The sequence below is a fragment of the Bos grunniens genome, chromosome 5 (assembly GCF_055505025.1).
Source record: "Bos grunniens cultivar Pamir isolate PY7600 chromosome 5, Bosgru_T2T1.0, whole genome shotgun sequence".
Taxonomy (NCBI): domain Eukaryota; kingdom Metazoa; phylum Chordata; class Mammalia; order Artiodactyla; family Bovidae; genus Bos; species Bos grunniens.
Window position 1 is genome coordinate 38,255,850 of NC_141169.1, and position 144,179 is coordinate 38,400,028.

A 144,179-nucleotide genomic window follows, 5' to 3' on the forward strand; every position below is an offset into this window, starting at 1 on the left:
CTGTTTAGTTCTTTGGCCCATTTTTAGATTGGGTCGTTTATTTTTCTGGAATTGAGCTGCAGGAGTTGCTTGTTTAGTTGTTCGTCAGTTGCTTCATTTGCTATTATTTTCTCCCATTCTGAAGGCTTATAGTTTATAGTTTCCTTTGCTTGTAGTTTCCTTTGTGGTGCAGAAGCTTTTAATTTTAATTAGGTCCCATTTGTTTATTTTTGCTTTTATTTCCAATATTCTGGGAGGTGGGTCATAGAGGATCCTGCTGTGATGTATGTCAGAGAGTGTTTTGCTTATGTTCTCCTCTAGGAGTTTTATAGTTTCTGGTCTTACATTTAGGTCTTTAATCCATTTTGAGTTTATTTTTGTGTGTGGTGTTAGAAAGTGTTCTAGTTTCATTCTTTTACAAGTGGTTGACCAGTTTTCCCAGCATCACTTGTTAAAAAGATTGTCTTTTCTCCATTGTATATTCTTGCCTCCTTCATCAAAGATAAGGTGTCCACAGGTGCGTGGGTTTATCTCTGGGCTTTCTATTTTGTTCCATTGATCTATATTTCTGTCTTGGTGCCAGTACCATAGTGTCTTGATGACTGTGGCTTTGTAGTAGAGCTTGAAGTCAGGCAGGTTGATTCCTCCAGTTCCATTCTTCTTTCTCAAGATTGCTTTGGCTATTCAAGGATTTTTGTATTTCCATACAAATTGTGAAATTGTTCTAGCTCTGTGAAAAATACCATTGGTAGCTTGATAGGGATTGCATTGAATCTATAGATTGCTTTGGGTAGTATACTCATTTTTACTGTATTGATTCTTCTGATCCATGAACATGGTATATTTCTCCATCTGTTAGTGTCCTCTTTGATTTCTTTCACCAGTATTTATAGTTTTCTATATATAGGTCTTCTGTTTCTTTAGGTAGATATATTTCTAAGTATTTTATTCTTTTCATTGTAATGGTGAATGGAATTGTTTCCTTAATTTCTCTTATTATTTTCTCATTATTAGTGTATAGGAATGCAACTGATTTCTGTGTGTTTATTTTATATCCTACAACTTTACTATATTCATTGATTAGCTCTAGTAATTTTCTGGTGGATCACTCATTATCAGAGAAATACAAATCAAAACTACAATGAGGTACCATTTCACTCCAGTCAGAATGGCTGCTATCCAAAAGTCTACAAGCAATAAATGCTGGAAAGGATATGGAGAAAAGGGAACCCTCTTACACTGTTGGTGGGAATGCAAACTAGTATTGCCACTATGGAGAACAGTGTGGAGATGCCTTAAAAAAACTGAAAGTAGAACTGCCATATGACCCAGCAATCCCACTGCTGGGCATACACACTGAAGAAACCAGAGTTGAAAGAGACACGTGTACCCCAATGTTCATTGCAGCACTGTTTATAATAACTAGGACATGGATGCAACCTAGATGTCCATCAGCAGATGAATGGATAAGAAAGCTGTGGTACATATACACAATGGAGTATTACTTAGCCATTAAAAAGAATACATTTGAATCAGTTCTAATGAGGTGGATGAAACTGGAGCCTATTATACAGAGTGAAGTAAGCCAGAAAGAAGAACACCAATACAGTATACTAACACATATATATGGAATTTAGAAAGATGGTAACGATAACCCTGTATGGGAAACAGCAAAAAAGACACAGATGTATAGAACAGTCTTTTGGACTCTGTGGGAGAGGGCGAGGGTGGGATGATTTGGGAGAATGGCATTGAAACATGTATAATATCATATGTGAAATGAATCACCAGTCCAGATTTGATGCGTGATAGAGGATGCTCGGGGCTGGTGAACTGGAATGACCCAGAGGGATGGTATGGGTAAGGAGGTGGGAGGGGGGTTCAGGATGGGGAACATGTGTACATCCATGGCGGATTCATGTTGATGTATGGCAAAACCAACACAATATTGTTAAGTAAAAAAATAAATAAATAAAAATAAAAGCTTTGCAGAGTGCTGAGCACAGTAAATGAAAAAAATAATAAATAAAAGCATTATTTGTAATAGAAAAAATTAAAAAAACAAAAACTTTATCAATGAAGCCTCATAAAAAAATTTGCCCAAGGAAAAAAAAATAAAAAATAAATAAAAGATGATGCTGTTAAAGTGCTACACTCAATATGCTAGCAAATTTGGAACATTCAGCAGTGGTCACAGGACTGGAAAAGGTCAGTTTTCATTCCAATCCCAAAGAAAGGCAATGCCAAAGAATGCTCAAACTACCACACAATTGCACTCATCTCACACACTAGCAAAGTAATACTCAAAATTCTCCAAGCCAGGCTTCAACAGTATGTGAACCGTGAACTTCCAGATGTTCAAGCTGGATTTAGAAAAGGCAGGGAACCAGAGATCAAATTGCCAACATCCACTGCATAATCAAAAAAGTGAGCGAGTTTGAGAAAAACATCTACTTCTGCTTTATTGAATACACCAAAGCCTTTTACTCTGTGGATCACAAAAAACTGAGGAAAATTCTCCAAGAGATGGGAATACCAGATCGCCTGATGTGCCTCCTTGGAAATCTGTATGCAGGTCAAGAAGCAACAGTTAGAACTGGACATGGAACAACAGACTGGTTCCAAATTGGGAAAGGAGTACGTCAAGGCTGTACATTGTCATCATGCTTATTTAACTTATATGCAGAGTACTTCATGAGAAACACTGGACTGGATGAAGCACAAGCTGAAATCAAGATTACTGGGAGAAATAAATAACTTCAGATATGCAGATGACATCACCCTTATGGCAGAAAGTGAAGAAGAAATAAAGAGCCGCTTGATTACAGTGAAAGAGAAGAGTGAAAAAGTTGGCTTAAAGCTCAACATTCAGAAAACTAAGATCATGGCATTTTGTCCCATCACTTCATGGAAAATAGATAGGGAAACAATGGAAATAGTGAGAGACTATTTTGGGGGGCTCCAAAGTCACTGCAGATGGTGACTGCAGCCATGAAATTAAAAGACGCTTGCTCCTTGGAAGAAAAGCTATGACCAACCTAGACAGCACAATAAAAAGCAGAGACATTACTTTTCCAGCAAAGGTCCATCTAGTCAAAGCTATGGTTTTTCCAGTAGTCATGTATGGATGTGAGAGCTGGACCATCAAGAAAGCTGAGCGCTGAAGAATTGATGCTTTGGAACTGTGGTGTTTGGAGAAGACTCTTGAGAGTCCCTCAGACAGCAAGGAGATCCAACCAGTCCATCCTAAAGGAAATCAGCCCTGATCATTCATTGGAAGGACTAATGCTGAAGCTGAAGCTCCAATACTTTGGTCACATGATGCAAAGAACTGACTCTTTGGAAAAGACCGTGATGCTGGGAAAGATTGAAGGTAGGAAGAGAACGGGACAACAGATGATGAGATGGTTGGATGGCATCACTGACTCAATGGACATGAGTTTGAGTAAGCTCTGGGAGTTGGTGGTGGACAGAGAAGCCTGTCATGCTGTGGTCCATGGGGTCACAAAGAGTCGGACACAACTGAGTGACTGAACTGAACTGAATGCATGGATTTAATATTAATTATAAATATATGATCTATATTTAATATGGAAGGTTTTATATTAAACCATATTTATCTACTTCTAAAATATTTTTAATAAATTGACATTGTAAATCAACTATACTTCAATAGAAGAGAAGAGGAAAGACATGTATAGAAAAGCATCTTAAACAGAGATAGAACGTAACGAATGACAGCCACTCTAGTGACCACCATCAAGATCACTTCCTGTCTCATATGACACTCTTTTAGTCTTAGCAAAATAGCTGCAAACAGTACTCAGCATCTGTACTTGTGTCAGTGTCTTTCTAAGGATCATTTTGTTTATAGTCTCTTCATCCCATTATTCCTGGAAAAGTATTATCCTAGACCGTTCATGATGACTTGGATGTCCAGGGCCTTTGCCATCTAAGTAAGTTGGCTGCTATAAAATCCGTGACTCATCATTTCTATCATTCTCTGTCTTGACTATGTTGCTCTGGCACAGAGTATATCTCTTAAAAAAGAAAAAGTTGGTAAAATTCTAAATTTTGTTCTCCTTTATGTCTTTTTCTCTCTTATTCTAGATGCCCAAAAGATTTTTCTTTTTCTTTAAAGCCCAATATCTTTACTACAATATCTCTTACTCATAGTCATTCCAAGGGAATTCTCAGTGTTCTCTTTTAAAAGCAATATCAAAGCTTTTTATTTCCAGGAAAAAATAAATCATAATGTTTCATATTTGCTTTGTATCTTTGCTTTGATTTTTCTCTTTCAAGCATCATTTACATATCAGATATCTCATGATTATTTTTCACTTATGTCAAATATTTTACAATCTTTTCCTTAATTTCTTTCTTAAGAGTTGCTTCAAAAGTTTTCAAGAGTTTCCCCCTTCTCACCTACTGATTCTTAGAAGTCATTATTTGTCATCATATTTCTCTATCTCTAATTTTATTTATGAAGTGATTGCTCAGTTTTTTTTTTTTTTTTATCCTCTTTTACTGAGTTCTGTCCCTTCATTTTTGAGTTTTTCTAATTTGATTTAAGATTTGCTTTCATATTTTGTATTACTTTCTTAATGACTTTGACCTCGTTCTTGAAAATGCACCTTTATATAGTTGGTAAAATATTCTTCATGTTTTGCAGTGGCATCACTCTATGCTTGCTCTTTTCCCCCACTGTAGTAAGTAGCTTTGTTTTAATATTGGTATGTCAATAGTTTTCAGTTAGTCTTTTATATGACATTTGTGATCTTGAAATTATAGTCAGCAGCATGATCCCAGAAAAGCTTTTTCAACTTAACAAAGCCTCTCTTTGATATTTCTGGAATATGCTCACAAATATGGCACCGCATTTCCTGATACTTCCTGGATCTTTTCTCTCCCACTCTCTCCTATTGGTCCTCCTTCCCATTATCTCTATTGCACTTGACCTTCTCTAGTCTGATTATTCTTCCACATTGTGAGACTTGTCTTGAAAGAAAACAACCGCCACCATGCTCCCAAATCTACAGTGAGACATGTTTTTTAAATGGTTGTGTATTTTCAGGATTATCTGAATGATAGAATCATTTTCCATTACATATTTTAAAACATTTCCTTTTGGAACTATTTAACTTATCTGTATCAGCATTTTATTCTTAAAATTAGTAATTAGCTTCTTTGGTTTATTTCAGTCATTGCATTTCTTTGTTTTTTTTTTTTTTTGTATTTATATTAAAGTAATTTGATTTTAGAGGTATCATTTTTCAGTATATTTATATTTAGATGGATCCATTTTCAGAACAACGTGGTTTTGGCTATGATGCTTATTTTTCAGTTAGTAAACAGCCTTTATTTCTAGTTTTTACCTCCCAGATGTGTGCATGCAGGTTCATTTCTCACTAGGCCACAGTTCTACCTGCAAATAGCTTTTGCTATTTACTGGCATATACAGCAGGCTTGCCATGGTGACTACTGTATGTCACAGGATCCCTGAGGAGGGTCCTTAAATACCCCATGTTATATTTAAAGCACTGTTTTAAAAATAACTTCTCAAAAGAATCTTTTTTCTAATTTTTTTTTTTGCTGAATTTTAAAATGTTTCAAGTCCACACATAAAAACATGCCAGCCATTATGTGAATCTTATCAATTTGGAAACATATACATATACAAACTAAGGATTGTTTTGCCTGAAAGCAAAATGTTTTTGTCCCCTACAAATGGGGTCACATTTCAGGATTCTAGAAATGCACTTTAGGCTTCCTGTACCCAAGGGACAGTCTGCTGCCCACTAGCATGGACTGTCATTGACACAAGTCATTGAACTGTATTCAAGGACACATCTGAAACATACTCCTGTGGCACCTCTCTTTAACAAAAGGAAAAAGTCTTTGATGCCTGTAGCTCTGGACAGGCTACTAATCCCTGAATGGTAAAGACTAGCTCAATGCATGGATGATGTGGTATATACCTGTGGCCTCAAATGTGTAGGCACAGCAGGCAGTAAGCAGCATGCAGCTGAGGAGTTGGCCTGGCTGTCAGGTGTACATGTGCATGGTGGGGTCAGTCAGTCCAGGGTGCCCAAGTGATGATGGCAGCAGAGGCAGCAGCAGTTACAGCCTTAGGCAGAGGAGGGTGCCTCTGCTGTTGCGCTAGGACTCATGGCAGCAGGCTGGGCTGGTCTGTTTATACCTGGAGCCTGTCCCTACAACATCTGCACAAATTCAGAGGTCTAGCCTAAATGTTAGGATGTAAACTGCAGAACTCATGCAGCAAACTTGATCAGCAAATTCCTGCAAAAATAACTGGATGTATGGACATTTCAGTAAGTCATATCTCAGGAAGAATTGAAAAGCAATAGAATTCTTCAAAGAATTTAGTATTCTGGCTTGAAAGCATGATGCATGCGGGTATTACAAAATGAATACCCACAAACTTAGAATGGCAAATTAAATTTAAAGATCACTACAGTCCGCAGAGGAACCAGAGATCAAATTGCCAATATCCGCTGGATCATCAAAAAAGAAAGCGAGTTCCAGAAAAACATCTATTTCTCCTTTGTTGACTATGCCAAAGCCTTTGACTGTGTGTATCACAATAAACTGTGGGAAATTCTAAAAGAGATGGGAATACCAGACCACCTAACCTGCTTCTTGAGAAATCTGTATGCAGGTCAGGAAGCAACAGTTAGAACTGGACATGGAACAACAGACTGGTTCCAAATAGGAAAAGGAATATGTCAAGGCTGTATATTGTTACCCTGCTTATTTAACTCCTATGCAGAGTACATCATGAGAAACGCTGGACTGGAAGAAACACAAGCTGGAATCAAGATTGCCAGGAGAAATCTCAATAACCTCAGATATGCAGATGACACCACCCTTATGGCAGAAAGTGAAGAGGAACTAAAAAGCTTCTTGATGAAAGTGAAAAAGGAGAGTGAAAAAGTTGACTTAAAGCTTAACATTCAGAAAACGAAGATCATGGCATCTGGTCCCATCACTTCATGGGAAATAGATGGGAAACAGTGGAAACAGTGTCAGACTTTATTTTTTTGGGCTCCAAAGTCACTGCAGATGGTGACAGCAGCCATGAAATTAAAAGACGCTTACTCCTTAGAAGGAAAGTTATGACCAACCTAGATAGCATATTCAAAAGCAGAGACATTACTTTGCCAAAAAAGGTCCGTCTAGTCAAGGCTATGGTTTTTCCTGTGGTCATGTATGGATGTGAGAGTTGGACTGTGAAGATGGCTGGGTGCCGAAGAATTGATGCTTTTGAACTGTGGTGTTGGAGAAGACTCTTGAGAGTCCCTTGGACTGCAAGGAGATCCAACCAGTCCATTCTGAAGGAGATCAGCCCTGGGATTTCTTTGGAAGGAATGATGCTAAAGCTGAAACTCCAGTACTTTGGCCACCTCATGCGAAGAGTTGACTTATTGGAAAAGACTCTGATGCTGGGAGGGATTGGGGGCAGGAGGAGAAGGGGACGACAGAGGATGAGATGGCTGGATGGCATCACTGACTCGGTGGGCGTGAGTCTGAGTGAACTCTGGGAGTTGGTGATGGACAGGGAGGCCTGGCGTGCTGAGATTCATGGGGTTGCAAGGAGTCAGACATGACTGAGCGACTGATCTGATCTGATCTGCTCTGATCTAGGTTGGTCATAACTTTCCTTCCAAGGAGTAAGCGTCTTTTCATTTCATGGCTGCAGTCACCATCTGCAGTGATTTTGGAGCCCAAAAAATAAAGTCTGACACTGTTTCCACTGTTTCCCCATCTATTTCCCATGAAGTGATGGGACCGGATGCCATGATCTTCCTTTTCTGAATGTTAAGCTTTAAGCCAACTTTTTAACTCTCCTCTTTCACTTTCATCAAGAGAGTTTTAGTTCCTCTTCACTTTCTGCCATAAAGGTGGTGTCATCTGCATATCTGAGGTTATTGATATTTCTCCCAGCATCTTGATTCCAGCTTGTGCTTCTTCCAGTCCAGCGTTTCTCATGATGTACTCTGCATATAAGTTAAATAAACAGGGTGACAATATACAGCCTTGATGTATTCCTTTTCCTATTTGGAACCAGTCTGTTGTTCCATGTCCAGTTCTAACTGTTGCTTCCTGACCTGCATATAGGTTTCTCAGGAGGCAGGTCAGATGGTATGGTATTCCCATCTCTTTCAGAAATTTCCACAGTTTCTTGTGATCCACACAGTCACAGGCTTTGGCATAGTCAATAAAGCAGAATTATATGTTTTTCTGGAACTCTCTTGCTTTTTCGAAGATCCAGCAGATGTTGGCAATTTGATCTCTGGTTCCTCTGCCTTTTCTAAAACCAGCTTGAACATCTGGAAGTTCATGGTTCTCATATTGCTGAAGCCTGGCTTGGAGAATTTTGAGCATTACTTTATTACTCATCCATAAAAAGGAACGCATTTGAGTCAGTGATGAGGTGGATGAACCTAGAACCTATTATACAGAATGAAGTGAATCAGAAAGAGAAAGATAAATATTGTATTCTAACACATATATATGGAATCTAGAAGAATGGTACTGAGGAACTTATGTACAGGTCTGCAATGGAGAAAGAGACATAGAGATAGACATATGGACATGGGTAGATGGGAGGAGCGGGTGAGATGTATGGAAAGAGTAACATGGAAACTTACTTTACAATATGTAAAATAGATAGCCGACGGGAATTTGCTATGTGTCTCAGGAAACTCAAACAGGGGCTCTGTATCCACCTAGAGGGGTTGGGATGGGGAGGGAGATGGGAGGGAGGTTCAAAAGGGCGGGGATATATGTATACCTATGGCTGACTCATGTTGAGATTTGAAAGAAAACAACAATTCTGTAAAGCAATTATCCCTCAATAAAAAAATAAATTAAAAAGAAAAAAGTTCTAATTTCCATGTTATTTGAATTTCTGGAGGAAGGAAGTTGGGACTATAAAATATATAAGAGCTAAATGGTTGAAAACATCACTAATTTGTGAAAAACAGATCCAACAACAGCACAAAAATGTCACTGAAGGAATTGCTCACCCACACACAATAAGTCCGTAAAATGCAGGATCTCTTTGCTGCCACACAAGTGAGAAGGTCCTAGGTCTTCCATCACCCTCTGAGATGGGTTTCCGAGTCACTCCTGAAGACCTAGTTTCGGAAAAGAAAGCAGTGCTCTGGTGCATCAACAATTCATTGAGGGTGAGATGAGCCATTCCTGATTATGGAACCACTCAGCCTTCCTGTTCTTCCCCACTCTCTGCACAGGGACTCCTCCTCCACCAGCTGTCCCTCCAGCCCCCAGCATGAATCCACAGCTGGAGATGTGGGAAGATGAGAGAGTCCTTAGGCCCAAAGGCTGTCCTGGAATGGCTACCTCTGTGCATCTTTTGTCTAGGAAAGAGGACAGTTCACTCAGCTGCCTCCTCTCCCTGTCAGAGCCCTTTCCAAGTACTCTTCACATTTGCTGCCCTCAGCACCATTCAGAGGTGGGAATAGGAGGTGGGTGGGTTCACAGCTGTACCTTCCCAGAACTCTGAGAGCTTCTAAAGACCCAGAAGCTCAGAAGATGCTAGCATTTTGACTTCTCACCATTTGGGGATTGGGGGTAGCAGACCAAACTTCCAAAACCACAGAAATCATTGTGTGTCCCTGGATTCTCTCTTCTTTCATTCAACAAACAGATCTGGGGCAGGCATATAGACCTTTCTTCCCACTGCTGCGTGCTTTGAGCAAGTAACCATCTCTCTGAGACTCAGTTTCCTCATCTTTAAAATGGGGACTACAATAATATTGCTTTGATAGCTTTTTCAGGTTTTGATGAGAAAACACACAAGGCCCTCAATAAAGAGGCCTGTTATTATTGATGCACCCCTCTACCCACCCACCATACCCCCTCAGCCCTAAAGAGACCCCTGTGTGGTCTACGCAGAAGTCCAGCCCTGTTGGTTATTTTGAGATGCAGCCAGGAAAATGGCCAAGGGAACCAGCAAGATAAAATCTCTGTGACCTTGGAAGAGTCACTGATCTTCCCTGAACCTGTTTTCCCATTGCTAGAGGATAGGAGCTGTACTGTAAAGACAGAGACATCAATGCCTGGTGTATTTATGGAGCACTGATTGTATGCTCCACACTTCTGCTTCCCAAGAACCCTCAGAGCTACCAGTGTCATCAACAGCCCCATTGTACAGAAGGCCAGGCTCAGGGAGGTGGGGTGACAGGTCCACAATCACACAGCTAGGAGTAGTGGTTCTGGGCTTGAACCTTGGCTCCCATGTCTGAGGAGCTTGGTCCCCTTGGTGTGCTGGCCTAGCTTTGGAGGGGCTTCCACTCCCCCTCCACCCCTAACCATCTCCTTTTCAGCTTCCACTGGAAGACGGTCCCCTGGAGGAGCGGCTCAGCACAACAGGCAGTGGTAGAGCTGGTGTTATCTCCACCTAGTCAGAAAATGAGCTGAAAAAACACAAGAGAGTTGATTTGGGAAGGGAGAGTGTTTGGGAGCCTTTTCTGGCTCTCTGGCTCTACAGCTCAACTGCTGCAGAAGCAAGATTCAGATCCTTAAGCAATCTGAGCACCTACTCTTTGCCTGGCACTGAGTGAGGCCCAGAGGGTGGGGAGAAGTGGGACTCATCCCCGCCCTCTAAGGGTTCACCCTCAAGCTTGTGTTTGATAGAAGGCTAACTATGCTCCATAAATCTCATTACAATGGAGCTGGGTACTCTTATTATACCCAAGTGACATATCTGGAAAATGAGGTCCAGAGAAAGAAAGTGACTTGTCCGAGGTCACATAGCCAGTTAGTGTTGGATCTGGGAATTAGAATTCTTTTCTTTGAATCAGATGATTTATTATTAGATATTGACCTTCTAAAGACAAATAATGCATTTTCCTCCAAGCGTAGTTTGCTATTTATTAATGTAGCTTCTGTTATTGTTGTTTTTTTCACCATTATTTGCCTAGTGTTGATCTTCCCAACATCTTAATTGAAAACATTTATATGTGCTTACATTTAGGGATGCCTTATATAGCTTATCAAATCTGGATAAAAATTTTCAACTCTCATGTTAAGTCCATTTAAATTTAGTATGAGTGTTGATATATTTTTTTTATTTTTACTTTTGCCATTTGCTCTGATAGTTTTATGATTCTTCTACTTTGGAATATACTCACTATAATTATTATTTTGTAACCTTTACTGCTGTGTTATTATGGAATTCATAGACTCTACTATTTTAAAGTTACTCGTAAAATTTTAACAAGCAAAATTAACTTAAAATGCAAAGTAATCAATATGCTTCCTTCACTCCGCATAAAAGAAAACACTTCAAATCTGATTGCCATACTTCCAATCCTGTGTGTTTCTTTTATTTTGTAGTTTGCTTCCAACTTTTTTAACCTTCAATTTGGAAAATATCATTATTTTATTTGGTGACTATTTCATTTCTCTTTACCAATATTTGCTGAACATTCTGACAATGAAAGCTTTCATTCTCAGATCATTCTCCCTTTAACTACCTCAGTTTGTCTTGAAAAATCATCTTTATTTTCACTGTTATTTGAATAAAAGCTTACGTCTATAATTATACACAAGAGTTCCTTTAAATCTTAGCATAGTAAGGTGTTTTTTAGTTTATTTTGTTTCTACTTTTGCTGATTATTCTTCTGCAGTATTATAGTATGTCTTTCTCATCTTTTTTCTTTTGTTTTTCTTGAGGTGAACTTTAATATACCTCTATGTGGATTTTTCATTTAATCACACATCATGGTTTTCCTCCTGTTTGCTAAAACTGGGAATTCTTATATTTTATCAAATCTATAGACATGCTCCGGAGAAGGCAATGGCACCCCATTCCAGTACTCTTGCCTGGAAAATCCCATGGATGGAGGAGCCTGGTGGGCTGTGGTCCATGGGGTCACTAAGGGTCAGACACGACTGAACGACTTTACTTTCACTTTTCACTTTCATGCATTGGAGAAGGAAATGGCAACCCACTCCAGCGTTCTTGCCTGGAGAATCCCAGGGACGGGGGAGCCTGGTGGGCTGCCGTCTATGAGATCACACAGAGTCGGACACAACTCAAGTGACTTAGCAGCAGCAGCATAGACATGCTCAGCTGTATTACTTCAGATGTTTTCTGTCTTCCATTCTTTTTATTTTCTTCTTGGAATAAACTGAGACAATTTTCAGACATTCTCATTTTGTTCTTCTTAATATTTAACCTCTTATTTGAGTATTACATATCTTTGAATACCTGAGTTTTAAAAATATGCCAGATCTAACTTCTATTTCTATGTTTCTTTTTTATCTATTTCTTGTATTCTAGAATAGCCCATTAAGTGAGTTTTTAATTTTACTTTTTGTGTTTTTTCATTCCTAGTAGTTCCATGATCCTTGACCATGTTTTTAGTTCTACATTTACGTTTTTACATATTTTAAGACAGTTATGATTCTGACAGCTTTAGAGTTTCAAGCCCCCAGATATCTAAATTGGTGGGGAAATATAGGTGAATTTCTAATTATCTGAAAATTCACAGGTCTATCCTCTCCAGTTATCTGGATCTTACATTTAGTTGTTTCTAATTCTCCTCTCTTTCCTTTTATTACTGTTGTGTTATAAACTAGCATGAAATTTTAAATGTACATTTTGTGTGTTTGATTGCTCATATTTGGATATATTTATGCAGAAAGGAAAAACAAACAAGTTATTTGCTCTTGACATCATAAGCAGACTAAATTAACCAGAACGCTTAATCAACTTAGTCATGTGTCAGTTCTTATTTTAGATGAGCATATCATTGACCTAAAATAAATTGGGATCAGGATCCTCTTATTAGGGAAGAAGGGGGAATAGAGGAAGGGTAAGCAATCTGTATAATCTCCATCACCACATGATTGACTCCTCATTCTCTGTATGCATGAGATTTCCTAAAAAATGCAGTATGCATTTTTGCAAACAATATGCTCAATAAAAGTGGCTTAAATCATGGAAAATTACAATCTAACAGGTGGATAAAAAGAGTTCATAAAGAAATAGAATTCACTGTGTGTGAGTGGGTGTTTGTGTGTGTGTGTGTGGTTTTGTTTTTTTTTTTTAAGCCACAAGATTGATGTGCTCTGCATGTGTAGGAGACTCTCCCTCCTGTATCCAAGGTTCATGAAGAGATGAGTGATAGACAGTGCTGCTATGGGGTGGTCCTGGCTGTGATGTTAAATGGGTGTCTATGTTCCAGGCTCCTGCTGCAATCCAGGACCTTTTGCTGCCGCCAAATACTTACTCTAAATATCCCCAGGTAATTGTTGCCCTTGGGCAGAGAGGTGTGATTTGGGCTTTGTGATATTAAATTATTCAAAATACCCTGTCTGCAATTATGTATGACTGCTGAGATTTTCATAACATGTTTGAAATATTATTATTTTTTTACTTTTAATTGAAACATTACATATATACTGAAAAACCTTTCATATTGTGGTTGTATATATAACACAATGAATTTTAGCAAACTGTATATCATTCTCTAGATTAAAAAACAAAGACAAAGTATTAAAAACTTCAGTGGAACCCAGCACCCAAAAAGTCATCTAGGCTTCTTTTCCATCATGACCCTCTCTCCAAGGGTCACTACTGTCAACCACTTGCAAATAAAGGAAATCACAATTCCTCTTGTGTCTGGCTTCATTCAATCTATATTTTGTAAGATTCACTCATGGAACTGTGTATCTTTGAGGATCATTCTTTTTCATGAAGATAAAGCATACAGTTGTTGGAATATATGGGAATGTGTTGACATGTTCTACTGTTATGAGGTTTTCAGTAGAGTACAACTATGGACAATTAAGAACAATGCAGCTATGTGCATTCCTGTAAATGTCTTCTGGAGAGCACATGCAGGCATTTTTGTCAAGTATTTCTCTACCAGAAGAATCACTGGGACAAGGGGGATGTCTCTATTTGCCTTTAGTGGATATGACCAAGTGTTTCACATATAGAGTGTGCACTTGATGGTCACACCCTATATGGAAGAGTTTGGTTGCTGCCTGACATCACCCACAATTGGTTCAGTTCAGTTCAGTAGTTCAGCTGTGACACTTTGCGACCCCATGGATTGCAGCACGCCATACCTCCCTGTCCATCACCAACTTCCAGAGTTTACTCAAACTCATGTCCATTGAATCAGTGGTGCCATCCAACCATCTCATCCTCTGTCATCCCCTTCTCTTACGGCCTTCAATCTTGCCCAGCATCAGGGTCTTTTCAAATGAGTCAGTTCTTCTCATCAGGTGGCCAAAATATTGGAATTTTAGCTTCAACATCAGTCTTTCCAATGAATATTCAGAATTGATTTACTTTAGGATGGGCTGGTTGGATCACCTTGCTGTCGAAGGGACTCTCATGAGTCTTTTCCAACACCACAGTTGGAACATCAATTCTTCGGAGCTCAGCTTTCTTTATAGTCCAATTCTCACATCCATACTTGACTGCTGGAAAAACCATAACCTTGACTAGATAGACCTTTGTTGGTAAATTAATGCCTCTGCTTTTTAATATGCTGTCTTGGTTGGTAATAACTTTTCTTCCAAGGAAGTAAGTGTCTTTTAATTTCATGGCTGCAGTCACCATCAGTGATTTTGAAGCCCCCCCCCAAAAAAGTCTGCCACTGTCTCCTCTGTGCCTCATCTATTTGCCACGAAGTGATGGGACTGGATGTCATGATCTTAGTTTTCTGAATGTTGAGCTTTAAGCCAACTTTTTCACTCTCCTCTTTCAATTTCATCAAGAGGCTCTTTAGTTCTTCTTTATTATCTGCCATAAAGGTGGTGTCATCTGCATTTCTGAGGTTATTGATATTTCTCCCAGCAATCTTGGTTCCAGCTTGTGCTTCATCCAGTCCAGCATTTCTCATGATGTACTCTGCATATAAGCTAAATAAGCAGGGTGACAATATACAGCCTTTTCCTATTTGGAACCAGTCTGTTGTTCCATGTCCAGTTCTAACTGTTTCTTCCTGATCTGCATACAGATTTTTCAAGAAGCAGGTCAGGTGGTCTGGTATTCCTATCTCTTTCAGAATTTTCCACAGTTTCTTGTGATCCACACCATCAAAGGCTTTGGCATAGTCAATAAAGCAGAATTAGATGTATTTTGGAACTCTCTCACTTTTTTGATGATCCAACAGATGTTAGAAACTTGATCTCCGGCTTTTCTGCCTTTTCTAAAACTAGCTTGAATATCTGGAATTTCACAGTTCATGTACTGTTGAAGCCTGGCTTGGAGAATTTTGAGCATTACTTTACTAGCATGTAACATGAGTGCAATTGTGCAATAGTTTGAGCATTCTTTGGCATTGCCTTTCTTTGGGATTGGAATGAAAACCGACCTTTTCCAGTCTTGTGGCCACTGCTGAGTTTTCCAAATTTGCTGGCATACTAAGAGCAGCATTTTCACAGCATTATCTTTTAGGATTTGAAATAGTTCAACTGGAATTCCATCACCTCCACTAGCTTTGTTCATAGTGATGCTTCCTAAAGCCCACACTTGACTTTGCATCCCAGGATGTCTGGCTCTAGGTGAGTGATCACACCATCTTGATTATCTGGATGGTGAAGATCTTCTTTGAAGTTTTTCTGTGTATTCTTGTCACCTCTTAATATCTTCTGCTTCTGTTAGATCCATACCATTTCTGTCCTTTATTGAGCCCTTCTTTGCATGAAATGTTCCCTTGGTATCTCTAATTTTCTTGAAGAGATCTCTAGTCTTTCCCTTTCTATCGTTTTCCTACATTTCTTTGCACTGATCACTCAGGAAGGCTTTATTATCCCCTCTTGCTATTCTTTGGAACTCTGCATTCACACAGGCATATTTTTCCTTTTCTCTTTTGCTTTTTGCTTCTCTTCCTTTTACAGCCATTTTTAAGGCCTCCTCAGACAACCGTTTTGAATTTTTGCATTTCTTTCTCTTGGTGATGGTCTTGATTTCTGTCTCTTGTACCATGTCATGAACCTCCATATATAGTTCATCAGACACTCTGTCTATCAGATCTAGTCGCTTGAATCTATTTCTCACTTCCACTGTATAATCATAAGGGATTTGATTTAGGTCATACATGAATGGTCTAGTGGTTTTCCCTACTTTCTTCAATTTAAATCTGAATTTGACAATAAAGAGTTCATGATCTGAGCCATAGTCAGCTCCTGGTCTTGTTTTTGTTAACTGTATAGAGCTTCTCCACCTTTGGCTGCAAAGAATATAATCATTCTGGTTTTGCTGTTGACCATCTAGTGATGTCCATGTGTAGAGTCTTCTCTTGTGTTGTTTGAAAAGGGTGTTTCCTTTGACCAGTGCTTTCTCTTGGCAAAACTCTATTAGCCTTTGCCCTGCTTCATTCTGTACTCCAAGGCCAAATTTGCTTGTTACTCCAGGTGTTTCTTGACTTCCTACTTTTGCATTCCAGTCCCCTCTAATGAAAAGGACATCTTTTGGGGGTGTTAGTTCTAGAAGGTCTTGTAGGTCTTCATAGAACTGTTCAACTTCAGCTTCTTCAGCATTACTGGTCAGGGCATAGACTTGAACTACCGTGGTATTGAATGGTTTGCCTTGGAAATGAACAGAGATCATTTTGTTGTTTTTGAGATTGCATCAAAGTACTACATTTCAGACTCTTTTGTTGACCATGATGCTTACTCCATTTCTTCTAAGGGATTCTTGCCCACAGTAGTAGATATAATGGTCATCTGAGTTAAATTCACCCATTCCAGTCCATTTTAGTTCGTTAATTCCTAAAATATCGACGTTCACTCTTGCCATCTCATTTGACCACTTCCAATTTGCCTTGATTCATGGGACCTAACATTCCAGGTTCCTATGCAATATTGCTCTTTATAGCATCAGACCTTCCTTCTATCACTAATCACATCCACAACTGGGTATTGTTTTTGCTTTGGCTCCATCCCTTCTTTCTTTCTGGAGTTATTTCTCCACTGATCTCCGGTAGCATATTGGGCACCTACTGACCTGGGGAGTTCATCTTCCAATGTCCTATCTTTTTGCCTTTTCACCCTGTTCATGGGGTTCTCAATGCAAGAATACTGAAGTGGTTTGCTATTCCCTTCTCCAGTGGACCACATTTTGTCAGTTTAGCCATTTTGAGACATGTCTAAAAGGCACATAGAAAGATCAGATGCTTCTGGTCAGCTGGCAGATTCTAAGAGTTTGGAGGCAAGAAGAAGGGTAACCTAGTCAATTTCTGACATGGTTTGGATTATTCCTTAGAATTGACCTAACAAACAAGAACAGAGGAGACATTTTAGTGGTATTTGATATCACAACCCTAGAAATACTCAAATTCTAGAAGAGTCATAACTTAGGGACAGAAACAAATAAAAGTTCATAGTACCAGTTGGATATTAGCTTGGTGATGTCCAATACTGTTTTTACAATATTCATACATAACTGGATTAAAGAAATGCATAAGGAGTCCTAGCAATGTTCTTAAACATTCATCTACATCCCCTAGTCCTCCAGACAACCTGTTGGCAGGGTAGATGAGCAAGCCCATCTAACGCCAAGTTAAGATGGTCTTTGAGATAGAAATATTGCTTTCTTGATATTTTTCTTAGTCTAGTTCAGGTATGAAAACTTATCATGTACATTATAGAGGTTAGTTACTGTTTCCATGGAGGGCTGGAAGGATAATCACTGATGAACTGTTGGCTGATTCAAGAGGCACTCAAGTACAGGAGCATCAGGTTATAAACTGTTGGTAGGTGACATTTCTTCAGCACAGATTTTTCCTCTTCAATTAAGAGGAAAAATTATAGTTTTGAACCAAGATAGACTTAAGAGACACATTCTTCAAGGGAAGGTCATGTCTTTGGTATGTGCAGGTGTTCTCTGCTCTTGCTTATAGGTTATTTTGTCATGACCACTGTTTCCCATGCAGCTTTGTAAAGTCAACAAGAGAACAAAAGATCTATGCAAACAGGACAAAGAATGACCTGATCTTTATAGTGTTTTCTTTTCTGTAACTGCAGATGACCTCATGAGAAAAAAAATCTGCGTTTATTCTGGGTCAGTCATTTCCTGGGAGTGTGGGGAAAACAGATGATAAGAAAGGTGGGCCATCTGGTATGGAGATTCCTTAAAAAAAACTATGAATAAAATCACCATATGACCCAGCAATCTCACTCCTAGGCATATACCCTAAGGAAACCAAAACTGAAAAAGATATGTACCCCAATGTTTATTGCAGGACTACTTAACAATAGCTAGAAAATGGAAGCAACATAGATGTCCATCAACAGATAAATGAATAAAGAAGCTGTGGTACATATATGCAGTGGAATATTACTCAGCTATAAAAAGGAATGCATTTGAGACAGTTCTAATGAGGTGGATGAACCTAGAGCCTATATGGAGAGTGAAATAAGTCAGAGAGAGAAAAATAAATATCATATACTAATGCATATATATGGAATCTAGAAAGATGGAAAGAATGAATTTACTTGCAGGGCAACAGGGGAAAAACAGACATAGAGAACAGAATTATGGACACGAAGGGGTAGAGAGGGGAGAGGGTGAGATGTATGGAGAGAGTAACGTGGAAACTTACATTACCATATGCAAAATAGATAACCAATGAGAATTTGCTCTGTGACTCAGGGAACTCAAACAGGGGATCTATATCAATCTAGAGGGGTGATCAGTGCAAAAAAATATAGGAAAACAATAGAATGGGAAAGACTAGAGATCTCTTCAAGAAAATGAGAGATACCAAAGGAAGATTTCATGCAAAGATGGGCACAATCAAGGACAGAAATGGTATGGACCTAACAGAAGTAGAAGATAGTAAGAAGAGGTGGAAAGACTATACAGACGAACTGTACAAAAAAGATCTTCATGACAGTCACTCACCTAAAGCCAGACATCCTGGAATGCGAAGTCAAGTGTGGGCCTTAAGAAACATCACTATGAATAAAACTAGTGGAGGTGATGGAATTCCAGTTGAGCTATTTCAAATTCTAAAAGATGATGCTGTGAAAACGCTGCACTCAATATGCCAGCAAATTTGGAAAACTCAGCAGTGACTACAGGACTGGAAAAGGTCAGTTTTCATTCCAATCCCAAAGAAAGGCGATGCCAAAGAATGCTCAAACTACTGCACAGTTGCACTCATGTCACACGCTAGTAAAGTAATGCTTAAAATTCTCCAAACCAGGCTTCAACAGTATGTGAACCGTGAACTTCCAGATGTTCAAGCTGGTTTTAGAAAAGGCAGAGGAACCAGAGATCAAATTGCCAACATCTGTCAGATCATCAAAAAAGCAAGAGAGTTCCAGAAAAACATCTAATTCTGCTTTATTGACTATGCCAAAGCCTTTGACTGAGTGGATCACAATAAACTGTGGAAAATTCTGAAAGAGATGGGAATACCAGACCACCTCACCTGCCTCTTAAGAAATCTGTAGGCAGGTCAAGGAGCAACAGTATTGGACATGGAACAACAGACTGGTTCCAAATAGGAAAAGGAGTACATCAAGGCTGTATATTGTCACCCTGCTTATTTAGCTTATATGCAGAGTACATCATGAGAAACACTGGGCTGGATGAAGCACAAGCTGGAATTGAGATGCTGGGGAAAATATCAATAACCTCAGAAATCCAGATGACACCACCTTTATGGCAGAAAGCGAAGAAGAACTAAAGAGCCTCTTGATGACAGTGAAAGAGGAGAATGAAAAAGCTGGCTTAAAACTCAACATTCAGAAAACTATGATCATGGCATCTGGTCCCATCACCTCAAGTCAAATAGATGGAAACAGTGGAAACAGTGACAAACATTTTTGGGGGGCTCCGAAATCACTGCTTCCCTGGTGGCTCAGAGGTTAAAGCATCTGCCTGGAATGCAGAAGACCCAGGTTCGATCCCTGGGTCGGGAAGATCCCCTGGAGAAGGTAATGGCAACCCACTCCAGTACTCTTGCCTGGAGAATCCCATGGAGGGAAGAGCCTTGTAGGCTACAGTCCATGGGGTCACAACGAGTTGGACACAACTGAGCAACACACCACCAAAATCACTGCAGATGGTGACTTCAGCTATGAAATTAAGACACTTACTCCTTGGAAAAAGCTATGGCCATCTTAGACAGCATACTAAAAAGCAGAGATGTTACCTTGCCAACAAAGTTCTGCCTAGTCAAAGCTGTGGTTTTTCCAGTAGTCATGTATGGATGTGGGAGTTGGACTACAAAGAAAGCTGAGCACTGAAGAATTGATGCTTTTGAAGTGTGGTGTTGGAGAACACTCTTGAGAGTCCCTTGGACAGCAAGGAGATCCAAGCAGTTCATCCTAAAGGAAAGCAGTCATGAATATTCATTGGAAGGTACTGATCCTGAAGCTGATACTCCAATACTTTCACCACCTGATGCGAAGAGGTGACTCATTTGAAAAGACCCTGATGCTGGGAAAGATTGAAGGCAGCAGAAGAAGGGGACAACAGAGGATGAGATGATTGGATGGCATCGCTGACTTAATGAACATGAATTTGAGTAAACTCTGAGACTTGGTGATGGACAGGGAGGCCTGGCGTGCTGCAGTCCATGGGGTTGCAAAGAGTCAGACATGACTGAGCAACTGAACTGAACTGAGAGGGGTGGGATGGAGAGCGAGTTGGAAGGGAAGTTCAAGAGGGAGGGGACATATGTATACCTATGGCTGATTCATGTTGATGTTTAACAGAAAACAACAAAATTCTGTAAAGCAATTGTCTTTCAATTAAAAAAATAAATAATTTTTTTTAATGTGAGTCTTCCTTGATGGCTTTTGTTTAGAGAATTAACGTGATTCTCCCTTTCTGCTGGGAATGAAGATTGAGGGTGGTGAGAAAGAAAATTATTTTATAGGTAAAAAACCATGGCTTTGTTCCCATAAGCAGTTGTATTCCTTGGAGATGTATGGATATATGCCATGGGGGTTGGGGTGTGCCTATATGTGAGTTTTGTGGTAAATAATGTGGGCATGTCTGTGTCTTTCCCTTGGAATTCTACCTGCCTTGTACAGCAAACTGCAAGAGTCAATTTTTACGTTTCTCATCAAAAAAATCCCACTTCACCATTGCTTCCTGGGTATATGAGTGTCCTCTGTCCACCTTAGTTGGATGTACTACAATGCCATTCTGACACTAAGCACCCAGAGTTACTGTCAGATCCCAAAGTTAAGGACAAAATCTTCCATAAGCTGCCTTATTTCTCAGACACCAGCCACTGGCTAGGGTTCTCCAGGACACCCACACTTCCAAAAAACTGGCTATAGATTCAAGGGTTACTGTGACCCATCAGGTCTGATATGGTTCACTTGAAATGAGTCACAGAACTCAGAAATGTACTATCCTTATTATTACATTTTCATTATGAAAAATACACATAGGGCAGGATCTAAGAGGGTCCTGGAAGCAGAGCTCCTAATACTTGGAGGAGCAAGTGTGGGGTAAAGATGATACCTCAAATGTATTTCCCTAATTGACTATCAAATTTAATATCATATATTTACCAACAATGCCAGTGTTAGACTGTATTGCAATATAAGAGATGTAATCTGCAAGTAAATGTTAGAAGGTACTGGCACTGTACTGAGTTCCTTTCAAGCATTTAAAATTAGTCCAACCCATCATCAAATTTTATGACCAAAATGTTTCCTGGGGCAAGGTCACACAGGTTTGCAGACTTCTTGAAGTTGTCAGGTTCTAAAAGGAGTGGTCTCAGCTGTACATGGTTTCACCCTTTCAAACATCTGACATAATTGAACTAAGAGTTTTTTCTTGAAGGATACTGGATTTCCCTCATTGTATGACCCATGTGTTTATTCCTTTAACCTTAACTATTATTTCCCCATCTCTCCATGTGTACAGAGCTAATGGACTATTCTTACCAGTAAACAATACAGGCGCATTCACTGTTAACCCCCTTTGGCCAGGTAGAGTGAAAGCGTATTTGGGCATCCTTCTAACAGATGGGTTTCCCTTTGCCCTCCTGCCTGACCATATGGCCAGGTCACCATCCATGCATCAGTAAAAACCTAAACATAGGATCAGAAAGCATGCAAGTTAGCCCATTGAGCTAATTTATGTTTACCTTCCTTAATCAGAGTGGTAGACTTCCAAACAGTCCACTTTGGAACTGATAACCAAAAGTTGAGCAGCTCTGTGTTGGTCAATCAAGAGCTAATAATAGGGCACTGTCTGAGTGGCAATAGAATCAGGCAGCTCCTTGTGTGTTCCAAAGTCAGATCTAGGGGGAAAGAATGTACCTACTTATGATTATGCTGAGAAGTTCTTTGCATTACCTTCATAGCACACTCTTGACAAAACTATTTCCATTTTATTATGGAACTCATCTGGGCATTGCCTTCCACATTAGAGTGTCACTCTACTATCACCCAAGGTATTATGGGTTTCAATATTATTTTATGTCCTTCAGTCACAGGGACAGGGTGAATTAATGTCTAAAAGCAAGGTAGTAGTTTCTCCTCAAGTGGAAATTTTCTAGTCCATGATCCCAGCAGTTGTCACTGGGAGAAAAGCTCATAGGATTTTGCCACAAACCCGAGTCTACACTCTATACAAAGTTATTGCACAGAGAATTGGGTTTGTACCAACATTCCACTTCTATTTTGTATTGTATGGGCTCTGGCATTCCTATGCATTCCCATATATCGTGTCCAATATTGCTGAACGGTGGTGTTATGTGTGCCTTTTGTTTTATAATGAAACGTAGAGGAAGCACTCCTCAGCCAGACACAATATCCATCTCTATAATAAATTTGGTAAAACAGATTCAACTATTTTCCACTGGGCATATGTAAAAATTCCAAGTTCCATCCAAAGTTTTCACCTTAATCCTGTCAACTCTTGAATTTCTATGATTTTTCAATTTAATTGTAGGCTCCATTAAGTTCTCACCAACAGATTCTGGTACTAAACAGTTCGTGAAGTTCCCTTGTCAAGAAGTCTGAGAAATTTCTCTTCTCCACTTCCTAGTCGTTCCACTTAGTCATAAGCATAAGGCTTCAGGTCCCCAAGCAGAGGATTGAGCCAAGATACACTGGACATTTTGTCAATATTTAGCTTGATAAATCTGCTTGAAATCCACTTGGCTGTGGTCCAAAGTAATTCAGGTTGTGTTTCTCAATGTAGTCTTTGTCTTCTGACTTTTTAATATTCCTCCAAACTGAGTCACATAGGGTGGACAGACATATTTAAGGACCTTTAGTGTTGAGGATCAAAAAGAGATATCACTGGTCTACTCATCCTTTGATAGTGCTCCATGAGGACCTTTGCTTCAACCCTATTAATGTCTACTTTACTCACCCCATTCCTTAAACACATGTAAAGATTTCCATTCTATCAGGATGAGTCTCTTGCATATCTCTTCTGCTTTTTCTCATTTTTGTGTTAATTAATCTATTTCTATTAGCATCTATAAGACCCATAAGGGGAAACTGAGACAGAAAAATCCAGTAAGTCATTTTGGACAGCTGTTCAATTTTGCAGCAGCGAGGTTATATGGTCTTCCAGACCAAAAGAGTATTTTAATTACAGCACTTACCGTGACTTGTAAAAGGGGCATGTTTCATGGATTAGTATCTTGATCATCATAAAGTCAACTTTCTAGGTGGCTCAGTGGTAAAGAATCTGCCTACCAATGCAAGAGACATGGGTTTGATTCTTGGGTTGGGAAGATTCCCTGGAGAAGGAAATGGCAACCCACTCCAGTATTCTTGCCTGGGAAACCCTTTGAACAGAGGAACCTGGTGGGCTACAGTCCATGGGCTTGCAAAGAGTTGGACTCTACTTAATGACTAAGTACACATGCATGCACCATAAAGCCAGTTTAGCATGACTTGCATGCAAAGCATATTAGCTACTTCTTCTGAGATGTACCACTTGGCATTTATGTACAGGGAGACAGACAGTTCCCCTTCTCAGAGTAAACAAACTCTATAATGCCTTTTACCTAGTCCACTAGGATAGATGTTAACTTGAGGATAACCTGCAATGTGTCTGAATTATTTATTGTTTTTGTTGTTTAGTCACTCTGCTGTGTCCGATTCTGCATCCCCATGGACTGCAACACGCCAGGCTTCCCTATCCTTCACTATCTCATGGAGTTTGCTCAAACTCATGTCCATTAAGTCAATGATGCCATCCAACCATCTCATCCTCTGTTGACCCCTTCTCCTCTGGCCCTCAATCTTTCCCAGAATCAGAGTCTTTTCCAATGAGTTGGCTCTTCATATAAGGTAGCCAAAATACTGGAGCTTCAGCTTCAGTGTCAGTCCTTCCAATGAATAGTCAGAGTTGATTTCATTTAGGATTGACTGGTTTGATCTCCTTGCTGTCCAAGGGATTCTTAAGAGTCTTCTCTGGCACCACAGTTCAAAATCATCAATCCTTCAGTGCTCAACCTTCTTTATGGCACTCACATCCATACATGACTACTGGAAAAACCATAGCTTTGACTATATGGACCTTTGTTTATTCATAGCCATCTATGATTGCTCTATAATGCCCAAACATACTCTTTCACTCTGTAATATTTAAAACCAAAGATACGGTCCCCAAATTAGACCCTCACACATTCCATTTCAGTAAAAGTTCTTCAGGAAGTTGATGATACCAATCCAAAAAAAATGAGAAAAGTCCTTCATACTATAACTCCTGGTTTTGGTAATTTCATGGTCTTACCATGTTCCCAGTTTGGATGACCTTTTTGATGACCAGAGATCTCAGAAGTACTCTCTATTGTCTAAACATAACTCTTCCCTTTGGGGAAAGCTTTGAGGCCAGTGATGATAGCTAAGATTGACCATATTCTGAACTTGGTCAGCACCAAGATCTGACTCAGTACTGTTTTAATTTCACTTTAGCTGTTAAAGATAACAATAACCATGGAATTTAATATTTAATCTTTTTCTTATTATTTTACTTATGCATCCAGTGGGCCAGCTCCTCAGGAGTTGGGTGAATCATCTCTAAATTCTATTAAGTTTTAGTTTGAGTAAATGATAGGAGCACAGCTGCTATTTCATACCACAGGTAATATTTTGGCCACCCAGGAATCAAAAGATTCTTATCCCCTACCCTTTTATCCTCTCTCTTTCCAAATCATATGTCTCAGTGAGTCAGGGTCCTTCTAATGAATCATATCTTTCTGACACCAAATGCTCTGTCTCCCTCCTAACTAAGAGTACAGCAGAAGCATTCTGCTAACCACTCAAGTTGGCATCATACCCTACAAGTTAGGACAAAGTCACCCACAAAACTGTCAGACAGGAGACACAGTTGGGGTATCTCTAAGCCTCCCACACTTTTCACAGTCTGGCTATATATTTAGGGATCCCCTCAGGCTCAGTAATTCCCTGGAAACAATTAATACAACTAAGGAAACACTATACTTACAGTTACAGTTTTATTATAAAGGATACACCTAGGTGAAGCCTACAAGAGTTCTGGGAGCAAAGCTTCCATATCCTCTCCCTGTGGAGTCCTGGACAGATTTTCTACATCACCTTCCCGGCACATCAATGTGCTCACCAACCTGGAAGTTCTACTGAGCACCAGTGTCCAAAGTTTTTATTGAGGTTTCATTGTGCAGGCATGATTAAATCACTGGCCAAGTGACTGAAGTCAGTCTCCAGCCCTTTCCCCTCCCTGGAGTTTGGCTCAAGGTTACAACCATCTGACCAGGCAATTGGTCTTTCACTACCCCCCTGAAGCTACTTAAGACCCCACAATAGCCACATCATGGGATAACAAAGGCAATCTTACCACTCAGGAAATTTTAAAGATTTTTGAAGGTCTATGCCAAGGACCAGAGACAGAGACCAGATATAATTTTTATTATATTGTAATATTCATGCCAAAATTTATCAAATCGTAGGCCTTAAATATGTGCAGAATGCTATATACTAACTATACCTCAACAAGGCAGGAAAAAATCACCATTGACATTCAGGAAAATTTTCAATAGAGTTCTAAGTGGACAAAACTGGGTTTCACAATCCCTATTACTGGGATAATAATCACTTCATTTAATAATAAACCTTCAATTCTTGAGTAGGTCTTTACATTCAGCTCATGACATTTTGATTGATTGTACACAAGAAAAGAATCTACAACTGTATTTATTTAACTTATGAGAAAAAAGAGGGGGATAAATTATGCAGAATTGCACAACCAGCAAAAGGGGAACCAGGCACTGTAGATTAACCCTTCAGTTCCAAACACAATGCCCTTCCTCTCACACCCCGCCTCCTGGAGAGACTCTAAACTTCTACTATGAGTTTGGCATCGATTACGATTTTAATCCTTTTTCCCGATCCTCCTGTGTAGGCCACTTGCCAGGCCTGAGATTTCAGTAATCCCAGCCCTTGTTCCCCCAGAAACATCAGCATTAAAGGGGTACTTTCTCAAATGTAGCTTCCTTCCTGTCCTCCACATATCCGAAGCTCTCTCATTGTAGGGGCCTTAGATTCAATCCTTCCCCCATCTTAGCTGGAGTGCTGAGGCAAAGCACCTTGCTTTTGTTGGTACGCCCTGGTGGATCTACATGCTTCAGCCAATACTGAAGAAATCTGAGAAAGAAGGAGCCTCCAGGCAGAGTTGGGACAATTTCACTCCAAGGTTCACCAACTGAGGCCTAATGTTTTGCTTCAGAAAATATTGCCAAGAATAGGATTGTCTTTGTCTCGTGGAAAGTCTGTTTCCTACCAGTTATGACAGTCCCAGTTTCTTTGTGCTGGGCAAGAAACCCTGTACAAAATGAAGAGAGCAGCTAGAGGTCTTCTTTAGGGTGAGTGTTAAACATCAGGGTGGGCACTAAGCTCCCTTTTTATTAGGATGAAGTGGAGGTTGTGTGTTGCAAGGTGGGGAAAAAGAAACTTGGCAGTGTGACAGGAGTGTGCCCACTTGTGTCATGTGGAACCTGCCAGAGGAAATAGGACCTTAGTTTCTTCTACCAGCTTCCCCAAGCAACAAATCAAAGAAGTTGCTTTAAGTCAGTATAAATATAAAAATGCAGCAAATTATGGCTTGAGGATCCTTTTGGATCTTGAATCCTAAATACATATATCTCAATTGAATTTGACTGCCTTATAGGTGTTGATATTTTTTTCCCACAAGACAAAAATGAGACTGCTTATTTTAAAAAAATCTCTTCTCTCCCATAGAAACAAGCTTCACAAAACAAGATTGTTCTAGAAATCCTTTGTCCGTAGGTCACAGTTTCCCAGTGATATTTGAAGGAATCTTAGCTGTGTGCAGCTGAATGCTAAAATGAGTGCACCAGAAGCAAGGGCACTAGAAATCCACAGAGAGCAGTGGCGGATTCCATGGGAAAAAGCAGGACCAAGAGCCTTGGGCAAGGCATTAATAGGGAAAAGGTATAGAGAAGCAGAAGGAAGAAACAAAAGGTAACCAGGCCATGGGAAGGTAGAGGAATGATGGATTCCTAAGTCTTAAGATGAGGAGAATCAGTACTGCATCACCACCTGCATCCAACCATGGCCATCTGTACAATAAAAATCTGTGCTCCTTCTAAGTGGATGCAAGCATAAAGGCTTGAGAGAGAATGGCATTGATACTGTTCTAAATGTCCACAGAGAGTAGCTTTCTTCGTTTGGTTGCCATCTCCATCTATTGTGACACACCAGGCAGTTTCCTTCATGAAAACTGGTGAGAGGCGGAGAACAGGAATCAAGTCAGACATGGGTCAGTGGGAACTGCCTTGGACCCCATAAATGTCTGATAAATACACCTCTGGGCTGAGATCTAGTTCAGATGTGGAAACTAGCTGATTCAGGCCTTGTTGGGTCCTCCACTAATCTATGTGCCTTTCAGGCTCTAATCTGGATCAGGAGTGAGAATGGTGAGCTCATGAAGATGGTGTTTCTTCCTTCACTCTATCTCTGCTGCTCTGATGATGTCTAGCACATGTGTACCAGGCCAAGCTCTTCACCTCTTTTTACAAGTGAATCCCACTCTGGGAATTCTCCAGGACCTGGATGTTGATCATACTGTGTGAGTGTCCCCAGGGCCTTATGCAATCTCTGGCACATGCGTATGAGCCCAGGAAGAATCTACAAGTAAATCATCAGAGGAGGCCACCAAGCTACTCTGCAAGGAACAAGCAGGGAGGGGAGCCTACAAATGGATAAGTGCAGAGGAGCTAAGGAGGAAAGGGTATATATCTCACAAAGGGCCTAACAAAATGGAACAGGTTCAGAAACAGGATTTCATGAGAAAGCCCCTCTATTTGAACTGTTTTAGTGATCTGAGGCAGAGGCTATTTTACTGTAGTGGAGTTGGGCACCTTGAGTGTGGCACTGCTGTTAGGACTAGAATTCATCCCCAATCTGGAGGGATTTTTCTCCAATTAAGGAGGATCTGGAAGAGCCTCTGTAGTTCCTTAGAGCCTCATCATTAAGAAATGGGAAGATGCTGGAAAGGTTGGTTAGAGATCTGAAGGCACCTGGCGTGCTTGAATTTGTAATAATCTTTCTTCCAATGTCCTGGCTATTTGCATAATAGCAGGGAGTAGAAGGTTTCATTTATAAACCTCCAACCGCTACAGTTTAAGACTAACAATTTTAGTGGTCTTCCTTTCAGATGACTCACCTAGAGTACAGGAAAGCTGGATTGCTAGATTGATTAAATCTGGATTAGACATAGTTTCCTATGCCATCCTGGTCATTTTTACTACAAGGTAAAGGTCCCAGTTCAGCTCATTAATAAACACAGAGTTAAAAGTCTACTCAGGTGGAATCAACATCTGAAGGAAGACAAGAATTTTCTCTAAAAACAATCTGAAGTCAACTGTAATAGTCATGAATAGGTTCATTAGAATTTTTTTACAAGTTGGAATTTTGCTCCAATCAACAGGCTTTGGGAAAGCCTTAGGAATTTCTTGATGAGGTAACCTAGAAATTACAGAATCTGGATCATATAAACCTAAAAATAGCAGGATGGTCTCCCAGCTGTAATTCTAAAATCCTCTTAGAATTTTCCAAACTAGCCGTTTTCATCCAAAGCTGGGCCTAGTCTTCATTGACAAACCTATGAGCCAGCTGATATAAGCCAGAAAAATGAAGTTGATCATTTGAATGATTATATTAAATTTTTCAGCTAATCTGGGATGATCTTTTATTACTTTGGGAAAATCTTTGACTATGCTTGCAATTCGGCTTTCTCCAAGGAATATAAAAAATAAGGGTTTAACCCTGTAGATCCTCAGAAGGCTTAAGTTTAAATGGACAGTTTCTCAGAAGTTCAAGACAAAGGGGGTGGAGAGAGTTTTAGAGAAGAATGAAGGTTCAGTGACAGAATTAGTATGGGGGAGTTGAGGGTACAGTGGAGATATAGGAGACATTGAAGGGAAAAAGGAGGATGGCACCAGAGGCAGAGCCTGAGAAAAAATGCCAAGGAAGAAGAGCCTGAAGATTCAGAATCTATTTCTTCTTTGTTTGTTTGCCTCAGTTCAGCTTAAAACATTATTTCAGAAAAGCAATGTTAGGCTCCTGATAACATTTGGAAGCCTAAAATTACCAATTGAAATAGTCATTTTATTCAGTTCTGGAATTTTTGAGCTATGGTGGTTCAAATCAATTTTAAGAAGACTAAGTCTGGGGGTTTCGAAAGTTCCCCATAATTGCCATTGATATTCTAAATTGCCTTTGGTCAAAAGGACTATGGGTTTTAAATATAAAATCAGCCAGAGTTCCTGTGAGTGGGTGAGTGGTGCCCTCATAATATTTAAATAACTGGGATCCTATTTCTCAGAGGTTTTTCTCTAAAATAAGAGAATAATTTTCAGATAGCCTAAACCAATTACACCTCAAACATCCTACAACACACACAGTTCAAACAACCTGTAAACTTAATACCAACCAGTAGCAGGGGGACAAATTTGTCATGGAGGAGCCAGGCCAAGGGCTTTTAAGGCAATTCCCATAGAACAGCCCCTATTCTTAAGGAATAGACCAATGACTGAAAAGAGCACAGTTTCAATGAAACAGCCCCTATTCCTGAGGGAATGGGTCAAAAATCTAACCAATTTCAGCTGAAACAGTCTAATCTCAAAATCAGCCCCAAATGCCTTAACCAGAAAGGGCAAAACCTTAACGTAGACCCAAACACAGCCAGGAGAGCTTCGGACACAAAGAGGGTGGAAGCTCAGATTCAAGAGAAAGACAAGACTTCAAACTCTAGGATCTGTGAGAACAGCAGTAGGCAACTACGGCTCAATTGTGAGTAGCTCATCTTTTCGCTCACCATCCCTGGAGCCATCAGAAGTCTCCTCTCATCCCTTATGGGCCAGAAAATGTTGATCTAAAACAAATAGACTGCCAGTTAGTTATTTCTCTAGAAAAAAAAAAAAAATGGGTTTATTCAGAATTAGCAGAGAATTGAAATTTGAGGTCAGCAACTACGGTGAACTTATATGCAAGTTCCCACAAGGCCAGGGAAGAACACCTTTTCAGAGGGAAAAAGGAAGTTGAGAGGGCTACAAAAACAGAATCTGTGGCTTTTCATTAGTTGAGTTGTTGGCCAGGGAAGAGGGAGGTCTTTTCCCTGTTGGCTTCTGCCAAGGTCACAGGACATGAGAGCTCCCCCTGCTGGTTTGTAAACTCTATTTAATTTGAGTTTTCTGTTTGTTAATTTTTTACAATACTATTTCTAAATCTTGCAATTATAAAGAACGGAGCAGTTGGAAAGAATTCCACAGCCTAAGTCTTCATTCCCAAGCTTAATATATCTCTTTAAATAAGTTATAGTGTTATGTACAATCAAGTAATAAAAAGAAATATACTAATGTCTTTGTTATTCAGTTATAATGATTACATTTGCATATACTCTGACTTTTTTAAACTACACTGCTAGTTTTACCAGAATTGTGTAAATCTTATTATCCCAAATGAGTTGTCTGTCCTTGAAACAGATCTCTTGGTCATGGTAGGTATTTAAATGAGAAATAGCCAATTTAACAGGGACTCCTTATGATTATACAGTGGAAGTGAGAAATAGATTTAAGGGCCTAGATCTGATAGATACAGTGCCTGATGAACTATGGAATGAGGTTCGTGACATTGTACAGGAGACAGGGATTAAGACCATTCCCATAGAAAAGAAATGCAAAAAAGTAAAATGGATGTCTGGGGAGGCCTTACAAATAGCTGTGAAAAGAAGAGAAGTGAAAAGCAAAGGAGAAAAGGAAAGAGATAAACATCTGAATGCAGAGTTCCAAAGAATAGCAAGAAGAGAAAAGAAAGCCTTCTTCAGCGATCAATGCAAAGAAATAGAGGAAAACAACAGAATGGGAAAGACTAGGGATCTCTTCAAGAAAATCAGAGATACCAAAGGAACATTTCATGCAAAGATGAGCTCGATAAAGGACAGAAATGGTATGGACCTAACAGAAGCAGAAGATATTAAGAAGAGATGGCAAGAATACACAGAAGAACTGTACAAAAAAGATCTTCACGACCCAGATAATCACGATGATGTGATCACTGACCTAGAGCCAGACATCCTGGAATGTGAAGTCAAGTGGGCCTTAGGAAGCATCACTACGAACAAAGCTAGTGGAGGTGATGGAATTCCAGTTGAGCTGTTCCAAATCCTGAAAGATGATGCTGTGAAAGTGCTGCACTCAATATGCCAGCACATTTGGAAAACTCAGCAGTGGCCACAGGACTGGAAAAGGTCAGTTTTCATTCCAATCCCAAAGAAAGGCAATGCCAAAGAATGCTCAACCTACCACACAATTGCACTCATCTCACACGCTAGTAAAGTAATGCTCAAAATTCTCCAAGCCAGGCTTCAGCAATATGTGAACCGTGAACTTCCTGATGTTCAAGCTGGTTTTAGAAAAGGCAGAGGAACCAGAGATCAAATTGCCAACATCCGCTGGATCATAGAAAAAGCAAGAGAGTTCCAGAAAAACATCTATTTCTGCTTTATTAACTATACCAAAGCCTTTGACTGTGTGGATCACAATAAACTGTGGAAAATTCTGAAAGAGATGGGAATACCAGACCACCTGATCTACCTCTTGAGAAATCTGTATGCAGGTCAGGAAGCAACAGTTAGAACTAGACATGGAACAACAGACTGGTTCCAAATAGGAAAAGGAGTTCGTCAAGGCTGTATATTGTCACCCTGCTTATTTAACTTATATGCAGAGTACATCATGAGAAACGCTGGACTGGAAGAAACACAGACTGGAATCAAAATTGCTGGGAGAAATATCAGTAACCTCAGATATGCAGATGACACCACCCTTATGGCAGAAAGTGAAGAGGAACTCAAAAGCCTCTTGATGAAAGTGAAAGAGGAGAGTGAAAAAGTTGGCTTAAAGCTCAACATTCAGAAAACAAACATCATGGCATCCGGTCCCACCACTTCATGGGAAATAGATGGGGAAACAGTGGAAACAGCATCAGACTTTATTTTTCTGGGCTCCAAAATCACTGCAGATGGTGACTGCAGCCATGAAATTAAAAGACGCTTACTCCTTGGAAGGAAAGTTATGACCAACCTAGATAGCATATTCAAGAACAGAGACATTACTTTGCCAACAAAGGTTCATCTAGTCAAGGCTATGGTTTTTCCTGTGGTCATGTACGGATGTGAGAGTTGGACTGTGAAGAAGGCTGAGCACCGAAGAATTGATGCTTTTGAACTGTGGTGTGGGAGAAGACTCTTGAGAGTCCCTTGGACTGCAAGGAGATCCAACCAGTCCATTCTGAAGGAGATCAGCCCTGGGATTTCTTGGGAAGGAATGATGCTAAAGCTGAAACTCCAGTACTTTGGCGACCTCATGCGAAGAGTTGACTCATTGGAAAATACTCTGATGCTGGGAGGGATTAGGGGCAGGAGGAGAAGGGGACAACAGAGGATGAGATGGCTGGATGGCATCACTGACTCGATGGACATGAGTCTGAGTGAACTCCGGGAGTTGGCGATGGACAGGGAGGCCTGGCGTGCTGCAATTCATGGGGTCGCAAAGAGTCGGACACGACTGAGCGACTGATCTGATCTGATCTAAATACTAGAAATAATTTAGTCATGTTTAATGACAAATTTTTGAAAACTTAATTTTTTCTGTTAATATATAAACAGCTCTGCTGCTGCTGCTGCTAAGTCGCTTCAGTTGTGTCCGACTCTGTGCGACGGCATAGACGGCAGTCCACCAGGCTCCACTGTCCCTGGGATTCTCCAGGCAAGAACACTGGAGTGGGTATAAACAGCTCAAGATAGTCAATAAAGAATAACAAGCATAGAAATTTAAAAACTAAACACAATTAGAAAAAATAACACCAAAAACTACAAGTGACTAATAAATATGTTGAAAGACTTTTCAATCTCATGAGCAAGCTTATGTAATCTCACATAAGGGAACATGAGACAGCAGCACAGCCTAACTCTTCTAATTACTCACGAGTGAATAAGCAGAAAAAATCAACATAAAGATGAATAAATTCTTCAGCATAAGTTGGTGGGGGAGGGGCAATATCCTAAAAGTTAGGTGGAAAAGTTTTCCTCTAAATTAGATTTACATGGGAAAAAAGAAATCAAACAGAATCCCTGTTCTGTTTTTGGCGGGAAAAAAAAAGCACACTATCAAGGACAAAAGAGGTGCTCTGATCACAACCTGTTAGTGTTGTTATCAACACACTTGCCAAGCCTGTTAGCATAATTGGAGCCCCTCCCCTCCCCACTATTCTCTTCCAGCCCAACACAGCTGCACATTCCCTGTCTCAGCAATTTTTATCCATTTGAAGTTCACCACACACTGTCCATATGTGGAAGATGCTTTACTCTTTGCATTACCTCAATTGTTCAGTTTCTTAAATCATTTTGTTCACTTATTCAAAAACACTTATTTTTATTGACTACCAGCTTAGTAACTGGCACTCTGCTAGGCGCTGGATTTGAAAAGATAAATAGAACATAGTTCCTATTCTCTAGAAGCCTGCATTCTAATCAGGAAGAATTGGACGAAACAGTTGTTAAGTTTGTAACCAAGATAGGGCTTCCCTGGTGATTCAGATGATAAAGAATCCACCTGCAACGTGGAAGACCTGGGTTCGATCCCTGGGTTGAGAAGATCTCCTGGAGGAGAGTATGGCAACCCACTCCAGTATTTTTTGCCTGGAGAATCCCCATGGACAGAGGAGCCTGTCAGTCCATGGGGTCACAAAGAGTTGGACACGACTCAATGACCAAGCACAGCCGACACAGCACATAACTGAGATAAGCATGAGATTTACTAGAGCAGGGGGCACCCAGAGAAGGTGATGCCTCCATGGAATACAATATCACCTGTGGGAGTGAGCCTGACAAGTAGTGGGTAATGGGACATTCTGAAAAGATCAACAGGTGGAAAAAAAAGTGAATGATAACACATGATCCCAAAACATGAGTACAAAATAAGCTGCAATTATCCACACCCTCCCTCAAAAAAAAAAAAACAAAAAACCCACAAACCACAGACTCTTCTATTTCAATGAAAGGTAATTTCGTTCATCCAGACACTCAACAGGAAACCTTAGACATATCTTCAAGTTTCTCATTCTCTCACATTCCACATGCAATCAATAGTCAGATTTTATCATCCCTGCCTTTGGTAAATATCCAGAATGCAATATAGTCTTGGAGGATTCATGTATGCCTACTTTAGGACTTTATATAGGATTTTCATCTACCTGGAACATGTTTCTCCTGGAAGCTGAGTGACTCTCTCTCTCTCTCCTTTGGAGTTGCTGTTCAAATATCAGCTTCTCAGGGAGTAATGTTCTGACCACACCCAAAATAGAATAGTGACCCAGAATCCCACTCTGACACTCCTTGCTCCCATTACTGTATTTGCCTCCAGAACATTCATCAGTATGTAACATATGTTACATTTGCAACCTCTGTATCCACTTTCTACAACATAAACTGCACCAACAGAAGGGTTTTGTGTGTTTCATACACTGCTTTCTTCCTATGCCTAACTCAGTAACTGGAACATAGCAGTCACTCTGTAAGCACTTATTGAATCAATTAATTAAGTAACAAATCACCAGTTTACTAGCTGAGGAATAGGTTTTGTCTCAAAAAATGAGAATGGGAAATGAAGTCAGCCAGCCTTATTGTGGCAAAGACTGGTTAACCTTTTACCAAAGCTGTTTCCTGACATGTTGGGGGAAAGATGGTAACTCTGATGCTGTTGGCAGGAATCGGTTCCTTATGGAGTGTTGGACTGAGGGCCTCAGTTTCTTGATGACTGCTGGCTCAATTTTTCGCCACTGAGCATATCCAAGGGAAGCTTACATGGCAGCTGGCTTTCCCCAGAGCCAGCCAGTCAGAATATAGAACAGAAGTAACATGGCATCAAAAATGGCTCCCAAAGATTTGTATTCATTAGAAGCAAGTCACTAGTCCAGCCCATCCTCAAAGGATTATTCTAGGGCATGAAACCAGGAGGTAAGGAATCATTGGCGCCCATCTCAAAGCTTCCTATCATTAAACAAATTAACACAAGTAAATATAAATGTATAAATTACCATGAGAGGAAATACAGATGGAGAGTGTGAAGCATATAGTACACAATGGCATTAGGAAAGGCTTCTCTGAGGAAGTGACAGGTGACCTGAGAACTGCAGGTAGAAGAAAGCATGATTTTCATGAAGCATATAGGAAGAACATTCCAGGCAGAGGGCACAGTGTGGAAGAATCCTATGAAAGAACTCAGGTTATTGAAGAAACTAAAAGGAGATCATGAAAGCAAAATGAAATATGGTACAAGATAACAAAGTGGGGAAGATTGAAGATCTCGTCAAGAAAATTGGAGCTATCGAGGGAACATTTCATGCAAGGATGGGTATGATGAAGGACAGAAATGGAAAAGACATAAAAGAAGCAGAACAGATTAAGAAAAGATGGAAAGGATACACAGAAAAACTATACAAGAAACAAAAACAAAAAAACTTAATGATCCAGATAACCACAAGGCATGGTCACTCACCTAGAATTGGACATCATGGAGTTTGAAGTCATGTGAGCTTTAGGAAGCTACAACCAAAGCTAGTGGAGGTGATGGAATTCCAGCTGGGCTATTTAAAATCCTAAAAGGTGATGTGAAAGTGTTGCACTCAATATGCCAGCAAATTTGGAAAATGCAGCAGTGGCCACAGGACTGGGAAAGGTCAGTTTTCATTCCAATCCCAAAGAAAGGCAATGCCAAAGAATGTTCAAACTACTGCACAATGGCACTCATCTCACGCACTAGCAAAGTAATGCTCAAAATTCTCTAAACTAGGTTTCAATAGTACATGAACCTAGAACTTCCAGATGTTCAAGCTAGATTTAGAAAAGGCAGAAGAGTTCAAATTGCCAACATCCATTGGATAATAGAAAATGCAAGAGAATTCCAGAAAAACATCTACTTCTGCTTTATTGACCAAAATAAGCCAAAGCCTTTGACTGTGTGGATCACAACAAATTGTGGAAAATTCTTAAAAAGATGGGAATACCAGACCACTTTACCTTCCTCCTGAGAAATCTGTATGCAAGAGGAAATGAGGTATGAAGAAATCCTCTTGGACTTCCTGAGATGATTTAGAAATGACTACATATAAATGTTATTTGATGGCACAAGATGGGATGAAATCATTGCCACACAATTTGTGAGACTAACTCCTACCTACATTTCAGATCTCAACTCATCTGTCACTTCTTACGGAGGAAGGATCTCAGACTGAGCCCTTAAGAACTCCACTTGCTTCAAGGTTCTGGAGAGGGGAAGATGCTGGCAAAGGAAACTCAGAAGAAATGAAACTAGGGTTAGAAAATTGCCCAGTGATGAGCATGCAACTAGCTAGGCAAGCAGTTTTATCTTACTTGTAAATGATCATGAATTAAATGTTAAAATGTTTCTGAACTGAATGTTAAAGTTGTTCTATTTTCATGTTCAAGTGCCAAAGTTTTATGAATCACAAATACACTAAAATAGTTAAAAACTAATGCTGTTTTGTAAATTTTTGAAGATAAAAGTCAATAAAACACATTCTGTATATTAAAGGATAGATACAAGGTGAAAGAAATGTAAAGACAGACAGTTGAAAGTTAAAGGATTAGCAAACATAAGAGAATGTGTAAAATACATATAAAAAAAGCAAGAGTGGCTGGAGAAATACTAGATAAGGAAGCACTTATAGGGGAAAAATGTTAAATGAGATAAAATCATTATAGAGAGGTAGAATGTACCAAAAAAGCATATTCAAGGAGAATGGTTAAGTACCAATAATGTGTCAAACATGCTTGAAAGACAATAAGGAACTGACAAATCAAAACTGTAGACAGTTCAGCTTGTTATTAGTAGATTTATGGTAGAATAAGAGACAAAATCAATGACTTAAAGATATAGAAAATGTTTAAAATTTATTTAATCTAAAATTTGACGTACCAGATGTATCAAAGATTATCAATTTAATTTAAAAAAAACCATCATCTTCAACATTTAAAATCGAGCTTATATTTATGAACAACTAGAATTCCAAAAATGAGAAATATTTGCTCTGTAATTTTTTGCACCACAACACAAGGAAAACTCAAAATTATAAATAAAAATTCAAGGCAATAATAATAAAAGTGCCAATCAAAACTATGGAAAAGATTTAATTAATCATTGATCAAGTAAGAAATAAAAAATGAAATAGCACACAACTTAAAGAACAATTAAAATACAAAAATAATCTTTTATCTCAAAAGAGATAAAGAATAAATGGAATAAGCATTTAACTCAAGCTGTTGGTATTAACAGTCCTAAGGAGAACAGATAAAAATAAGTGACAGTGTATAAAATAGAAATTACTGCATTGAAACAAGCAAATGTGGAATAAATAAAATAAGTAAATAAGCTTTTTTCAAATAATATGTTAGCAAATTTAATGGATAAAGTTAAAAAGTAAGTAAATAAGATTTAAATATATATATAAAGCAGACCCTAATGCTGGGAAAGATTGAAGGCAGGAGAAGGGGATGATGGAGGATGAGATGGTTGGATGGCATCACCGACTCAATGGACATGAGTTTGAGCAAGCTCCGGGAGATGGTAAAGGACAGGGAAGCTTGGTGTGCTTCCATGCATCCATGGGGTCACAAAGAGTCAGACACGACTGAGTGATTGAACAATAACAACAATAAAGCAGACAACAATTAAAACATTAAGCATGTGAAACTTTTATATAAAGAATTTATTTAATGAATTTTAAGAAAACTAAGGCTCAGCTGGTAAAGAATCTGCCTGCAACGCGAGAGACCTGGGTTCAATCCCTGGGATGGGGAGATCCCCTGGAGAAGGGAAAGGCTACCCACTCCAGTACTCTGGCCTGGAGAATTCCATGGACTGTCTAGTCCATGGGGTCGCAGAAGTCGGACATTACTGAGCAAATAGAAAGAGAAAGAAGAAAACTAAACTGTAATTTTTGGGAAAAAATAAATCACAAATAAAAACAGAAAATATAAAGTACGCAGAGAGCAATAGGGCTTCCCCTGTGGCTTAGCTGGTAGAGAATCTGCCTGCAATGTGGGAAACCTGGGTTCAATCCCTGGGTTGGGAAGATCCCTTGGAGAAGCAAACAGCTACCCACTTCAGTATTCTGGCCTGGAGAATTCCATGGACTGTATAATCCATGGGATCTCAAAGAGTCAGACAGGACTGAGCAACTTTCACTTTCACTTTCTTTCAGAGAGCAATAACATATAGAAATTGAAAACAACATAAAAAAAAAAAAAAATACTTGCCCCAAATGGCTTCAGGTCGAGATGCTTTTGAGAATAAAATTATTTCAAGTTGTCAGAGAAAAGTTCTATGCCACATAAATATTTCCTGGAAACACAAAGATGAAATGCTTTCCCCTAAATTTTCTAAGCAAATGTTTTTCTGAAATCAAATCTCTGCCAAAAATAAACACCAAATAAAATTATAAACCAAGCCCTTATTAATAAGATGTGAAAAAGTCTCAGCAAAATATTCAGTATACGGTTAAAAATATAGTTTGTCAAAGCCAAGAAATATTTATTTTAGGAATTCATAAGTGAATGAAAACCAGGGTGAATAAGACATACCTTCACATCTGTAGGTCATTCTGAAACATTTACAAAAATTATCTGATAAAACTTCAAATCTAAACTTAATTCAAAAATTCTTTTTAAAAAATCAGGATATTTTATTTTAATGATAAGCAATATTTAATTTAACCAATAGTTAATAAAATACTGGTAACAAAATCTAGTCCATTTTACTAAAATTAGAAACAAAGTAATGTTAAATATGATTGCCATTTTTAATACAATATGCCTAAAAATGCTATTAGATGCAAAGAAAAGAAAGGAAAAGACAAAATTAAATGCTCTGAGGACATTAGGTTAAAAATCTAGAAATATATATATACAGATTTTCACTTTACTTCATATACTAGAATAAAATCCCATATGTTATCTGTAAAAATATTAAACCATAAGATCTTAGAAGATAATATGGAATTGTACAACACTAAATGTTTGGGTGAGTGGAGGAGCAGACCAAGAGTGAGAAGTATATTTAAAATTTAATGAAAGTACAAATTGAAAATATAGACAGACTTAACTACATTAAAATTTTTAAATCATAGGTAAAACATGTATAATATAAATTACCAAAGGAAAAACAAATTTGCAGCAAATATGACAGTTAACTTCTTTATTAAATAACAAGCTATAAGAAATTTAAGCACAAAATCCCAAATACATTAATGATTAAAGGACATGAAGAGAAATTCACAGCAAAAACACACAATATAAACATTTGGAAAAAGGTTAAGCTTCTCTAGGAATAAAAAAAAAAATAGTTTCATAATTGATGTATGAAATTAGGGAGAAAATTCAAATGTATAAGAACTGCCTGGCAAGAATGAACGCAATGGCCACCCTCACATCCCCAGTTACACTAAATTGCTACATGTTTGGAAAACAATGGAGCAAATGAACTAGGATCTTCGGTGATATTTACTCATGTTTAACCAGTAATTTCACTTTGGGATGTAAATCTTAAGGGGAGAAATCTAAATAGAGACAAGATGTTAGATGCACAGAGGTTCTTCTCAGGGTTTTCTTTCTTCCACGTGCTTAAATCACATTTATTCAGTTATTTTTCGCAGTGACAATGAAATCAACTTAACCGTGTAAGCTGAGGAGAATAATTATTTTCTGGGATATCCACTTAGTGAAATATTATGCAAAATAGACTTTACCAGTGCTAAGTGAAAATCAAAAATATAAAATGATACGCATGAAAAGAATAATTGTGTCAAAATTAACTTTTTACACATGGATAAAAAGACTGAAAGGAAAAATATCAAAATCGTAATGGCAGTGGTGATTGGTTGGTGAAACTACGTGCTGTGAGGTTTTTCTTTTTCTCTAATTTCCTCTATTTTTGTCAATTTTCTCTATTGTCCATTTTCTCTATTTTTGATGAAACGAAATAAAACAACAAAAAAAGCCAAGACAACTAACTTGCTTCTCTGACCAGGATGAGGTCAGCTGTTTCCCAAGGCCCCAGGGAGAGGGGCAGCCCCACCCCCCACCCCGGGCAGCATGGAGCCAAGCCCCCACTTCTCCCAGCACAGCCACTCCTGTGAGAAGCAGGCAAGGCGCCGCTCTGATGCTCTGAGGCAGGAGTGCTTTAGGAATGAAAGAATTAGGAACAGCTGTGGCAGATTCAGACCCATGACAGGCCTGCCCCTTCAAAGGCAGCTCAAAGGCAGGCAAGGTGAGTGAAAGTTCAGAGCAGAGTCAGAGCTTGCAAATGGGTGGATTAAGCTAAAAATGCACAGGAGGCTTTTCCAGGGCACTACTAGTGTTGGGAGAGAGCAAAGCGCAGTATATGGCATTTGACACCTGTGGACTAACCAGCAGCTGAGTGCAAGCTGAAGGAGAAGAGTTCAAAGCTACAAATGTGACAGACAGTATTGGCCCATGAAAAGGCAGAGAAAGCAAGGCCATGGTTAGAAGAAAAAAAAAACATATAAAACCAGTAGCAAGGGATAGTATTCACAACTAAGCCTTTCTTGGTTTTTGTCATTTGTAATTTTGTGCATTATAATTTACAAGTGATATTGTCTAACAATTATGATTTAATTTTATGTAATGCAAGTTGTTTCCCTTTTTTTTAAGGGAATATAAAGGAATGGAAAAGACATTAGAAAAGTAAGTCCCTGGTTTGCATTTGCTTGGCCAAATGGGTTAATTACTGTGAGCCTTGGTTTTCTTTTTATGTGGACTGGGTTATTCATTTAGGTATTATTTGTTGCCCCTCTCTACTCCAGACGCTTTAGTTGGCACTGGAGATCCATGGTAAATAAGATGGATGAGCTTCTCAAATTTCAGAGGACCACTAGGGAAAACAGAATTACCAGGCAGTGGGATGAGTATCATGGGGTGCAAAGAAGGCTTCCTGGGATGAGTGTCCAGAGGGTGCAGAGCACACATGAAGGGCTAAAGACAGGGTTTTCTGTTTGGCCTGAGCATAGAGGAGCCTGTCAAGCTGAGCCTTGCTGCCCATTCTGGACGTCATCCTGCAATGTTTGGGAAGACATCGCAAGCTTTTAAGCAAGAGAGTCACACAAGCAAATTTATGTTTCCAAGTACACTCGAGGGCATCTGAAGGAGGAAATGAGCTCGTGTACTCCGGCAGAAAGTCAGGGTGGAGATGCCAGCACGTGGGTCTAGAGCTTTGTCTATGAGGACTAATAGGCTATATTCAGGCTGTGAGAGGAAGGATGAAGGATGACTCCCAGGCTTCTGACTTTATTAACTGGGAGAAAGATGATGCTGTGATCTGGGGAGAGAGGAGGAGGAGATCCGAGAGAGAAAAAATGGTGATTTCTGTTTTGATCATCCTGATTTCGAAGGACCTGTGATGCAAGTAATCTGAGAAGTCTCACTTAAATTATGGGGCTGATAACAAGTCTGAAACTGAGGAGAGAGATCTGGCCTGAAGACAGACTTGGTAAACATGAGAGAATAGATACATGTGAATGAAACTTCCAGAGTACATAGATGGAGAAGTGGATCCAGGGCAGAATCCTGACAAATACTAACATTTAAGGGACAACAAAAAAGAAAGTGAAAAAGTAGCTCAGTCGTGGCCAACTCTTTGGGACCCCATGAACTATACAGTCCATGGAATTTTCTAGGCCAGAATAATGGAGTAGCCTTTCCCTTCTCCAGGGGATCTTTCCAACCCAGGGATCAAACCCAGGTCTCCCACATTGCGGGCAGATTCTTTACCAGCTGAGCCACAAGAGAAGCCCAACAAAGATAAGAGGAACTCAAATAATAACTGAAACAGAGTGGCCACAAAAATAATGAGAAAATTTTGTGGATGCAGTCAACAAATTCAGGGAGGAAATGGTAAAAGGAAATAATGAATAATGAAATAATGCAAAAGCTGAGAAGAATATGGCCAAAAGGGGCTCTTGATAAATCTGGTGAAAGCAATTTCTGTGAAATGATGAGGAGGGTAGACCCCAGACTGCAGTGGATAAGGTGTGAATGTCACTCGATTAAAAAAAAAAAACACACACACAGCAATTGTAGGTGATTCCTTCAATAAATTCAACTGTGAAGTGGAGAAGATGGGGAAAAGTTTGGGAGGTTGTGTTTGTTTTCTAGGCTGCCATAACAAATTACTTCAAACTAGATGACTTAAAACAGCAACCAATTATTCTCTCACAGTTCTGGAGGCCAGAAGTCTGAAATCAGGTGTCATTAAGGCCAGTGACCCTCTGAAGTGTCTAGAAGAGAATTCCTCCTTGGTTTGAGCTTCTGAGGGTTCCTGGCAATAATGAGTGTTCCTTAGCTTGTGGCTGAAGCACTTGATCTCCATCTTCACATGGCTTTCTTCCCTCTATATCTGTGTCTCTATGTCTGGATCTTTTTTTCCTTTCTTTTCTAAAAACACCAGTCATTGGATTTAGGACCCACCCTAATCCAGTAAGTATCTTACTCAGCTCAGGCTACATGACAAAATATCGTAAATTGGGTGGCCTAAACAAAGAACTGAATTTCTCACAGTTCTGGAGGCTAGACATCTGGGATCAGGGTGCCAGTATGGTCGGGTCCTGGTAAGAGCCCTCTTCCAGATTGCAGAAGGACAACTTCTTAAAGGAGGGCAGAGAAAGTAGGAAAAAAGGGCAAGCTAGCTCTTTGGATTCTTCATCCTATTCATGAGGGCTCACAGTTCTGGAGGCTAGACATCTGAGATCAGGGTGCCAGCATGGTTGAGTCCTGGTAAGTGATTTTTATTTTTGTTTATTTTAATACCCATGTTCTCTAAAGATGACAATTATTTCATAAGAGATTCTTATAAAATTTTATGAGATTTTACACCAGATCTGAGACTCACAGAGAAAATTGTCCCTGAAGGGTAAAAATGGTAAGGTCATAATAACTTAGTACAGTTTCTTATGGGTCTCAACAACTGTTTTAAATCTTCTGAAATTATAGTAGTATAGACAAGACATCTGGGATAGAATAGAATAAGATTTGTATTTTATTCCCTACTAGATTTTTTCTAGGATGGTGTGATTTTAGAGTAATCCATTTCCATGAGGAATATTTTGGCTACTTGTTTACAAATCACCAAAAAAAAAAAAAACCTTGTTTATATTCTGTTTAAGTAAATTGGCCAGTTGAGAAGCATATCATATAATTACAGTCTGTTATCATTTTATTTGGATTAAAATAATTAACTTATATACCTTGTTTCCTCATGGCATGACTAAAGAAAATAAACAGAACAAAACCAGATCCCTTACCTTGAAAAAGAAAACGGACAAAATTTCAAGGCCAGTGACACAAAAGCTGTTTGAAATGCTGGAGTCCATTCTCTCTTTACTGTTTCTGTTAGAAGAATTAGAATTCTGAATTCAATTGGTGACAGCTATTCAGATAACTAGAAAATGCAGAAAGGATAATTCTCATGTCGTATTTTCATTCCTGCATTCATCCTTATTGTTTTAACTGAATTTCAGCAATCTAGAAATACATACGTGTTATTCTGGTGCCAATGGAATAACCATATTTTTGTTTACTTTTAGTTTCTTCCTAAGGCGGGGGTGTGGAGAAGACAACGGCACCCCACTCCAGTACTCTTGCCTGGAAAACCCCATGGACGGAGGAGCCTGGTAGGACACAACTAAGAGTCGGACACAACTGAGCGACTTCACTTTCACTTTTCACTTTCATGGCTTGGAGAAGGAAATGGCAACCCACTCCAGTATTCTTGCCTAGACAATCCCAGGGATGGGGGAGCCTGGTGAGCTGCCACCTATGGGGTCATGCAGAGTCATACAGGACTGAAGCGACTTAGCAGCAGCAGCAGTAAGGCAGCGGTGGGGAACAAATTCTGAAAGGAAACACCTGCAGACTCCAGCCTTTAGCCTCTGACTTTTTTGGTGATAGGATCCATAAACTGGCACATGGACATTCTATATGCTTCATTTCAGGTTGGAACAAGAAATAATTGTGAAGTGTTTGTCAATAATCATCTATTCTTTTCCCCTCGTGACAAAAACTCAGCATCCCAGCACATACCAGCACATGCTTTCTCAAAGCCTGCTCTGAAGGCTCTGCATGGGCCTCTCAGGGTCACATGTGGGGCCCACCATCACCTTTCTGTGATGGTCAGTGGAACTGGGAGCTGAATACTGCCCACTTTGCCCAAGCTTGTCATCATCATACTCTAGTCACTGCTCTTGTCCATCATTCACTGATCTTCTGAACTATAAGAAAGAAACAATAATAGTTATAAATAACAGTCAATTTTCCAAAGATCTCAGAAAAAAATCTACTTCTAACTCCAAGGACATTCTAGGCTGAATGTTATATAGGTTTAAAGTCTTCTTTTTTCACAGGGTTAAATTATTTTGGTGCCTTCCCTAACAAGTTCATAAATTTATGAATTTATATGTCTATAGAGACTTGTAGTCTCTAAAATAAAGACCACTTGTGGTCTCTAAACTAATTAACTAAAGTTAATTTTAAGTTAACTAAAATTAACTCATTTTTCTTTTGCATGAGTCAGAAACCAGCACAGAAATAGTCTCTCCATTGGTTCAACAAGTAACATACCAGTTATGTGCCAGGCACTATGATTAGCATTAGGTACAGAATGATCAGCAGAAAAGCAATGGGTTCTGGCCCCATGGAGCTTGCAGTTTGGTGAGGAAGACACATAACAAGTAAATGAGTTCATAAATAGAGAGTTGTAAATTCTGGCAAATTCTGCAAAGGTAAATAACAGGGATTTTTGAGAGCATAGAATACTGTAGACAACATGAAGTTTCCATGAGACTATGATGGTAGAGATGAAATCTGATGGCAGAGTAGAAATCTTCAGTAAAGTGCAGACGGAAAAGTATTTCAGGTAGGAGGATGGGTACATGCGAAAGTGAGAAGAGAACATAATACATTCAAAGTAATTAACAAGTTTAATATTTGCATCACAGGAAGGGTAAGAAGGTGGTGAGAGAGTGTCAGGAGAAGAGATTTTATTCTAATAACGATGGGAAGTCATTCAAAGGCTTTGAGCAGGATATTGATGTGATAAAATTTACATTTTTAAATGTATTTGGGTGGCAATGAAAATGTCCAAAGACTGAATGTTTGAAATATTCTTTAGGAGGCAACAGCATTAGTCAGAGCAAGTGGTGAAGATAGCTTTGACCACAGTGATAACAGTAAGGAGAACAGAGAATTAGATCTGGTCAAGAATTATGCCTAGATTTCTGGCTTTTGAACTTCTGTGAATGATGACACCACTTATTATGGTAGGGTTTACTGAAGGAGGTTGCAGGTACCATCATGAGCTGGGTTTGGAACATGTCATCTTGGAGTCTTTGTGAGACCTCCTAGTATCAAGCAGGCCAAATACATAGATCTGAGACTCTGGAGAGACTCATTCAAACTGAAAATATGAATTTGAGAGTCAGTGACACATAGATGATCAGTCTAACAATGAGTCTGAATATCGGATGAGAAGAGAAAGAATTCCAGAAACAAGCCTTAAGGAACTTCAATATTTAAAGACTGGGTAGAGTAAAATGAGCTAGCAAAAGAAGTCTGAAAAGGGCAAGAGGGAAAAAGACCCCAGGAGAATGGCTTTGTTTCAGAAGACAAGGAAAAGGATTGTTTTAAGGACAGAATGATTTGCTGTTGTGAAATCAGCTGAGGAATCAAGTAAAATGAAGGCTGAACAGTATCCTTTAAATTCCAGGTCCTAAGAATGATTGGTGGCCTTAGCAAGAGCTATTTCAGGAATGATGGGGGTGGAAGCCAGATCGAAGGGAGTGAGGAGTGTGTAGGAAGTGTGTTGTTCAACAAAAATTTGCTATTTTATGAGCCTTTCATATGTATGCTCATTATCTAACAGGATGTGGCAATTATGTATGAATAATATTCAGTTGCCTGGTTATTCTGTAGGTTTGTTGTTGATGAAAGAAAGAGAAAAAGGAGGAAGGAAGAAGGAAAGAAGGGAGGGAGAGAAAGACAAACATTAAATTAAGTCAGTTTTACTAAGTAATAACTGCAAATGAGATGCTGGCCAGTGATCTAAATGTACCAGCATCACCTTCTGTTTAAGACTCAGGGGTAAGATTTCACCTAAAACACTGGTAACATGAAATATTTCACGGCATTTGAAGAGCAGACATTTACCTGACACTAATTGTGTCTAGTGAAACATTTTGTGGCTTGTTTAATATTCTGTTCCAAGGTCTCTCTGCTCAGCATGGCCAATTGAAGAAAAGAAGAAAAGGCCTCTTACAATTAAAAGATATCCTCGCCTGCAGAATTCTTTTGCTTTTATCACATTGACTGAACAAACATTGTATTAGACTTACAGTCACCTAGGAAAAGGCTTTTATGAGTAGAATTTTACTTATTTATATTCATTGCACACAAGTTCAGCATGTGATTTAAAAGAAAATATTCACATTTTTAAAAACCTATATTGTGTCCATTATAATTTCTCCTTCAATTCATGTTCCAAGGTCCTTCCATCCATGCCTCATGTCCTCCACTGACTTAACCCTGCTTTCAATCACTAGGTCTTCTGCTACTCTTGAGGTTTGTCCAATATCGTTTTTCTCTGGGACACTCTCCAACTCTCAGAAGTCTCCATTTCCTGTCTCCTCCTCTACCAGTTGGAGGAATGATCCACACTTTCCCAACACCTTGAAGCCCTAGAGTGGAGAGTGAAAATTTTAGTCGTATGTTTCATGGGAGAAAGGAGTGGAACACTGGTGCGAGGAAGATCAGTGACAAGAACGTGTCCTGACTGTCCCACACACAGCCTAATATCTTCCGGTTACTCAATTGGTCTACAAATACGTAACTTTCATTCATCTCCGCCCACTTTCTATTAGAATTTCTCTCTTTTATACCTTTTAAATATTCTAATAAAGGCCCACTTGAGCAGAGGTCCATCAGATTAAAATCTACAAGTTAGTGCCAAAGGAGGAACTGAGTTTCCATGGTCTAGACCGTTACAAATTTTAGACTTTTTGAACTTCTCACAAGGAAGAGAAAGGACTTTCAGAAGACAGTTCCTGTTTCACCAGTAGTGTTAAGAAGTAGTAGTGCTGGGAGATCACCTGAAGGAGAAGGGAAACAAAACCGAAAGAGCCGGAAGTGACTGCAGTGTCTGCTCCAGTTCGCCTGCCTCCTAGCCCCACTGCTCTTCATTGAAACAGAAGAACCAAAAAAGGTTGAAACAACTAGTTTGTTTCTAAAGGTAAAAATAAGAACATTCTAAATTTTATTTGAGCATTTACTATTTTCTCAATCCCAAACTATTGTGTATTAGATGTGTTGCATTTGCTCACATACAAAAATTTCAGTTCATCTATAGACCACTCTTTGGAGCCAATTAAAGGAAAAATTAAATCTGTGACTCACCACCAAGATTCTCTTTAGTCTTCTTTCAGCTACAAGGACCCAGTTCCTATAAATAATCTTTTCCCTGATCCTGAGGACCCCCTGCTGCTTAACATGATAAATATGTGGTACTTTATGTAGTAATTATTCTCAACTTTTCCATGCTCCAACCCTTATTTTTCAGCACCAGATCTTTACCTTAAATGAACTCATCTTGCTGATGTACATATTTTTGTGGCTTCATTTCCCCCTATTATTCAGATCAAAATCTTACCATATACTGTGATTCATCCTTTTCTCTCAGTTTCCCAAATCCAACCAGTTATCAAGTCTTCTACTAACAGCAACTATCTTGTGACTTCTGTTTTATATCAATACTGACTCTCTGCTCAGATATTTTCTGTGGCCCCTCCATGGGTGTCTGGGACTTTCTGGTTCCAGTTCACAGCACACAAAAATCAAAAATAGCTCAGAAATTGTCAACTCTGGCTTTCCTTCTACCTAAACAGGCTACAAAGATGGAGGCACTTGGCTGCCCATTGTTAGAGCTTGAAGTTGAAGCCACTGGCTGGTGAACTCACAAGTGTAGGTAGGGTGCTATGTGAGGGGAAGCTTTTCACTAACACCACAAGGGTCTCTGGCCCGAGTGGAGTTTGATAGTAGCATTTGCTATGAAAGAAAAGAGAAGAAAATGCAGAATTACTTTGACTGAGCACCACCTATCCTCTTAGACTCCACAGAATCAATCATGCATTCAGGGGAGAGAAGTCCACCCAAGTGTCCCCTCCCTCAGCCCTCCTGCTTCCCTGCATTTTCCTCTTCTCAAACCTCTGGAACTGCAGAGACCAAGTCCCCTCCCCACTTTTCTTCCTGGGTGTATAGGGCATCCCTTGTGGAAAACTCCAATTCAGCTATGCCTGCCTCTTGATTTGTTAATGTGGAAATTCAACAAATATTTCACCTCCCCAGCACCAAATCATTCTCTATAAATACAGTCTTACTACAAAATGTTATTTTAGATATCAGATTTTGGAGTAATACTTGCTTTTGCTTTCATTCCTACTATAAGTACCTGTCCCTACCCACATACACTGGCGCATGCATGCACACACACACACACACACACCACACACACCACACACACACACACACACATACACACACACACAGGAAATGCATGATATGAACTGTCCAAAGAGGCTCTCAGATGCTAAAAAATACATAAAGGACAGGCACATTTGTATTTGTATTTTTTGAATTGTAGTTGCTGCTACTTGATCTTCTCCCTCTAGTCTCTAACCCTAAATCTATCACCATGGATGCCATGTCTCTTAAATGACTCCCTGGTTACTTTCCCTGCAGCTCAGTCCCAGATATGGCAGTTATCTGCTCAAAACACTTTTACTGCCTCCCTCCCTGCAAAATAAATTCAGAACTCTTAGCAATGTGTGGAAGATGGTTTACAAAAAATGGTCACAACTTTTCCCATCCCTGTATGCATACTCTGTGCCATATGACTTTGCTACTCCTGCCAACAAGAGATGGAATCTATTTTTCCACCCTTGGAATCTGGCCTTGGTCATATGACTTGCTTTGGTCAATGGAGCATTAGAAAAATGTGATGTATCTGAGACTTACAGAGTGTTTGTGCATTGGGACTTGCCTTCTCTTGCTACCTTTGGTCTCCTGAGTCAACCCATGTGAAGAAGCCCATGCTTCCATCCTGGAGAATGAGGCCTACTAGAGAGTGGAGCAGAGCCATGGCCTCTAGAACCAAGGTCAGCAAACTCCAGTCACAGACCAAATTCAACCTGCCCTGTGTTTTGGTACAGCCTGAGCTAAGAATGTTTTTATAGAAAAACATTAACAATTGATTTGAAGATAAGGAGCCCTACCTTTGAACCTAATTATGATATTACCCCTTCCCCCCAAAAAAGTTCAAATCTCCTTATTAGAAGACCTGTATCACAAAATAAATTACTCAATTTTTATTTTACTTTAATTCTGTCCATTAAAAAAATCTATGGAAAAAAAAATCTATGGAGATAGTTTCATCTCTTTTTATATATGTACATATGTAATATCATCATTATTTTAACCTGCAAAGTCTGACCTTTTTACTGCCTGATCCCATATAGAGGAATTTTGCTGACCCTGCTCTGGAACACCCAGCCTACCAACTACCAGTCATTTATGAAAGCCATTCTAGAACCCCACCCAGCCACACTGCTCATGTGCTGCAGGAATCAGCTGACTCTGCCCAAACCAGCCAACCTACAGAGCCATGAGAAGTAACAGATTCTTGCTACTTAAGACACTAAACTTAGGGGTGGATTGTTATATAGCAAAACCTAACTAATTCATAACATATGCAGAGGATGAGGTGGTTAGATAGAATCACCGACTCAATGGACATGAATTTGAGCAAACTCCATGAGATAGTGAAGGACAGGGAAGTCTGGCATGCTGCAGTCCATGGGGTTGCAAAGAGCTGGACATGACTTAGTGACTGAACGACAACATACGCAAACTGCTTTATGATCTGACCTAGGACCCTGTATCCATGTCACCTCACCTCTAAACTAGATTCAGAAACCTCAGTGCTATTCAGTTTCACAAACCTACCCTGTCTGCTTAACCTCCAGCCCTCCTTCAGTCTAGAATGTGCTCTTCCCCCAACCACTTCTTCTGGACTCTTACTCATAAATGGTGACCTTCACAGGTCTCCTGGTCACACTCAATTTCATGCTGCTCTGATATCTAGAGCAATTTTTCCTACATGATAGGTTCCATGTTGTTTTCATCATTGTGTCCCATCTACTTGACCATAAAAAATGTATCATTGCTCAGTCGTGTCCGACTCTTTGTGACCTCATGGACTGTAGCCTATAAGGCTCCTCCATCCATGGGATTTTCCAGGAAAGAGTACTGGAGTGGGTCGCCATTTCCTTCTCCAAGGAATCTTCCCAACCCAGGGATCAAACCTGGGTCTCCTGCATTGCAGGCAGACACTTTACCCTCTAAGCCATATTTATTAAATCATGACTCCATTCTACTTACACAACTTTCTTGCCCGTTAGCCCTGACATATACATACTTGAATCACTCTTGAAGATATCTGTGATTTTTGCTAACCCTCCAAAAAATTACACTCTAAACAATGATACCTTGACATTATTCTTCAGGAGAAGATATTCTTACCAATTTACTTGATGAATTTCTGGTTTGAGTCTATCAAAGGAAATAGATTTGACTTATGCACTATATTTTGATGAACACAAAGCATATTGTTTGTGAGTGGGAGAAAGAGGCAGATTTTACTCTTCACTCTTTTGTGCTCATTGTACTATTTCCTTATGTCCCAAAACATGCTTAACTTTAACTTTTATTTTGGCCTGAAGATGTGTCTCTGTGCTATTTATTTTTAAATGTGGTTTTAGTACAGAGTAACCATGAGTCACAAACAGGTTTCCTGCCAAGAATGGATCACCTGACTCTCTACCACCTTCCAACGAATGACTCTTCATACTCCATCCCACTAATACCCCAACTATCTCTTCCTCTCTTCTTCCTTTGTCAGGTACAATAAACTCCTTCATTACATTGAATTTTATATCCCAAAGTAAAAAAAATTAGAGTTAACTGGTATATTTTTATATCTGTGAAAATGTTTTTGGATATTTCAGTATAAGATGAAGTTCATCACAGTCTTTCCATAAAATTAAAAAAAAATCTTATTTATTTAAATGGTTTTTTACTTAGTTACAGTTTTGGGGGGAAATATATTCTATCCTTTCATCTTTTTTCCTCTTTCTTTCTTCTCAACCTTTCCTTTCTTCTTTATTTTTAACAAACATTTAGGATTGACTAATGTATATACTCATTGGAAAAGACTCTGATGCTGGGAGGGTATTGGGGGCAGGAGGAGAAGGGGACGACAGAGGATGAGATGGCTGGATGGCATCACTGGCTCTATGGACATGAGTTTGAGTGAACTCTGGGAGTTGGTGATGGACAGGGAGGCCTGGCGTGCTGCAATTCATGGAGTTGCAAAGAGTCGGACATGACTGAGTGACTGAACTGAACTGAACTGAATGTATATACAGTGACAAAGACCCTTCTTTAAGGCTCTCTCTTGCTTTAATGCAGTGGAACTCAGGGGAACAATTTCTACCACCTTCCCCAGGGCACCTGACAAACTGGAAATAGTTGGGTTGTCAGAATTCAGGAGTGTGGGGGTGGGAGTACTATTGGCAATATAATGGGTAGGGCATAGGGATGTTGCTAAATTTTCTATAGTGCACAGGGTAGCCCCCAAACAATAAGGAACTATCTGCCCCCAAATATCAATAGGGTTGAGGTTGAAAAAGCTTGCTCTAAGGTATCCAATGTTTTTTTTTGTCACAAGATCATTGTTTACAGTAGAATAATTTCCCTTTTTCATTCCTCTTGACTTCCATCTCAAACATTGAGAATTCTAAATTCCCATTTTTTTTTTAAGCTATGGGAATTATCACTCTCTTTGTGATGTCCTTTTTATTCCTACTGAATGTAATATCTCCTTTCTCTTGAATCTCACAGTATTTTGTCTGTACCTTTCTCATTGATGATGTCAAGCAACTAAGCACTGATCATGTTACTTTTTCTATGAACCTAGTGATCTTTATTGGAAACTTGGGAAATCTCTCAATCTCATTGGACCTCAACTTTGTCACCTGCATAATAAAGGTGATGGTGTGATACCTCTAATACTCTTTCCAGCTCCTCTCTTTTGATTCTCTCCTTGTCAATCATATGTGATCCTTGTCCCCACATACCAGTATGCAAATGAAGTCATACCTCCGAAGGACTCTTGTTCTAACTTGTCACACTAGCACCTAACATCATCCATTAAAATTCTTTTCGTACTAATTGTAGAGCTCTGGCTCAGTTTTGGGGGGGAATTGAAAAACACTCAAAGCAATGACTAAGAAGTTATTGATAGACACATAGAGATTACAGTGATTTAAATATGAAATATCCCAAGTGGTTACAAATATCAAGAGAAGAGGGCTACATCTCTATTTCATCCTATGTTTTTAGTCCCTTAATCCAAGTGGAATTTAAAACACTGTCCTACCACTTATCCCTATAATCTGTCTTCTCAGAATGGTTTTCTGAACCTTGGAAACAACCTACATATTATGTAAATAATGAGGTGTCAAATCATAAAAAGTGAGATAATTATATACTATTTTAAAGACATAACTAAATTGTTTACATTTTTTTAATCAAAGTAGCAACATATTTCAGCTCTATGTTTAGTCAAAATAGAGATTTGGGAAATAGGGGCTTTTTATAGCTTGTCAGTCTATTTTTATTTTTTTAATAAATCATTCCATGATTAACCATATAGTCTGTTTCAATTAACTTCACCTCACAGTGTTCTTTAGAAACTCTAATTACAACTTAGACTACCATTCAGAACACCTGCTCTTGTGGGTTTCAGTAATTTCAGCCTTGAATATTTTGACACAAAGAGCTATAATCATTGAGAATTTTATGGTTTTTTAAAAGTATTCTGTGCCCCACCTTACTAGCTAACTACAACCTACTTTATATGCCATGACTTTTTGCTTACTGAAGCTACTGTCTTTTATTTTTCATCTTGAGTCACTAATTTAGGGAAATGTGGATACTTAGCATGAAAACCATGAGCGTCTAGGGTCCCCACTCTCCGCTTATATGACATATAATAGATCACTTCTGCTGCTGCTGCTGCTGCTGCTAAGTCGCTTCAGTCGTGTCTGACTCTGTGCTACCCCATAAACGGCAGCCAACCAGGCTCCCCCGTCCCAGGGATTCTCTAGGCAAGAACACTGGAGTGGGTTGCCATTTCCTTCTCCAATGCATGAAAGTGAAACGTGAAAGCGAAGTCGTTCAGTCATGTCTGACTCTTCGCAACCCCATGAACTGCATCCTACCAGGCTCCTCCATCCATGGGATTTTCCAGGCAAGAGTACTGGAGTGGGGTGCCATTGCCTTCTCCATATTGGAAAACAAAAAAGAGAGATCTGAGCATTAAATTCCTAGAGAGCCCATTCTCTTATCTAATGACATCATTAGGCAAGATGTGTCAAGCTTTCAATGAGATAAAGAATACCACACACACAATGACGTTTTTATCCCAATGTAAGTAATTTAAATGTCTCTAGTTTGCACACACAGCCTAATGGCCAGTGGTAACAATCAGGAGTTAACTGCACATACAATTCTCTATTATGATTAAATTTCCCCTATCAAATCTCTTTCATAACTGACATATGCTAAGCTTCACATTTTTAACTCTCATTATTAGCATGTGGAAGACAAATTAGAAATGTGGGATATGGCAGTATTAATTTCCTTCGGTGGCTCGGAACAAGTTTGGTGGGCATATATCTTGCTGTGCTGTGCTTAGTTGTTCAATCATGTCCAACTCTTTGTGACGCTATGCACTGTAGCCCACCAGGCTCCCCCATCAATGGGGATTCTCCAGGCAAGAATACTGGAATGGGTTGTCATGCCCTCCTCCAGAGAATCTTCCCAACCCAGAGATCAAACCCAGGTCTCCCACACTGCAGCCAGATTCCTTAGCATCTGAGCCACCAGGGAAGCCCAAGAACACTGGAGTGGGGCCTATCCCTTCTTCGGGGTTTATTCCCAGCCCAGGGTTTATTCCCAACCAAGGAATTGAATTGGGGTCTCCTGCATTGAGGGCAGATTCTTTACCAAGGAAGATACCAGGGCATATTCCCTGAGCTACCAGGGAAGCCTGGACATATATCTTAAGCCATCTTATTTCACCTGGAAAGCTATACTCACCTTTCTGGGCTCAAAGAAAATAGGCCTAACTTCAAACGGACAAGGTGTTTATCAGAATTGATGATTTATTGCTCTTTTTGTAATTAATCAGATGTGAATATATTTAACATTACTCCTACCTATCCCACCAATACTCCAACTTTCTTGTCCCCAATTATTTTTATTATAAAGTCCAATATATATCTGCTGCTGCTGCTGCTAAGTCGCTTCAGCCATGTCCGACTCTGTGCGATCCCATAGACGGCAGCCCACCAGGGTCCCCCGCCCCTGGGATTCTCCAGGCAAGAACACTGGAGTGGGTTGCCATTCCCTTCTCCGGTGCGTGAAAGTGAAAAGTGAAAGTGAAGTCGCTCAGTCATGTCTGACTCTTATCGACCCCATGGACTGCAGCCTACCAGGCTCCTCCGTCCATGGGATTTTCCAGGCAAGAGTACTGGACTGGGGTGCCATTGCCTTCTCCCAATATATATCTAACCACTACAAATTCCAGCTGATAAACTAGGATATTTGCTTATGCTAGTCTTAAAACTGAAATTATGCAAGTAGTATAATGAAAAGAAAAGGTTTTGAATTTTATGTCCAAGTGCAATATGAAAACAGCCAACACTAAAAGTGATATCAGATGGGAAATTATGCAGGCACTGTAAGGCATGAATCCAAAACTTGAAATTTCCATTACAGCAACTTCTATATCAGTAGATTACGTCTTGTAAAACTACTTGGTATGATCTAATAGCACATTAGAAGTATGTGCTACCACTTGACCTAGATTTTACTACTGAGGGCAGCAAATGTTAAATGAAATGCCTTCTCTTCTCTGCATTCTCTCTCCTCCTCTGCCACAGACAGCATCAAAACAGACTGTTTTTATTTTACTTCTCTTTGACTAGGTCTACATCTTTTTGGCCTAACTAGTAAACATTTACTTTATTTTTATATTTTGAGATACAAGCTGTATTTCAACCCAGAAGCCATCCATTTCAGTGCTAAAAGCAGCATTAACAGCATTTACTACAATTAAATCCCAATCGTACTCAAGCTTTGAATTAAGATGCTACCCTTGACCTTTGGGAGAGGTGATTTGCCATTAGGTTTATTAGAGTAGCTCTGAAGCATGTTAGAAAGCTGTTTTTTCTTAAATGTAAGATGGATGGAAGTTCAGATGTAATCAAGGGTAGGTTCATTTAGCCCAGCTGTACCACTGAGATTTTGACCCAAGACTGAAGAGTCAGAGATTCATCATATTTAAGAGCCAGAACAAACATTGAGAGGATCTCCTCCTCGCTGAAAAATAAATAAATAACTTCCATAAAGATGAAGCAGATGAGAAGAATTGGTTGCTATAAGGAAACTCATCCTACACCCAAAAAGCCAACAATGTTTGGTATTAACAAAAGGGGATCAGAGAGAAAACGATACAAACCACTGCTTTCTGTGCTGCCTCCATCTTTGTCAAAGGCAATAATCTCAAGAGAGAAACTGTGCCTAGGAGATACTTTCCGGGAAAAATTAATTTCTCTAGTGTTTCAGTTTCAAGATTTCTTTGTTACTCACTCACATCCCCACCACAATAGTCATTTCTCAGGGGAGGACTAAGTAATAAAGTGAAGCCTCCTTTAGGCTGCTGTCAGAACCAGAATGGTGTTTGTGTCACTTGGCAGAAACAAGTGGAATAATCACCAGGTTTTGAACCATTTGAAGGGAGCCTTCCTAGGAGATGGTGAAAATAGCATAGTAACTAACTCTCCATGTCTATTACTGCTGGTGGGCACAGGCTCCAGTCCAATAACAGTGAAAATGATCTGTATCCTTGAAGACATAACCTCAATAACACCCTTTTCTCCCCACCTGTCCTTCTCTTCCATGTACACCTCAAAAATGGAGTCACTTTCGCATCTTCCACTGATAAAACATTTTCATTTTTAGTGCTTAGTCGCTCAGTCATGTCTGACTCTTTGTGACCCTTTGGACTGTAGCCTGCCAGACTCTTCTGTCCGTGGGATTTTCCGGGCAAGAATACTGGAGTGGGTTGCCATTTCCTCCTCCAGGGGATCTTCCTGACCCAGGGATTGACTGATGACTAGACTAGGGTTAATATCTGGATTGGTAGGAAAGGGAAAGAAAACAGATAGCTTGCAGTATCTCCCAGATTAGCTGCAAATGGGCTGGACGTCTGAAAGTAGGGGATGGATTTTTTTTTTTTTTTTTTTTTTTAACAAACCAGAGAAAGGTGGACCCCTGTGGTCTTAGTTCTATTGTCCTATCACAAGTCAAAAAGTACCAGAGTTTTGGGGACCAAGTCCACTTTTTATTCATACGCTTATTTTAAATTTCAAAACAAAAAGATTGCTAAAGAAAAAAATGTCTATGTAATCTTTTAATTCTTTCAAAATATGAAGTCAACTTAGTATATTTCATCACACATCTGTCCAGGACAAACAATGGGCAAGGAGATAAGATGTTGTGGTTGAAAGGGCATAAGACTTGTAAACAGCAAGCTGTGAACTTGAGTCCCAGGTTAGCCAATCACTGGCTATTTATACTTGGGTTCTCACATATAGTTTGGAGTTTCTCTTTCATTATCTTTGAAATGAAAACAAGTCTTCCCTGGTGGCTCAGAGGTAAAGAATCTGCCTGCAAAGAGGGAGACCCAGGTTCAATCCCTGGGTAAGGAAGATCCCCTGGAGAAGGAAATGGCAACCCACCACAGTACTGTTGCCTGGAAAATTTCATGGACAGAGGAGCCTGGTGGGCTACAGGCCATGGGGTCACAGAGAGTCAGCTATAACTGAGCAACTTCACTTTCATACTTGGGTTCTCATATATACCTTGGAGCATCTGTTTCATTACCTTTAAAAAGAAAACAGTGACCTGGATTATGGAATTGTTCTAAACATCAAATGAGGTGAATATGTGCAGAGATCCCAAGAATGTCAGTTATAATCATTTTACTCACAATTATATCTTCTCACCCCACCCAAGAGCAATACTGAATTGGGCAGGTACAGCTTGATTGAGAAGCATTTTAAATGAGCACCATTCCCTAATGATTTCAGAGAAAGGTATATGTGAAGATGTTTTCTTAAGTTAGCCCCTACATTCTCCAGTAAGCCTTCACTTTATTTCAAGTGTTTTTTAATCTTTAATCCTCTTATATAGGCAACTGGTGTTCCAACCATGGATAGGGATAGGACCTTATGAATTTTTCCTGACCTGGAATGAAAACGTGCATTAAGGAGAAAAAATTCCAACCAGTATATCATATTTATGATTTAATTTGCCAGGGAAAACAGAATGATTTGTATTTTCTCAGTGGATCCAACTGCTTCTTGTTACTCACTATTAATTTTTTTATGAGTAGGAAGCTGACATTTAGATACATTCTGAACATTGGCTGACATTATTCAAGAGTTTTCAACAGACTAAAACCTTCTACTTTGTTTAATTATATGCTTATCTTATTACTCTCAAACCTATTTCTAGATGATAAATTGTCCTGAAACCATTGTTGTTATGGGGGAGGAGGTGAGTGGGAGTTGGGAGGTGGGGCAGGGGATGTGTTTAAGAAAACAGAGCTACCAAACAGTTATTGGTCATGAGCACGTGGACCAGCATGCCTATTCTTGTAAATAACAACTTTTTGAGTTCAGAGACTTGACTGGAAATCTCTTTTATCTTTAAGGACAAAGATTGCAGGTTCTATGTCTATTTTGCTTCCCATTGGATCATTGGCTTAGTTTAATTTGTTTTTGTTTTCACATCTTTTACTGTAGTGAAAACAAGACCAGGAGTGACTGTGGCTCAGATCATGAACTCCTTATTGCCAAATTCAGACTTAAATTGAAGAAAGTAGGGAAAACCACTAGACCATTCAGGTATGACCTAAATCAAATCCCTTATGATTATACAGTGGAAGTGAGAAATAGATTGAAGGGATTAGATTTGGTAGACAGAGTGCCTGAAGAACTATGGACTGAAGTTCGTGACATTGTACAGGAGACAGGGATCAAGACCATTCCCAAAAAAAGAAATGCAAAAACATAAATGGTTGTCTGAGGAGGCCTTACAAATAGCTGAGAAAAGAAAAGATGCAAAAGGCAAAGGAGAAAAGGAAAGATATACCCGTTTGAATGCAGAGTTTCAAAGAATAGCAAGGAGAAATAAGAAAGCCTTCCTCAGCGATCAATGCAAAGAAAGAGGAAAACAATAGAATGGGAAAGATTAAAGATCTTTTCAAAAAAATTAAAGATACCAAGGTAATATTTCATGCAAAGATGGGCTCAATAAAGGAGAGAAATAGTATGGATCTAACAGAAGTAGAAGATATTAAGAAGAGGTGGCAAGAATACACAGAAGAACTGTACAAAAAAGATCTTCATGACCCAGATAACCATGATGGTATGATCATTCACCTAGAGCCAGACATCTTAGAATGATGAGTCAAGTGTGGACCTTAGGAAGCATCACTAAGAACAAAGTCAGTGGAGGTGATGGAATTCCAGTGGAGCTATTCCAGATCCTTAAAAATGATGCTGTGAAAGTGCTTCACTCAATATGCCAGCAAATTTGGAAAACTCAGCAGCAGCCAGGACTGGAAAAGGTCAGTTTTTGTTCTAATTCTGAAGAAAGGCAATACCAAAGAATGCTCAAACAACCACACAATTTCACTCATCTCTCACGCTAACAAAGTAATGCTCAAAATTCTCCTAGCCAGGCTTCAATAGTACATGATCCATGAACTTCCAAATGTTCAAGCTGGATTTATAAAAGGCAAGGGAACCAGAGATAAAATTGCCAACATCCATTGGATCATCAAAAAAGCAGTGAGTTCCAGAAAAAAATATGCTTCTGCTTCATTGACTATGCCAAAGCCTTTGACTGTGTGGGTCACAACAAACTGTGGAAATTTCTTCAAGACATGGGAATACCAGACCACCTGACCTGCCTCCTGAGAAATCTGTATGCAGGTCAAGAAGCAATTGTTAGAACTGGACATGGCACAACAGACTGGTTCCAAATTGGGAAAGGAGTACATCAAGCTGTATACCACCACCCTCCTTATTTAACTTACATGCAGAGTTCATCATGAGAAATGCTGGGCTGGATGAAGCACAAACTGGAATCATGATTCCTGGGATAAATTTCAATAACCTCAGATATGCAGATGACACCACCCTTATGGCAGAAAGTGAAGAAGAAATAAAGAGCTTCTTGATGAAAGTGAAAGAGGAGAGTGAAAAAGTTGGGTTAAAGTGCAACATTCAGAAAACTAAGATCATGGTATCCAGTCCCATCACTTCATGGCAAATAGATGGGGAAACAGTGGAAACAGTGGCTGACTTTATTTATTTGGGCTCCAAAATCACTGCAGATTGTGACTGCAGCCATGAAATTAAAAGATGCTTACTCCTTAGAAGAAAATTATGACCAACCTAGACAGCATGTTAAAAAGCAGAGACATTACTTTGCCAAGAAAGGTCCATCTATTCAAAGCTATAGGTTTTCCAGTTGTCATGTTTGGATGTGAGAATTGGACTATAAAGAAAGCTGAGCACTGAAGAATTGATGCTTTTGAACTGTGGTGTTGGAGAAGACTCTTGAGAGTCCCTTGAACTGTAAGGAGATCCAACTAGTCCATCCTAAAGGAAATCAGTCTTGAATATTCATGGGAAGTACTGATGCTGAAGCTGAAACTCCAATACTTTGGCCACCTGATGCGAAGAACTGACTCATTTGAAAAGACCTTAATGCTGGGAAAGATTGAAGGCAGGAGAAGAAGGAGATGACAGAGGATGAGATAATTGAATGGTATCACTGACTCAATGGACTGAGTTTGAGTAAGTTCCGGAAATTGGTGATGGACAGGGAAGCCTGGCATGCTGCCTTCCACGGGGTGGCAAAGAGTCAGACATGACTGAGAAACTGAACTGAACTGTAATGAAATACAATTGTAAATCTTTGGGAACTTAATCATAATTCCTATTTTAAAATATTCTTGAAAGAAAAGTAATTCTAAAAAGGTGTTTGCCTTGATATCTGCTATGCATATCCTAAAGCTATTTCTACAGCTTCATTTCTCCTTGCTGCTATAGGTTTTAAATGGGAACTGGATTGAGTCTATTCCCTATTGACTATATTCTGGTGTATTAATTAAAAAACAGAGGGTGTATTAATCGTATTTTTAAAATGTTTATATATTTTATAATGCTTTGACATCTTGGTGGTTTATGGACTTGGGGAGGAACTGACCCTACAAAGGTCAGCTGATTCCTAGAGATAGCAAACAACTCACCTTGAGCAAGACCTTGATGCACTTAACCATCAAAGTGATGGACAGGAAGGCCTGGTGGGTTGCAGTTCATGGGGTCGCAAAGAGTCGGACACGACTGAGCAACTCAACTGACTGACTGACACACCCTAATCTTGTCAGCAACTGTTACTGCCTTGATCCTTATCCATACCTCCCCCCTTCTGCCTATCTATCCCCCAGGGAGGGGGTCAAGTTCTTGAAACTTGGCCTACTGTGTTCCCCTTTTGCCTGGCAAAGAAATAAAGCCACTCTTTCCTTTTCCATAACTCTGTCTCCATATTTCTGTTTAGCATCAGTGCACAGAGAGCCAATATTTTGGCAACAAATTGAAATGTGTGTGTGTGCTTAGTCTCTCAGTCATGTCTGACATTTGTGACCCAGGGACTGCAGCCCGCTAGGCTCCTCTGTCCATGAAATTCTCCAAGCAAGAAGACTGGAAAGAAAGTGAAAGTGAAGTTGCTCAGTCATGTCCAACTCTTTGCAACCCCATGGACTGTAGTCTACCAGGCTTCTCCCTCCATGGGATTTTCCAGGCAAGAGTACTGGAGTGTGTTGCCATTTCCTTCTCCAGGGGATCTTCCCCTCCCAGGGATCGAACCCGGGTCTCCCACATTGTAGGCAGACGCTTTACCCTCTGATCCACCAGAGGAACCCTTAAGTGAATAAATTACAAACTAAATCAACCATATATTCTGACTTATATATAAAAAAGAGGAGGAGGATGGAAGCAACACAAATTACTGTAAGTGAGCGGCCCTTCACTGTGTGGGTACCACACAAGTTCTCCAGTTGACTCCACCATTAGACTTGGCTGCAGACACCATCCAGGAACCAGAGCTGCTCTTTCCATCACACTAGGAGGGAACCTTCTTTGTCACCGGGGCATGGAGAGAACCCAAGTCTGCACCTTCAGGCACCTCTTCTGCCAGGCTCCAAGCAGAGGGCTTAGCCTGAGTTGTGTTCTTCATCTTCTTCTCCTTCAGGTTAATGGTGGTAAAATGAGACAAAGGAAGAGCCTAGAACTTGGGTACCTCCACTTTCTGTAGTTGTTTTATTTTCTTCTCCTTCTGTAAGTGACTTTTTTGAATCAAAAGAGAAATGGCCTATTTCCACAGCTCTCCTCAGTGGGATTTTGGGCTTAAAAGGTTTTCCATCATGGGACAGTTGTTGAGCTCTTATCATTCCTAACTGCTCCTCATCCTCACCCTCTTGGGTGGTTTTGAGTTCTCTTCTTCCAAACAAAGGCAGGAGGATTCAGGAGGGAAAGAGCTCCATGTGGAAAATGTAGGTCATCCAGAGGACCCAAGACGTGGTGGCTACGAATAGATTCTTCCCACAGTGCTTCTTCATAAATGTGGACTCCTACAAGGGCAGTGAACATCACATCTTCCCTTGAACTTGATTTGGGTTCTTCTTCCCATACACAGAAGATCCTAAAAAGTGCTGAGAAGCAAGAGTCAGAAAATGCAGCAAGAGGTGTTGGAAACGAATGCAAAATTCAAGAAATGTAATCCTATAGATGCGGGGCTCTACAAATTTAAAGCATGGAAACTGGATTCTTGAATTCTTTATAGTGGATGCATTTTGCCTAAGAAATTGCCAGAGAAGCCACCCACCATGCCTATTGGCTTTGATTTTGAAATGGAGAAAATAATCAAACAGAGAGAAGCAAAGAGGGTATTGGAAGATAAACACTTTAAATTTATGGAAAGCCTTGCCTTTATCATATCTTGTTAGGTGTTGTGGGTGTTCCCCCCCCCCCAAAAAAAAAGAATACTGGAGTGGGTTGTGATCTCCTTCTTCAACTTGAAAAATGAAGGTCCAATTTCCCCATCTTTAAATAAAGAAAATCAGTGCAATCACACCTGCACTGCCCAGTCATTGTGAAGACTAAGATCACTTACGCAAGCAACAAGGACAGTGCCTGAAATATAAAGTTTAAAACCATGTGATTTCTCTTCTATTTCTATCAATATCTCTCAGTTGAGTTCAGTTCACTCAGTCATGTCTGACTCTTTGCGACTCCATGGACTGCAGCACTACAGGCTTCCCTGTACATCACCAACTTACAGAGCTTACTCAAACTTATGTCCATTGAGCCAGTGATGTCATCCAACCATCTCATCTTCTGTCGTTCCCTTCTCCTCCTCCCCTCAATCTTTCCCAGAATCAGGGTCTTTTCAAATGAGTCAGTTCTTTGCATCAGGTAGCCAAAGTATTGGAGTTTCAGCCTCAGCATCAGTACTTCCAATGAATATTCAGGACTGATTTCCTTTAGGATGGACTGGTTGAATCTCCTTACAGGCCAAGAGACTCTCAAGAGTCTTCTCCAACACCACAGTTCAAAAGCATCAATTCTTCAGTGCTCAGCTTTCTTCATAGTCCAGCTCTCACATCCATACATGACTACTGGAAAATCCATAGCTTGGACTAGACGGACCTTTCTTGGCAAAGTAATGTCTCTGCTTTTTAACATGCTGTCTAGGTTGGTCATAATTTTCTTCTAAGGAGTAAGCATCTTTTAATTTCATGGCTGCAATTGCCATCTGCAGTGATTTTGGAGTCCCCCAAAATAGTCTTTCACTGTTTCCATTGTTTTCCCATCTATTTTCCATGAGGTGATGGGACTGGATGCCCTAATCTTAGTTTTCTGAATGTTGAGTTTTAAGCCAACTTTTTCACTCTCATCTTTCACTTTCATCAAGAGGCTCTTTAGTTCTTCTTCATTTTTTGCCATAAGGGTGGTGTCATCTGCATATCGGAGATTATTGATATTTCTCCCGGCAATCTGATTCCAGTTTGTGCTTCATCCAGCCCAGCGTTTCTCATGATGAACTCTGCATGTAAGTTAAATAAGCAGCATGACAATATAGCCTTGACATACGCTTTTCCCGATTTGGAACCAGTCTGTTGTTCCATGTTCTAACTGTTGCTTCCTGACCTGCATAGAGGTTTCTCAAGAGGCACATCAGGTGGTCTGGTATTCCCATCTCTTGAAGAATTTTCCACAGTTTGTTGTGATCCACACAGTCAAAGTCTTTGGCATAGTCAATAAAGCAGAATTAGATGTTTTTTCTGGAACTCTCTTACTTTTTTGATGATCCAATGGATACTGGCAATTTGATCTCTGGTTCCTCTGCCTTTTCTAAATCCAGCTTGAACATCTGGAAGTTCATGGATCATGTACTATTGATGCCTGGCTTACAGACTTTTGAGCATTACTTTACTAGCATGTGAGATGAGTACAATTTTTCAGTAATTTGAGCGTTCTTTGGAATTGCCTTTCTTTGGAACTGGAACAAAAACTGACCTTTTCCAGTCCTGTGGTCACTGCTGAGTTTTCCAAATTTGCTGGCATATTGAGTGAAGCACTTTCACAGCATCATCTTCTAGGATTTGAAATAGCTCAATTGGAATTTAATCATCTCTACTAACTTTGTTCATAGTGATGCTTCCTAAGGCCCACTTGACTTCACATTCCAGGATGTCTGGCTCTAAGCGTGTTATCACACCATCATGATTATCTGGGTCATGAAGATCTTTTTTATACAGTTCTTCTATGTATTCTTGCCATCTCTTCTTAATATCTCTTGCTTCTGTTAGGTCTATACCATTTCTATTCTTTATTGTCCTATCTTTGCATGAAATATTACCTTGGTATCTCTAATTTTCTTGAAGAGATCTTTAATCTTTCCCATTCTATTGTTTTCCTCTATTTCTTTGCATTGATCGCTGAGGAAGTCTTTCTTATTTCTCTTTGCTATTCTTTGAAACTCTGCATTCAAACGGGTGTATCTTTCCGTTTCTCCTTTGCTTTTTGCTTCTTTACTTTTCTCAGCTATTTGTAAGGCCTCCTCAGACAACCATTTCGCATTTTTGCATTTCTTTTTCTTGCTGATGGTCTTAATCACTGCACCTTGTACAATGTCATGAACCTCGGTCCATAGTTCATCAGGCACTCTATCAGATATAATCCCTTGAATCTATTTCTCACTTCCACTGTATAATCATAAGGAATTTGATTTAGGTCATACCTGAATGGTCTAGTGGTTTTCCCTACTTTCTTCAATTTAAGTCTGAATGTGGCAATAAGGAGTTCATGATCTGAGCCACAGTCAGCTCCTGGTCTTATTTTTGCTGACTGTATAGAGCTTCTCCACCTTTGGCTGCAAAGATAAAATCAATCTGGTTTCAGTGTTGACCATCTGGTGATGTCCATGTGTAGAGTCTTCTCTTGTGTTGTTGGAAGAGGGAGTTTGCTATGACCAGTGATTTCTCTTGGCAAAACTCTATTAGGCTTTGCCCTATTTCATTCTGTACTCCAAGGCCAAATTTGCCTGTTACTCCAGGTGTTTCTTGATCCTACTTTTGCATTCCAGTCCCCTATAACGAAAAGGATATCTTTGTAGGTCTTCATAGAACCGTTCAACTTCAGCTTCTTCAGCGTTACTGGTCAGAGCATAGACTTGGATTACCATGATATTGCCTGGTTTGCCTTGGAAACAAACAGAGATCATTGTTGTTTTTGAGATTGCATCCAAGTACTGCATCGGATTCTTTTTGACTATGATGGTGACTCCATTTTTTCTAAGGGATTCTTGCCCACAGTAGTAGATATAATGGTCTTCTGAGTTGAATTCACCCATTCCAGTCCATTTTATTTCACTGATTCCTAAAATGTCAATGTTCAAGCTTGCCATCTCCTGTTGACCACTTACAGTTTACCTTGATTAATGGACCTAACATTTCAGGTTCCTAGGCAATACTGCTCTTTACCACATCAGACTTTACTTCCATCACCAGTCACATCCACAAGTGGGTGTTGATTTTGCTTTGGCTCTGTCTGTTCAGTCTTTCTGGAGTTATTTCTCCACTGGTCTCCAGTAGCATATTGGGCACCTATTGACCTGGGGATTCCATCTTTTAGGGTTCTATCTTTTTGCCTTTTCATACTGTTCACTAAATTAAGTGTATCATGTAAAAGGGACTTCTATGTCATTCAGTAGTAAGGTGATAAGAGGATACTGAAGGATTTTCAAGGAAACAGATTACATATTCTCTACCAGTAGTGAATATCAGGATTAATCTTAGAGTCTCATCAAAAAGATCTTAGAGATTATAAATTACAAGGCTGGATTGTCATAGGTACTACATATTTTTTTCAAAAGATTTACAATTGATTCTTATATGAATGTTTGTTAAGAATCCTTGAAGTACTTTTTTTAGCAGGTATATTTGTTGTATGAGATTATGATGCTGCCATATTTCTAATTCTTCTCTTTTTTTTTGTACATTCAATGAAATTTTATTTCATTCAAGATGCCATGAACTAAGGGGCTTCCCTGGTGGCTCAGTGGTAAAGAATCTGACTCACAAATGCAGGAGATGTGGATTTGATCCCTGGGTAGGGAATATCCCCTGAAGAAGGAAATGGCAACCAACTCCAGTATTCTTGCCTTGGACATCCCATGGACAGAGGATCCTAGTGGGCTACAATCCAGGAATCACAAAAGAGTCAGACAGAATTTAGTGACTAAACAACCATGAACTGAGCCAGGCACCAAGGATACAAAAAAAAAAAAAATGAGCTGCAATTCATGATCTCAGAGATGTCTTTAGTGAAAGACATGTACGTCAAAGAAATAACTATTAGGAGATAGAGATGCTATTATATTAGCATATTTACCATTCAATAGAAGCTCAAAGGAAGGAACTCTGCCATGACCCATCTCTGGCTTCAATTGTAGCTAGGTTTTTTACTGCCAAAAATAAGAAGCATTTTAGTACAAGCTATGAATCCTTTGCTTTCAAGCAGCTGATCTGTACTAGCAGTTCCCAGGTCCTAATAGGTCCCAGTGCATAATACCATTGCCAAGAGGCCTGGTACAAATCTCTGAGCAGAGCCTCTCAGACTGGAGGATGTCTGAGTTCTAATTATGAATTCTCCTTTACCCTTAGTTACACTGTCCCCAGTGGGCAGTTACTTAATACTTAATACCCATGACCTACTTCCCCAGTCTATAAAACTGGCACAATAATACTTATCTGCTTTTTATGATTTGGCATTCAGCAGTTAGATAGCATTTTTATTTTAAAGGAATCTTATAGTCATTAGCTAGTTTTTTCCTAACTAGCAGTGCCTGCCTCACAGGGATGGCATGAAGGTGAATGAGTTAATGTTGGCTAATGCTTTGAAGTTGCGAAGACATTTCCACCATTGTACAAGAGCTGACTTTGGCATCATGAGGTTTCCCAGACTTGCTTGCTGCCAGAGTCAGTGCTTGGGGTGGGGGTGGGGTTGATGTGCAATGCTCTCTTCCCTCACCTCTCTTAAACAGTTCACCAGCAGAATCCAGCATGGATTCAGAGGCAACATTTTAAACATTCTTATGTCATGTAAGAACATCCCTTCCAGTGATAAGTACAAACTAGATGGGCAAAGCAGAACTACACTCCCAGGTATCCAAATGTTTCACCTCCAAGTTCTTCCTAACAACAGTGAAATGGCTGGTTGGAGCCAAGGGAGTTCAATACTCACCAAGTCAACAGGTAACACAGAATTAAAGGGTTTGTATTACAACATGGGAAAAGTACATTTTTCTAATTATGTAGCTGGTGAAAATATCTATCTCTATTGATTTATGCCTTCACATACTAAGTAAATTGGTATTTTTTAGAAGATATGTACTATACAGCAGTTTGGGGTTTTGTTTTTCTTTAAACACAATCAAACCTTTGACTAAGATTATAATTTTGTGGTATCCATCCTAGGGAAATAATAAAAAATTGGACATTATTACTTATGATTTTGAAAAAAGGAGTGGCATAAATATCCAATTAGAGAATAATTGTTAAGATTATATAAAATTCATAAAAGGAAACATTTTAGGCACTTAAAATTATTTTTAAAAGATGTTTACTTGAAAAAGAGAAATTTTCCAAATAAGTAAAAAAATACAAGAGAGAATATGCCCTATGATCTCATTTATATGCATCAAAATTGGTTAGCTCTGGATGGTAGGATTATCAGTGAGTTTCAATTTCCTCATTTGATATTTTGACCTTGCTCAATTTTGCAATTTTACATAATAAGCAGTCCTGCTTAACTAATCAGAAAAATTATGGTAGTTTAATGCCAATTCTGAGACAAGCACTCTTTCATTCAGCTCCTCTCCTACTTCTAATGGCATTATTATGAAGACTTGCTATTATTTATAATGGTTACCATTTACTTAGCATTGGGTTGTATGATTACAGGTATCATCTCATTTTTGTAAGGCTTTAAAAGTGACCATTCCACCACAGTATATCTATGTGAACCTTGAAAAAGTTACTTGATTATAGCACCTACCAACACTCAGCTTGTATTACATCTGTTTTCAGAAATATTTTCTTTCTTAATTTGATTTCTATATTTTTAGGAGCAAAGACTAAGTTCTGTACATCTAGTATACCATATTTCCTAGTACTAAATAAACATTACTACAAAGAATTGTTCCCATATAGTGTCATCTTATCTAACTGCACCTGAATCCTCCTATTTTATGCCTATATCTACCCAAAAGGCCAAAATGAACTTCTTGTCAACTGGTAGTCTTCAAACCAACTTACCTCCTCTCCCATTAATTCATTCATCCAACAAATTCTCGGTGATCACCTACTACATGCCAGGCACATTTCTAGGCACTGTATAAAGAGCAATGGAAAAAAAAAAAAAGAAAGCATAACCTCTCTTTAATGGAACTTACACTCTTATAAGAAAAACTGATAATATACAAGACAAGGTATGCGCATGGTCAATGGTAGTAAGATCAGGGGGAAAACCTAAAGTAGAGAAGACGTACAAGAAAAGTCAGGAGAGAGGACTGAATTTCAGTATGGCCAGCAAAGGTCTCACTGAGAAAGTGGGACTTTCAGTAAAACCTGAAGGTAGTGCAGGAACAAATTATGTGACTATCTGGGGAAAACATTCCAGGCAGAAAGACTAACCAGTGCAAAGACCTTGAGGTAGGTCTGTGACTGGTTTGTTTGAGAGCAAGGCCAATCTGGCTAAAAGTAAAGGGTCAAACTGTAAAAGATACAGTCAAACATTGGAAAAGGGCCAAGTTGTTTAGGGCCTTGCTGGCCATGGTAAGGAGTTTGGTTTTTATTCTGAAAGAAAAGAAGAGTAGCTGGTATATTATGAGCAAAGGAGTGACATGAATTGTGTTATCAGTAAAACTTCAACTTCTGTGCTACAAGCAGACAGGCAGGGAAAGGAGAGGAGCACTGGAACTCTTACACTCCAGGTGAGAAATGATGGTTTACACAAGAGTGAGAATCATGTAGGTGCTAAGAATTGGGTTTTGCAGAGAACTTGCTGATATATTATATACTATTTACAATAAGAGGAACCTGAACATTTCTAGAGTTTGGACATAAGCAACTCAAATGATACAGTTACCATTGACTGAGATGAGAAAGATTATGAGTGGAGAAGGTTTGGGGAAAACATCATGAGATCAGATTTGCTGTTATTCAGTCACTAGGTCATGTCCAACTCTTTGTGACCTATGGACTGCAGCATGCCAGGCTCCTCTGTCCTCCACTATCCCCTGGAATTTGCTCAAATTCATATCCATTGAGTCAGGGATGCTATCTAACCATCACATCCTCTGCTTTCCTCTTCTTCTTTTACCTTCAATCTTCCCCAGCATCAGGGTCTTTTCTAATGAGTCAACTCTTCACCTAAAGTGGCCAAAGTATTGAAGCTAAAGCTTCAGCATCAAGCCTTCCAATGAATCTTCAGGGTCGATTTCCTTTAGGATTGACTGGTTTGATCTCCCTGCTGTCCAAGGGACTCTCTCAAGAGTCTTCTCCAGCACCACAGTTCAAAAGCATCAATTCTTTGGCTTTCAGCCTTCTTTATTGGTCCAGCTCTCACATCCATATGTGACTACTAGAAAAACCATGGCTTTCACTATGTGGACTTCTGTTGGTAAAGTGATATCTCTTCTTTTTAATACACTGTCTAGGTCTGTCATAGCTTTCCTTCCAAGGAGCAAGCATCCGTTGGTTTAATGGCTGCAGTCATTGTCTCCAGTGACTTTGAAGCCAGAGATCAAGTTGGGTTGTGTTAAGTGTAAAATGAGACTTCCAAGTGAAAATGTTGAGTTGATGGTTAGATATGTTAAGTTCATGGGTCAGGGATAAGTTCTCGAATGGACAAAGAAAAGTAAGGATCAACAGTGTATAGATATTGCCTGAAGTCATGAGATCATCCAGCATTGCCAATCATACTTAGAAGCTTATGAAATAATAAGTAAAATGTGGTAAGAAGGCCCTCTTCCCTAAAGGTAGAAAGAAATAATGGTCACACTTCTATTTACAGCAGGAGGTTCACCACCCTAAAATCCTAGGAACACCAGTGTTCTCCAGATTTCCAGCTGGATCTTTCACCACTAATACAGTTAGAGTTCTTATTTATTCCCCACTACTCTGGCCTCATCACTGATGGCAGAAAGTAGTAAAGTTAAAAGTAGTTTTGGCCTGTATCAGCTAGTTCACAAGACCACAAACTTTGCCACCAGTAAGAGCTTACTAGAAACATAAAATCCCAGGTCCTATTCTAGACTTACTTCTTAAGTATATTAAAGCTTGAGAAGTGCTGTACTAAAGAACATTAGGACATAGGAAGTTTATAGGAGCCTCTGAGAGGCCTAGAAAATCATCTTGGAGACTCTGCATGCAAAAATTATCTAAGTATCAGGATGCTCGTGGGTGTGAGATATTGTGGGGACAGGCAGCACACCTCTCAGAACAGAACACACCCACAGAAAGTTCTGCTATCGCTGCATCCAGAAAGTTAATACCAATCTGAGGCCATGAAGGTGAGCTTGATTTGCAGAACTTGGATCACTGGAGGCAGGAAAATGAGATGCAGCTTATGTTTTATGATGGAAGAACTCATAACATTCAAGAGATGCTGGTGGCCACAAATATAATAAATGTTCTAAAGACTGCTGGGAAAATGTAGATAAAATAAGAAAGCCAAGTATCCTAGAGACTGAAGTTAGATACTCAGAAAATATGCATTAAAATAAGAAAGCCCAATATTTTTGGTGAAATCAAAGATAAGGACATACCAAATTCAGATACTTGGTATGGACAAAGAGTAGATCTAATACTCTTAGTAGCATAATAACAACAGTAGGGGGAAAAAAAGTAGTAGACAAGTCTGAGCAAGAATGAATGAGAAAATCTAAGTCTAAAGATAGATTCCAAGTCAGCAAATGGGGCCAAGAACAAGAAGGTGTGGTGGTTTTGTTTTGCATCAGCTTGGCAAAGCTAGAACTTTGTTTCCCAGAACCTTCTTTCCTACGGGGTTCTAGGTGGGAACTGGCCAAAAGAGAAACTGGCAAGATACAAGGGTCAGAAATGACACAGGGGTGATTACTCTCTGAGAGTCGGTGGTTGGATGCAGTAAGAGACGATGCACAGGTGCTGTGGGGTCCAGCTTGTGGTCCCTTTCTCCCACTCCAGATCCAGCTCTTCCTGCTGAGAGCTGGTCTGATGATGCTGGAGACTGCAGGTCCATCCCCATATGAAGAGTCTTCCCTATTCTTCCCACCAGCTCTCCTGTGTGTTCACTCCTAGCAGTGAATGAACCTGGCTTTAGGAGAGCTGCTTAACAAAAATACTCTCTGATCTTCCAACTCCCCTTTCCAGACTCTATGTCTCCAGCTTCTCCTACAAAACATAGACTAAATTCTAGTCACTGTTTCATAATACTTATATTGCTTCTGCTTCCCCAGTTGAATCCCAACCAACAGTTACTGCCACCAGAATTAGCTCCAGAGAACAGACATTCACATAACAGTGGGAATCTCAGGAACTACTGCTCTGATAAAGCTGGACTTAAAGGCATCAGTGACCCTGTGCTCGTTAGTCAAGAGGACATTGGTTGGCCCTGGCATGCTACTGCAAGACAGTTATTTAAACATCATATATTATCATATAATCAGATAATTATAGTACATAAGGTTTCAAGTGAACAAGAAATTGCAACCAGATAATATTAGTATTTTAGTGAAAATTAAAAAATACACTGGTTGGTTTGCCACTCAGTGCACTGCAGAGCATGGACAAAGAAAATCATGAACACAAGCCTATTAACTCCCAACTCCAGGTCTGGGGAAGGGACTATATAACTCTTAGATTTATGTCTTCTTGGCTAAGTAATAATTATGTTTCTCAGCAGGGGGGAGTTGATGCATCAGAGGAAACCCACTCATTAGCTCTCCTGAAGCAAGGTGCAGGTGGCCAAGCTGGAGTCTGCAGGTAAATCTGGGGCTCTAGGCTGCCCAGCTACCAGAGTGGACCCATAAAGGGCGAAGCTGGTGGAGAAACCCAAGGAAAACTGTTGCCTCGGCACTGCCACTGTTTCTGAAGCCTCAGAACCAAAACTCAAACTCAAAGTTTAATCCCCCACGTGGCTGAATTACAGTGCAAATTGAAATTCACAGTCTCACAGGGTCTGTCTTATAAGTATATATCAATAGAAAGATGGATGGGAAGAAATCAAGTCATATCCTTAGGAATAGGAATCTTTTTTTTTTTTCATTTTTAAAACTTCCAAGGGTAATTGTAATAATAGAGTAATAATAATATACTCAATCAAATAAAACTGCAATGAATAAATGCAAATTACTTAAAGGAATGGCAAGCTTGGATTGGATTTCAAACTTGTCATTTGCTTTTGTGTTAACAAATTGGCTGATTCACTGTATTTCCCACATTTTATAGAATCATGAAATTTTAAAGTGGAGAGACTGTAAAGTTCTCTATTTTTTAGCCATATACATAGTTTCCATGTATTTTTATTCTACTCTTCCATGTGCGTTGACTTAGGTTGCTAAATTTGTTCTGAAGGTTTAGCATGCTAAAATATAAAGTCACAGTAGAAACGATCAGCATTGAGTTTTGGACTATCATTATCTGTGGGTTAGGTGTAAAAGTGGAGAAGGCACAGAGGATGTTTCCACTCCTTTTATAATGTTTCGTTTCTTAACTAAGTGCTAGAAACAGTTATTTGTTCTCTTACTTTATACCATAATTTTGTATGACTGAAACCTTTTGCCAAAATAAGATGGTAAAAATAGATTTTGTTTGGGCCTCATAAATAGATTTTTCTTTATTTTATCTTTGGTACAAAGATTTTAATGAAAGCCATTTTATGTTGGATGAAAGGCTTCTTCACAGCCAGCCAATGAATTATAGAAAGCAACTGTCAGGAAATCTGGTTTCTGCTGAAATGCCTTTTCAAAATTTGCATTAAGTTTTATAGATAGAAAATGTTGAAAAAGATATTATTTGAACAGATTCAAAATAAAGACTTCTTCTGGATGCAAGCAATGCATGAAATTGTCTGCCTTTTCCTACCCACTCCAGCGAAGAAACAACAGTGAGTTTGAGTGATAAGAACTGGATTCTTGCCAGAACTCTGGCCTCTGCAAACTGGAAGGCCCCAGCTCAGGGAGGGCTCTGAAAGGCTTCTGCTGACTCCAGAAGTGCCAAAGGGGAGGGGAGGAGCCTGGCACTAACACAAAAGAAAAAAAAAATCAAAGTCACCATTGTTCCCTTTTATCTTGAAGTATCCTTAAGGAAGAGAGAATAAGAGAGGAAAATGGTTCTCAGGAATAGTGAGAGCATCTTTATATATAAATATATATATATAGTTCTAGTTTTCAGAAATGATGATATTTGGGTCACTTAGCTCTGCCTTTAGAAACTTCCAAAGACAGCATCTCCTAAGCATGTCTCAAATAGCTTGCTCGATACACATGGCTTTTGTTTATTCTTATTCACCTTGGTTTTCACATTTTTCTACATGGCCTCCAGGAATGACTTTGATGCTGAATTTTTCTGGGAAAAAAATAAATAAGTAAATACAGAAGTCATATACACACGAAATGCAAAAATAGAAATCAATGGGATCAAGTGTTTTTTCAGAAACCTAAGTTTCCCTGATAATTTTTCAAGCAAGATTCTATTTCTATAGCAGTTTCATGTCTCTTGACTACTGATGTATGCTAATTTCTGGACTCATGAATTAGTCAGGTGTTGGTTACATTGTGAAATGCTATAACTATAGAGACAAAATGACTAAGAGTTGCAAAACCATTTTAATAGCATTCTATCTTTTCCTAGGAGAATAAATATGACAGAGTCTTTATCAATTCTATGGCACATCTTTCTCAAGATGGCTAATTCATTACCTTTTACTCTGGAAAATTCACTTGTCCAAAAGACCTTTGCTCTGTTTTACTTTTGACTAGGCAGCTTTCTTTTTTTTTTTTTTTTTTTTTTACTTTCCAAATTTTTCTAGTTCTTCAAGGAATTATTTTATAGATCGAATAAATTCATTAAATGGGGGAACTGAAAATGTCAGAATGCAGACAAAGGGCAATGATATATTACTTTTAGGTGAATAAATTCAGTTCACATCAGAACCTTTTGAGCCACCATTATTTCTACATTTTGCAGATGAAGAAACTGAGGCTCCAATGTGCAAGGTCACACAGCTAGTATGTGAAACAAGAATTCAACCCAGTCTGGGGTCTTCAATGCCATACTCCAGAGTGTGTTCATGGAACTCTTACTTATAAGAAAAATAGATCAGAAATAGTAGCAAAATAGTTACATGGTCTGCTGCTGCTGCTGCTAAGTCACTTCAGTCATGTCCGACTCTGTGCAACCCCATAGACGGCAGCCCAAGAGGCTCCCCCTTCCCTGGGATTCTCCAGGTAAGAACATTGGAGTGGGTTGCCACTCCAATGCAGGAAAGTCAAAAGTGAGAGTGAAGTCATTCAGTTGTGTCCGACTCTTATCGACCCCATGGACTGCAGCCCACCAGGCTCCTCCATCCATGGGATTTTCTAGGCAAGAGTACTGGAGTGGGGTGCCATTGCCGTCTCCAGTTACATGGTCTACTGTTCATCTGCTCAATGTATGTGGTAATTGAAATGGACAGACAACATTTTATCTTACAGATGGGAAAATAAATAGATACAACCATTCCTGAAAGCTATTTCACAATATGAATAAAGTGTCTTTTCAAAGTTCATACTCTTGGGCCCGTACTCCTGGGCCCATTGACTAGGACCTTATCTTAAGGTAATAAGTAAAACTTCTGAAAAATGCTATTTGAAAAAGAACTTATTGAAATAGTACTTAATTTTTTTTAAACTGAAAGACATTTTTCTCTGACTTTTTTCTTCTGCTTGGACCACTTGTACACCATGGTGGGTGGGCACTGGGTTTCAAAATATTCTTTTCAAGAAATATATATATATACACACACACACACACACACACACACACACGTATACATGGTTTAAAGCAGGATTTCACTTAGCTGCCAAGCTTAAAGAAAGTTGTAAGCAATGACTGAATAAATACTCTTCATATAATTTATGGTCATCAGGTGTTACTCTAATGAATATATCATGTATTCTAAACATTTAGAAAATTTTCTAACAGAAAGGACTATAATAAATGCAGGATGAATTCTGTCCTGACACTTCTTCCCTCCTTTCCCTTATGCTTAGCAACTTTTCCCTTAAACTCCCAGTAAGAGTTTCACCAAACAAAATGCTGATTCAGATTTACCAAAATTTACAGTGTTTGTGGGTAAAATATATGTCTCATAAAATAGTGCTGACAAAATAAAAACAATTTTAGGTTTCAAACTCTTTTTAAGCTAGATCTTCATATTAATAAGAATCATTAAGAATACTAAAGATTTCGATGTACGAAGAGAGAAGTGTGAGGGCAGAAATTGTTACCAAGTCAAACAGGTTTAGTCTGAGAAACATCTGCTTCTCCTCCTGCCTTTTCCCCAGAACCCAGTGCACTTTTCTGATATACAGTTTGGCTGTAATTCCTTAGCCACTAACACATATTCAGCAAGAAATCTAGTAAACTTTCTTTTAATCTCTTTGAAGAAAATTTTTCAGCTGAGAAATGAGAAATGGAGCAGTGTATGGAAAGGAAAGTAGTTTAAGTGTTTTGTTCTGTTTTAGCTGACAGACATTACAGCGTGTTTGTATCTTTATGAAATTGTGTAACCATAGAAGGCAAAGTTTATAGATTCCAGGAAAGAGGGGGAATTGCTGCAGTGGAGTCCTCGGGAAAAGGGAAAGAGAAGGTATCTAGTGCACAGTCAGAAAAATTAGGCAAGAGGAGTGTGGATATTTCTTCCACAGTAATACGTAGACACAAAAGCTCATGGATACAGGTGCTAGTAGGTTGGTAGATATGGTGGTGAGAATATACAATACAATTTTAGGGATGCAGAAAGTAATCAATTGAGGGTAGAGATGTAGAAAGAGGTTTTAGAGACTTAGGGAGAAAAGGAATGAGATAACCATTTAGAAGAACCACGGAATCAGGGACAGGAGGTGGGATTGCCTGGCATCTCTGAGAACCCACCTTAGGGTGGCAGTCATGAATTGAAAAGGAGACTGGGTAGTATGGTAGGGTTTTTTCTCCGGCCACATTCAGCCATGTGGATGCAGGGTTGAATTTGTGCACGGTTAGGATTTTCCAGATAAGCAAGATGAAGGGAAAGTGGAGTAAGGTGACGGAGGTCGTGACTGTTAGGATAGTGATAACGGTGATGGTGAAGAAAGACTATGGAGTGGAAGTTGGGTAAAGAGCAAAATAAAGACCAGAGGGAATGGGAAACAATGAAACAGTAGGGGAATCAAATAGGGTTAGGGTTAGGATGCGGACTGTTCCTCCTAGTTGGTCCAGAGAACAGTTTGAGCCAAGTTCTAGAAGGATTAAGTTGGAAAGAAAGGAGGAAGGAGTCAGAAAGTGTGACACTTAAAATTACTAGGATAAAGGAGATGCCATTATTGATAAAGAGCCTGTGTATGGTATGCATGACAATAGAAATCAATAATGTAAGTGGGATGCAGGACAAGAAAATTAGAAGAGAGAAAATTTGAGGACAGGTTATTATTAATAGAAGGATTATCTATGTGAAAAGTGAAATACCCATGAGTTGTGAATGGAGAGCCACTAAACAAGAGTCATAAGTCATGAGGGAGCATGGCCAGAGTTCTCAGGCTGACTTCTACAAGAAGAACATGTAAGTGGTAGTACAGGGCTACAAGCCAAAAATGTGAAGGAGTAGGGAATGGAGAAACAGAGACAGTGAGAACACGGACTTCAGCCCCAACCCCCTGGTATAATGGGTTTAGAGAGGGAGAAAAAGAGAAAAAATTGAGAATCTTCCTTGAATTTCTAGAATTTTTACATTCATGTTGCTAATATGGCCTGATATGTGAATTTTTATCATTGTTTTCTTTTCCCAGGTTTAATATTTTCTTCCTTTTTCCTTAATTGTGTATTGTTTACAATTGCATCATCTCCCAATACTCATTAGATTATGAGAGCTGGGGTTGGGGAATCCAAGACCTGAATCAACCAACAAATTCACATGATCAAAATTGAGATTTTTGTGTTTGGTTCTTGTTTTTTTTTTTTTTTTAATTGCTTTAACTTTCAGTATTCTTGGCACCAAGGGGTGGCTTGGATATGGGGAGGAGGCTTGAGTCCCACACACAAAGGCAATCTATCAATTGCCTTAAGAAAAATGAAATAATATTTTCCAAAATAGTCACTTGACATGTCTCACTGTTAATAAGGTGTGAACAAAGGCGTCTGGAAGTAGAAGGCTGCTATTTTGATTGATTTGTAACATAAAAATCATTTTAGAAACAAAGCAAATTTATTTAGAAAAATGTGCTTGCCATGCAAATGCAGCTCCCCACCACAAGCTCCAGCTTTCCAGCCCAAATCCGCTATACAAAACTCTGTAGTCACTATTCACTGTTACATGCTTTCACTAGTAGGTGGCATGGGTGTAGACACAGCTCACATTTGGGGTATAACAATTCAATTTGTGACTATAAACTTGATCTATCTTGAAATTCATCCAAGTAAATTTAGTTACAAAAAGTACTGAAAGATTTTGTGTTTGCATTTGTGTGAATTGAACCCTAAAATGATGTTATAATGAGATTTCAGAACACTATGTGTTTTAATAAATATTGCAAAGTGAGGCCTTTTGAAACATTTTTTCTTCACTAAAGCCTTGTGTAATAAGCTTAGATCAAATGCAACATAAATCCTATTCTCAGAATCCAGGGGGTCGACAGGATCAGCAAAGTCTCTCTAAAACTGAAATTCCTGATACTCCTTATAAGACCCAGGATAGTCCAAAGCAAGCGAAAATGCACTGTCCTAAAATGTATTTGACTTGGCTTTGGAAACAGGAATTTAGAAAAACTCTTGGCCATCCTACTCCTAGCTGCTTAATAGGAGGAGGGGGTGATGGCAGGCGTGGGAGAAATGTGGTAGAGGGGATTGAGATAGAAACAAACAGGGGGATAAAGGTGGGAGGGAAAACTAACTCCACGGGACACTCACCCATGGTGCACAGCAATGTCAACCTCCCCAAGCCCCAGGTCTGGGATTCGTTCAAGTGTGTGTTTGGAAAATGGCAGCTCAAGACAACACGTAGACTTCCCTGGTGAGTGAATATGATAGACTGCCCTGGGAGTTTCATTTAGGAATTTAGAGAAGGAAGTCATTTGATTTCTTTGTAGATCATTAGGTGGGTCATTAAGTCATTTATGGCTCAATTTCCATGTCAGACCCTCAATTTTACTCACACACACACACACAAATGCGCGCGCGTGCACGCACAAAGATTACAGAACAGATTTAATTTCTCACAGGTGTTTTGGCCAAAAACCTCCTAAGTGGTTAAAACATCGAGAACATATGTAAACTCTGCTTTAGAATATATTGTGAGGGTAAAGAATTGATTTTTAATTCATTTTGTGGGTCTCAGAAGTCGAGTATGTAACACAAAGGGAATATAAATAACATACCATAACATACCACCAACAAGGTAATGACTAAATGCTGAACTAATTTAACAAAATCTAATATTGAAATATATATATTGCATGTAAATTCCATATTTATGATCACAATAAATTTATAATAAAATCCCAGGGCATGCCTCAAGTCTTATTATTATTTCATTTCCATCTCCAACTGCCTACTTTTAGAAATATGTAATATTACCTTGAGCCATTTGGTTTTTATGTGGCAACTGCATTCACCTTAACTCTTCCCTGGAGAAAGATTCAAGTATTTATTTCACTCTGAAGGAAATGGATTTTTGCATCAGAATGAAATAAAAATGATTAAATGTGAATTGAATCACTTAATCCTTTTTCTTGGGTCAAAGGGCGTAATTATCAACCCTACTAAGTGCTTTATGTGCAATCATGCACCAGAACTTAAACTTATAAAGGGCTATAAAGTGATGCATTGTGAGAAAAGAGTGGCAAGACCCCAAATCTATAACCAGAGCAAGGACTTCAGGTGCTAAATTAGAGGTAACATCACCAAACCTGTGTTGGTTAACAACACATTTGAGGGTGGGCTCAAATCCAACATGATGAGTCTTCATAAAAATGAGACATTTGAACACAAACAGGCAGAGAATGGACCATGGATGTGCAGACCCAAGGAGAAGGCAGCCACCCACAAGCCCAGGAGAGAGGCCTGGGGCAACTCCTTCCTGCCCAGCCTGCAGAAACCCAACCCTGCCAACACCTTGATTGTAGATCTTGAGTCTCCACAACTGTGGGAAAATTAATGTTCCGCTTTTTGAGCTCCCTGGCGCATGGTACCTACCCTGAGACACTAGCCCTGGCAAATGAACTCAGGATCCAAGGCAGGGGAACGTAGCTCACACCCTCTTTTGGTTCCTGAGCTTCCATTCCCAGAAAAATACCACTCCCTCCCAGACTCTGAAACCATGATGCTTTCTACTGACAATCCTCTAGGCCAGTTGCCTGTAGCCACGTCTCATAGGAACTCTGGAGAGGGAACTTTAAAACTCGCACTATGAATAATGACACAAATGCTCAATTAGCAATGACGACAAATATCAGAGTTGAGGTTCCAGTCCCTGAAAACACCTCAGGCTCACCCCTCAAACTGCCTGGGAGTTATAAATTATTAACACATTTATCTAGAAAGCATAACAACTCGCTATTATAAGGAAACTGTGTCCATGGAATTTATCGGTCATTTGGAGGCCTGATAATTTACTCTTTGTTCTCTAAAGTAAATATATGCAAGTTACATAAATCAAACCCAGTTTGAGAGCAATATTTTTCCTCAAAGAAAAAGCAGCACGTTTCTCCCAGCACCCCACTCTGTCTCCCACATATATATCCACACAGACAGAAAGACACTAGAGCCAACAATTTAGTTTTTGTATACATTTTGTAAAATTTTATCTTCTACGTTTTGGTTAAATTCTAGGTCATGGCAGTGTACATCTATGTACAGAAACAAACAGAGCATTTGTCATTTACACTTTTCCCTTGGAAATAAAATATCTTAATATTGTATTTAATATATCACAAATGCTTCAGCAAGTTGGTTTTAATTTATGTCAGAGAGTCTGTAGACAGATACATTGGAAAGTTTTGAAACAAAGAATGTGGTTGAAAATAAGCTTGATTTTTCCATCTCACAATTTATCTGCCACATATTGTTAACACTTTCAGATAATCTACCGGTAGGTGGCTGTAAAATTGGGAAGTTTGGTTCCTTTCTTCCCAAAGCATTTAACTACGCCATTATTGCCTAAACAGTACATTACCTAAATTTAGAAAGTCTAAATTCATGTTTACATCATATTTTCAACTCGATCCAATGTAGACCAAAAAAAAAAAAAAATCACTAAGAAGGGAAAAATGACTTCTATTGTGTGGGAGTGGGACTTTCTCGTTTCTCAACTGTGAACATATATTTATTCCAGTTAAAATAATCCCTTATAATTTGCTAATTACCATAGCATGTTAAACCTAGTTCTATTAAACACAATTTTCCCCTTTTCCCATATAATCTAATATAAAAATGTCATATAATGGAAGGAGTGTGGGCTTTGGAGTAACACAGAACTGGGTACAATCCTGGCTTTATCACTGTGTGGCCTGAGGCGAGTCTCCAAGCTTCCTTGGGCCTCAGTTTCTTTAGCTCAGAAATTAGGGTAATGTTTACCTTGCAGGGTGGCTGAGACCACTGGAGACCATGTGTGGAGACAGAACATGGGCTGAACTAATAAGGAGCAACATTGTAAAGTGCTGTCTGTGGCTGGTGGTGCTTTCCCAGCAGGACACACCGTTAACCCCTTCCTACAGTGTGACCAGGAAGCTCCTCCATCAAGAGTGGGATTCCTTCCTCTCTTGAATTCGCCTGGCCTCGTGGCTCCCTTGTAACACACAGGGTGCAGCAACAGTGAGGCTGCCTGCCCTTCCAGACCAAAGTCCCGCAGTCCCTCTGGTTCTTGTGAAACACTCCCTCCCCTGACCCTTTTGGACACCTCCTCTCTGACCCCAGCTATTGTGTTATGAGGAAGCCCAAGACCCCTGGAGAGGTGACAGGTAGGTATTCAGGTGAACAATCTCAACTGAGCCTGGTCTGAGTAATTCTAGTCCAGGTGCCAGGTATGTGACTGAAGACATATCCAGGAGATTCTAGTCCCAGTCCTGTGGGTCACCCTCAATCACTGGTGTCTTCCCAGCTGAAGCCCCACATGTCATGGAGTTGTGCCCTTTGTGACTCTCACCAATAGAATCATGAGTACACCAAATCCCCTATACACTGCTGCTGCTGCTGCTAAGTCACTTCAGTCATGTCCAACTCTGTGTGACCCCATAGACGGCAGCCCATCAGGCTCCCTCATCCCTGGGATTCTCCAGGCAAGACACTGGAGTGGGTTGCCATTTCCTTCTCCAATGCATGAAAGTGAAAAGTGAAAGTGAAGATGCTCAGTCGTGTCCGACTCTTCGCGACCCCACGGACTGCAGCCTACCAGGCTCCTCCATCCATGGGATTTTCCAGGCAAGAGTACTGGAGTGGGGTGCCATTGCCTTCTCCCCTGCTATATACAGATGAGTTCCATTCTGAGAGGGTGTTTGCAAGTCCAATTTGGTCATACATCCAACAAAGTTAGCCTGGGTACCCGACTAACACAATTGGCTGTATAGTACTTTATTGTAATAGATCATAATACTTTTCACACAAATGATACATAAAAAAAACACACAAAAACTAAGTAAAAACTTTTTAATCTCCCAGTACAGTACCTTGAAAAGTACAGTAATAAGTACAACAGCTGGTATACAGAAACTGGTATCAAGTGAACAGGCAAGAAGAGTTACTGACTGGAGGAGGGAGAGGAGGTGGTAGATGGTAGAGTTGAAGGATCCTCCACAACAGGAGACAGAGGGCAAGTTGCAATTTCACTTATGCCTGACACTGACCTGAGGGAATGCACATTTGCAACTTAAAGGTTTATTTGTAGGGAACTTACTGTATTGTAAAACGGTTGCTGTTTTACACCTCCTAGTTTGCAGCATTTTATGTAGTAATAGGTGGCTGGAACAGAGCTGGTAATGTTCTTAGAACTGTGCTGCAAGAGAATTCAAAGAGGACCCCACTTGGTGGGAACCTAAATTTCTAATGTTTGTGATACACTGGCAACAGATACTCTCTCACTGAACAGCAGCTCTTTCTTCTGAGCTCCTGGACAAGTTTGGACAAGTGAGAGAAAGTGGCAGCTAAAACACCCATTTCTCCAAAGCTGACTCCACACGTGGTAGTCCTTGGAAAGAAGAGCAGGCAAGCAGCTCCCAACCCAAAACTACGTTCCCTGTGCTGTCACCCAGCACCACACCAGTTTCATGGTCACCAGATCACTGTGTGTTTGTCTTTAAAATGCAATACCTTTCAGAGGTGCCCTGAGACTCATTCACTCCTGGGCAGGAATGGTCAAGATCATTTCCTTAGAGAAAGGTAGTTTTGATTTGTAGTACAAGGGAAGGCATTCTGGAGACCCCTGGTAGCATGATAATAGGGGTTATACCAAAGTAAGAAGTGGGGGAGGAGGCTTCAGGAAAGTAGCTGGGAGAGGAACCCTGAAATTTTCCTGCCTACACATTGCTTAAATCAGGAGAGATGGATGTCTTCCACACACTGGAATTTCACCCATTTCCTGGCCTGCAAAAAAATGTTGCAGGTTTCCCTATGTCCAGATCACCTCTAAGCCACTGAAGCTTCCATCCGAATTTGAACTGTTCCCAAACCACATGACCTGCCTCCTGAGAAATTTGTATGCAGGTCAAGAAGCAACAGTTAGAACTGGACATGAAACAACAGACTGGTTCCAAATTGGGAAAGGAGTACGTCAAACCTGTATATTGTCACCCTGCTTTTTTAACTTATATTTCTCTTATCGTGAGAAATGGGGGACTGGATAAAGCACAAGCTGGAATGAAGTTTGCCGGAGAAATATCAATAACCTCAGATATGCAGATAACACCACCCTTATGGCAGAAAGTGAAGAGGAACTAAGGAGCCTCTTGATGAAAGTGAAAGATGAGAGTGAAAAATTTGGCTTAAAACTCAACATTCAGAAAACGAAGATCACGGTATCTAGTCCCATCTCTTCTTTCCCTCAAATAGATGGGGAAACAATGGAAACAGTGACAGACTTTTTTTTTTTTTTTTTGCTCCAAAATCACTGCAGATGGTGACTGTAGCTGTGAAATTAAAAGATGCTTGTTCCTTGGAAGAAAAGTTATGACCAACCTAGACAGCATATTAAAAAGCAGAGACATTACTTTGCCAAGAAAGGTCCATCTAATCAAAGCTATGGTTTTTCCAGTAGTCATGTATGGATGTGAGAGCTGGACTATGAAGAAAGCTGAGCACCGAAGAATTGATGCTTTTGAACTGTGATGTTGGAGGAGACTCTTGAGAGTTCCTTGGACTGCAAGGAGATCCAACCAGTCCATCCTAAAGGAAATCGGTCCTGAATATTCATTGGAAGGACTGAGGCTGAAGCTGAAACTCCAATACTTTGGCCACCTGATGCAAAGAACTGACTCATTTGAAAAGACCCTGATGCTGGGAGGGATTAGGGGCAGGAGGAAAAGGGGACAACAGAGGATGAGATGTTTGGATGGCATCACTGACTCAGTGGAGATGAGTTTGAGTAAGCTCCAGAAGTTGATGATGGACAGGGAAGCCTGGCATGCTACAGTCCATGGGGTTGCAAAGAGTCAGACATGACTGAGCAACTGAACTTAACTGAACTAAAACTACCCGTGACTCTTGAGTTTGAATTTCCTTATTCAGTTTGTCAGTGGGAAAAAGGAGGAAAAGAAATATGAGGAAGAGAATAGAAGAGAAGTGAAAATACCTAAGTCTTCTACCTGCTTTCTATCCCTCAGAATGAAAACCTCTTAATTATAGGGCTGGGTCTTAGACCAGCATAATTAATACACATAACTGATGGCTAATAAATTGTTGATTAAGTGGGATTGGACAAAATCAGTGCAATATTTTGCAGAATCTCATATCCACAAGAATTTTTAGAATATTGCACAAGAATGCCAAGGGTGGGATAAGGAAGACTCACTTTCAACCCACGTAAGTTTGCACTACTAACGTACCTTTTAAATGTTCATTTAGAAATATTCATATATGATGTATAAGTAAAATCCTTCAAAAAGAGACAGAAAATCCCTAATGTTGGAGTAAAAATAAAATAAAGCAAAATTCTAACTGGTCACCAATGTCACTTTCAAGGCCATATGAAGCTATTTCCCCTTCCTCAAATCTACCCACCCACCATGTGGCCCCCAGGATTCAAAATCTACATTGTTTCAATTGGATCCCATTGTGGAATAATTCTCAAGATGGCAATTATCATAGACTGGTAGATTCTTAGCATCGCACATAACGAGTCCCACAAAGCATGGGCAATGGCCGGTTTCCCATCTAAGAGGGGCGCCTCCTCCCCAGGGGAGCTTCAACCCACTTTGGGGGTCTCTTCCACTTTTCAAGGCTACTGCTCCCACCTTTGAAGAGCGCTCTATTTTTAAACATTCTTTGAGCTGAAATCTCTCTTCCTTCTGTCTTGAATACTTTATGAAACTATTATTAATGGAATCAGTGAACATTTGATTTATTTCCACAGAAATTTATTGCAGAAGTAGAGCTATTGAGTAAAAATCAATCTTGATTTATATTGTTTATGTAAGTTCTATAGGTGCTAGACACTATGACTTTTTAAAGAAAGAGGAAGAGTGTAGGGAGGATTTAACCATTAGTGAATGGTCTTATTAAATTGGCAGTTATAAGCTATGTAAGTTACAGTAATGAAATAGAATAACTATAAAGAAAAGTCCCCCAAAGGTACAATAACATTGATACAATGAAACATGAAACATATCTAATAAATGCAAACATTAATATAAATTTTTTATAAAAACATAATTCTAAGCACAAAACTTTGATATACATACAAGTACAAAACTAAAAATCTTCCAAACAAGTCTATGTAAACTTTTACAATGCAAGTTTTTATAAAAATAAACTTGCAAATAAAAATCTCAGAACAAAGAAATATTGTTTGCATTCTGTTAGTAATACTGAATAAAGAGGCCATTTTTATACTCTGAGCATGTTTAGAGGTTAAGTTTAATTTATAAATAATTTTGAAACATTAAAAGGGACGTGGGGGGAATTTGTTCTGTAAGTTAAACAGCAATTTGATCTCAACATCATTAAAAATAAACTTTCACCTGTTACTAATTTTCTTCTTAGTTACAAAGCCATTGTTTGTTTGAATGAAAGGCAAAAAGCATCTTGATGCTGTTTATACAGTCCAAATAAGAGAACAAATTGCAAAGGCCCATGAATGCTAAAAAGCAAATAAAGGAACTTTTCCAAGAATATGTTGAAAACACAGCCAGGGCTACAGACAATTGTAAGTACTGCATGGTGAACCTCAAACAGCACCCCAGATACTGCATATTTGAGTTGCAAACAGTACTGCAATCCTACATCTGAGAATACTTCTTTTGTGTGTACTATCTTTAATTGTCGACTTGTAATAAACTCTGAAAATTGAGCCCAGTATCACAAAAAGCCTTCCACAACCTCTGCCAGCAAAGCAAAAGAGTATTTTGTGTGATGTCTTTGGTTTCAGTTTTATTATAATAGGGGGTGTGTCGGTTTGTGTATCTATAATTGTGTGTTTGTTTATAGTTTATGAATATGCATGTAATTTTGGCATTGGCTTCCATTTTCAAAAGCAGCTCAAGTCCATGCCAAGAGACAAGCAGAAATAACCCTTAAAAAGGACAAAATAACTCGATGGGTCCATTCTAATCTGAGCCATTCACATGAATAAATGAATAAGTTATAGCAATACTTCAACAGTAAGTTTTTATACTTTGGAACCAAAAGTCTGTTTCCAAACTGGCAGACCAGGTACAGTCCAGGGACACTCCAAACAATAAATGATAAGAAATCATAGGAAAAATATCTGCAAAAACACAACTGGGGCCTTGGCAAAAGCAGAGTTCAGGTAAACACTCCATAGTCAATAGCTAATCTGACATCTCCTATTTACTAAGCCCTCTTTTCCAAGCTCTATTGGAAAGAATCAGAAAAACTGTCCAATGATTCCATAATATTTCCAAATGCTCCATCAATTTTCTCTCTGTTCCTGCCTCCCTCCCTCCCCCTCATCTCCTTCCATTTCCCCCCTCTTTCTCTTTCTCCTCCTCCTTCCATCCTTTCATTCATAACAGGAAACACAAGCCAGTCCCACCCATAAGATTGTTCCCAATTCCTTTAGCTCTCAGACAAGGCACTATACATCTCTTTGCACTTAACCTCCAAACTTCCAGAATTAGTGAATTGTAGCACTGCTTCAGTTTTAACACTGTGCACTCCCTCCAGTGTCTCTCATGAACTTTTCATCAACAGAGTATTATCTCATCTTGTATCCTCACCTTCCTACCTCATTACAGGCTGTGAACACTCACTTCTCGAAATCCTCTCCCATGGTTTCCATAATACATGCTCCTCACCCTCTATGTCTCTGATCATCTTTCCTCCACATTTTCTCCACTTAATTATCTTCATAAATTTAGGTGCTCCTAAATTCCCTGTTCATTTGACTCTGACTCACTGGGTGCCTGGCTCAATTTTACAGTCTCAACCAACAGCTCTATAAAAATGGCTTCCAAGTGTTTTCCTTATCCTCTTTCTCTCCCAAGTTGTGCTCTCACAACTCCAGCTCTACACCAGTGAGACCTGGCTACTCCTTCAGCACCTAAAACCCTCCTTCTGTGATGCCTCCCATGGCACCTGCTTGTTTCACCCTCATTATCACACCTTGGTTCAAATGCTCATGGCTTTTTGCCTGGGCCCTGAGAAGGGCTCCCTAGCTGCCTCTAGCCTCAGTTTCCTGGAATTTATCTCCTCTCCTGCTGCCTACGGCATTTTTTCAGAAGTTCAACCCTAGCCACATCTCTCCTTTTCAAAAACTCGGTGTCTCTCCATCCTGCAGAATAAAGCCCAAATTCATTTCTATGGTATTTACACTCCTTTCTGGGATCAATCCAACCAATTTATCCTGACTCACATTCCCCACCTTACCTCCCATGATCCTCCACCTTATAGCTTTCACTTTAGCTAAAATTAACTACTCAAGTTCCCTACACTTTCTCAAATATCCTCATTCGTGCATTTTTGGGGGCCTGGAATACTTTTTTCTCTATCCCTGCCATTCCCAAACCCCACCCCACCCTACAGAGCCTAAATAGACTAAAACTGATCTTATGGACTCTTCCTTTATCAGCCCCACTTCCCAACCACAAGGAAGGCTCCATCCACCCTGTAAACTCATTGAGTATGATCTCCTCTGATGCCATTTTCTCCCTTGTGTTTGGTTATTTATGAATATGTCCTAAATCTTGCAATAAACCTCTTGAAAGTTGGAGCTTTCATGTCCAGCATAGTGCCTGGTACATAAGAGTTTCCTTTCTATTTCTTTCACTTAATAAATATTTATGAGGTACTATCCTGCCCTGTGCATTAGGAATTCAATGGTGAATGAAACCCAGTCCTTGCCTTTATGGGATTTATATTTTAGATTCAAAAGAAATGTTTATTGCAAAAAAACTCTTATGAAAAATATTTTAAGTAAACATTTAGTTCTCTAAATGTCAATATTTCATAGAAGCAAAGTTCTTATGTATAAAAGTTCTATGCACATCCAAAGCATTATTATTCTGTCACAGAAGGCAAGTTGACTTCTTCTCAAGAAGGAGAGAAGAAAGGCATCAGTGTGGCTTCCCTGGCATCCTGCCCTGTGATCCCCTCTATGACCTTTCTTCGCTTCCAACTTTGACCTTGATATTTCCCATTTTTGACCTTATTCCCATTCTGTCTAGCATGTAACCTAGCATTCTAAGACCTGACCTTGTCCTCCTAGCCCTGACGCTAATTCCCTTATAACTAGGCTGTTCGTCTGGACTAGATATAAGTCCTAACCATTTTATGAGCTTAATTATGCTTTGTTTCTAAACAATAGATAAATGGATGACCCTGGTGAACCGAATGACACAGAGGACAACTCTGTGAGCACCTGGTCAGGGACCTTGGACTCCCATATCGGCCTAATCAACAATGTCAAAAAATAAATAGATAAGCAAACTCCAACACTGAGTGCAACATAATGACAGTCTCTGCAATACTGTGCTGAACACTGCCCTGTGCTGGGGTCTGGCTGCTGCCTTAAGAGCCAAGGAAATCATGCCTCCAGTTTAAGGCTCCTTCTTTTTGCTTCTTTTCTCTGAATAAATGTCACTTCCCTGGAAACAAGAACTTTATTCATCAACTGAGAATTGTGGTCATTCCTCAGTCTAACAGAGTCTCTTTTTCTCTGGTTCTCCATTCCTCCTTTCTCAAAATACTTCTTTGCTTCTCAAGTTCATTTAGGGACTACCAAATGGCTAGGCTTATAGGCTATCAGCAATATTCCTAGGTGCTAATTAAGAACATCTGCCTTTTGCCATGAATTTTTACATCACGTCTCAATAAAGAAAAGCAGAAGCATCTTCTAGGAATTCTGAAATGCAGAAGATGGATGGTGTGTCTTGATTTCATTTGTTCTCTAAGATCAACAGAAAGCTCTTATACCTATTTTGAGTAAACTGTCTTTGGAGCCTCAGATATAATTTAGTCAATGATGCTGCAGACAGCAAGAATCTGCTTCGAATAACTAACCCTGTTACCTTTTGTTTCCTGTGCAGATTCCTCCATGAAGGACAAAAGCAGGGCTTCTTGTTCCTTTTAAGGAAATGGAGTTTTTAAAAAGCTTACAAGCTCAAGATGGAATTCAAAGTCAGCTGTCTTAGAAGTATTATATCAGACTATAGATGGTAAGCTAAATGGGTGCTAAATTCAGGGCCTAATTAAATAATTTTATAATGTCTTCAAATCTTTTACCACAGAGATGGTTTTATTGTGTTTGTAAACTAAATTTGGAGATAACTTCTCTTGAGACTATGTCATTTCCTAGGACTATATCAAGAATCTGGGGAAGTTATCTTAACTCCTTCTGACTATATTGGGGCCCCTTTGCATGCATGAGTGCTCAGTCATTCAGTCATGTTTGACTCTTTGCAACCCTACAGACTGAGCCCGCCAGGTTTCTCTGTCCATGGAATTCTCCAGGCAAGAATACTGGAGTGGGCTGCTATGCCCTCCTCCAGGGGCGGGGCCCCTTTAAGATTTGGAAAAACTTTTTTACTTAACAATCCTTGAAAAAGACAAAAACAGTTTCCAAGACCACTCATCTTATTATCCTAGGAACCATCTCCCATGATAGAAATCTCAGCAAATATATAAGCGGGTTCTTTTCATTTTCTTGATGCATCCTACCCAGGGTAAATATGAGATGAGAAAGAAACACTGAGGGCCAGGTTAGCATCTACCTTGAAAATCGCTGTCCCTCAACTCACTTCCCTCCTACCTAACTCAGAATAATCTTGAAAAAGTCTCACAAGCATTCACGAATAATGGGTCTTTTGGTCTCATACAACATGCTGGTTAACATTTTATATAACATGATTTGTATGTTGGCAAATGCACAGCTCCATGCAACTTCTAATAGAGCCATTCATTCGACAGCTTTTTTATATATATAACTATGGATCAAGCAAATTGCTGAGTACTGAGGATTAAGAGAATGAGCAAGGAAGACTTAGTGTCTGACCCTTGAGACTTTTGTAGTCTTGACTCTGTTGCTATCCTCTCTCCTTGCTTGTGGAAAGCCCAGTGGCTCCTTTGCAAAGCCCAGTGACCTCATCAGTTTGAGAGGAAAGTGGGTAGTCTCACCCACTACCCACTGGGGGCTTTGTTCTTCACTTGGCCCTCAGGGTGCCATGTGGCCCATTGAGTACTGGGTCTTGTTCTCTCAACCTGGCTCAGGTTCCCCTGAGATGGACCTCAGTTCCAGGGACATTACATTAAACTGCACTCAAAATTATTCCTTCCCTAGAAATAGTGACTTCTTTGCTCTCAGGATGACCTGGAGTTCAATATCTGCTTAATCTGTTAGATAAAACATCCAAGGAAATCAGAACATCATGTCTCCTATTTGCCACTGGTATTTTAAATAAATTAATTAATTGCCCCCAACATTTCTTTAATTCATCCTTGTTTTAAAATGCATTAAAATAATAGGGAGAAATTTAAGGACCTTTAGTCCAATGGTGGAGAAGGAAATGGCAACTCACTCCAGTGTTCTTGCCTGGAGAATCCCAGGGACGGGGGAGCCTGGTGGGCTGCCATCTATGGGGTCGCGCAGAGTCAGACACGACTGAAGTGACTTAGCAGCAGCAGCAGCAGCACAGTCCAATGGATCAGTTTTTCCTATCATTTTATCCTATCACTAAACTCTATACTGTTAAAATGACATGTCATTAATTAACCACAATGTCAAATACAAAACTCATTCCTTTTTCTTTAATGTCATCTTTAACCACTTCAAACAGAATACAATGTTTACAAAGTCAAATGCCAAATGATTAGTGAAAATTGCTAATTAAATCAATGATTTCTGTAATAGTCTCTGGAGAGGATAAAAATGATTTCCTATCTCTTCTCTGAGAGCATCAGTATAAAATATTTGGAAGACTATGGTCTGTGCAGTCATCCACACCTGAATCAAAATCCCCTCCCTCCCCCTTATCACCTCTGGGACTCCACCAGGCCCCTTCAGCTCTCTGGGCCTCATTTTTAAAATGAGTTTCTTCTTTTAAAAAATGAGGACCATAATGCCTAGATTAGAAATCTCTTACCAGGATTAAAAGAGATTACATACAAACAGTGATTAAAACACTACCTGCCACTTATGGATTTTCTCTCCACTAAGTAATTATAAATCCAATAGAAGGACTAAGATAAATACAAAAATAACTGCACTAGAATGGTATAGGGAGTAAATGTTATGTGGTGTTACAATCAATCCACAGGGATTTCAGAAGGAGAAATCAGTCCTTGTCAAGGTGATCAGCAAAAATGTCAGGAAACAACATTGAGCTAAGCTAATTGGAATGGTCAAGGTTTGGCTAAGCAGAGCTGGAGGAATATTGAGACAGAGAAAATGCAAGCACACTGTTTTAGAGGCAGAAAACGTGGAGGCGGAGTCCTGGTGGATTTGTCCAATCAGGTGTGCAGGGAGCAAGAGGAAGTCAGTGCTGTGGACACAGATTATGATCTTTCCATAGCCCATAAGAAGAATTGTAAGAAACAAGTCCAAACTACCATTTTTTTTGGCCACAAAACACTCTTTTCCTAAACTGGTTCCACCCCAGCAATCTGCTTCTGAAAACAGAACTGTTGAATTAAATCTATGTCAGCCCCCTTTTCACATTCCTGTTTCTTGTGACCAACACAGACACCTGTACATGTAAAACCTCTGCTACCACCAAGAAGCTGGGGTCTGTCTCTATGACTCAGACATTGCAGGAACCTTCCTGCAATGCAGGAGATGTGGGTTCCATCCCTGAGTTGAGAAGATCCCCTGGAGAAGGGAATGGCTACCCACCCCAGTATTCTTGCCTGGAGAATTCCAAGGACAGAGGAGCCTGATGGGTTACAGTTCATGGGGTCACAAACAGACATGACCGAGTGGCTAACACACACACACTCCTGCTATAAGCAATTAAGCTTTCACTTTTCTCACCTATTTTTCAGGGGCCTTATTCTAGAATACTCAACACTATTACAGAGAAGGCAATGGCACCCCACTCCAGAACTCTTGCCTGGAAAATCCCATGGACGGAGGAGCCTGGTAGACTGCAGTCCATGGGGTCGCTAAGAGTCAGACACGACTGAGTGACTTCACTTTCACTTTCCACTTTCATGCATGAGAGAAGGAAATGGCAACCCACTCCAGTGTTCTTGCCTGGAGAATCCCAGGGACAGGGGAGCCTGGTGGGCTGCCGTCTATGGGGTCGCACAGAGTCAGACACGACTGAAGCGACTAAGCAGCAGCAGCAGCAACACTATTAAGAAAAAAGTAATTGTCCCATGACATGGTTCCTTTGCTGAAAGCATTTCCAAGGTCCTGGATGAGGAGGAGACATTTTTTTTCCCCAGCTATCTCCTTCAAAAGTTACCATTGCTCCTTCTTCACTTTGACTTCTTAACTGTTTCAGGTAACGGTCACAGAGGAAAGCCCTAAACTGGGTTCACATTGTGAACCCAAGCATCATGGGTGACATTTATTTTCACAGAGGTTCCAGGCACCTCATGGGGAGGACTCAGGAAGTGTTACTCAGAAATGTTTTCAACAACTTGAGAATGGGAAGAGGTGGTCAGGAACCAATGGGTCTCAAAGAACAGAATCAGTCATTTAACTGGTTCCAGAGAAAGAGAGACCCTCACAGCAAAGGTGGGTCGGCAAATGAGGGCAGAATGTGCAAAAGCAGGCCAAAAGATACTGCCCTGAAAAAGGCAGAACCGGGCCACATATGTATGGAAGACCTACTTGCAAACTGTTCTCCGCTCTAAACCTGCCACTCCAGTCATGGTGAATGTAAAACAAATTCAGACAAATCATTAAAACTGTAGCAGTACTAAAGAACACGTGAAATGGTTTACTGCAGGTCCTTATTTAAATTGCTTTGTACAAAATAAGTCTTTTGCTGGCACACTGGAACAGTAAAAAGTTATTGTGATCATCTTTTATTAAGAAGGAGGACCATTTTGTTTATATATATATATATATATATATATACACACACACACACACACACATCTATATATTCTTATAGAAGAAATGGACTTAAATTGCAGAAAGATAAGTTTATTAAAATTCATTGCAATTCCCACATTATTATATTTTTTAATAACCATCCTGCTTTCTGCCATGGGCCCCCTGCCAATACACAGATGCATTTGGCTTCACCCAGGTCAAAAGTGATGCTTCAGTGCTTCTTTGGGATTAGGTCTATACTCAAACACAATTCATCTTCAGCATAAAATTTGATTGAACCATGTGAGTAAAACTACATTAGAATTTTTGTATGTAAGATCTAACCTTTGAGCTCATTCCTGAATTATCACTAAAGTGTGAAGGAAAGTGAAAGTGTTAGTCGCTCAGTTTCCGTCCAACTCTTTGCAAGTCCATGGACTGTAGCCCACCAGGCTCCTCTGTCCATGGGATTCTCCAGGCAAGAATACTGGAGTGGGTTGCCATGCCCTCCTCCAGGGAATCTTCCCAACCCAGGGATCAAACCCAGGTCTCCCGCATTGCAGGCAGATTCTTTACTGTCTGAGCCACCAGGGAAGCCCAAATGACTAAAATAGATAAGGTCAAAAAAGAGAAGCTGCTGCTGCTGCTAAGTCACTTCAGTTGTGTCCAACTCTGTGCGACCCCGTAGATGGCAGCCCACTAGGCTCCTCTGTCCCTGGGATTCTGCAGGCAAGAATACTGGAGTGGGTTGCCATTTCCTTCTCCAATGCATGAAAGTGAAAAGTGAAAGTGAAGTTGCTGAAAAAGAGAAGAGGAACCCCAAAACATGAAAAGATGGGTGAATGATGGTCCAACTGGAGGTGCCCTGAAATGTAATGTCCTCCTCTGTCCCTGGGGCAGGACTTTAACTCTGTAGGTACCAGTTCAGTCTGTGTTTAGAAAGAAAGATTATTTCTGATGGCACGATAACCAAGTTTTTAAAAAAATAATAGAGTAATAAAAATTTAAATAAAGGTAAAATTAATCCCATAGTTTGATAACACTTTTCTTGTGAGAGTTTAAAGTAATAATGTAAAAATACTCTTATAATATAAAGTAATACTATATATATATATATTTATATTTATTTATATTTCTTTTAGGAATGTTTTAAATCAAATTATGTCTAAGTGAAATAGATCAGATGAGTTATTGTTTTATCCTACATAATTTTTTCATCAAATCTGTCATTTCCAACTTTCAAAAAATATTCCTTCTCTCTTGGTTGATTCTACAGATTGAGTGGCAATAAGACTGTGAATAGCTAAAACATGCTCTTAGTATTTATTTTAATTTACAAGATTTTGGTGTTTTTCAGCAGTTTTTAAAACCATATATTGGATGATCAAAGTTCCTAAGTCTGCCTGTATTAAGAAATGCCAAGGACATAAGGATTTGAATTGATTGTTCTTGGGATAGCATTTTAGAAATGAAATGCAACATTATTCTCAAGCTTTTGTGATCAATTTTCTAGCCTAGAAAAACAGGTGGTTTAAAAACCTTCTGGAACTTTCTTACTGCCAGGTGTTGACACCCAGGAAAGAACACACCATATTTTCACTCTGTTTAAATCTGAATTAAATCATTAAATACTAAATTGTGAATACCAAAAATCTTTGAAAAAGGCATTAAAAAGCCAATCAGTTTTACACAAAGAAAGCTATGTACTTTACCTAAAATTAGGAGTTTGGGATTAACATATACACACTACTATATATAAAATATACAATCAACAAGGACCTACTGTATAGCACTGGGAACATACTCAACATTTTGTAAAAACCTGTAAGTGAAAAGAATCTGAAAAAGGATATTTTATATATATATATATATATATATACACACACACACACACACACACACACACATACAACTGAATCCCTTTGCTGTATACCTAAAAATAACACAACATTGTAAATCAACTAAACTTCAGTAAAATAAATAAATAAATACATAAATTTTTTAAAGTGTCATACAGAGGAGAAAAAAAACCTGCCTTTTAAAAAAATTATCATGACTTGTAGCAGTGGACAACATAACCCAGATGGAGAAAGCAAACTTCCAGCACTCAGCTGGCTTTTCCTAAACTCCATTTTATACACGCACCTTATTAAATCTCCCTAATGTGGCAGTTGTCTGGAGCCTGAGCTATAACCAAGTCAAACCTTGGGTGATGGAGGTAACAGTAACCGCTGGCCCCAGCCTTCTGAGGAGTTATCGTGTTTGAGAAAGAAAACATTGTCGGGGTGGTAGCATAACCCCAAGAGTAATAAAGTGGCCAGACACCTGGAAGCAATTACGTGCATGGTCGAGATTATCCATCATGCTTTGCTCACTGTCTCTCTTGCAAAGACCTTTGTTTTTACACTCACAGTAGCTAACTTCTGGGCTGAAAAGCCTGTTTCACAAACGATGTTTTCCACCGAGGCCCTTCCACTTACTGCCATTCCCACATGATGTCGATCATTTGTTTGCACAGCCCAGCGACAAACCTCAGAGCTGCTGTAATAATAAGTTGGTTAGCAGGCTTGCAGGAGCAGCTGCATCAATCACACTCCTGCCACAGCCCAAAGAAATGCCCTTTGCCCACCAACACTGCTTAGCAGAATGCAGTCTGGATCTCTCAGATGGAACTGTTCAAGCACCATTTTCCATTTAGGCCTAATTTAATACTTTTCTAAATCAGATTATTGCTTGTAGGTCATTATCATTAAGTTCCTTCTGACATGTATTTATTGCTCAGATACCATTATTCATTAGGCTATTGTGCTGCTGGCTATGAAGTTAGCCTAAGACCTGGGATCAGATGCTCTTTTCCTTCAGGTCAGGGGGTATCAGGACTATAGAAAATTATTGGATCTTCCATTACTGTTCTGGTGCCTTGAAAACTGTGTCAGCTTTCCAGATATTCCTCAAACACTTGCTTAATTGTGTTTAATAGAGTTCTTGCAATGAATAAAAATCCATGTGATTTGGAGTCACATCCTTTGCCATAGCCCATACATGTATCCTGTGAGAGAATTTAAATGCTAGTTAAACTGGCTTTATTAATGTGATGTTTATAACTGTTCATTTTATATATTAACTCTGTGTAAATACCCAGCAAAAGAAAACCTAGGTTCATTTAGATAAAGTGTTTTCCAGCTTGGTACTAGCGTATCTAAGAAGTTTCTCAGATACCCACCAGATTCTCTTCCAAGAAATCTTATAAATTAGAATGTTTTTAAAGCACAGATTTAGGGAGATAAATAAAATTTGAAGCTTGCTGGGCCATAGGGGGCTGTGGGGGCACCACCTCCCACCAGTGCTCACTGTATTGGGAAATATACATGAAAGCATTTAAATGAAACATTCCTTGTTCCTTTAGGATCTTACATTTGAAAGTTGACAGTATTAAAAAGCAAACAAACAAGCATCCATAATTTGGAGAGGAGGGGAAGGGGGTAAGGTTTCAGTTCAGTTCAGTCACTCAGTTGTGTCCAACTCTTTGCGACCCCATGAATCACAGCACGCCAGGCCTCCCTGTCCATCACCAACTCCCAGAGTTCACTCAAACTCATTCCATCGAGTCGGTGATGCCATCCAGCCATCTCATCCTCTGTCATCCCCTTCTCCTCCTGCCCCCAATCCCTCCCAGCATCAGAGTCTTTTAGCAGGGTTCGAATTAGGGCTAATTTTGTCCCTAATTTGGAATCTGTCCTGGCCCAGCTGCTCTCTATCTCTTCATCACCACTTATCTCTTCAGTCAATGACACAACTTTAACGGGACTTGGAGATCACAGAGCAGGGCTCTGGTCCTTCTGCTACTGCAAACTAAGGCTTCCCAACAGTTTGATCCTCACCATTTAGAAAACCAGTTTCAGTTACTTCCTACCCAGTTTCTTCAGGAGATACAATGGTTCTCCAGCTATGAGATCTGTGGGCCTCTTCTGATGAAGAGAACTTTACATAATACAAGTCAGGCTCCTTTCTGCTGGTCTGAAGGTCCCAAGAGGATTTTTGTAACTAAGGAATCAAGATTTGTACACCTACCCTTTCTAAAACAAAAATTTTACAATTCTAATGTCAACCGGGTTATTATATTCTTAAAGTGGGACATGAGCTAGAGCTTGCACTATTGTTCCAACAGGCTTACAAAACCTGGGTGCAACAGAACCATCCTATCCTATAAAAATCTGTTCTGCTCAAGCTTTATCAGACTATGCAGTGATTTATTTTTTTTAACTGGAGTATAGCTGCTTTACAATATTGTGTTAGTCTCTGCCTTACAGGAAAGTGAATCAGTCATAAATATATATACATATATATATATATATCTCATCTCTTTTTGTATTTCCTTCCCACTTAGGTCATCACAGAGCATTAAGTAAACTCCCCTGTGCTATTAATAGATTCTCATTGGGTTATCTATTTTATATATATTTTATAATAGCAGTGTATATATGTCAATCCCAGTCTCCCAATCCATCCCACTTCCCCTCTTCCCACTTGGTGTCCACACGTTTTATCCTCTGCATCTGTTTCTTTATTTCTACACAGTGATATTTAACCCTTGTTTCCTCCCAAATTTCTCAGCTTTTTCCTACCCCTCTCCCACCAACCTCATACATACCCCTGGAAGTTCATTCTGCAAGTTCATTCTGCCAATCTCAAGTAACTACTTAAACACTTAAATAGTCAGTACTCTGTTGCAGTCTTTCTCAAGGCAGAGTCACCACAGAGAGCACAACACAATAATCCTGAAAATAACTTAGCAGCTAGATCAATGCTTCCCCTTGTTCGTCCACACAACTGCCCACAGATCAGATAGCCAGTTTTCATCAACTTCACTTCTTTCCTCTGTCAGCCTTGTACCTCAGAGTAACTTCTGAATTAAAGTTCATTTCTGGAACTTTCATACAAAAAAAGAGTCAGAAAAATATATACGCTTCCATTTGCCACTGCTGCTATTAACAAAGTAAGTATTTCTGATTCTCAATAAAAAATTCCAACTTTGATAAAACAATTTGTAAGTACAATTCTGATCCAATGAAAATAGTCTTCATCAAACCTCAACTTTGAATCCTCCATGAGTCTCTCCCTTCATGTCAGGTGGCCTTTTTGTCCTTAAAAATGTTATTCTCATTACATTCATGTCTTCTCTCCTCTAGGATAGTTGTCCCCAAACCTGTCAGGACATCAGAATCAGCTGGTGCCCCAGAATCATGGGGCAGATTTTTCAAAAAACAGACAACCAGGTCCTGCCCCACCACCACTGCTTCAAGATTCTTATTGCTCAGGGCTAGAGTGGGGCCTGGATATTTATATTTTGATAAAGCTCTCCAGGTGATCCTGGAAACCTGAGATTTTAGGAAACATTGACTTACCAAAAGCAGTGATTCTTGATCAGCAGGACAGTGGCTAATCACATGGCCAGACTTCACCAGCCTTACTCTCTATGACCATAGCACCAAGAATCCGGTTCAGCCACACTGAAGTTGCTTTGCAAAAATGATCCAGATGACTCATTAGTTGCAAACCTAAATATAGAGATTTAATCAGAAATAAATAACCCCTAAATATAGCATTGCATATTTTTAACTCTATAATCTAGCCTGCCTCTCTACAATATCAGTTGTTTGCAAGTGAACCCAAGAGACAAAATCATGAAACAAGCACTAAGAGACCATTTTTTTTCTTCACCTATCATCACACACAAATGTTTAATAAACTAGTCCCCAGACAGTAGTTAGTTTCCAGTTTAAGTTGAAAACCCCTAAGGCACGTAAACTCTCTTTAGGATAAGGAAGGTACATAAATTCTCTTAGGCCTCCAGTGTGGGATATTACAACCGTGTTTCCTAGATGTCCTTTCCTCAGAATCACAAAGCGTATCCTTCCTATTGCCCACTAGGTCTTGCTCACCCACTCTCAGCAGAGATGGAGAAGAACAGATGGTGGCAAAGGCAGGAATCTGGTAATGGATGTATGATCCGTTTGAATCTTGTATGGCTGTGATCAACGCCACCACTAAATCCCCCTTTTGCCCTCTATGGTAAGATCAGAATGACAGCCCAATTTATCATCTGTGGATATTGGTGTAAACAACTTCAAGGCCGGGGTATTTTTCATACCCCCTTGCAAACTGTCATCAGTTCTGTAGAATAGTAAGGAAACCACTGATCCATTTAAGAAACTGTCAGCAGGTGTACGAAGAAGTGAAAGATGGATGCTTTCAAAAGGTCTTAGGAAGGAAGGCTCCAGCTGCCAGAACACATGACTTCTGATGCATAGTCTAGACTGGCCACAGAACAAGGGAAATTGTGGGGCAGAGTGTGACTCTCAACACCACAGTTATCAGCAAAAAAAACAATTCACTTCAGAAGAAATTTCCAGACATGCATTCCTTAGTTGGGAAGTACTTGAGTCATAGCAATGTCTCTGCCACAGTTCTCCCGAGTGCCAACTCTGGAATTATAAACCTGTGTCTCAGAGATTCTAAATGGAATCTCCCCTACCCTATGCAACCACCACCACCACTTACTGAAAATAATTAAAATCCACTTCTTGGAAGCAAATACTGAGTTTAAATCTTGAAAATTTCTTTTTCAAAAAATCATATTTTTATATATTTATATATATATATACACACATATAACTGAATCACTTTGCTGAACACCAGAAATTAATACAACATTATAAATCAACTGCTTCAATAAAAAGTGAACAATCAAAGTTAATTTTAAGAAATCGTAGATCATCATGATGTCCATCTTAAAAATTAGCAGATCATCTGGAGTTTCAAACTTCACATATGTCATTTACCATCAGTTCAGTTCAGTTCAGTCACTCAGTCGTGTCCGACTCTTTGCGACCCCATGAATCGCAGCACGCCAGGCCTCCCTGTCCATCACTATCCCCTGGAGTTCACTCAGACTCATGTCCATCGAGTCAGTGATGCCATCCAGCCATCTCATCCTCTGTTGTCCCCTTCTCCTCCTGCCCCTAATCCCTCCCAGCATCAGAGTCTTTTCCAATGAGTCAACTCTTCGCATGAGGTGGCCAAGCTACTGGAGTTTCAGCTTTAGCATCATTCCTTCCAAAGAACACCCAGGACTGATCTCCTTTAGAGTGGATTGGTTGGATCTCCTTGCAGTCCAAGGGACTCTCAAGAGTCTTCTCCAACACCACAGTTCAAAAGCATCAATTCTTCGGCGCTCAGCTTTCTTCACAGTCCAACTCTCGCATCCATACATAACCACTGGAAAAACCATAGCCTTGACTAGACGGACCTTTGTTGGCAAAGTAATGTCTCTGCTTTTCAATATGCTATCTAGATTGGTCATAACTTTCCTTCCAAGGAGTAAGCATCTTTTAACTTTATGGCTGCAATCACCATCTGCAGTGATTTTGGAGCCCCCAAAAATAAAGTCTGACACTGTTTCCACTGTTTCTTTCCCATGAAGTGATGGGACCAGATGCCATGATCTTCGTTTTCTGAATGTTGAGCTTTAAGCCAACTTTTTCACTCTCCACTTCCACTTTCATCAAGAGGTTTTTTAGTTCCTCTTCACTTTCTGCCATGAGGGTGGTGTCATCTGCATATCTGAGGTTATTGATATTTCTCCTGGCAATCTTAATTCCAGCTTGTCATATACTGAAAAAAAATCATTTTTTCCTTTTAAGTCTAGCTTTTCTTTTGTATACAAAGTGATTTTGGTAATCTAGTGGTTTTACTTTAATATATTCTATTCAGTCTCTAGGTTGTATCCAATTCTTTGTGACCCCCATGGACTGTAGCATGCCAGGCTTCCCTGTCCTTCACTATCTCCCAGAGTTTGCTCAAATTCATGTCCATTGAGTCAGTGATGCTTTCTAACCATCTCATCCCCTGTCATCCCCTTCTCCTCCTGCCCTCAATCTTTCCCAACATCAGGGTCGTTTCCAATGAGTTGAGTCTTCACATCAGGTGTCCAAAGTAATGGAGCTCCAGCATCAGTCTTTCCAATGAATATTCAGGGTTGATTTCCTTTAAGATTGACTGGTTTGATTGCAGTCCAAGGGGATCTCAAGAATCTTCTCCAGCACAATTTGAAAGGATTGTTTCTTCAGCACTCAGTCTTCTTTATGGTCCAGTTCTCACATCTGTACATAACTACTTGAAAAACTGTAGCTTTGATTATACAGACCTTTGTCAGCAAAGTGATGTCTCTGCTTTTAAACTTGCTTTCTAGGTTTGCCACAGATTTCCTTCAAAGGAGCAAGCATCTTTTAATTTCATGGCTGCAGTCACCATCCACAGTGATTTTGGAGCTCAAGAAAAGAAAATCTGTCACTGTTTCCACTTTTCCCCATCTATGTGCCCTGAAGTGATGGGACTGGATACCATGACCTTAGTTTTTTGAATGTCAAGTTTCAAGCCAGCTTTTTCACTCTCCTCTTTCATCTTCATCAAGGGGGTCTTTAGTTCCTCTTTGCTTTCTGCCATTAGAGTACCTATCTGAGGTTGTTGATATTTCTCCCAGCAATCTTGATTCCAGCTTGTGCTTCATCCAGCCCAGCATTTCCCATGATGGACTCTGTATTTAAGTTAAATAAGCAGGGTGACAACATATAGTCTTGTTATACTCCTTTTCCAATTTTGAATCAGTCCATTTTTCCATGTCTGGTTCTAACTGTTGCTTCTTGATCTGCATACAGGTTTCTCAGGAGACAGGTAAAGTGGTCTGCTATTCCCATCTCTTTAAGAATTTTCCCCAATTTCTTGTGATCTACACAGTCAAAAAATTTACTGTAGTCAATGAAGCAGAAGTAAATGTTTTCCTGGAATTCCCTTCCTTTCTATATGATCGAGTGAACATTGGCAATTTGATCCCTGGCTCCTCTGCCTTTTATAAACCCAGCTTGTATATCTGGAAGTTCTCTGTTCATGTATTGCTGAAGCCTATATTGAAGGATTTTGAGCATAACCTTGCTAGTATATGAAATGAGCACATTTGTACAGTAGTTCGAATGTCCTTTGGCATAGCCCTTATTTGGGGTCAGAATGAAAACTGTCCTTTTCCAGTCCCATGGCCACTGTGAGTTTTCCAAATTTGCTTTAATAGCACCATCTTTCAGGATTTGCAAAAGCTCAGCTGGAATTCTATCACCTCCACTAGCTTTGTTTATAGTAATGCTTCCTAAGGCCCACTTCACTTCCACTGCAGGGGACCTTGGTTCCAACTCTGATTGGGGAACTAAAATCTTGCATGCCTCAGAGTCAAAAATGAACAAATTAATTAAACAGTAAACTTTGGGAAAAAAAACAAACAGACAACACACACCATGAGCAATTCAATAGTACTCTCAAAATCTGCATTCAATTACATCAAGTTTATGAAAACTATTCCTTCTTTTACATCACTTTGACTAATATAACACAAATTTACATTAACAACAAATTTAGGATTTCCTCATAAATGGTAGTTTCCATGAGAATAAAACAAAACGAATAAAGCAAAAAGAGGGGGGAAAGTATGTGAAATTACTATTAGATCCCAAACCCAAGTTTCTTGAGTGTAGTCCTTATTTATCCAAGTGTGAAGAACACTACTCGGTTCCACAACTGCACTGAAAGAGCCCTGAATCCTTGGGAATTGATTTGATTGTTGGATCTGAAAAGTCTACTCAAAAGTCTTGGCCAACTGGTCCACCATAGACTCAAGCTCATTATGTTGAAATGGAATCCTGGCTTGATTCAGTGCTGTTTCAGATGGGTTCATTTATCTGCACACAAAGAGTAGGCTTCCTAAGACATCTCATGTATGTTCTGATTTTGTTATTTTATGGGTGATTCCATGGTTTGTTTATTTATTTGGGGCTAGTCATTGCCACTGCACAAGCAACAAATAATATGTTAAACAGTGCCCCACTTATCTGTAAAAAAAAATTTTTTTAAACCTCTCCTAATTTAAACCATAGCATATTATCAACAAGAATAACTTCTTTTCAACCTTTAGGGTCAGAACATAAAAGAGAGTTAGCCCAGCATGTTCTCTTTGCCTTTCCTTCACTTAACTTAGAGAGAGAGATTAATACATCAACATTAAGAATGTGCAAAGAACCACTTTGAAAACTTCCTGAGTGGAGAAGTGTTGCCATGTGTTATTTGCTGAAACCTAAAATTTCTGGGTTCCCCTGGTGGCTCAGATGGTAAAGAATCCACCTGCAATATAGGTGAGTCAGATTCCATCCCTGGCTCAGGAAGATCCCGTGGAGAGGGAAATGGCTACCCACTCTAGTATTCTTGCCTGGAGAATTCCATGGACAGAGAAGCGTGGCGGGCTACAGTTCATGAGGTCACAAAGAGTCAGACACAACTAAGAGACTAACACTAAAAAAATTATACTTGTTCTTACAATCTGTGGGATTATTTTTAAAGGACAGATTACAGTTTTTATAATAAAATACCCATTTTGAAAATTACTTATTTAATTACTCATGCTAAAGACCTTATGTCAGGAAAAGAAAATATTGTTGCATGTTACAGACGGTCAAGACTGCAATATTCATTAGCTGTAGACAAGGAAGGAAATAGCCAGTCCACCAAAGCCCCAGTGTGATCATCACAATGATCCAGCATTTCTGCCAAAGCCCTTAAAATTGTCTGTGATAGTTTCTTCAAACAGACCTAAGGAGATGCAGAAAGAAGATTAACTTCCTTTTCTTAATTAGCAATGAATCTTCAGCCTATCCCATAGTATTTTCCTAAAGCAGTTATCAACATCACTTTGTTGATCTTTAAAACAATTTAGATAGGAAATGAGAAAACCAAAGTGAATCAGCTTTAATCTTAAATCTCCACCTATCTGAGGGATCTAATTTAGAAGAACTTTCAAAATGAAGTTATTTCTCAATTGCTAGTTCATAAGCCAAATCAGCATTTAAAAAAAGTGCACCTTGCTTGAAATCTAGGCCAGAGATCTGAGCAGACTTCTAGCCTCCATACTATAGAACATGGTCTCTTTTTAGTGGACACTCCAGTTCTCCAACTAAAACATGTTTTTACGTAATAGAGACAAGTCTGTGTAGAATAAGAATTTGCTTAGCACTAGTGGTAAAGAACCCACCTGCCAATGCAGGCAGATGTTAAGAGGCAAGGGTTAGATCCCTGGGTTAGGAAGATCCCCTGGAAGAGGGCATTGTAAGCAATTCCAGTATTCTTGCCTGGAGAATCCAGTGGACAAAGGAGCCTGAAGGGCTACAGTCCTTAGGGTCACACAGAATCAGACACAACTGAAGTGACTTAGCAGTTGGCATACACGTAATTTTGTGTAACTGGCTCCCTTTACCAGTGTCTAACAGTTTTCTGAACCCAGTTAAGTGGAGTTCCAGCAGTGGTTTGTCCAGCAGTCATGTATGGATATGAGAGTTGGACTATAAAAAAAGCTGAGCACCGAAGAATTGATACTTTTGAACTGTGGTGTTGGAGAAGACTCTTGAGAGTCCCTTGGACTGCAAGGAGATCCAACCAGTCCATCCTAAAGGAAACCAGTACTGAAGTCATTGGAAGGACTGATGCTGAAGCTGACACTCCAATACTTTGGCCACCTGATGCAAAGAACTGACTCCTTGTAAAAGACCCTGATGCTGGGAAAGATTGAAGGCAGGAGAAGAAGGGAAGCAGAGGATGAGATGGTTGGATGGCATCACCAACTCGATGGACATGAGTTTGAGCAAGCTCTTGTAGTTGGTGATAGACAGGGAGGCCTGGCATGCTGTGATTCATAGGGTCGCAAAGAGTCAGACATGACTGAGCGACTGAACTGAACTGAACTGAAGTGGAGTTCTATCCATCATGCTTCAGTTTCCCTCTTGAGAAAAATTCAATCTGTAGCAACTAATACCATTAAGTTAAAATATACAAGAGTAAATATAAGAACACATGCTATTTTTAAAAGAGAGAATAAGAAAGGCAGGAACAATAAGTATTAGAAATGTTTCACTTCAAATTCCTTGCCCAAAGTCAACCCCAGTGGGGCGAAATTTTAGTAGACAACCTGCCCTGCACTCTGCAGGTGCCAGGGATGTCCCCTGCAGAACCCGAGTCAGCTCTGACAGAATGTCACTGTTTCAGAGTGGCTCTCTCTCAAAGCCATGCTCTGTGCAACTGCAGGTGGCACCTTCTTGGTTGAAGGGCTGCTCCAGGAAACCCTTGGGCTCTGTTACCTGTGCAGTTCCAAGCGCTGGCTTGCTTAACTCACAGTCCTAGAAGGAAAAGGGCAATTGGGGCAAAATCCAAAGTCATCGCTAAGATTAAGCTCAGGGGCCTTGTTCAGGTTCACTCTGAGGATTGAGATGGATGTAGGGATTGGACAGGGGTCGAAGTGAAGTGTCTTTCCAGTTGAATTATGAAATGGCAAATGCCTCTCTTTGTGGTCTCATATTTTTTTTTTTTCAGATGTCTCATTGCCTTTTGGTTTTGCCACAGCTGTGACTTAGAAAGAATTATTCATACCTTGGCTTCCAGAGACCCAAGTTACCTGAATATAGACCAGTCTTCACCATCTTATGTGGTTTATGCTGTGTTTTTCGCCATAGCTAACTAACTATTGAAATTGTTACTACATAACCTTAATCTTTTGGGCTTCCCTGGTGACTCAGGTGGTAAAGAATCCAGCTGCAATGGGTTCGATCCCTGGGTTGGGAAGATTCCCCAAAGAAGGGAATGGCAACCCACTCCAGTATTCTTGCCTGGAAAATTCCATGGACAGAGGAGCCTGGCAGGCTACAGTTCATGGGGTCGCAAAGAGTCGGACACAACTGTGTGACTAATACTTCCACTTCACTTTCAACCTTAATCTTTAACACTTGATTCCATCGTCTAAGGAAAATCAAAATCAGATGGCAAGGCTACTATAACGATTCCAGCTCCAATAGTATGACCTAGGATATTCTCTTGTGTTTCTTCTGCTATAAACTTAGCACGTTGATTTTCAGGCAAAGGTATTTTGTGTTTGCATTCTATGGGGATTGTTTTTTCCCACTTTCTCTTTTTCTTTTTCTCTTTTCCCTAGAGTAAAATACCATATGTAGACATGCATCTACACTGTTTGGTAGATTAACGAATTCCCACTGAGATCACGTATTCTCCTCCTCTGGGGGTTTTTCTGCCTGTATTCCTCATTTCAGATTTTATACAGCTCTTTCTTGATAATATGGCTCACAAAACATATGTTTACATATCTCTGTAGATTGTGTGCAACAGAGACCCTTGAAGTCCATGCTGACAGCATCTACTATGAAAATCATTCAATACCATTATCAGCACCCCCCTCCATACTCTAACCCAACAAACAAGCAAGACCTATGTACAGCCTGTTGTAAAAGTTGGGATAACACTAAATCTGTTTGAGTCATGGCTCACATTTTTATTTCTCAACATAAATATTTTTATATGAATGAACCAACATTTTTTTCCCTAGGTACAAAGGGCTCTTTTTTAATCCCCATTTAAAGGAGTTGGGGGGCAGTTAACGCATGTAGACAGTGGTAACAGAACCACAGCCCCGCTGCATTTGCAGACTCACTGACCTTTTAGCCTTCTGGAGTTTAACCATTTCCTGATGTCCTTTAACAGTAATTTTCTTGTTGGAAAAGCCCTCTCTAAACTGATAGCATCTAAACAAGCTTCTACCTTAATTGGAAAAATTCTCCCATAAATATTTATGCTGCAGTGATTAGGGCATTTACTGAACTCAACTGCCCATTATGGGTTAAAACAGGGAGCATTGTTTGGGGTTGCCTAAAGCCTGACATGGTTTATTGAAAGGGACTTGAAGCTGTAATTTATTTAATCAAGCCTCTGACCCCAGCCCTCTGGAGTAGCCAGTAATTGTGAAGGAGAACTAACCGCATTGACTAGAATCAGTTTTCAGGGTTGTAAATTCTGAAAGTCTAATTCAGAAGGAAAAAAAAAAGAATAGAGTAAAGTTGGTAGACATGTCTTTGTACATTATACTGTGGTAAAGATAGGTGATAGATAGGTAGACAGAAAGCTAGATCAAATTTTGAAAAGAAAAAAACTTCAAAGCAGAGAAGAAGAACCATTTATCCCCCTGCTGGTTCAGTGTTCCTCTGTGGCTTCTGCCCTCTTATAGCTTTGAGAATCTACCACATAAGAACTCACATGGCATTGAATTTAACTCCTACTCTTGGAAATGTATCAGATTTGGGGTATGTATAGGGGTGAGGAAAGCCTTTTGTATTGAAATCTGTTTAGAAGACTCCAACTTAAGCACAAATTCTAGGTGAACTGAGCCCAAAGTAGAAATAGGAATGCTGGATTTTCTTCCCACTTTTCTTTCCCACTATTGCTTCTACTTTTTAGGTTATGATTTTCAAGAACTAGCTGGTGAGTATCAGAACATATTTATACTGTGTGTGTGTTTATACAAATAAATAAATTAAAACATTTTTTTCCTTTTATTTCCTTTTCCAGCTGCAAGTTTTCTTCCAATTCCATTTTTGAGTCATGATTAATTCACATGTTTACAATAAAAAAGAGCCTCTTCTCCACTGGCCTTTTGACCTCCCAGCTGCAGACCCAAACATCCATTCCTTATTTCCAGGCATGATTTAAAAGAGATACTGAAACCAAAAACATATTTTCTTCTTTCAAGTCTACTACCACTACTTGGCTACTGCTCTCCAAATTTCTAGTTCAAAAAGAAATTTTACAGTAAAAAATTATAATCATTTATTAAACTATGCATCATCTTTCCTCTTCATTTCAACTTGCATTTCATAGAGGCCCCAAATTTTCCTTAACACCTCTGGAGCTTGGCAATACCAATATTTAAGACTTTGCCTATCCTATTTTCCATTAAGAAACACTGGCAAACACTGTTGGTATATAAGAAAAACGTATCACAAGACTGGTTTCTGCCCCATCCTAACTTTAAGAGCATGCAGTGCTGGAGTCTCATCAGAGTTAGTTTCTAAACCTCATGTAAGAAATTGAAGCAGCTTGGTTTTCCAATCAATAAGAGTCAGGGTTGATGTGACCACAGAGAGTTCTAGAATCGAGCTCTATGTGTGAAAGACATTTTTAAAAACTAGACTGGTAGACAGGTTGTTGCACTAACCATTCAGAGGACTTTGCATACAACAAGAATATCTTGCATGAATGATCTTTTATATATATATGTTTTTGTTTTTCAGTCGCTTAGTTGTGTCCAACTCTGTGACCCCATGGACAGTAGCCTGCCAGATTCCTCTGTCCATGGGATTCTCCAGGCAAAAATACTGGAGTGGGTTGCCTCTTTCCTGTTCCAGGAGATACTCCTGACTCAGGGATCAAACCCACATCTCCTGTGTCTGTTGCACTGGCAGGGAGATTCTTCACCACTGAGCTACCTGGGAATAGCTAATACCTAATTGTTTTAACTTCACTCTTATAAGATATGAACAATCCTCCAAGAAGTTCTGCACACAAAAGAAAGGGTTCATTTATTCTACACCAAACAGATTATCTCACCTTCCATTCAGAAAAATCTTTTTAAAGAAGCTTATATTGAGATTCTAATTTTTCCTGTTAAATTATTCATTCCTTGGGTGCCATTATCTCTGTCACAGTGATGGTTGTTACAGAATCAGTCATCAGGTTGCAAACTATACAGATCTTTTTTTTTTTAAGTTAAAACTATGACCAAAAAACAAACAATAGGTGCAATTGTACAGGTCTCCCTGTAAGGGTAATCCATGAGCTGGGAATAGACTTCCTCTATAGGGATGAAAAAACCTCCAGAAAAACAGAGTGGGGAAGAGCTCTGTCTGTCACCATGGTGGTGAAGAAAAGGTGCCAGCAGATAGTAACATTTCCCAGTTGTACTGATCACGGGGTTTCCAAGCTTACAGGCACAGACTAAACCCTTCATCCCACCCAGGGTCATTCCCTTGACAGAGCACAGCGTGTGCTCCACTGCTACAGATGGCCCTTTTAATCCCAACCAGCAAACTCCAAAGTACCCAGCATTGATTAAAAGCAGACTAGACTATGAAACTAGAACCAGCTCCACCCCAAAAGCTCAGTCAATGAACTTTATCTCATTTTCATAATAAAATAACAACTCACTTATTAAGCATTTTCTGAGAGCTCATCAGAGTTTACCATGTGTTGCTCACATATGCCTCTCAGTAGCCACTTTGACTCTCCTTTCACAAATGGGAAAACTGAGGGACAGAGAGGTTAGTCCTCTTGACCAAGGCCACACAGCTGGTCAGCAGAAGAGCCAGCAATTGATTTTAGAAGATATGGTTCAACCCCCGTGCTCTTGGTTCCAGATCAAATGGAACCACATGTGATGCTGCTGTTCTTCAAAATAAACAGGTTCTCATGATGCTCAGAGAAACGTCCTGAGCACACAGTTCAAATTAGACTTTTGGACCAGAAGCGTTCTCTTGTCTTTGACTACCCCAAGTTTGTGAAAGGCAGTCCTGAGGAAGGAAGGCTCCAGGTCAGAGAGGATGGTCTCCAGACGCTATCTCTGACCTCCCCTGAAGATCACTAAAGCATGCCACCCAAATATGACACTTAATTGTTAATTAAGCATATTAGTTATTTTGAACTGAAGGCAATTGAGAAATAGCAGGTGCAGGGTCCTGTGCCCTCTCCCTTTGTACCTAAAAGCAGGGCATAAGAGTTCCAGTGAAAAAGTTTCTTTCCTTGTACGAGGAAGAAGAGAACATTCTTATCACCAGAGACAGGGAGTGGATGCCAACATGAGGCTGAAAATAACCTATGTACTAAAATAACACTTATCAACATTTAACTTCCCCCATCTATTTCCTAGTCTCTTTCCCACACTTTACTGGCCCCGGCCCAAACTCCTTTTTCTTTTGTCTTATCATATCTCCACAATTTATTGCTCTTTATTAAATAGGAAAACCCCCAGGTCTAAATGCTTCTTTGGGGTTCTCATTTCTTCCTATGAAACCCCAGTGCCACATAAAATATTAATATCAAATAAAATTTGTAATTTTTCTTTTCTGTTAACCTGTCTTTTGTAACTCAAAATGTGGGCCCCAGGCACAGAACCTAAGATATTAGAGGAAAAGTCTTTCTTCCCCTACACCATCACCTCCCAAACTTTAATTCTTTTCTGTTCTCATCCTGATTGATCTTGCATTTAAAACTCATTGTGACTTTCAGTTCCTGATTCTCTTTTCATTTCTCTCAGTGTATTAGCTTCTCCCACTTCTCTGTAAACATCCAAGGTAGTCTCCTAAGGCAACTATTTTCAATACTTTCTCCTATCAGTGCTTTGATGCCATTCAGTTCAGTTCAGTTCAGTTCAGTCACTCGGTCGTGTCCGACTCTTTGCGACCCCATGAACTGCAGCACGCCAGGCCTCCCTGTCTATCATCAACTGCCGGAGTTTACCCAAACTCATGTCCCTTGAGTCGGTGATGCCATCCAACCATCTCATCCTATGTTGTCCCCTTCTCCTCCTGCCTTCAATCTTTCCCAGCATCAAGGTCTTTTCAAATGAGTCAGCTCTTCGCATCACGTGGCCAAAGTATTGAAGTTTCAGCTTCAACATCAGTCCTTCCAATGAACACCCAGGACTGATCGCCTTTAGAATGGACTGGTTGGATCTCCTTGCAGTCCAAGGGACTCTCAAGAGTCTTCTCCAACACCACAGTTCAAAAGCATCAATTCTTTGGGACTCAGCTTTCTTTATAGTCCAATTCTCACATCCACACATGACTACTGGAAAAACTATAGCCTTGACTATATGGACCTTTGTTGGCAAAGTAATGTCTCTGCTTTTCAATATGCTGTCTAGATTGGTCATAACTTTCCTTCCAAGGAGTAAGCGTCTTTTAATTTCATGGCTGCAGTCACCATCTGCAGTAATTTTGGAGCCCCCAAAAATAAAGTCTGACACTGTTTCCCCATCTATTTCTCATGAAGTGATGGGACCAGATGCCATGATCTTCGTTTTCTGAATGTTGAGCTTTGAACCAACTTTTTCACTCTCTTCTTCCACTTTCATCAAAAAGGCTTTTTAGTTCCTCTTCACTTTTTGTCATAAGGGTGGTGTCACCTGCATATCTGAGGTTATTGATGTTTCTCCCAGCAATCTTGATTCCAGCTTGTAGTTCTTCCAGCCCAGCGTTTCTCATGATGTACTCTGCATATAAGTTAAATAAGCAGGGTGACAACATACAGCCTTGATGGACTCCTTTTCCTTTTTGGAACCAGTCTGTTGTTCCATGTCCAGTTCTAACTGTTGCTTCCTGACCTGCATACAGGTTTTTCAAGAGGCCAGTCAGGTGGTCTGGTATTCCCATCTCTTCCAGAATTTTCCACAGTTTGTTGTGATCCACACAGTCAAAGGCTTTGGCATAGTCAATAAAGCAGAAATACATGTTTTTCTGGAACTCTCTTGCTTTTTCCATGACCCAGTAGATGTTGGCAATTTGATCTCTGGTTCCTCTGCCTTTTCTAAAACCAGCTTGAACATCAGGAAGTTCACGGTTCACGTATTGCTGAGGCCTGGCTTGGAGAATTTTGAGCATTTCTTTACTAGCATGTAAGATGAGTGCAATTGTGCAGTAGTTTGAGCATTCTTTGGCATTGCCTTTCTTTGGGATTGGAATGAAAACTGACCTTTTCCAGTCCTGTGGCCACTGCTGAGTTTTCCAAATTTGCTGGCATATTGAGTGCAGCACTTTCACAGCATCATCTTTCAGGATTTGAAATAGCTCAACTGGAATTCCATCATCTCCTCTAGCTTTGTTCTTAGTGACGCTTCCTAAGGCCCACTTGACTTCACATTCCAGGATGTCTGGCTCTAGGTGAGTGGTCACGCCATTGTGATTATCTGGGTCATGAAGATCTTTTTTGTACAGTTCTTCTGTGTGTTCTTGCCACCTCTTCTTAATATCTTCTGCTTCTGTTAGGTCCCTACCATTTCTGTCCTTTATTGAGCCCATATTTGCATGAAATGTTCCCTTGGTATCTCTAATTTTCTTGATGAGATCTCTAGTCTTTCCCATTCTATTGTTTTCCTCTATTATTTTGCACTGATCACTGAGGAAGGCTTTCTTATCTCTCCTTGATATTCTTTGGAACTCTGCATTCAAATGGGTATATCTTTCCTTGGTGCCATTACTCTTGACCTTACATGGGGCTGTCCAACAAAGCATTAACACTGACCCTCAATTCTGGGTAAACTCAACCATGTGGTTTCTCATCTAGGTTCCATCCTCCTTTACTTGTCCACACCAGTTGATTTTACTGTTTAGCTTTATGTTTTCTCATTCTCTGTTCATGAGCATCTAATCTATGCCAGGTCCCAAGCTAACCAATTTTACAAAATAAAAATCTGAGAATGAAAAAATCTGGTAAAGGATTTTTAAACATCTGCTAACATTGCTCACTATCACACAGCTAACAGCTCAGACCAGGATTCACACCCTGGTCTATGTACACAGGCTCTCCTTGTAACCCCTCCATGCACAGTACAGTCTTATCCTGCATGGATTTTTTTTTTTTTTTTTTTTTTTTGTCATCCAAAGAGCCAGTGAAAGCCAACTCATTTTTCTGGGGCTCGTGCAAAGAAATACCATCTGTTTCATCTCTAGGGGCAAAGCCTGCTCTGTCAGACTTCCTGAGACAGGACAGTGTGCACAAAACTGTATATACTGTACTTTACAAGAGACTCCAGGAATCTTTCAAAAGTAACTTTGATTATATGTGATTTTTACTTTATATACTGACATTAGACCTCATGTAATGTGCTTCTCACTGCACTGCCACTGTTTCAGCCTCTCTGGCCCCCAGTTGTTTGAAACCAGAGCTACTGCTCAGTGCCACGAAGCTGCCCTGGTCTCTCTTTACCTCAACAGATGATTTCCAGAACTAAACCATGAGACCAAATCACCCAAAATGGACCCCTATGATTTCCTGGCACCCACATGCCAATACCTCCATCCCCCTTCCTTTCCTCTAGTCCCAAAGGAAAGCATTTCTGATACCCCTACCTCTGCTCTTAGTTCATCCCAGGACTTGCCCTTTTCTGCTGGACCTTGACCTCTTTTTCCACAATCCTTCTCCTCATTCCATTCCCTTGATTCTACCAGCATGCTGAAATACCATCTACTGCTGAAAACCCTGCTGTGTTTTCATTATCATGTTTAAAAAGTATATTCTAGTCATTCTGACTTTGCATAAGTACTGCTGTGTGGTCCCAGTCTCTCTGTGTCTCAGTTTTCTCATCTGTGAAATGCAGGTACTCATCTCAGAGTTTCAAGGGTTCATTTAGATGGTTTACCATTTTCTCCTTCCCTTTCTCTCACCACCCAGCTTCTTAAAAGATCAGCAGACACTGGATGTCTGCATGTCCCCATTACTTCCCTCCTCTAGCCTTTTCCATCTGGGATTAGATATCCCTCCTCTGAGGAAATGTCTCTCAGTAGCTGCCCACGTTGCATCATCACCACAGAGAATGATGCCCAAGCCTGCATCTCTAGCCCTTCCTTTCTTGCTGATTTTGTTTCCTAATCCAGCCCACATTTCCAGCGTCAGCAATGGACCTCTATGTATTTCCATCTCATAGATGCCTTAGAATCAGTACATTCAGCCTAGGACTTCATCTTCCCCACATACTAGTCCTTCATTCTCATTCCTTATCTTGGTTCATGATGTCATCCTCTTCCCAAATGCAGAAATTTCAAATCACTCTTTACATCTAATCATGTATCAAGAATCAACTCTGCTCAGAAAAGCACCTTCCTCTTCTATGTCTCTTCTATCCAAACTTCTCTGGCTCAGGTCATTTCTAATTTCTGCTGAAATACCTTGCTTGCTTCATGCTCTAAATGTTCCTCTTCCATGAAAACAGACAGATTCCCCTAAAATACAGATTATGTCATTTATCTGTCCATAAACTTCAGTATCACCCTAGTACACACAGAATTATTCCAATTTATCATTCAGAGTTTGCTCTATTTCCCTTCCCAGATACTTTTTCATCTTTGTCACAAATATTTCCCAAAGTCTACTGTACATGATCGTATGCCCCCCCCCCCAAACCTACCTTGCATCTCTAGGCTTCTCCATCTTTGCTGTTCCCAGCCAGCTTAGCCAAGTGGTTAAAGACAATCTCTGGAGTCAAACGGCCTGGGTTTGGATACTATCTCCACCACTTTCCAACTGTGTGATTTGGGGCAAGTTAGTTGGTTTCCTTAAGGGGAAAATAAAATATATTAATGGTGTCATTATCTATGTATTCTTTTGTGTATTTCTTTTTTAGTTCAATATGATAACATTTGCTATTTTGCATGGCTGTTTCCTTCATTTTCTTGCTGCATAGTATGCCATTTTATGAATATACCACATTTATTCATTGTTTTAATCAAGAACATTTGGGTTTTTTTTAGTTTAGGATATTACAAGCAGTGCTGTTGCAAACATTCTTGTGCATGTATCCAGCAGCATATAAACATCCTTAGTACTCACATCCTTGCCAAATATGAATTTTTTAGTTTTTTATATATGGAGGCTTCCATTATTTTTATTCCTTTGATAGCAGGAGTTTGAATATTTCTGTATGTCTATTGCTCTGTTCTTTCACTTCCAACTTTTCCAAATTCTCTTGTTTTAGGTGTGTCTCTTGAATTCAATGTATATCTGAATTTTGTTTCTTCCTCAGCCTGGCAATTTTGTTCTTTCAAGAAAATTTAGCCATTATGCATTTGTTATGACTATTGATATATTTCCATTCATCTTTAGTTTCTTATTTTGTGCTTTCTAAATTTTCTAGTTGTTTTTTTTTTTTTTTCCTGTATCTTTTAACCTTCTTTTACAATTTTGTGTAATTTTTTTGTCATTCTTGTTTCTGCCCCAGATTCACTTGGAATTACAAATTCTTCCTTTTTCTTTTAATTATTAACCTAGAATTTTAACATCTGTACTCAATCAAAGAAGTTCTAATTACCATATTATCTGATTTTATCACTGTTCTCCCCACAATATTAGGTAAATTATTACAGTAGTGCTATTGTTTATATAATTTTTCATGTTCATTTGCCCTTCTTGCATATATAGGGTGTATTATCAATCCCCAAAGTTCTCTATGTTGTTTATCTGAAAAATCTTTTACGTTATTCTCCAGTTTGAAAGATAATTTTACTAAGTACACAACTCTTGGTTGACAAGTATTTTCTCTACACTGTGAAGATGGTTGTCAATTTTTTTTTAGTTTACATTGTTGTTTCTAAGAAGTTAGATGTCAACTTTTTTTACTATAGGTAATCTGATTTTTCTCTTTGGCTGTTTTTAAGAGGTTGTTTTTGTTTTGTTTGTTTTTGGTATTCTGAAAGTCCACTACAAAATGTCTTAAAGCGGATTTCTCTTTACTTACCTTGCTTGGAACTTTCTGGACTCCATGCTTCCAAGGATTCATGGTTCTTTTATCATTTCTGGGTAATTCTCAGACTTTATCACTACAAATAGTGCCTCTGCATTATCTTTGTTTTTCTCCTGCAAGTCCAATCAGACATTTGTTAAATTGTCTCACTATATCTATGTTTCTTAAGTCTTGGATTTCTTAAGATATCTTCCTGTTTATTGATTCTCTCTTCAGCTTTGTTTAATGCATTGGTTAACCTATTCCTTATGCTTTTCCTTTGAAGTATATGAAGAGTAGTTGTTATTAATAACTATATTTCATATCAATAATAATATAGTTATTATTATTCTTCAATTTCTATTTGAGTCTTTTCAAATCTGCCTATTCATTTTTTAAAAATCTCTTGTTCTGTACTCATACTTTGAGTACTCTTTTTATTTAGACACATTAAATACAGTAATTCAATAATTACAGTATGTAATAGTTTTGTGCATCTGAGGCTGCTGTCTTTAATTTTTAATTTGTTTGGCTTTTTGTTTCTTTGGGTTTTTTTTTTTTTTCTGATTCATGTTCTTTATTGCTTCTTTCCTTGAATTTTATAGTTTTGTTATCATAAGCATATGTTCCATAAACCTCATCAGTGGGAATTTTTGAGGCCTAGAGTTAAAAGGTGCATTCCTCCAGAAAGAATTTATATTTGCTTCTTCCAGGCATCTTGGGACACTGCCAACATGGGGTCACTTTATAATAAATTCTCAGCTTAAGGTATCTCAAACACAAAAATATCAAGAATGTGGGCCCCAAACTCCTTTGATTACTAAGTCAGGGGAGAATTTTTTCCTCCCACACAGAGTCAAGCATAAAGAAGGAATTTTTCTAGTTGATCATTTCACTGACTGTAATTTTGGATGTCTGGGGTTTTTAAATGTCTAATGTGGTATCCCTTATGGTATGGTGCCATCTTTTTTCATGATTCACATTTTAGCAACAGAACCAAAACTTTGAGTCATGGGAAATGGTAGCTGGAACAGCTAAGTTTCATGACTGGCTTTCCTTTATAGATTTCTAGTTTTGCTTTTATTTTTCTTAGAATTCTTTTTTCCTTGTTTCCAGCTCAGCAATGCATTTTAAAATGTACATTAAAATATCTTGCTGAGCATTTTTTGTTATGGGAGGATTTTAGCCTTTCTATATCATTTGCCATAATGTGTGAAATGGGCATATTCCCAGACACAGAGTACTTTTTCACAGTTAAAGAACTTATAACAAATTTCATTATATGTAATTTGAGCTACTTATCTGTGTTTGCCTCTCATAGGGCCATGTGGAGTTCCTGGAGGAAAAGAGACTTTTTTCTCAGTGTTTATCCTCCTCAGCTATAGGACAAGGCTTTGCCTTAAGTGGACTCTCCACAAATTAATGATTTAATAGCCTTACTCTCTCTTGCACTTCCATAGAAAGTATGCTCATCATGGAGTACTCATCACACTGCAACAAATTGTTGACATTTCTCCCTACTCACTAGAGGTTCTCATAGGAAATGATCTTGTTTTATTGTCTTTGCATTCTTAGAGTTTGGCCTATAACAAACACTAAGTAAATATTGACTCAAAGGAGTCATAGCCCAAGACTGGCATGTCAGTCAAGAGAAAGCAACTGTAATCATTTTAAGAATGACACTGAATCTGGTAATTCAGATGAGCTAATACAAGCTTTCCAAAGCTGAGACAGAAGAAACTGAGGAGTTAGGCTTGATAGCCTCTATTGTCATCTCGTCTGAAAGTTATTACTTTAGGGACCACAGACCAAGGGAGAATTAAAATAGAAAAGAAAGAAAAAAGAAAAACTTTTCTTAAATAGAAATCAGAGTCTTTTTCTTCCTGCTATAAACTTTGATGAGTTTCCCAAAAAGAAGATCTAATCCTTCTGCCTTCCACTTATTTTACAGAAAACAGATGTTAAAGACTTCAGCATCTTTGGTTATTTTAAGTGACTTACATGAGCTTAGGTTGGAAAGATTGAAATATTAAAATATGTGGTAGAATGATGTGCTAAGTCACTACAGTCATGTCCCACTTTTTGCAATCCCATGGATTGTATCCTGCCAAGTTCCCGTGTTCATGGGATTTTCCAGGCAAGAATACTGGAGTGAGTTGCCATTTCCTTCTCAGGTGATCTTCCCCATGCAGGGATTGAAACTGTGTCTCTTCTGCCTCCTGCACTGGCATTGGCAGGCAGGTTCTTTACCTATAGCACCACCTGGGAAGTGTCTCCTACAAAGTTCCAACAATAGGCATTCAAACTGAAATCTTCAGTATTTTCTGAGAAAAAAAAAAGAAAGAAAACATTTCTAAGTGAAGACCATGAGCACCTTGCAACTCTTCAGACTCTGCGTCCCATTTTAACCTACTGGAGGTTATTTCAGTCCACAGAATCAAGGCCAAGGCCCACCAAGGCTGAAACATCCTGATTCCTAATGAGGCCCTAGTGAGTTTCACTTGGGGGGGTCAGACTGCTAGAATGTGGACCGCTCCCCTTTCCTACATGCCATTTGTGGGCAGATCAGTTCCAGCAGATAGTCTAAGGCTGCCAAATGTGTAATATACTGGGAATTCAGTAGTAGTCTCCTTGACCTGTAGGCTTTAAAGTTTGTTTTCTTGCTTTCAGACTTTTAGCCCTTCATCACATAGCCTGATTTAACTTAAGATTTTTGTTAAGTAATTCTCTACCTCCCATATAGTCAAAGCTATGGTTTTTCCAATAGTCATGTACAGATGTGAGAGTTGGACTGTAAATAAGGCTGAGAACTGAAGGTTTGGTGTTTTTGAATTGTGGTGCTGGAGAAGATTCCTGAGAGTCCTATGGACAGCAAGGAGATCAAACCAGTTATTAAAGAAAATCAACCCTGAATATTCACTGGAAGGACTGATGCTGAAGCTGAAGCTCCAATACTTTGGCCACCTGATGCAAAGAGCTGACTCACTGGAAAAGCCCCTGATGCTGGTAAAGATTGAGGGCAGGAGGAGAAGTGGGCAACAGAGAATGAGATGGTTGGAAGGCATCATCAACTCAATGGACATGAGTTTAAACAAATTCCAGGAGATAGTGAAGGACAGGGAAGTCTGGTGTACTGAGGTTCGATGGGGTCACAAAGAGTTGGATACAACTGAGCAACTGCACAACAACAACATGAATTACAAATTATGACAAGTTTTGTGTAGAAAACAATAGGCAGCTAGGAGAGAAGTGAATGGAACTGATGTATACTTCAATATCAGAAAAGACATTTGGGCTGAAATCTCAGAGATAAGTCATAATCAGCATGGTGAATTGGGATGTTAGACCATCTGAGTCATAAACCCCAGAATGTGCTGAGGTCCTGAGGCAGAGGAAGCCTGGTGCACAACCAGGACCTATAGGAAGTGTGGCTGACATGAATGGTGTGAGGAAGAGGGTGGGAAATACGACTTTGATGAGAGATTCTGCTGGAACTTAACACAATGCTAAAGAGTTTCTATTTTACTCTAAGTGATTTCATCATAGATATGTCTCATCAAGTCTTCACAGTACTTTTGAAATAAATACTACTACCAACTTCACTTTACAGATGAAGAACTTGAGGCTCTGAGAGACAATGTAATTATACATCTAGTGAGGGACATAAGCGGATTAAAAAATTTAAATACAGACTTCAAAATCCAAGTTTAAGCTGTTAAAATGGCACTTATCTGGTTCCCTATATTGTCGGAGGACCTGTGCAAATCATCATGATAGCACTTACATCACAATATTCCAGCAATTGCATCCCCCAATAGCACTATATTTTAACTGATGGTTTATATGTTCATTTTATGGTTGACTGAAAAAGATCTTCATGACCAAGATAATCACCATGGTGTGATCACTCACCTAGAGCCAGACATCCTGGAATGTGAAGTCAAGTGGGCCTTAGAAAGCATCACTACGAACAAAGCTAGAGGAGGTGATGGAATTCCAGTTGAGCTATTTCAAATCCTGAAAGATGATGCTGTGAAAGTGCTGCACTCAATATACCAGCAAATTTGGAAAACTCAGCAGTGGCCACAGGACTGGAAAAGGTCAGTTTTCATTCCAATCCCAAAGAAAGGCAGTGACAAAGAATGCTCATACTACCGCACAATTGCACTTATCTCACACGTTAGTAGAGTAATGCTCAAAATTCTCCAAGCCAGGCTTCAGCAATACGTGAACCGTGAACTTCCTCATGTTCAAGCTGGTTTTAGAAAAGGCAGAGGAACCAGAGATCAAATTGCCAACATCCACTGATCATGGCAAAAGCAAAGAGTTCCAGAAAAACATGTATTTCTGCTTTATTGACTATGCCAAAGCCTTTGACTGTGTGGATCACAATAAACTGTGGAAAATTCTGAAAGAGATGGGAATACCAGACCACCTGACCTGCCTCTTGAGAAACCTGTATGCAGATCAGGAAGCGACAGTTAGAACTGAACATGGAACAACAGATTGGTTCCAAATAGGAAAGGGAGTACGTCAAGGCTGTATATTGTCACCCTGCTTATTTAACTTATATGCAGAGTACATCATGAGAAACGCTGGGCTGGAAGAAACACAAGCTGGAATCAAGATTGCCGGGAGAAATGCCAATAACCTCAGATATGCAGATAACACCACCCTTATGGCAGAAAGTGAAGAGGAACTCAAAAGCCTCTTGATGAAAGTGAAAGAGGAGAGTAAAAAAGCTGGCTTAAAGCTCAACATTCAGAAAACTAAGATCATGGAATCTGGTCCCATCACTTCATGGGAAGCAGATAGGAAAACAGTGGAAACAGTGTCAGACTTTATTTTGGGGGGCTCCAAAATCACTGCAAATGGTGACTGCAGCCATGAAATTAAAAGATGCTTACTCCTTGGAAGGAAAGTTATGACCAACCTAAATAGCATATTCAAAAGCAGAGACACTACTTTGCCAACAAAGGTTCGTCTAGTCAAGGCTATGGTTTTTCCAGTGGTCATGTATGGATGTGAGAGTTGGACTGTGAAGAAAGCTGAGCACCAAAGAATTGATGCTTTTGAACTGTGGTGTTGGAGAAGATTCTTGAGAGTCCCTTGGACTGCAAGGAGATCCAACCAGTCCATTCTGAAGGCGATCAGTCCTGGGTGTTCATTGGAAGGACTGATGCTGAAGCTGAAACTCCAATACTTTAGCCACCTCATGGGAAGAGTTGACTCATTGGAAAAAACTCTGATGCTGGGAGGGATTGGGGGCAGGAGGAAAAGGGGATGACAGAGGATGAGATGGTTGGATGGTATCACCAACTCGATGGACATGAGTTTGAGTGAACTCCGAGAGTTGGTGATGGACAGGGAGGCCTGGTGTGCTGCATGGGGTTGCAAAGAGTCAGCCACAACTGAGTGAATGATCTGAACTGAACTGAACTGAAAGCTCCTTGAGGGTAGGAATCAGATCTTATTTGACTGATTGCTTTGAACATCATTGTTGAATGAATGATCAGTACCATCAGATATACAAAGATGGAAACACTTTGAGCTCATCAAACAAAAGCTATTTGTGGGAACAAAGAAGAAAGTCTAAATTAAAAAAGATCTCCAACCATATCAATTTAATTTGTTTGGGGGAATTCTTTGGTAGGACAAGGAATGATTTTATCTTCATAAATTGCAGATTTGAGCAAAGTGATATGATTCCAAGCATTTTAACAGGAAATCAATATATTTTAAAGCAACCATTGCTGTTATTTCTCCAAAGTACTTTTTCACTGCATGGTCCATTCATGGCAGTTGCAACTAAATAGTAGAAAATAAAAACTCAAATTGTACATTTACAAGCTAGTTTTTGTAGTACTATCGATAGATAAATAAGTAAACATACTATAAGTATATTGTCATTTACTGGAGCCACCTCAAAACTATCTAGATTCATTCATTTAACTGAATTAAAATTTTTAATTATATTTTCATAGATTGCTTACTATGTGCCAGGTACCCTTAGCCCTAACCTAAACACAGCTAACAAGAACTTATATCCACAAGATGTCATGTTGTCCTCTATTAAGCTGTAGGAACTAGTCCATAGGCCATTCATTTTCAAGTCACAAAGGCCTATAAAATGGGCTCTGAGTATCTTAGAATGGAAACGTTCCAGAAAGTTTGTGCCACAAGCAACTCTATGGTTCTCAGCCAGTATCTCAGGAGATGCTTTTCTAAGACTTCAGCCTTGGCTCTGTGTTCTGTTACTGTTTGTCTTCCCCAGTGACCTGGCTCAGCAAGGGCTATGGAACTAAGCCCAAGCCCAGGGAGGTAGTGAGGGTGGAGAATTTATTTTATTATATGTCATGAAATGTAAGTATACAGATTCATTATTCAGTTCAACTTGGAACAACATATTACTAGCTATAGTATTTCCTTTCTAATCCTGACTTCCTTACTGTCCCAAATATGAATTGGAGATTTCTCTCTCTCTTGATTGTTCTCCCTCTTCTGTCCTGACAGTGAGGAGGTCAAGTCATTTCTTTTCAGTTTCCTCCATCTGTTGACCTCAAGGTTAGGTGACCGCCCCCTTACCCAGTCAGTTTCCTAACTTCTTGAGTGAAAGCACCCTCCAAATCTCCTACTTATAGACATTTCTTTCCTGTACAATCTCTCCACCTAGTGAGTTTCCTTCCGTAGCTATCCCTTTGATCACATGTCTTAGCTGATTTGCCTCTTCTCTGTGGTCATATTCCTTTATGAAGCCTGTTTCATTGACTTCAATATGCAACAAATCATTTTGTTTTTGTGATATTTTTTTGCTTTTTGCCAGCCCTGAATCCCAGCCACCAATTCACTGGGCTGAGGTAAACATCATATTCACATCCCTGACCTCTACATATATACTAAGATTTACTGCTACTTATGATAAGTAGCTATGTTTTCTTCACAATAAAATGTATATGTTTGAATACATATGAATGTGTTGGAGGGATATACTTATATATATATATATATATATATATATAAAATCAGATCAGTTGCTCAGTCATGTCCAACTCTTTGCAATCCCATGGATTGCAGCAAGCCAGGCTTCCCTGTCCATCACCAACTCCCAGAGCTTGCTCAAACTCATGTCCATCAAGTCGGTGATGCCATCCAAACATTGCATCCTCTGTCGTCCCCTTTTCCTTCTGCCTTCAATCTTTCCCAGCATCAGGGTTTTTTCCAAGGAGTCCGCTCTTCACATCAGGTGGCCTTTCCCTTCTCCAGGGGATCTTCGCAATCCAGGGGTCGAACTCAGGTCTCCCACATTGCAGGCCGATTCTTTACCAGCTGAGCCACAGGAAAGCCAGGCAGATTCTTTACCTACTGAGCTATGAGGGAAGCCCACATATATACATATGTGTGTGTCTGTGTCTGTGTGCACATGCGTGTGCATGCTAAGTCACTTTGGTCATGTGAGACTCTATATAACCCCATGGACTATATCCTGCCAGTCTCTTCTGTCCATGGGATTCTCCAGGCAAGAACACTGGGTTCCTTACTATCTTTCTTCCTGCTATTTGACTGCCTGAAGCACAGGTAGTAATATAACCAAACACTCATTCTGTGACCATGAGCATGAAAGCCTTCTACCTAGGGTTTTGGGCAGGACAGAAAGACAGAAAGAGTGGGAGCCCTGGTAGCCTCATGGGACAACCACAAGGGCCCTGGACTTCTTATCACAGCACACTGTTACTTATTCAAGTCAACGTAGTCAAGGTTTAAATGAAATTCTTGACTTCCTGACTGGTGTGTGTGCGTGTGTGTGTGTGTGTGAGAGAGACATTCTTAACTGATACATATATGTGCTCATACACACACACACACACATATGATATACACACATACTATATGGTCTAAGCATTTTGCATACATTATAAGTATTATATCAAAAAAATCAAGGTAGAACATTTAACACAGAATGTGACACAGAGCAAACAAGCAGTCTATAAATGTAAAGTATTATTTCCTTTTATTCTCTTGTGAGGTTGGTTTATTTCTCTCCCTCAGTTCTTGTCTTGTAGATACAAAGATTTGAAACGATGGACTAATTACAGCTCAAGCAGGCAGGATTTCTCAACTCTTATCTTGTCATAACAATGGTTTGAAACAAGAGACTAGTTACAGCTCAAGCAAGCAAAACGTTACTAAATAGACAACAGATAGTACTGACTGACCCTGAAGGAGTGACCTTGACCCCTCTTGGCTTCCCTTTTTGTACTTGCTGTCTCCTCCTCTGGTTCACCATTATCCAAAATAGGGCTGGTACCTGCCACCAAGCAGGGAAGGAATGAAAATGGTCATACGCTCAAGGGCAACCAGAGAAGGGGGTGTGTTTTCCTGACAAAGGTTCTCACTCTGGTCCTCTGCTTCTTTCTTCTCTCTGTTTGTCCCCCTCCCCCTGCATGATGTTTCTAGTCACTGCTTTCTTTAGCCACCATCTTGGACTCCGTTTTCTATTCTATCTACCTAATGCTCTCAACAAATACAGAAGGCCTGAAATACAAACCACTTGTTAACAAATGAGGAGACTGGGCCTTAAAGAAGGTAAGCAATGGAACTTGAATCACACAGACAGCAAGTGGCAGGGCTGAGGTTTGGACCCAGGTCTACCTGATTTCAGAACACAAAGCCTCATCCAGCATGGCATGGAATCCCCTGCTTGGAAAGAAGCCAAGCAGTCTCTCTGTGTGCCATTAAAGAGTTTCCCTTCCATCACCTGGATTCAAAGGAGGGGACCTAAGCTGAGCATGAAGTTTCCCATGGCAGAGTCCCAGACCTGCCACTTCTGGCTTTGTGACTTCATATAAGTCAATCCTGCTCCCTGCTCCCACTTCTTTCATCCTTACAATAAAGGCTTTTTGGCTTGATTACCTCTGTGCTTTTTTTAGCTCTAAAATGCTATGATTTTCAAAAGTCAACGATTCTTTTTGTCTAGTTTATTTGAAGAGAACAGAAAAACCAAACTTGGCTGCAAGGTTTGAATGATATATTTTGGTCTCTCTACTTTCTGTCTTTCATTTAGCTATCTTTTGTGTTCCCTTTGTGTTGCAGATTTTGGTGAGCACTTAGAAAGAATGACCCATTTTAGTACATAGTGGGAATAAGCAGTACAGAAAACAAAGGAAGCAAACGGTATAGAGGTAAGAAGAAAGGGAAAAAGAGAAGGTAGAAAGGGCTTCACCTTCAGGGGGTGGAGTTAAAAGAGAAAAGCAGCATTTTGCTAGAGAATTGCCCAGGGTTTCTGGGTCTTGGTTTCCATCCCTACTGTCTTCTCTATGAGTTCTACACTCTCCCAGGGCAGACACCTAAAAGAGGAGTCCTCGACTGAAGTAAGCCAGATGGGATTTTGAATTAGAGAGACTCACATGCTTGTCATTTGCTAGCTCAGTGACCTTAGACTTGGGGCATCTATTTGCTACATGACTGTAAATGAATTATTCAGCTTCCATTCCTCCTTTACCACATGAGGTTAGTAATAATCCTCCCCTCTCAGGACTGTTATCTGGAGTAAGAGGCGATATAGATAGAAGCTTAGCCTAATAGTGTACAAAGATTTAAATTATATGAGCATATGTCCTATTTGGTGGTTGAGCAATTCCACAGAGTACAGGTTTTAAGAATTTGCTGTTGTATTTTATGTGTCCACAGGAGACTTCGCAAACATTTCATACATGCTCTTTACTGAATTAATTATAACTTCTTCCATGAGTAACAAGAGGTCCAGAGATTTGTAGAGTCTAGTCTTGTAGTAGATTTGTGGTTCTTTTTAATGATGGTTTTAGTAGTATTTTGTTGTTTTCTTAGTTCTGAAAAGTAAGCTCTCTCAAAAACTCAAATTTTTAGACCATTCAAATTTATTTTAATGTGATTTGTAGGCAGACATAAGTTGGGAATTTGTCTAAGAATTCGTATTCTGGGCAGTGGCACTTTACTTGGAAAACAAGAGCCAATAAACCAGCTGGCCTCAAGTACAGCTTTTTTTTTTTTGCTTTTGTAGCCTTTAAATATCTAAATATTTAGATTAAATACATTAGGATTATCATAAACACAAAACATTGATATATCATGCTACATGGGAAAAATTGTTGTCATTCCTATATCTTTCTTGTTACATAATTTAAATGTAATTAAAGATAAAGTTTTAGAAATTAGCCTTTTCATAAAGGAATCTGCAGGAAAATTTCACCTAGGCTATTTCTCTTAATGTGCTACTGGGCAGCTGTTAGTTTCAAATAAACTCAACACTAAATTTGCAACAGATGTTCCTAAAACAGAACAAAGAAAAGAACTGCTGAATTCTTTGCAAAGAAAAATAAAACCTGAAAAAATAATTGAAATTTAGCAGGGCAGTCATCAACATGAGGAATGAAATTAAGCATGTTATGAGACTAATTCAAATGTGTCTTAAGTCAGGGGCAAGATGGGAGAGCTCTGTAGCCAAATTTGCTTTTCTTCATTCATCCATTCAATTGAATTTCATTTGGTGCTATTCCAATTTGCTGCCATCCTCTTAGATATATACCTCAGGATGTTAGATTTTCCCCCATAAATACTTTTTATTATGTAAAATATCACTATGCCAGAGAAACATCACTGCAAATTTTCATAGACCGACAGCCACAGTTTCTTTAAATTTATCTTCTATTTGCATTAGTGGAGATTTTTTAACGCAAAATTTTAACTTTAATAGCAAAAGCTCAAGATAACTAGGTGTCTGTGCATAGAAAAGACTGAAATATCTCTTTGATTTCATCTAACTGTATTTACATTTCTTATTTACTTGTCTATAACTTTAACAAGGAGTATGTCAAGGCTGTGTACTGTCACCCTGTTTATTTAACTTACATGCAGAGTACATCATGCGTAATGGCCTACTGGATGAAGCGTAAGCTGGAATCAAGATTGCCAGGAGAAATATCAATAAACCTCAGATAGGCAGATGACACCACCCTTATGGCAGAAAGTGAAGAGGAACTAAAGAGCCTCTTGATGAAAGTGAAAGAGGAGAGTTTAAAAGCTGGCTTAAAACTCAACATGAAAAAAATGAAGATGATGGCATCTGGTCCCATCACTTCATGACAAATAGATGGGGAAACAATGGAAACAGTGACAGACTTTATTTTCTTGAGCTCCAAAATCACTGCAGATGGTCACTGCAGCCATGAAACTAAAAGATGCTTGCTCCTTGGAAGAAAATCTGTGACCAACCTAGATAGCATATTAAAAAGCAGCAACATTACTTTGTCAACAAGGTCTGTCTAGTCAAAGCTATGGTTATTCCAGTAGTCATGTATGTATATAAGAAATGGACCATAAAGAAAGCTGAGTGCCAAAGAATTGATGCTTTTCAATTGTGGTGTTAGACTCTTGAGAATCCCTTGGACTGCAAGGAGATCAAACCAGTCAATCCTAAAGGAAATCAACCCTGAATATTTCACTGGAAGGACGAACTGACTCATTGGAAAAGACCCTGATGTGGGAAAGATTGAAGGCAAGAAGAGAAGGGGATGACAGAGATGAGATGGTTGGATGGCATCACCAACTCGACAGACATGAGTTTGAGCAAGCTCCAGGAGTTGGTGATGAACAGGGAAGCCTGGTGTGCTGTAGTCCCGGGGTTTGCAAAGAGTCAGACATGACTGAATGATTGAACTGAATTGAACCTTGAACAGATTTTAAAACCACATAGACCTTGTTCATCTTGTCTAATATTGTAATCCTGAATCCTAACATAAAAACTGCACATAAAAAATATTTAAAAGCAAAAGAAACTTTTGTTGAATATTACGGTTGAACAGGGGCTTCCCAGGTTGCCCAGTGGTAAAGAATCTGCCTATAATGCAAGGTGACATAGGAGACTCCAGTTCAATCCCTGGGTCAGGAAGACTCCCTGGAGGAGGAAATGGCAACCCACACCAGTATTCTTGCTTAGAGAATCCCATGGACAGAGGTTCCTGGAGGGTTACGGTCCAGGGGGTCACAAAGAGTTGGACACAACAGAGTCACTGAGCACACACCCAAACACACAGAGTTGAATAAGGTTAGACATAAAGCAAGGAAATAAACTCTTTTTCTTCTTCAATCTTCTATCAAATGAGAGATACCCAATGCACAAAAATGATTGGAAAGGATCTGAAGATTGCAGTTTAATTGAATTTAGTTATGTTCATAGCTGATATTATTCCCAACCTTTGTCTTAAACACAAAAAGAACACAACTTGATCTTACTAGCCACCTCTAAAACAGAAAACCAAAACTATTAATTCACAACATAAATGTACAAAAAGACCTTGGTGTAATGAATCACCTATCTAATGAATATAGATAGGAGTTCATGAAATGTGTGTGTGTATGTGCTCAGTCGTGTGTGTGTGTGCTAAGTTGTTTACCTCCTTTCAAATATCCAAGTGGATGACCCTATGTAGGCCATAGAGTTAGACATCTCAAGTGATTCATGAGATGCAGCAGAGATTTAGAACACGGACTCAAGGCTAGGATCCTCTCTGTTCCATCTGCATGACCTTATGCAAGGTGTGTTTCCCAGGTGGTTCAACTGGTAAAGAATCCTGCCAATGCAAGAGACATGTGTCTGATTCCTGTGTTGGGAAGATTCCCTGGAGAAGGAAATGGCAACCCACTCCTGTTATTCTTGCCTGGGAAAATTCCATGGACAGAGGAGCTTAGCAGGCTACAGTCCATGGGATCACAAAGAGTTGGACATGACTTAGCAACTGAGCACAAACACACATGAACAATGTAAAATGGAGAAAATCGTGCTACCTCTCTTGCAGAGTTGTAGTAAGCATAAAATGCTTAAAGCAAATACTTAAAGTTTGACAGATCATAAGCACTGATATAAGTAGTTCGTCATCACCAACCTCATCATCATCATTTCTTTACCTTCACTGATCCCACTGGCTATTCTAATTATACCCCAACTCTACCTCTGGCCCTAGTAACGATATACCAACTCATGCCTCACTATGACACTTACTTTCAAGTTCTTGCATGAGGCCAATCCAGCTGATAAGGCTGCCTAGAGACAGAAGACAGAAGAGGCCTGACCTACTGTTGCTCTTTCAGAGGAAGACCAGGTCACATTTTCACATTTCCTACTCCCCAAGAATGACTCAGCTGTGGGGTGTGTGGTACGGAAATGGGGAAGATGGTGCTGCAGAAAGCATAATAGATAACCTGACAAAATTTAGTGTTCTAATGATATCAATGAATAGACTGCAGTACCTCATTAATTCACTGCAGGGACAGTTTTATGGGTAAAACATGAGCTAAAACTGAAAGGAATGAGGTAAAATCATATACATTTATTCCACTTCCTTTCTCTATAGTTTCTAGATAGAACTTCTACTTTGAAGAGGATAGTAAACTAGGTACGTTGAAAAGCTCTTCATCAATACAAATCTAAATTCTAAATAAAAGACAGTTGTTTTAAATGCATTGTTGAGAGTATATGAAAATAAGAAAAATTCCCTAGCCCTCACCCTCTCCCTCCCATGAAAAAAATAATAATAAATAAACAATGAAGAAGAAAACAAACAAAGTGTATCCCTGAAGAACAATGTCATCCCTAGACACCAGAGACAGGGTCCTCCTTGCTTGGCAAGGCATTCCAAACTAGAGCCTATTTAGAGGCACAGATTAGGAAAGACATATCAGACTAACAAATGACACAATTCACTAAAAAGCGTTCACATGTTCTTTTTCTCCACAAGTCTCCCAATACTTATTGCATCATTTAATACTCTGAAAGTTAAGAATATGTGTTGAGTAGATTAACTATTGGTACTCAGTTTAGTGGAATGCTTGAGGAATGACCGTGGTGACTACAGGTGTGGTTGAAGACAAGAAAACTTAGAGGTTAGGAACTCAGAATTCTCGGGAGCCCTTTTTCTGCCAAGGAATGTGGGTGCAGTATGGAGAATTGCCAAGTTTTAGAACAGAAAGGTCTGAGGTTGACTTCTAGTTTGATGAGATAATATCCCTACAATAAAATCCCAAAGGCAAGTGTGAAGTTTTATTTACACTATTTGGAAACGCTTCAGATCAGATCAGTTGCTCAGTCGTGTCCAACTCTTTGCGACCCCATGAATCGCAGCACGCCAGGCCTCCCTGTCCATCACCAAGTCCTGGAGTTCACTGAGACTCGTGTCCATCGAGTCAGTGATGCCATCCAGCCATCTCATCCTCTGTCATCCCCTTCTCCTCCTGCCCCCAATCCCTCCCAGCATCAGAGTCTTTTCCAATGAGTCAACTCTTCGCATGACGTGGCCAAAGTACTGGAGTTTCAGCTTTAGCATCATTCCTTCCAAAGAACACCCATGGCTGATCTCCTTCAGAATGGACTGGTTGGATCTCCTTGCAGTCCAAGGGACTCTCAAGAGTCTTCTCCAACACCACAGTTCAAAAGCATCAATTCTTCAGTGCTCAGCCTTCTTCACAGTCCAACTCTCACATCCATACATGACCACTGGAAAAACCAGAGCCTTGACTAGACGAACCTTTGTTGGCAAAGTAATGTCTCTGCTTTTGAATATGCTATCTAGGTTGGTCATAACTTTCCTTCCAAGGAGTAAGTGTCTTTTAATTTTATGGCTGCAATCACCATCTACAGTGATTTTGGAGCCCAGAAAAATAAAGTCTGACACTGTTTCCACTGTTTCCCCATCTATTTCCCATGAAGTGGTGGGACCGGATGCCGTGATCTTGGTTTTCTGAATGTTGAGCTTTAAGCCAACTTTTCACTCTCCACTTTTACTTTCATCAAGAGACTTTTGAGTTCCTCTTCACTTTCTGCCATAAGGGTGGTGCCATCTGCATATCTGAGGTTATTGATATTTCTCCCGGCAATCTTGAGTCCAGCTTGTGTTTCTTCCAGTCCAGCATTTCTCATGATGTACTCTGCATATAAGTTAAATAAACAGGGTGACAATATACAGCCTAACGAACTCCGTTTCCTATTTGGAACCAGTCTGTTGTTCCATGTCCAGTTTTAACTGTTGCTTCCTGACCTGCACATAGGTTTCTCAAGAGGCAGGTCAGGTGGTCTGGTATTCCCATCTCTTGAAGAATTTTCCACAGTTTATCATGATCCACACAGTCAAAGGCTTTGGCATAGTCAATAAAGCAGAAATACATGTTTTTCTGGAACTCTCTTGCTTTTTCGATGATCCAGCAGATGTTGGCAATTTGATCTCTGGTTCCTCTGCCTTTTCTAAAACCAGCTTGAACATCAGGAAGTTCACGGTTCACATATTGCTGAAGCCTGGCTTGGAGAATTTTGAGCATTACTTTACTAGCGTGTGAGATGAATGCAATTGTGTGGTAGATTGAGCATTCTTTGGCATTGCCTTTCTTTGGGATAGGAATGAAAACTGACCTTTTCCAGTCCTGTGGCCACTGCTGAATTTTCCAAATTTGCTGGCAGATAGAGTGCAGCACTTTCACAGCATCATCGTTCAGGATTTGGAATAGCTCAACTGGAATTCCATCACCTCCACTAGCTTTGTTCGTAGTGATGCTTTCTAAGGCCCACTTGACTTCATATTCCAGGATGTCTGGCTCTAGGCCAGTGATCACACCATCGTGATTATCTGGGTCATGAAGATCTTTTTTGTACAGTTCTTCTGTGTATTCTTGCCATCTCTTCTTAATATCTTTTGCTTCTGTTAGGTCCATACCATTTCTGTCCTTTATCAAGCTCATCTTTGCATGAAATGTTCCTTTGGTATCTCTGATTTTCTTGAAGAGATCCCTAGTCTTTCCCATTCTGTTGTTTTCCTCTATTTCTTTGCATTGATCACTGAAGAAGGCTTTCTTATCTCTTCTTGCTATTCTTTGGAACTCTGCATTCAGATGTTTATATCTTTCCTTTTCTCCTTTGCTTTTCACTTCTCTTCTTTTCACAGCTTTTTGTAAGGCCTCCCCAGACAGCCATTTTGCTTTTTTGCATTTCTTTTCTATGAGAATGGGCTTGATCCCTGTCTCCTGTACAATGTCACGAACCTCATTCCATAGTTCATCAGGCACTCTATCTATCAGATCTAGGCCCTTAAATCTATTTCTCACTTCCACTGTATAATCAAATTGAAGAAAGTAGGGAAAACCACTAGACCATTCAGGTATGATCTAAATCAAATCCCTTATGATTATACAGTGGAAGTGCTTATGGATGACCAAATCACAAGCCACATCACCCTCGCACATCTTTACTTCTTAACAAAATGAAATGTCCATCCAGTCTACATAGCTCTCTATATTTTAACAAAGTAAACAGCTTCATAAAATTTATTACTGTATTTTTAGTTTTTTTTTTTAATTTAATATTCTGGATTTGATTATTGGTTGAGTACAGATTTGATCTTATTCTCCTTGTTACCCTTTTACATCTAACAAATGATTTGCACATAAAAGGCAGTCAAAAAGAGTTATTGAACTAGAAAAAGACACTTTTGAAGTTATAGTTCAAGTCAACTCTCGTGGTCAAAATAACTTTAATCCAGAAATTTTCTTTACTATCTACCTACACTTGCATCACGCTTTCTGAGTCACAAGCATTTCTTGATTGCATTGTGACCGCAAATGCACTAAATTGCATCCCAAGACAGAAAGTAAAGAATAAATAGCCAATAAAGTTTCAACAGTTTCTTGAGGCACAATGAGCCCAATTCAAGATTGAAGCTGTATAACTTAAAGACCTTGTTGGGCGTAAAGTGTTCATTCAGGTGCCAAACCCTGGCCAAGGGAACAACCCCTTCTAGACAAGCACTCTAGCCCCACAAGCTACTTTACTCACCCCAATTTGATGCAACTTTGGATAAGCTCCAATTTAAATGTTCCCACAAAGCATTAAGTCAAGTGATACATCTCAATCTTTTTTAGAATAAAGTGGTCTAACTCAGATTTATGGTTCTTTATTTTTGTGCATCAGCTCATAGCACCCTGCCCCGTGATTACTCTCCAGTGCCTCACTCGGGGTAACCACCAAAGGGAGCCCCACTACTGCTTCCACACTACCTCCTGGATTACCTGCCAAAACTTATTTTTGGAGGTCCCAAAAGTCCTTATTTAATGTGTTGATGACATCACATTTGAGGGTGGTATGGCTGGCAGGACATTACATAAATTATATTTTATAAGGTGCCTAATGTGCTAATACCAGGAAAGCTAAATTGGGCTTTATGCCATCAAAGTTCCTATCTGGATCTCAGAAATGAAACAAGAACCTTAGAGAAAGCCCTTCCTTATAAATGTATCCAGCTTATTTCACCATGGTTCTTCATATAGAGAAAACAAGATTCAGCTACAAAAAATAATATTCATTACATGTAAGACCATACACAAAAATATACATATCCCACTTTCTATAATTTTAGTGAAAAGCAAGAAGCCTTCATTTCTGAATTTAGGAACGAGAGACTGATATCTTCTATGTCCAGTCAGAAGATAGGAAGTATTATTGTGGCAAATACTACAGAAGTATTACATAGTAACAATAATTTGGTACAAACAACTTCAGTTTAATGTCACTAGTGATTTCATGCAGCTATCATGTTTCTTCTTAATATCATGTGATGAAAAGATCATTTCACCTCTGTGGTATGATTTCCAAACCCCATGATCCCAGTACAATCATGAGAAAAACATCAGACAAATCTAGATTTGGGGACATTATACAGGACAGTTTGCCAGTATTCCTCGAGGTCATGTAGAATAAGGAAAAAACTGGGAGACATAATGTACTCTGAATAGAAGTTAAATAAGTAGGTCTTTAGTTGGGACTGCCCCAAAACAATCGGAAATAAACGAGAGGCATACATATAAAATATTTAAGGGAGGAAATGCAATATTCCTTTTATAATCCACTTCAGTGATCAGTTCACTTATCATGAGAGGCTCAGCTGCTTTATCTACTTACTCATCTAGCCATTCATTCATTCATTTAACAAAATAAATACTGAGTATCTTCCATGAGACAGACTCTTCTGCATCTTCCAATAATATAGTTATTAAACAAAACAAATAAGATCCCTGCCCTCTTCTGTAGCCTGTCTCCTTTTTGGAGCTAATTTCTCTTCTTTTGTTATCAGTACAAACAGGAATACTGTATTAGTCTTCTTGGGCTGCCATAGCAAAATAACATAAACTGGTAGTCCAAGATCAAGTTTTTGGCCTATTTAGTGTCTGAGAGATGCCCTCTTCCCAACTTGCAGGCAGCTGCCTGTGGCACTGTGTCATCATGTGGTCTTTCCTTGGTGCATGGGCAGTTGGGAGGGATGGTGGGAGTTGGGGGAAGCTCTCTGGTGTCTCTTCTTGTGAGACACTAATTCTACTGGATCAAGGCTTCACTCCTTACGATCACATTTAAATTTAATCACTTCCTTACTCCAAGCACCACCATACTTGGGTGAGAGGGAAGTTAAGGCTTCAACATGTGACTCTGAGGGTAACACATACATTCAGTCCATAACAAATTTTAAAATATGATGAACTGTTGAACAAGCCAAGCCTCACATTAGGTGAGACCAGGGTAACTCAGAAGGCAGAAAATTTTAGATACCATCTTCCTTCTGGGCTTTTTTTTTACATCCTGGAGGGTTATGAGAAGTATAGCAAAATCTGTGTATCACACAATTTATAGGAACTTCTGTTCCTGCTATAGGCTGGAGCCAGAGAGCAGAATTGCATGAAAATAGAGGACACGAGACACCCAAGCATTTTTTAGTGCACAAAAACAATATTAAGTCAGAATAATCTTCTAACTTGAGGTTTGCTTCAATTGCCTCACTTTAAGCTACACACATATTTCATTTCTCAAAATTCATTTCTATTTCTGATGCTGCTTTAATTCACTGAGAAGAGATCTAAATGAGGATATGGCAAATGCAGCTTATAAAGATTTGGCTTATAAAAGGCTTTTAAAACCCATGTAAAAATTAAAAGGAAAACAGAAGTCAACAGGAGAAAATAGAAATATAAGCCTTAGCTCCAAATCTAAAATGGTCTAAGATCTATAATATTGCTAGAAAATTATAAAGATCTAAAAAAATTTAGGGAGGCCAAGTGTGACAATGAAAAGCATTTATACTGCATTTGCTGTGAGGGGCCCTGGTACTTCCTGATAAATAATAGAATTTTAATATGAATTAGTGCTATAATCATAATAGTTCTAATTAGAACATTTTTTAATATAAAAACACTGTTTATTTGGAAGAGGGTTGCCATTTACCTCATTCTTTTACATTGCTCTCCTGTTAAAAAAGCAGGCACAGATAGCAAATTGTGGCAAATATTTTTTTTTTCCAGTAGCATCTGGTGTTTTGGCAGAAAACTCATTGGAATAATCTTAACTATGGTAAGTTTTACTTCCCAATCTTTTTTTTTTTTTTTTCTCCCTCAAACACTGGGAGAAACTAAATTTTCATAATTTTCAGAACTGAGTAAAGAAATACTCAAGACGCATTTTTAAAGATGATAATGGACTTAAACTCAGGAAAGAGTCACTCAAGGGGAGAACACGGAAGAGAGTTCCATCTTCATTCTGGTTAAAACAAAAATCAGATTTTCCCAGAAGTACATCATATACACATGAATTCCAGTTTTCTATTTCTTTTCTTTCTCTTTCCCTCTTTCCCTCTCTCCATCTCTCTCTGTCTCTTTTTGTCACACTCTCTTTGATTTCTCTGGGAACCAGAAACTAAAACAAATATCAATTAACTTTGCCTTTTAAAAATGGAATTAAGAATTCCTATTTTTCTGAATTAATTCTAAATCTCATGATCAGACTCTGAACTTCAAAATACTTAACCTCCAGATATCTTGGGGTTTAGCATAAATAAGGCAGAAGATAGTTGAATTTTAAGTACTAACATAGAAGATCTCTAACTCATTTGAAAACACAAACCTTAAAGTCAGAGTTTACAAGGCCTTTTGAGAGTTTAATAATTTAAATGATAAGCACAGAAGGTTTTCATGCAATATAATTCCATGACCAAAATGGAGTTTTCAGATTAGTCTGGTTGCAGGGTGGGGAGAGTTGGAAGGGGAAAGTCTTGGGGCAGGAGCCAATTTAAATATCACCGGGGACCTGCTGAAGGTCAAGGCTGGCAGTGGCAGTGGGGATGGAACATGGAGAGCAAGTGAGAGGGAATCTTTAAAAGATGGGGGAAGAGGGTGCTTCCCCAGGAAATTTCCAGAAGCCAGACTAGCTACTATGCCATCTTCTCCACAGCAGCCTGGGGTAAACAGCTTCTGCCCTCTGCTCTTCTACCCCAGGTCCAAAGACAGCCAATGCAGCCTCCACGCAGCCCCTTCCTCTCCCACAGGGAAGGCCTGGCTGCCCTGAGAATTTTCCTACACACTCCATTTCCTTTAAACAGCGGTTTTTGGTTTGGGGGTTTTGTTTGTTTGTTTGCTTTCTGCTAATTACTTTTTAAAAATAGTTCCCTTAATCCACTTTATTCTTCGAATTTAATTTGATTTTAATTTTTAACTTTTCATTCTTTTGCATTTTTAACTCTGATTTCCTGTTCCAGAACCTTAATCCCAAGGAATGGTCTGTTTTTAGTTTTTTGTTTCACAGGCTTTAGCCTTCTAGCCTAAACCATTATAGCTTTTACTCATGTTTTAACCTTTTATCTCATTGGCTTATAGTATTTTATCTTTTATTTTTAAATCTCTTGTGTTTTATATTTTTAAACTCTTAACCTTTTATCTTGGTAGGGATTTTAAATCTTCTATTTTAGCTCCCACTGCATTCCCTTGTAGTTTAATATTCCTTACTTTAGTCTCTCTTTTCAAAATTTAACTTCTACCTAGCCAATTGTCCCTTTTAATTTTTTTAAATTCCCATCATTTTTATTCTTCTATGTTGTTTCTTGATTTTAGCATATTTTTATAATGAACATCAGGGATGGTAGGTAAAGGTTCCAGATAACCATCATTAGGGAAGTTTGGGTACTCCTGTCCCACCTTTACCTGTCCCCTGGCCTCCCACACCTGCAGCTATCCAAAGACTGCCTTCCTGGTGACCCACATGCATCCTCTCATCTCTGTAAGACTGAAAACCATAAAAAATAACCATAATGAAAAGAGAAACTTTTTCAAATCCATGGTCTCTGACATATAGCCTATAAACTTTTAGCAAAAAACATCAGTATTATACAAGTCAAGGAGAAATGATAACTATGGGATCAACAAAAATTCACCTTTGTATAATGTACCTTGGCCAGGCTATCACAAGGAGGCAGATAACTTTGAAACTCCTCAAAAGAGTTTCTCTTCCTCAGAAGAGAAAGCAAAGTAGATGGCCATGCACAAAATTATTTCTACCACTTATAAACCAATATGCTTCTAATGTATTTAATTCCACATCAATCATTCTCCTTCTCAGTAGATTCAGAGAAGTATGTTCTTGGAGTAGCTTTTTTTCCCTTACTGTAAAAGATGAGATAAGCTGGTCAAAGTGGATGTGATCAAAAAATTGGACTTTTAAAAATCCTATGAACAGGAAGAAGACAACATTACCTCCATATCATAATGGGCATAAGTTTCTCTCAGAAAGTCTTAGGAATATCAGTGATGTTCATTTCTCTAGTTTTTTTGTATGTTTTTTTTTTTTTTTTTTTTTCCTGTCTTCTTAAGGAAGAAAAGAAGAAAAGGAAAGAGTTAAGTGTTCAAAGAATGGTTCAGTCATAATGGCCATGCCTCACCACACACACTGTCATCCCATCACGCTCCTATCAGGGCTTCACTTAAGAGGTTCTCTCTTTGAGAACCAATCTTGCCCTATTATTTTACAACTTGCTAGCCTATAACTCCTTCCCCACCTCAGGAAGTGATATGTCCTCCAATTCTTCCTGCTTATAAAATAAGACAGGAGTCACTCTCCTCACAATTTCACTTGAGAATATTCCTTCTTTTGCTGACTACCAAGTCTCAGACTACTATGTTGACCTGGTACAAAAAGCCTACCTCAACAGCTGCAGGAACTGGCTACTCACACTCTACCTCAAACAAGATACTTTTCAATAAGTACAACCATGGTGACTCAGATGGTGAAGAATCTGCCAGCAATGCAGGAGGCCCAGGTTTGATCCCTGGTCAGGAAGACCCTCTGGAGAAGGAAATGGCTACCCACTCCAGTGTTCTTGCCTGGAGAATTCCATGGACAGAGGAGCCTGGCAGGCTACAGTCCATGGGGTTGCAAAGAGTTGGACATGGCTGAAAGACTAACATTAAAACCCCTAACACTTACTGATGGCATTTTAGCCATTCATTCCTTCAGAAAAATATATTGACACCATTGTGTGCCGGACACTGTCCTCAACACTTGCAAGATATGAACAAAACAATGTCCCAGCCCTCAGGGAGCTTACAACCTAAAGGAAAAGATTAACAATAAGCAAACCAACAAAGTTATGTCAGCTGGTGAGCAGAAAAATAAAGCAGAGAAAAGAGACATAAGGAAACAAAAGCAGGAGCTATTTTATATGTCGTCATTGTCTGAGAAGACGACAACTAAAAAGAGGCCGGAGTGAAGTGAGAGAGTGGGACAGGCAGCAACCCGGAAGAAGAATCCTGTGATATGGGCTGCTGGGTTATGGTCAAATATTATTGAAAATTTTCACAGTGCTCCCAGGAAGATGTCTGCTGAGTTGCCCTTCTAGAATATGCTTGTTCCTCTTAAACAACCAATTTGTTTTTATCTTAAGGACACTGTGAATCAAGTAAACAATTGTGAAAACATTTAATGTAGTGTAGGGAACCTTAGATGCAAATCTGTGGCCCAACTGTAGCAAATGTTCCAAATGAGATGTGACACTTTGTGTATTATCTCACCCACGATCTTCTTGTTATCTGTCTTCCCTTTGTTGGTTTTCCTCATCAGATTTTGTTTTTACATAATTTTGTTTTATTATAGACATGTGTTCCTTTCTAAAGCAGGACAGGACAGACAGAAAGGGAAAAGAGTAAAGGAGAAGAGACTGAGAGACCTACAGTAGAGAAGGAGAGAGAGAAAGAGCAGAGTGTGAAAGCAAGAGAATGAGAGAGAGGAATGTGTTTGAGTGCTGCAGACAATTCAGAGACAAAGAACTGAGCAAAGGCCATCAGATACTAAATCGTTAGTATTTGGCGGGGGTAGGTCATTTCTAATCTCACAGAAAGTAAATTTAGTTAAACACTAGAAGTGAAAGCCAGATTTCTGAATGTACAGTTAAAAACCACAGACGTGGCTAGTGTGAACTTAGCTCTTGCTAAGCTCAACTTAGCTCTCTGACTACATGACTACATGCCCAAAGCAGCTCTCTTGCCCAGGAAGACGCAAGTCTGCATGTGGCCCTCTGCTCCTAAGCCAGCAATGCTGCCTCTGAGTAGCTCATGAGCCTTTTCAGTACTAATTTCATGCCTGGGGAGCCAAATAAGACTGAGTCTGATGATAGATTGCCTGTGTCCAAATTCTGCCTCTCATTCTCACTAGCTTTGTGATTTGGGCCAACACTCTTAACCTCTCTATGCCTCTTATTTTCTCAGTTGTAAAATAAATACAATGAGTTAGACCTATCTCAGAAAATGATCAAAACAATTACAAGAGATGAGAGAAAGAAAATAGGACCTGGAACAGTTACTTGTATAAAAAGCACAGGTAGGTGCATACCACATGATAGCTAGTAGATTACTACTAACTCTGCTTAGGAGAATGCATTGGTACAAAGAAAGGAAACTTAAGTATCAGAGTCCCAACCACCCATCAGACTTCATCCCTAGATTTTAGAGGTAGCTTTAAACCTTCATTTATCTTGAATCCTGAACAACAACACAGTCTAAGACTCAGATTATCCAGAAGTTTTGCAAGAGAATTCTCTTCAACTTTATATTACTTACCTGGCTTTCTTATGTATATGCAAGTTCCACCAGGAGCCAACACCACAAATTCTTACTCAATTAAAAAACCTAAGCTCTTATTTAGAGCAGCTAGTTTTCTTTTTATAAAACCTTATGGGGTTCTGGTTCAAGATGACAGAGTAAAAGGATATGCACCCATCTCCTCCTGTAAGAGCACCAAAATTGCAACTAGCTGTTGAACACCCATTGATAGGAGAACACCAGAACTCACCAAAAAAAGACACCCCACATTCAAAGACAAAGAAATCACAGCAAGACAGTAGGAGGGGCACAATCCTGATTAAATCAAACGCATACCCAGCGGGTGGGCGACCCACAGACTGGAGAACAATAATACCAAAGAAGTTCTTGCATCATTGGAAAGGTTCTGAACCGCACATCAGGCTTCCCAGCCTGATGATCTGACAAAGGGACTGGGAATTCCCAGGGAATCTAGCCCTGAGGGCCAGCAGGATTTGATTATAGGACTTCCAGAGGACTGGGAGAAATAAGACTCTAGTCTTAGAGGGCACAAACAAAATTTTGTGTGCACCAAGGCCCAGAGGAGAGGAGCAATGACCCTATAGGAGACTGAACCAAAACTACCAGCTAGTGTTGGAGGACCTCTTATGGAGGCATGGGTTGTCAGGGGCTCACCATAGGGATGGGGGCAATGGAAGGTCCCCCTTGGTGTATACCCTCTTGGGAGTTCACCATTAACCCTTACATAGAGCCCTTAGACCCCAGGGCTGGGTCACCTCAGGCCAAACAGCTGCCAGGGAGGGAGAGCAACCCCACCCATCAGCAGATAATTGGATTAAAGCTTTACAGAGCAAGGCACTGCCCACCAGAGTAAGACCTAGTTTTTCCCATCACCAGTCCCTCCCATCAACAAGGCCTCTTAACCTTATCCATCAAAAGGCAGACAGAAGAAGCAAGATGAAGCACAGTCTCACTGTTGCTAACACAAAAACCATATTACAGAAAGTTAATCTTGATGAAAAGGCAGAAAGTTATATCCCAGATGAAGACACAAGATAAAACCCCAGAAAAACAACTAAATGAAGTGGATATAGGCAATCTTCCAGAAAAAGAATTCAAAATAATGATGGTGAGGATGATCCAGGATCTTGGGGAAAGAATGGAGGCAAAGATTGAGAAGATGCAAGAAATGTTTGCCAAAGACCTAGAAGAACTGAAGAGCAAACAAACAGAGATGAATAATACACTAGAAGGAATCAACTGCAGAATAACTGAGGCAGAAGAATGGATAAATGATCTGAAGGACAGAATGGTGGAAATCACTGCCACAGAACAGAATGCAGAAAAAAAAAAAAGAATGAAAAGAAATGACAGTCTAAGAGACCTCTGGGACAACATTAGACACACCAACATTTGCATCACAGGGGTCCTAGAAGGAGAAGAGAGAAAGAAAGAACCTGAAAAAATATTTGAAGAGATAATACTTTAAAACTTCCTGAACATGGAAAAGGAAATAGTCAACCAAGTTCAGGAATCACAGAGAGTTCCAGGAAGGATAATCCCAAGTAGGAACACACTGAGACACATCGTAATCAAACTGACAAAGATGAAAGACAGAGATAAAATATTAAAAGTAACAAGAGAAAAATGACAAATAATATAAAGGGAATTCCCATCAGGCTATCAGCTGATTTCTCAAGAGAAACTCTACAAGCCAGAATGGAATGGCATGGTACATTTAAAGTGATGAAAGGGAAGAAATTACAATGAAGAATACTCTATCCAGCAACCTTCAGACTTGATGGAAAAATCAAAATATTTTCAGACAGGCAAAAGTTAAGAGAATTCAGCACCACTCAACCAGTTTTACAACAAATACTAAAGGAACTTCTCTAGGTAGGAAACACAGAGAAGGAAAGATATACAGAAAATAAACCCAAAACAATTAAGTAGATGGTAATAGGATCATCAGTTCAGTTGCTCAGTCATGTCCAACTCTTTGCGACCCCGTGGACTGCAGCAAGCCAGGTTTCCCTGTCCATCACCAACTCCCAGAGCTTACTCAAACTCATGTCCATTGAGTCAGTAATGTCATCCAATCATCTCATCTTCTGTTATCCCCTTCTCCTGCCTTCAATCTTTCCCAGCATCAGGGTCTTTTCAAATGAGTCATTTATTCACATCAGGTGGCCAAAGTATTGGAGTTTCAGCTTCAGCATCAGTCCTTCTAATGAATATTCAGGACTGATTTCCTTTAGGATGGACTAGTTAGATCTCCTTGCAGCCCAAGGGACTCTCAAGAGTCTTCTCCAACACCACAGTTCAAAAGCATCAATTCTTCGGTGCTCAGCTTTCTTTATAGTTCAATTCTCACATTCATACATGACTACTGGAAAAACCATAGCTTTGACTAGATGGACCTTTGTTGGCAAAGTAATGTCTCTGCTTTTCAATATGCTGTCTAGGTTGGTCATAACTTTCCTTCCAAGGAGCAAGCTTCTTTTAATTTCATGGTTGCAGTCACCATCTGCCATGATTTTGGTGCCCAAAAAGTAAAGTCAGCCACTGTATCCCCATCTATTTGCCATGAAGTGATGGGACCAAATGCCGTAATTTCGATTTCTGAATGTTGAGCTTTAAGCCAACTTTTTCACTCTCCTCTTTCACTTTCATCAAGAGGCTCTTTAGTTCTTTGCTTTCTGCCATAAGGGTGGTGTCATCTGCATATCTGAGGTTATTATTATTTCTCCCAGAAATCTTGATTCCAGCTTGTGCTTCATCCAGTCCACCATTTCTCATACATATAGATAATAACCTTCAATGTAAATGAACTAAAGGCACCAACAAAGAGACTTACACTGGCTGGGTGGGTGAAAACATGTGCATGTATGCAGTTCCACTTACCACATTACTCTGCTTGATTTCTTCCCCCTACCCCTCGCAAGTTGTATGTAATTATTTTACATTGTTAATTATGTTTCCATTATGGCTTGCAATTGTAATTATCTATTTTTTGTCTGGCTATTGATTGTGAAAACTGATAAATATCTTTCACTATTGTGATTATATAACTATTCAGTTCATTTCAGTTGCTCAGTTGTGTCCGACCCTTTGCGACCCCATGAATCGCAGCACACCAGGCCTCCCTGTCCATCACCAACTCCCAGAGTTCACTCAAACTCACATCCATCGAGTCAGTGATACCATCCAGCCAGCTCATCCTCTGTCGTCCCCTTCTCCTCCTGCCCCCAATCCCTCCCAGCATCAGAGTCTTTTCCAATGAGTCAACTTTTCACATGAGTATTGGCAAAAGTATTGGAGTTTCAGCTTTAGCATCAATCCTTCCAATGAACACCCAGGACTGATCTCCTTTAGGATGGACTGGTTGGATCTCCTTGCAGTCCAAAGGACTCCCATTCACTTAATACCATTGTATCATGACCAGTCAACAGAAAAAATAATATAAATCTTTATCACCAAAACTAGGATCTAATAGAAAAATCTGTAATTATTTTTTTAAATCCAGATGCATATCAGAATAATCTTGAAATTTTTTGGAAAATACAAATGCTCAGATATTGCTTTTTTTTCTCCAGAGGTCCAGATATGTTTCTAATGAGCAGTCATATATAAACTATATGATGGCCTATAGACTATATGATGGTCTTTTATCTAGCTTGTTTCCCTTTTTCTATTTCCTTTTCAGTGCTCCCATTTCATTTAGTTTATGTTCTCCAATTTCTCCATCTGTTTTTTTTTTTTTCTTTCTCAGGCCTTTATCAAGTGTAGTAGAAAAGCTTTTGTATTCATATATATAAATATGTATAATATATATATTTAGAAAACATTAACTTTTGCCTAGTTGAAACAATTATGACCTTTTGATTCCACCTGTTTGAATTAGTATGCCTAGAATGCTAGATTTCTAATTAAAAACTGATAAGCAACAAAAGTTTACTGTATAGCATAGGGAACTATACTGAATATCTTGTAATAATCTATGATGGAAAATAATTTCAAAAATAATATATATGTATTTATATAACTGAATCACCTTGTTGTCCACCTGAAACATTTTAACTATCAGTTCAGTTCAGTCGCTCAGTCATGTCTGACTCTTTGATACCCCATGAGTCACAGCGGACTTCACTCAGACTCACATCCATCGAGTCAGTGATGCCATCCAGCCATCTCATCCTCTGTCGTCCCCTTCTCCTCCTGCCCCCAATCCCTCCCAGCATCAGAGTCTTTTCCAATGAGTCAACTCTTCGCATGACGTGGCCAAAGTACTGGAGTTTCAGCTTTAGCATCATTCTTTCCAAAGAAATCCCATGGCTGATCTCCTTCAGAATGGACTGGTTGGATCTCCTTGCAGTCCAAGGGACTCTCAAGAGTCTTCTCCAACACCACAGTTCAAAAGCATCAATTCTTCGGTTCTCAGCCTTCTTCACAGTCCAACTCTCACATCCATACA

At 39.5% G+C, this 144,179-nt stretch overlaps 1 long non-coding RNA gene and 2 other non-coding genes across 3 annotated transcripts; 2 read left to right on the top strand and 1 right to left on the bottom strand.

Moving 5' to 3' along the window:
* Window positions 1–7,355: 7,355 nt before the first annotated feature.
* LOC147371783 (uncharacterized) lies at window positions 7,356–98,929 on the bottom strand. The gene is made up of 3 exons (XR_015163750.1): window positions 98,775–98,929; window positions 9,030–9,140; window positions 7,356–8,451 (listed from the first exon to the last, which is right to left on the bottom strand). It is a non-coding gene; the product is annotated as an uncharacterized LOC147371783 (long non-coding RNA).
* On the top strand, window positions 19,852–19,923 carry TRNAS-GGA (transfer RNA serine (anticodon GGA)). The gene has a single exon. It is a non-coding gene; the product is annotated as a tRNA-Ser (tRNA).
* Window positions 48,536–48,681, top strand: LOC147371785 (small nucleolar RNA SNORA62/SNORA6 family). Its single transcript, XR_015164956.1, has one exon. It is a non-coding gene; the product is annotated as a small nucleolar RNA SNORA62/SNORA6 family (small nucleolar RNA).
* Window positions 98,930–144,179: the final 45,250 nt, after the last annotated feature.